General features: G+C 31.5%; 1 protein-coding gene across 3 annotated transcripts; it reads left to right on the top strand.

Moving 5' to 3' along the window:
* Positions 1 to 10,460: 10,460 nt before the first annotated feature.
* On the top strand, positions 10,461 to 63,459 carry LOC134715111 (zwei Ig domain protein zig-8-like). 3 transcript variants are annotated; one of them, XM_063577030.1, is made up of 9 exons: positions 10,461 to 10,633; positions 23,313 to 23,944; positions 54,514 to 54,644; positions 56,694 to 56,913; positions 57,826 to 57,849; positions 58,465 to 58,767; positions 60,742 to 60,780; positions 61,969 to 61,998; positions 62,718 to 63,459. In XM_063577030.1, the coding sequence occupies exons 2-9, from the start codon at positions 23,866 to 23,868 to the stop codon at positions 62,834 to 62,836; spliced, it is 945 nt and encodes a 314-aa protein (XP_063433100.1). In that variant the 5' UTR covers positions 10,461 to 10,633; positions 23,313 to 23,865; the 3' UTR covers positions 62,837 to 63,459. The 3 variants fall into 3 exon arrangements, with proteins under 3 accessions (XP_063433100.1, XP_063433102.1, XP_063433101.1); XM_063577032.1 differs by lacking the exon at positions 60,742 to 60,780; XM_063577031.1 differs by lacking the exon at positions 10,461 to 10,633 and having other exon boundaries at positions 23,199 to 23,944.
* Positions 63,460 to 121,896: the final 58,437 nt, after the last annotated feature.

Raw genomic sequence — 121,896 nt, 5'->3', positions numbered from 1 at the left:
CAAAATGAATTGTTAATTACTAGTTGCTATGGTGGCTAACAACCATTCCGATAGACAGTTGTCTTATTATCATTGATACCACATCATCCTCTCTGTTTATATGCGTAAAATACATACCATATACATGTATATAGACCGAATAATAATGACACAAAAATACCCTGTCACAAAAACTAAGCGTTGAAAAATAAAATAAACTTTGAAAAGGAGGCCATGTTGAGAATTTCTTTTACTAAGACATTTGTTGAACCTTATAATCGAACATACCATTATTTCTAAGGGCGAAGATTTATTTTCTAAAGAGATTTTGTTGTTGTTGCTATTCGGTGTATTCGACTTTGTTAAAGACCGCCTGTGACCTATATTGAATAAAATGTAACTGCTACATAATGTGGTATGATGTTAAATGTTGACTCCCATATCGCATCTATGTTTTTCTATAGAACATGTAGAATGAATTGAGATGCAATTATTGCAATTCCATTTCATTCGTCTTTAGTTAAGTCACATGTTCAAAATAAATGTCAATGGCAAAGGCTTTGCAGTTTGTTTATTCAATTGAGTGGAAAATTCAGGTCAATAATCTTAATCAATTTATCAATATTAATATCAATATTAGCTTCCGTAAAAAAAAATACAATTGTTAATTTCGAAAACAATCCTGAAAAGTGATGTATTATCATTAAGTACAGAAACCGAACAATACGATAAAGGTACGTCTTTCTCCATAAAACATTTATTACCTAGAACAGTATCAATGATTTGAAGAAGAAAAAATAAAGTCGGTTAAAGTTAAAAATCCCAAAGATCGAATGTCGTCGAGTACAATCCCATCAACCTCCGGGAATTAATTTTAATATTGAATTTTTAAGACGGCTCACGATTCTAACAAATCTTTTCATCTTCAAATTGACTTCTTAAAGAAGTAGACATGCAATTGTATAAAAAAGACTTCGTAAAAGCTGAAAGTACGATAATGCGATTTTGTTTATACTATAAAACCAAAAGAGGCACTAGCAAGCTTGATTTCCTAACAATAATAAGTAATAAGCAACGTGACTATTCGAACTGACAAGAAAAAACAATAATAAAACTTGAAAACTTTAAATGTTTATCTAAAGAATAAAACATAGATTTCATAGATTTCTTTATTTTATACACGAGTGATGTGTTCCAACCAACAGCATATAGTAATCTAGAAGGTCAACATACGGTTACAAATAAATTAAAAGATGTCTATCAAAGTAAGTATAGGTTCATGCACAATAGTTGCTCATAAACAACTCATAGTCACAACAAATTAATTAATTTGCAAAATTATTTTCTACATCAATACTTTTCGTAGTTCTACATTTGAAACCGTGTGCATTCTATACAAACGATAAAAGAACAGACGATCAGTTCTTTTTCTAGTTTTGGGAAAAAGTTTTTAAGGGAAAAAAACTACCGGTCACTCGTAATCTCCAAGGACACTTGCACTTGTGCAATTGCGTAGTTAATTTGGTAAACAAAATGTCAATAAAACAAATTTTTTTTTTTTAGGCATATTTCAATTTGAATGAAAGTAAAAAGTAATCAATTCAAACACAAGACGCAAACAACTCCAAATGGAATTACAAAATGTATAGCCTTTATCAATAAGTAATTAATAACTATATAATAAAGTGCATTAAAGGGGGGCTCCTGAGTATAAATAGAACTTTTTTTTTATATAGGATTTCGCTATATTTTTTTTATAAATGAACTTTATCATATACTTAAAAGAAAAATGAAATAAAAAAATTGGGTCACCGTTCATTTAAGCTCACAATCTGCCTCCAGGAGAAGCAAACATTTTTGTTAATGTATTTTTTTCTGTTGAACTAATAGGAGAAATAGAGGTAATATCGCAATGAAAAAAAACCTAATTACAGAAATCGCTTAAATTTTACAATGATTTAGTTTATGTACAGCTTATTTGAAAACAATACTAAAAAATATAGGTCAACGATGATTTAAAAAAGATATTTCAAATTCAATGCAAAAAAATAGCATTTTGGCACCAAAGGGAGATAATTTGGAGCTTTTTCAAAGATATAAACATTTTAAAAGTCATCTTGGGCATACCGAATCGATTTTTGGGGTTGATTTTTGTACCATATCACAAAATAATGACTAATAGTGTTAAAAATAAAATTTGTAATGAAATCATAAAGGTTTAATTTTTTGCTGAAATTTTTGTACCAAAGAGCCATCTAAAAAGAGGGACGAAAGATACCAAAGGGACAGTCAAACTCATAAATCTAATACAAACTGACAATGCCATGGCTAAATATAAAAAAGACAAACAGAAAAACAATAGTACACATGCCACAACATAGAAAACTAAAGAATAAACAACACGAACCCCACCAAAAACTAGGGGTGATCTCAGGTGCTCCGGAAGGGTAAGCAGATCCTGCTCCACATGTGGTACCCGTCGTGTTGCTTATGTGATTAAAAATCCAGTAAATAGACTGATTCGGTAGGTCACATTCATGAAAGGGAAGGGGATTGTAGTTACGAAGTAAGGAACATATTCGATATCATTTGTGAAACGGTTATCCCATAACGGTCAATCAACTCGTGATGGCGTCCGTAAAATTTACGAAGGGATGATTTCAACTTCAACATTTGGAACTCTTGATTGAATAGCTTCCTTGTGAGCAGCAACCCTCTATCAAGATAGGAAATGCAAGCACGGGAATATCGTATCAATTGGGAGATATAAACCCCGTATGCAGGTGCTGCTGGAATGTTGCTATTTAGAAATGGAAAGTTCACAATTGGAAAGCTGAAATCATCTCTTTTGTCGTAAAGTTTTGTTTTCAACCAACCCTCATTGTCAATTTCTAAATGTAAGTCAAGATATGAAGCCGACTTAACTGTATCTGTAGTATCCTTTATCTCTAGTTCGATGGGATAGATGCGTTCCACATAGTCACAAAATTTTGAATTGTTTAGTGAAAGAACATCATCTATATAGCGGAAAGTAGAGTTAAAGGATATTGCTAACTTCTTATCTTTCTTCCTAAGAAGTTCCTGCATGAATTCAGCCTCATAATAATATAGAAACAAATCGGCAACTAGAGGGGTACAGTTTGTTCCCATTGGAATGCCGACAGTCTGTTGAAAAACACATCCTCCGAACGTATCAAATCTGTTGTCAATCAAGAAATCAAGCATCTTGATAATATCAGTTTCAGAGAATTTTTTGTTAGAATCAGAGTGGTCCTTTACAAAGTAGGATTTATTCCTCCCTAAGACAAGATATTTGGATCTAAGTTATATTTAGCTAGTAGCTGTATTTTAGATTAAATGTTAACATTTATAAGTTTTTCAACGCATCGATCACAGAATTCTGGAATGACACAGTGGTCTTACCCGAAAACAAATTGATTTATACAAATATATTCGCCAGATTCCCGATTCTTCTCAAAGTGTACCAACTTGCCATCTAATGTGTTAAACTTGTTAAATATCAGGAATAGATTACCTGAGCTGTATTTGGCAAAAATTTTAGGAACTTTTGGTCCTCAATGCTCTTCAAGTTTGAGCGTCACTGATGAGTCTTTTGTAGACAAAAAGCACGTCTGGCGTAAATATACAATTTCAATCCTGGTATCTATGATGAGAATATTAACCCAATTATAGATCATCAAATAAGTGTATGTGTTTTTATTTTACAAAATTCAAAGTCTTAGCAGCACGTTATACCCATGCAAAGGCTGGTAGTAAGTATACATTTATTTGGAACACGAGGACACTTTTTAAACACGATTTATGCAATCCTATAAGTGAACATGTACAATTCATACACAGTTTAATTGAGGATAAGATGAATGAACACTTATTATCTTGGAAATCTCTGATAAATCCCCCAAAAATAGAAATGAATTTAATTGGGAAATAATACATATACTGTAGCGTGTCATTTGAAAAAAGCGGAGTCGTCATCGTCGTCTGACGTGAACATTGGATAACAGGCCTAAAATAAGCAATTTCAGAGATTCAATCTTCATCAATGAAAGAAATATTTTTTTTGGGATTCTCGCGTGTTTGAGTTGGTCTCCCAACTTGACATATTCACTTTGAATGAGAACTATAATATATAAATGGAGGAAAACACAAAAACGTTAATCTATTGAATAATTTCAACAATTAATAAACGATAAATGACAAAATTCTTGTCTGTCTGTCCACAACAGAGTGTATTTACATCCGGGACTTTATGTCATCAACTTATTCAGTGGTTTATAAGCAGCAGCATCAATGAAACCAGACGTGTATATGTTTGAGGTCGCCAGATAGGCATTCAAATTAATAAAAAAAAAAACTATGATTCATTTTGTATCCACTTTTAGTTATAATTTCGCCGAGTAACCGAATTAATGTATATCTGAGTTTGATTTAGAGTGGACGCACATGTAAGGGTATGTTAGAAGAATAATCATCAATCTGTATTGCTAAAACATTACTTTAAAAAATAAAGTGTAACATTCTTTATATTATGTGACATATGATTTTTTTTATAAGGAACTACTAAACTTACTTTGTCTATAAACTTGAATGATGCACGATGACATCAAATCTTATCTGAGCTCTGTTTATAATGTTCTCTAATTGGCCATCATACAAATATCATTAGTGTGTGCTGTTTGACATCGACGTTTGTTTTTGTCATGACGTTATCAGTCTATCCTTCAATTTACAAATGTTTTAATGTCTCCGTGATATTTGCAGTCTCCTATTCATTCTTAACACGAATCTTTTCAGCAAGATAGCAGAGAAGAAGAGTTTAGAAAATCATTATAACTTCTAAGAAAGTAGCTGTGCTTCAGATTTTCATCTCAGACAGCAGAAAGGCCATATAGGAGAGAAAAAAAACTACACCAAGAGGTTATCAAAACGTAGGAGGCTAGTGTGATATTATTCCTTATTAGATTTGCTCAGCATTAATAAATAGTTTTGATTATTAACGAAAAACAAAGAGAAAACATCTTGATAAACTCCGCAAAATAATCTTTTAGTTTCAAGCATGAATACTATATATGGAAACAGGCACAACGATTCGTTATTCGAAGATTTTCTGGACAACTGTCATGTTGTTTCAATTTTTGATGCGTATAAAAGAACAGGGAGCATGATATCACAATTGTTCACAGCCATATTATCCAGCTATGTAGTGGCATGCACAATTACAAAAGTCTAAATGTTTACCTGTGACAGTTAATGTTTAGACTGAAAAGATATATAAATTCGCCAGAGTGTGTTGAGATAATTACTGGTATCTAATCGCTATTGAATTTGTTATAGATAGAAGTGGGATCTTGATGGTTAAGTGTGAAGGGGTAGATAGATGTTCTGGAAACCTAGTATGTTGTTTAAAAGTATTGTGTTCTATAACAAATCGCATACTAACACAATATAGTTATTATAACCATCTTTGAAATTGAATCTACGCTGATCCGTGTAAACTTTAAGCCTAAAAAGGAACACAAATACCAAACTTTCAATTCACCACACCAATTGCACGTCAAGTATACATCAGTGGTGATCATTAGTTAAATCCTAACTTTAGGAAAAACTAATCAGTTGCAAGGTGGAAGACCGATAAAACAATTGTGCAAAATCTGATTAACTATAATTCCTTGCGGTAAAAAACAAACTTAATCTTTTTAATGATTATTCGTCATTATTGGAAATATATTATGAATTCCAAATATCAGCTAATCAGCAATATTTTCCATCAGCATCTGAGTATTTGAATACCTGCTTGCGACAACACCGGGGACTTAATATCCACACCCGATTCATTCATTTATAAACAATTCATCAATGATACCTGACTTAATGTTTTTTTGAAATACTTCAGCTACACGTTCAATGTAATTAAGAATAAATTCTATAATTTCAATTTACCTATATAACTTCGTCAAATAACAGAAGCAATTTAATTTGATTTGATTTGAAGGATCTTGTAAAAGCACAATTTTTATTAAGTATTTGTAAGTTATAATTTTAAAAGAAAACTGGGTTCAATATTCACTTTACTAGATGGCAGATCCATTACATATAAGCGCAGTCGTACCATATATGTATGTCTTAGCGTCGTTTTTCGTTGTTTTTTGCCATGGCGTTGTCAGCTTTCCTTTGAATAACAACAAGCGTTCAATGGCTGGCTCATTCTTATCGTTTGCCTCCCTTAATTATAAATACGAACTAATGAACGAAATAAAGAGGAAGAACTTCGGAATTTATCAGAACTTCCGTGGTCGTAATTTTGCTTTTGCCTTTTAAACAGTAAAACTAAATCAAGAGGTAATCAAAACTTGGGCTTCATGTCTGATTATAATCACTATTAGGGGATGTTTAAATCATCAAATATAATTAACAAGAGTTTGGGAACATACTTATCAAGAGAACATACAGAGACATTAAAAGTGTGTAAGTAAGATCTTATGAACCTTGCTATAGGTGTTAAACATTTAAGGAAACTCCCAGGAAAACTCAAAACGGAAAATTCTTTATCAAATATCAAAGTCAAAAGCTTTAACACATCAAACTAATGGTGAACAACTGTCATAACTTATTCCCCCTTTTTCGGTCATGACATATTTAGAATAGATTATGAGGATGTAATATAGTTGATGCGTTTAAATTGCTAGATGGATTTATGATGGTAAAACTATTGAAAGATAAGAATTGACGATTACACATAAGCCAAACATGTTCCCTTATGGTTGCAAATTAAAAATAAAAAAATCAATGATAAAGGTAAATAATATGTCCTTTTATAATAAAATGTAAAATCACAAAAATACTGAAACCAGAGGAAAATCAATTCGGGAAGTCCATAATCACAGAGCGAAATAAAATAACAAAACACATTAAAAACACATGGACAAGAACTGTATCATTCCTGACTTGGTACAGGCATTTTCAAATGTAGGAAATGGTGGATTAAACCTGGTTTTATAGCGCTTACCCTTTCACTTTGATGACAGTCTCATCAAACTCCGTAATATTTACAATGCGTTAACTAAACAGACACAATAAAATAAATAAATTAGCCAAAATATGGGAACAGCAGTCATCGCCGTGTACCAATTTTAACAGGAACAATTTAACAGAACACAAAACCATCTATCTACAAACACATTCATTGATTTGCTTGCTCTACGTCAGAAACTTTATACTTCACATATATTTGTCGTTCAATGTACAATTTTTTTTTTAAAATATCACATAGACAATGTTAGCATACAGGATTAAAATATCAAAAGTATGTAATAATAAGTGATCAGTACTGAGTAATTCTGAATTGAATAAAATGCACCCAATCACTAATGAAAGAGGTATCAATAATTTGAAGTCATAGATTATTGTTGAAATATCTAATTTTCATTCAAGTTGAATTGAATACAGGTGATTGAAACAGTATTAAAGAAATATGTTTTGATATTTTGATTCCAGTCGGAATCAATTTATGTTTGTAGACTACGTCGATAAATAATTAACTTTTGATCCGTTCTAATGATGTGTAAGTTATTTAACTCAAATTGCATCCATTAAATGTGCAACAGCTGTCAACAAATGATAAAAAATGAGGTGGCTAGGTTCAATAAGAACTGTAACCAACACTGAGATACAATTTGTTAAATGTTTATATTTCAAATAATTGTTGTTCCAGTCAGTCATCGCAATGTTGCATGCTTAGCGGAGAACCAGAAAACACACACTTTATTGTCTTATTATCTTAGGTTTTGACCCAACATGGTACCAATCTTAAAACAATTGCACAAAAGGAGAGAACGCTTCCTTTTCAACGACCCTATTGTAGCTGTTTCTAAATATTTTTACTTTTGTCGTTCGTCGTCAATGCAAAAATCACACTGAATTGTTCACGCATTTCATAAATCAGATTATTTATATAAACTCATTATAGATATCAGAACCGAAATTTTCTATTTAGGCAATACGCGCGTTTCCTTGGGAAGCTACAATCGTACTTTTGTTTGCTGTTGTTTTTTGTATGGTCGGGTTGTTGTCTCTCTGATACATTCCCCATTTCCATTCTCAATTTTATTTGTATATTCCTAGTAGTGTCATGGAATAGAAGTTCAATCATTATATAAGTTCCAATAAAGGAAATACTCTGTAGTATAATTTCCACTACGGAATTAAGAATTCAAACCCAGGAGATGACTAAAAACACGACAAAGCAGGATTGGGAAGTTTATTCAAAGGTTCTTGGGAAATTTGAATTGAAAATGCTATGTAAGTCGAAATTATAAGTCACTATTTGAGGTCAGAATAATGACAGTCAATCTCCAGGAACCGTTTTGAATGGCATAAACTAAACAAAAGTCAGAAAAGATGGGACGTTTTGGTGGTTTCTTAGTGATGTTCTTTGTACATTTGAAATATAAGCTAAAATTTATGTCATTTTTTGAAAAGAGGGGCGAAAGATACCAAAGGCACATTCAGACTCATGATACGACCATAAACTGACAAGACCATGGCTTAGAAAAAAAATATTATACAAGCCACAACATAGAAAACTAAGACTAAACAGCACGAACCCAATCAAATACCAAACGTGATCTGAGGTGCTCCGAAAGGGTTCGCAAATCCTTCTCCACATGTGGCTACAATCGTGTTGCTTATGTTATTACACACCCAAGCAATAGTATAATGCAGTGGGGCAAATTCGTGAAAAGGGGACGGAATTGCGGTTATGACATAATTTGCATATCCGATATCATCTGTGAAACAGATATTGAATAACAGTCAACGAACTCGTGATGGCGTCAATAAGAATTATGACGGTATGATTTGAAGTCAGGATAATGACAGTCAATCTCAAGAAAGTTTTTAAGTGGCATGTTATATCCCAGGTTTGGATTGGAACAAACCTGTGTGTATGCATATACATTGTAGGTTGTTAACAAAACTTTGAATTTTTCGAAATACAAGGGATTTTCTTATCCCAGGCATAGATAACGTTAGCCGTATTTGGCACAACTTTTATGAATTTTGGATCCTCAATGCTCTTCAACTTTGTACTTGTTTGGCCTTTTAAATATTTTGATATGAGCGTCACTGATGAGTCTTGTGTAGACGAAACGCGCGTCTGGCGTACTAAATTATGATCCTAGGACCTTAAATAACTTTTAGTTTTGCTCCATATTTTCTGCATCTCTTATTTTGCTTTGTTTTTATATTTATTTTTTCTCACCCAGCAGTTCATACCTTATAATCACAGTGAATTTCTGTAACTGCCAAGTGTACAGATCGACCAGCAACTAAATGAAAAAGACAAATAGTCGAGTCACTGGTAATGATTTAGAAAAATCACAGAATGAGTAGTTAAAAAATGACATGTAAGTTATCCTGTTGAAATTGTCTGTATCACTTGTGTCGACGTACTATTTTATAGAAAAATATATATTTATCAGCCTGATCGCAAACAACTGATGGATATACACGTTTTACTTGAAATATGCATGCTTTCATATCTGAAGTGTAAAGCTTAAAAATAACAACACATATGTTTGTAGCTATACATATTAATAAAAAGCATTATGGTAACATATTGTTCGAGAGAGATAAAAAAAAACGAGCAACATAAAAGTAAATAGTTGTTTTGTACAATAAGTTTTGTGTAGCGATTGTCATGGCCGGTGTTCTATTACACTATAATTAAGATGCTTTTAAATATATTTAATAATAAAATATATAAATGTTTATAAATCTAAAGAGATAAAACTTCCAGATTTAGTGACTTGTGATATGCAAGGGTTTTTCTCATAATAAAATGTCCGTACAAAGTCATGCATATATATATGACAGTTGTTTTCCATTCGTTTGATGTGACTGGGCTTTTTTCCATATGATAAAGAGCTTTCCGTTTTGAATTATTCCCTGGTTTAGTATTGATGCAATCGCTTAATAAAATTCATTGTACGCAACAACTCTTTATTCTCACTAAGATTGAGTTTTTTTCTCTCTCGAACAGTATGTTACCCATGATATTATATGTAAATTGTATAATGTAATTTTATAGCGTTGGTATAAGATGAACATAAGAAATTAACTTTATAAGGTAGACAATTAGATAATGAAATTTGTAAAATCAAATTTGACAACATATAAGGAGTTCCTAAATTAGTATTGCTATTTATCATTCACTTTCTAAACTCAAGTTTTTAGTGAACTTAATCGATATTAATACGTTTGTACTAGGCGTGAAAATATGTGATCGATTTCATTCACAAGTTATGTTCATTAAGGTTCTATGATACTGACATGAAATTGACAAAAAGCATCTGACGACTTGGAAAGTTATCGTATACTACGACGACTCTGATTGGTTCAACAGAATCAAAGTGCGTGTTCAAATGTCATAATCTTGAACTTGTTTATTTCTTGCACGGCTCGCTGCGTGATGTGATGCTATTTGATTTCTGAACGATGGACAATAAACAAAAAGGTTGAATATTCCTTTAAGTGACTTGGATAAGATAATTGTCAAGAATACAAAAGTTGCCATGCATTCTTTTGCAATGCTTCTAACCTGAAAATAAACTTTCAAAGACTATACATTCAAACGGTAAGTTATTTCATTTCTAGAAATTTGGAGATCAGTATTCTTAAAACAAATTCACGATTGCTATTAACTTGATATAACTTCAGGGTATAATATTACTATTGAGGTCAGTTGACATGTAACATAGTATTGGGAATCCTCTCTTTCAAAATGAACATGTATTATCATGATTATTTATAGAAATAAATGACCATGCATTATAAATAGAATTTATGAACATGCATTATGAAAAGAGATGTGAATTAACATGCATTATACAGAGAAATGAACGGACATAAAAGTTAGAAGATGTAGAACGAGTGTCAACAAGACAATACATCCAAGTCACATTCATTATGAAGAGAAATGACAAAACATGCATAAGGAATAGAAATGAAAAACGTTTACATTTAGAGTATAGAGTAGGAGTTGAAACAAATCAAACATTTAACCTTTAAATAAAAAATTACATGCAAAATAACACTATTTGAATATAATGTTCAAAACGTTCAATTTTAAAAAAAGTACTACGTGTTTACCTTTCAAACTTTTCAAAAGACCTACAAATAACGTGTTGGGTTTTCGTTTGTCTCTGTTCACAAATTAAAAAAAAATATGTATGCTTTGTTTTGAGTGGATTCAAATATCTTACACGATACATGAGATAGGATAAGAATTATCCGACATACTCATTACATGTACTGAGAACAATTTATTGTTCTGTGTATAACTGAGTTTTAACATGGGTCAACTTTTGCATTCACGTTATCTTTGTATAACCTTACTCGTCATTACACTGGTGAACCCACTATACATTTGCATGTATGAAACATATTGACAAGGGAGTCGATACATACCCAGGGAACAATTAAAAACCATTATTAATATTAAAAGAAGACAAACACAATATATTAATAAAAAAAGCTTTATAAATTACATGCCTCCAAAGCGCGTTGCTAGATTAACCTTCAACGCCCCAAACCGAGCTGATTGATAAAAAAGACTTAAAAATACATTGTGGTCACCTTTGTCTGAAGGAGTTGAAACCTTAGTTTCTTTGTAATTTTACAATTTTTAAACAGACAATGTTGGAACAGTTTGTTATAAATCAAGTCATTATCAAAGTACTGACTACTTAGCACATGAAACCCTCGGGGACTGATAGCCAACCAATAGCATACATGTATACAATACGTAAGAACAATTTAACCATAGTTCTTAGTGTTATGTTCTAAATAAAGATAAGACATATAACGATAGACCAATTTTTGTTATCATTTGAAGCGTTCCTCGGAGAAGGAAATGTTTAACTCTATAAACCTATTGTCTGAAAATATGCATCTGGGATTTCATTTGTCATAAAGTTACATCTATCGTTCAATTTAAGATGGAATTCAATGTACTATAAGAATACAAATTTTCCGGTAACTCAAAAAAACTGGTTTCCTATCGTTCTCTCGACAGACGGAATATTTATAATTGTATGACATATGAAAATTGTTAATAATTGTATCATATTAGTCTATAATGTACTCGACTAACTTAAATATACATATATATCTGAGTTTTCGGAGTTCTGAGACTTTCAGATAGAAATATTTTATCACATATTTTGTACTGATATGTACCTTTTTGCATGGCCAATAATAGCCGGAAGTCAAGGTTGGTTATCAGCCCTCGGGGCCGATATCAAGCCCCCGAGTTTAACTTCCGGTAACCTGTCAACCAAAGACTATTTGTAAACAAGTTGAACACAATGAAAAGAAATTTAGAAAGTTACGAATCTGCTGTAGAAGAAAAAAAGTAGAAATCAACAGTGAAAATCACAAAAGTTCCCGTAAAATTTTGACGTCATAAAGAATTTAGAAAATATATGACGCCACACTGGAGTGAGTAGCGATATAGGATTCTTCTTAATCATTTTTAAATATTTGTAATGTAACAATTTAAAGTTGTTTAATATTTGCAATTCTTAGAATTAGTATATTTATTGTTAATTATTTCTGAAACTTTTCACAAAACGTTGTTTACCTACTGTGATACGAACTTTTTTTAAAACTCACAGTGATACAGTACATTTTTAATTTTTTTTTTGTTAAATATCTTTTTGATTTTTGATGAAATATCAAACATAATCATTTTGATGTAAAGTAAGCTATTTGTTTTCTCTTGCTTAAAAATATGTGATAAATAGATTATTACATGTCATTTTTCATATGGTCCATGGTATCAGCCCAAGACCTATATCAAGCCATCGGGCTAAAGCCCTCTGGCTTGATAAGGGAGTCTAGGGCTGATACCAGGGCCATATGGAAAATGCCATGTAATAATCTATAGTTATTATCTGATGATTTGGCAAGATTTGAATTCTAATTGACATGGAGGTTTCGCTATTTTAGTACAGTTAATGTGGATAGTTGTTTCATTGACAATCATAAACAACATATGTGTGTTTTATATACTAAGTACTTCATACTTTTCAGGACCGTAAACTTAGCAAACTTTCAATTAGATAAGTCAAAGAGCAAAACAATTATATGTCCCTGTTGGGTTTCTAAATGCGTTTGTTCGATATCAACTGATATTGAAACAATATTGAAAGGTACTAAAGAGTTTTTGATATTAATTTCAATTTCATTGGATTTTTTTTAAATTAACAGTTCGTTTTCGACTTATTTCTTTGAGTATCTCGGTTGGTATAGTTTTTATCTCTTTTGAAATACCAAAGGGGTTTATTGAGTTATTAAAAACCATAATACCGCTTTAAAAAAAATATTCGTCCGAAGTGTTTTTTTCTCGAATTAAAAGTATGGTCAGCAGTCAAAATTCTTGGGATGCAATGTTGAGAGTCTGAATGGCTGTGCAGATTGTATAAATACGAAGCTACGTCAAGTTATAATTGAGAGATTACCAGCTCTCTGCCTATTGTGTAGATGGCCTGTTGCAAGGGTCATCTTCAGCATCCTGAAATTGCAGGAACCTTGCAAAATTTTTTTCAAGGGAACCGTATGTGGCCTGTTTCAAGAGTTAGTCATACCCGATTATTCCCCCCCCCCCCCCATTTCCCAGTGAATTGGATATGCATGAAATGTTCGCTACTGGGCGTAAATTAGACATGCAACAATCAATGAAAGAGGGACGAAAGATACGAAAGGGACAGTCAAACTCATAAATCTAAAACAAACTGACAACGCCATGGCTAAAAATGAAAAAGACAAAACGACTAACAATAGTACACATGACACAACATAGAAAACTAAAGAATACACAACACGAACCCCAACACAAACTAGGGGTGATCTTAGGTGCTCAGAAAGGGTAAGCAGATCCTGCTCACAATTGGAAAGCTGAAATCATCTCTTTTGTCGTAAAGTTTTGTTTTCACCCGACCCTCATTGTCAATTTCCAGATGTAAGTCAAGATATGAAGCCGACTTAACTGTATCTGTAGTATCCTTTATCTCTAGTTCAATGGGATAGATGCGTTCCACATAGTCACCAAATTTTGAATTATTTAGTGAAAGAACATCATCTATATAGCGAAAAGTAGAGTTAACGGATATTACTAACTTCTTATCTCTCTTCCTAAGAAGTTCCTGCACGAAGTCAGCCTCATAATAATAAAGAAATAAGTCGGCAAGTAGAGGGGCATAGTTTGTTCCCATTGGAACGCCGAAAGTCTGTTGAAAAACACGTCCTCCGAACGTAACAAATATGTTGTCAATCAAGAAATCAAGCATCTTGATAATATCAATTTCAGAGAATTAATTGTCTGAATCAGAGTGATCCTTAACAAAGTAGGATATTTATTCCTCCCTAAGAGAAAATTACTGTTAATTGAGACCGGCCCTTGAACACTTGGGAGTTCAAACTAGTAAAGAGATATCAACTTTTATCAGTTTTTCTTAATCTTTTATTTTCTTTAACTCTATCAGCACGTTTTGATGAGAGTAAATAAAACGACCTCTAGTGATTGCTTACAATATATACGAAATACTTAAATGAGATTGATGACAAATTACCAAAAATATCTAAAAGAAAAATACGTATTAAGATTTTGTCTCATGAATTGATCATTACTTATCAAGTAACATGCAGTGGACAAATTAGACACTCAACTATTAAACATTAATTTTTAAGATTGATGCAGGAGATAGATTTGAGTTTGTTTTTAAGATGTACGAGTAAGGATTTCCATAAGGGCAAAGTTTTGTAAGTTTCGGAAAAATCTATAAACAGACATGTCCGTTTGGAAAAGGAACAATAAGTCTGGCGTAATGGCCAACAGACACACAAAACACAATCCACAAAAGACTACACTGGGCAAAATGAGCATAACAAACACGGTATTTGGTGGGATTGAAAATAAGGACTTAAAGTTCACGCTCAATTAGCGGCACATGCCATGTCCTGTTACCATTTATATTGTGTTGGTATGTCGCGTTTTGTTGCATTCTGTGATGAAATAAACAAGCAAAAGAAGGGATTGAATAGTAAGACTATCAACAAAACATTATGTATAATATAAGGTTCATATAGGGCGACTTGTTTTGCATTGCTGCAACTTATATACAAGAACGTGGCATCTTTTTGTGGAAGACTAACACCCTTAAATGTGTATGCCAACTGCATTTCTGGCGTACATCCTACACCATTTGTACTAATATGCCACCGTACAGCGCGTCCAAATTTAGCGTACAAGCTGTTTCTGAAAGTCAAATTCTACTAACAAATACTACGCGTTGAACACTGGTATATAACTGTTGTCTTTATTTTCCTCAACTGAAATATAAACTAGTACACATTCAATGGATTTAGTGAAGAGACGTCATACACGGTCTGAGGAAATGTATGACCTTGTTTAATGCCAAATAAATATTTTTAATTTCTCTTGTTTATATATTTATTTCTGCACACATGCGGTAAGATTGTTGCTACTAATTACATGTTTCAGATAAAATCTACATTGACAACAGACTTAAAAAGAGATGTGACAACCATACAGACGATTCTCTGTTGAATAGACTTGTTACATAAAGTATAATGGTCATTATTCATTTCATAATAAAACTGTTTTGGCATATAAGATAAAATCATTAAAGCCATTCTATTGTAAAAAAATAATTTATCCTGTTGCATATAGACAAGTAGTACACAAAAGACACATCTGTGCATATCACATGCAAATGATGAATTTATTTAAGTTTTATTAGTCAGTATTGGTCTTTCAATTGTATAACACTATTAGATTTTGTAATATGACTTATAATAATTTTTGCAGATATCTATACAGATAATAGACTACATTATATTTATCAAATAAATTAACAACACATGCACTTCATCTTTCAATTGATTACCTTTTATTACAAGTCAATATAAATTGACAATTGAGCCATCACAACTATCAAAGTACTTCACAAATACGCTAATACATATTTTATGTGACAATTTTATATGAAGTTTGTACATCAAATTTATCGTTTGTGAAATGAAACAGAAAAACAAACTGCTTCCGAAAATTTCATGTATTTCATTTAGCATTTAATTTATCTAACTAGTTTAAATCTGGAAAATTACAAAGATAAAATCACCATGAAATATTTAAGCATAGTAAATACGTCTTTTCTCTAGTTGAAAGATGTCGATCGCAAATAATGTGGATAATACTTTTAGCCTACTTTTACCTAAAGAACTCATATAAGAAATTTTGTTAACATGACCATTGAAAAGGTTTTGGTAAATATGAACACTAAACAACAATGGAAAAATCACGAGCACCAAGAACCAATGGCGAAATATCAACATTAAAATAACCCAATACGAAACATGAATACCAAAAGTAAAGAGAAAACAAAAACACAAATAAATAACTTAAAAAAAACCAAACAACGGAGAACACAAAAATATAAATATGAAAAAATATATGGGAAGACATGAACACCAAAAGGTCTACGGAAAATATGAACATCAAAATTGTATGGGGAAAATATTACCACAAAATAATTTTAAATTAAAAGAATAAACAAAAGATTAACAGAATTTCCTGTTCGATTACTTTTCCATTCGGTTTACGATGGTGGCAAGTTAATCAACCGACCTTTTTTCATTTTCTGTCTCGTCTGCCACAGATACAAGCCTTGATAATGTACTGTCTAATTAAGTGTGATTTCAAGTAAGATATTACAGCGTGAAACTGATTATTGACTTTTTTGTACATTTTAACTGGGTAATGAAATGGTCTTTTGGTCATAAAGTTAATTGAATTTATTCAGGAGGCAATAATGTTATAATGAGTATCACAATTGGATGACAATCAGTTCCAGAGTTATCTCCCTTTCGATTCCGGTAACACCTCTTTGCATTACAGCTTTGAAAGAATAGATCTTAGATTATGTTATTATTTGCTTTATACCTTGAAAATACACGTAAATCGTTACGATAAAAGTCCAATATATTATTTAACATCAGATAGATGTCAATCTTTATTCACGTTTGCTAGCTTTGAACATCGGTACTCTATTGACATACATTATATAACAGTTAGTTACTATACTTCATATAGAGAAGTGTTTGAGATTGACCAATAAACGGTATTTATCGTTTAGACTTTCAAATTTCATACAGACATCGGAAACTTTTAAAATGCAGTACAGTAGTATCTGCTCTAAAGCATACAAATGGAGAGAAACAACCAACAACAAACAATTAAGCAAAAAAATGCACACTATTTGCAATTGATTCGTGAGTTCAAATTAAATTGAAATTTTATTTGGTTAATTTGGTTTCTGAATTGATGTAGCAAAACATGACGCCGTATGAATGAATATCAAGTGCAACATGCTTAGTATTATGTGACCACAAATTCAGGTAGTAGCATGGTGGTTAAATGGTTCTATATTGTTGAAAGTTGTGTGCTTTAAAGTTAAGTTCAGAAATGTATTTACATTATCGGTCGCATGTCATGAAAATGTATAAGGAATTATAAATTGTATTACCTAAACTTAGATATAAATCCTAAAATTGAAAATTGTCAAAAATTAAAATAAATGACCATATCGTCTTTATGCGAAAACTTTCGGTATTATCGGTTGTTGAAATCAGAAAGTGAGCTTGAATACTGAGATAAATTACTCCGAACCTGAAATGTTATGATACATCGCATTTTATACGAAAATATTTAATATTTTCACCTTCAAAACATAAAAACATAATATATTCACCTTCAAAACATAAAAATATAATATTTTCACCATCAAAACATAAAAACATAAAATTTTCACCTTCGAAACATATAAACATAATTTTGTAGAGTACATGCTTACGTTGGTAACTTGCTATTCGTCTTCAACTTTTTTATGTTTGTCTCATTTTTTATAAGTTGACTTCTCTTCAGACATATTGATTGACCATTTAACGCTTCTTAATTCTTACTTTGGTTTATGAAGGTTTCTATTTATTTGGCGGAATAATTTCCTGAATTTTATATTACGTATATGTTATTACATTTAAGCAGCTTTCCTGCGGTCAAGATTTCGATAAGAGCACTCAATATAATTTTGATTTATTAAATTGCCAACCTTCCGCCATACCAAAGGATTAACGGACGTGATTTGACATTCAATATGTGGTATCAGCATAAACATCCTATAATTAAATAAATTGCTTCGGTAATAGCTAGAAGTTTAATGCATTTGCATTATTCTAGACTTCTTTCAATCTGTTGAAAATAAACCTTTTATACATCAACGTGAATTATTGAATATGAGTGACTCCATTTCGGTAACAAAAAGCAAACGAAAACCAGAAAAAAATTACAAATCGCAAGTCGAACAGATATACACAATTCATGGCCATAATGATAAATACAAAATAGTCAAAAACAATTAAATTTGAAAATTTGTAAAAAGCTATAGGGAAGAGGAAATACGACATTCACCAAAAACCCGGGAAGAGTTAAGGTTATTGTTAAAGTATAAATATAATGATCTTGAATCATTAGTGCCATCGTTGTGTTGCTAATGGCAGGTTAAGAATGTTGATGATATTAAGTCGCATTCGTTAATGTTACATGTACAATCGAGAGGAAAAACTCCGAAAAGAATGGTTGCTACGAAAATTTGATCATATCCATGGGGTTCTGTTGACACCAACTTTCATACCGGTAGCGGAAAATATAATTGCTTCCTATGTATAAATGTTTAGGTCAATAGTTGACTAGTGACTTACAGAGAAAGAAAAAGGCGTGATGTAATAGACGTTATCAAACTCTACAAATGTTGATGATTAAGACTATATTTCGAAACAGCTTTAAATATATCTAAATTGTTAATAAATGTGCGTTCGTTTATCGAATACAGTTATCACCTTTGCTACCAAACTGTGGTTTCAATGACACAATTAAAAAGAAAGGTATCCTTAATTTAGATATTCAATTATATAAATAAAATACATTCGCTAATGTCGGTCTTCCTTGTTTAACGATTTTCATTACACTAAACTGCGTTTTATAGTCTAAAGTAATAGTTACTTGATCAAAGAGAAAGTGAAAAAAGGAAGAAATTTATTAATGCAGTACGATGCGACATCAACACGCGACTAAGCCCATTATAAGAATATCGGTCGGTCTAGTGCAAGGCATTTTATTCTTATGAGTTAATGAGCATCGTCCTTGTTGTGCCTGATAAGAGTTTCAAGACTATCAGTACTTCGTCAACCTCTTCATCTATTTAAGCTTAATTTTACTTTATTGTTGATCCAGTAAAAACATTTTTACACCGCAATAAAAAAATAAATCATAATATTCCCTCCATGTATTGGATATCTGATATTTTTTAATTCAATAATAGCTTTCCGAGATTTTAATTGATGATATGTACAACAGTAGTTATTTCACACTTTTTGAAGTCTCTTAGGACAATGTATCTTGCTGGTCTGTATCGATCCATGTCTTTACTGGATTATAAAGTACTCAATTCCTTGAGGTAATTACCATCAGGGTTTGTGGTTTTTATCACATTCTCTCTGATCTACTGCAAAACATCGATACCTTTACTTTATTTACTTACTAGTTAAATTTATAGTGATATTGGTTTCATTGTGTTCGAGGATATACTGGTATTTTTATTCGACTAAATAATGTGATTTTAACAAACATTTCTGTATGTATCTACATAGTTAACATAGTTCAAGACAGAATTTTAAATTAAAAAAGTAAGCGTACATGTAACGGACATATTGTGTTGTAAGTATTATAAGACAAATTGTAATACGATATAGGTTGTGGAGTGTGTATGTCCTTAGTCTACCATGATTATATTTAGTTATGCAGATTAAACGATTAGGGTGTTTGAATGCATATATGTTTATTTTGGAGATGAGCTGTACCTAGCAATGATTGGCAAATCTTAAAAAAAAATGAAAAAAACTCAGTTTGAATGTATAACATTACAAAAACAATCACCAGTGGACGTTTATGTTCACAGTATATGACTAAACTTGGGATAAAATCTCCGCAAAAAAATATAAAATCACAAAATAATAGAACTCCGATGAAAATTCGAAATGGAACGTCCCTAATGAAATGGCAAAATCAACAGCTCAAACACATCAAACGAATTGAAAACAACTGTCATATTCCGGAGGTGATATAAGCATTCTCGTATGTATAAAATGGTGGATTCAAGCTGGTTTTATAGCTAGCTAAACCTCACACTTTTATGACTGTCGCATCAAATTTCATTAAATTGACAAAGTAGAATCCATATTTCCATAGCTATACCACACTAGCTGTCACTTCTTATTGTTAATTTTCCTATGCCTAATAGTGATCTCACTAATATATATATGCTATTGTTTGCAACAATACCTCATATTGCAATGATTGTATATTCAACTAAGTACTAGAAATAAAGGCAACAAAAGTATACCGCTGTTTAAATGTCATAATCGATTGAAAGATAGAAAAAACTTAGCTATTGTATCACAAACCAATGAATGTTTTTAATTGAAATTCTACCAGCTGAAATTAGTAAAGTGTTCTATGTCAAACCCAGCATTGTACAGTTACAGAAAAATATGGGAATGCAGTAGACTTAATGACATAGCTTATCATTATTGATTGTTGATTGTCAGTGCTTGTGTTTGGTATTGTTGAAGATGAACATCTATCGTTTATTGTAAGGTAAAAGAAAAATCTGGCTCACATTGTTTTGATTTTTAACATTAAAATGTCGTTAGTTCTTTTGTTAATAAGACTTGTTAAGCATTCCAGTGATACGAGAGTCTAAATAATAAATGACCGGCATAGTAGCACTATAGGTCATCGTACGCCATTAACCAATTAGTACACCCATAGTGAATAGACAGCTATAAAATATCCCTCGAAATGACAAAACGTGAAACAACTCAAACGCAATTAACGACTAAGCCAACAACATTAACAAACATACATTATGAAAGAAAGTAACAACCGACAACCATTCAATAACGGGCTCACGACGATGAACGGGCACATAAATAATCTGGCGAGGCTTGTGAGCTCTTAACATGGGATAGTGATTCAACAACCGATCAGCTAGCATTTTGTCAATTGCTGCAAGTATTCTTTAATATAAAGAACTTGGAAATTGTGTTTATTTGTACTCATCCATTATAGTGTGAAATTATCTATACGTTATATTTTACTTTAATGTATGACCTCTGAATATTCCAATGATAGAGTTGAGTAGATATATTTAAACATTGTCAACACATTAAATTGCAACAGTTTGTTGCCTGTCTGGAGTCTTGTCTAAAGTGGTCTTTAGTTATAGCTCAATGTTTTGTCCTTAAGGATGCACTTTGAGATTTAAGAATTTGTGTCAAATTATGGACTCCTTGGTGTTTTTCCATACAAAACAAGGTAAAATATTTTTCCCCATAACACCCACTTTTTTTCATATAAGACTAAATAGCTCATGAAAGGTCATTTACCAAAATTTTAGATGATTCTTAATTTTCTTTCTTTTGTTTTTGGACCCAAATGATACCAATGCAAACATAAAAGTCCTAGTCAGCATATCCCGCCATATTTTAAATCTGAAATATCTGGAAGAGGAATTCCATGACCTATCAATATTTTTAGTTTATTATTATCCTTAAAGAATGCTCTATAAGCTTATAGTATCAATTGTAAATTCTTGATTTATTAGATTTCACCTAATCTCAGCTAAGTACATCATTTTAAGAGAACTTGCTGATGACTGATAGTTGCATTGATAGTCTTTTTTAAATGTCACGTGGCTTTTTCTTGACATATCTTTTCATGTTTACATATTCGGTATTTGTCTGCATTTCATTGACGTATTATGTCACGTAATGCTGTCATTTTAGCGGTATTATTTAGCATTGCTATAGAAGCTAGCTAATAAACCTACCATTTTTATAAGATTTCATGTACATACTAGTAGTCAGGAATATGACAGTTGCTATATAAACTAGAGGCTCTAAATCGTTTATAATATTCAAGATAATAACCAAAAGCTGCTAAATTTCTTTAAAATTAGTAATAAGAGTGCAACAAAATTTCAGATTAGATAGATCTTAACCTGATGAACAATTTTATCCTGTCAGATTTGTTCAAAATGCTTTGGTTTAACAGATTTAAGCCATAATCTATATGTTACCCATATGTTCTATTTTTAGCCACGGTTGCCATCTTGGATGGATGGCTGGGTCATCGGACACATTGTTTTAACTGCATACCCGATTGTGGCCAAGTTTGGTTAAATTTGGCCCAGTAGTTTCAGAGGAGAAGATTTTTGTAAAAAGTTTACAGATGACGGATGACGAACGACGGACGACGGACACCAAGTGATGAGAATAGCTCATTTGGCCTATGAGCTACAAAGTCTATGTATGTTGGCGTTTGTGTTTGTTTCAGTTGATCAGTGTCTTCTCTTACAGTTAACGTGTTTCTTTCGGTTGTGGCTTGTTTTTCGTTTAATTGATTTATGAATTGTGAACAGCGGTATACTATTGTTGCGTTTACATATTCAAATGCAATTAAATACATGATCCTATTCTGGTAAGGTCTACCGGTGATCTGTAGTTTTCTGATTTAGACTTTGATGTTAATATTCGTATTATGTTAGTAAATATGTAAAAGGTAAAGCTTTTCGTCACCTTCAGTACAATATTATTTGATTTTCTAGAGACCATAAGCTTTCATCCACATATTGAGTATCTGAAACGTCGAAAAAAAAACCCATCAGCAATCTATTTTTAATCGTTTAATTTCTCCCACACATGAGTAATTATTGATAACCCGAAATATTAATTCTCGATTAAAACAAAACGATTCAAAACTCTCCAGTGTGTGATAACACTAACATACTCAACAAACACATTTATTGAGCCTAGAACATGTCATCAGTAAACAAGGTACAATAATCAATGGGATGATTTTCTATTTTAATGATATTTTTAGTTAGAAAACATTTGTTAAGTAAACAATTGTAAGTGTTATCGTTTTATAATCGTGACAAATTCAATCTTTGATCAGGATGAACTTGTAATGGGTTGAATTGTATTGGAGATATGGTCATTCGATAATACTCAATCAATGATTCCGTTTTAATTTGTATTGGTATTTTTATTGTATTAAGTTTTGCACGATACGAATTATATGAAATATTAATGTTAATTGTCTTTATGTTTTGTAGACGAAGAGCTCGGGAAGCGATAGTGACATACACAAGTGAGATCCTGTCATGTAATAATGCCATCTCATTGGAGTAGATTCGTCTAGATGAAAAGTTTTGATGAAGGAGATAAAAAATATATATACAATAAGCGTTTTGTTTTTAGATCTAAAAATTGTATCATATAAACAATTATTCTGGAAATTGTATCTAGGAAAACTGTACAAAGTAATGATAACGGAATGTCATTGAGGCATGGTAATGTAATGTTATAACACCTCGGTTATTATAGCGGATTTTTTGTTAAATAGTTTTGCATGCAGATCTATTCACGAGTTGATACGAGATACTTTTTCATGTGAAATCGCCCAAGTATCGTGTAATTTAGATTGGATTTATTAAACTTGACATTTCAAGGAAAATACTAATTTGTTTCAATGTGTTGAAGACGAGAGTGTATAATTAAGACATTTATTCTTGATTTTGATACTTGGAACGGCTCTAGTGAAAGTAAAAGTGACCACCTAGAGTATAGAAATAAACATTTGATTTTGATATAATTTTGAAATTAGCAATGGAATTGTATTACCTTCTGGTTCAGCGATCTCTATGGACAGTTCAACTCCTTATAACGTTTCTAATTACTTCGGAAGGTAAGTGAAATACTAACTTATATAAATATTTTACAAGACGATATAGTAAAATATATTGGAAATTGGTTATACAATTTTAAAGTTCTGTGGATGGAACTATAGCTTAAACAGTAAATACTGCATAGGAGTCAATAACTTAAAAATGAAAAAAACTGACAAAATCTGCCTATATACGGATGTCCTTCAAAATTTAAATTATACAACACATCTGTCTGTGAACAGATGTGGAATAATCTTGAAAAAAACAACTTAACAATTTTGATACAAATTTCGTAAACTAAATGAACCATGAACTTGTTCTATGATTCAATCTAACGCATTTTATGCATGACTATCTTGTATGCTTATATATTTAAAATGCAATGTCAGTAAATTTACAATCATTCGTTTGTAAAATGATGTACAAATCACCCGGCAGGTGTTTTATAAATTTGAATGATATTTATTGATGTAGGTTTATCTAGTATTTAAGTTAACTTAATTGTTTCATCTATCTCTGCGTCAACACATAATCAATTAAACCTGTTACATTCATTTGCAAAAATAAAACAAAAATTTATCTAACATATTGTTTTTATATGTCTAAGTATGTCTCATATATGTACTGAATGATCTGTCAGAATATTCAAAACCTGTGATTAAACTATAATTTTATATGTCTTTCAAGATGTCACCTTATTGTCCCTGAATTAACAACTTTATTCCATGGTTTGTATTTTGAAACTAAATGCGCTGGTATTATTGGATTATTTCACATACAGTTGTATTATTGTATTTAATATGCCAAGAATTACGATAAGAGTACCCGCGGCTTCACAGATGATTTTCTCAATCGTACGGTAATGACAGTTCTAAGATTTCCGACTTTCCTAATTGGAATCCTTTTTATAGCACTCCCGGAATGCCCATGATAACGGTAATTCTAGTTAATGACATAATGCAATATAATAGCCATGATGTCGGCACTCTGCTTCAGAATAAGTCATGTGTAAAACGTCAATTAATGTGCTAAGAAAACGTTGCGTGTCAAGTGATGGACACAATGCATAGGAAACATTATGATTGAACCTTTTATGTACATCCTGAAACAGTACAGGAAAATAAATTTGAGAAAACTAAATGTAAAAAGAGGTTTTAAAACTAATGTTGCTTCCAAAATAGTTATGTAAATTAAAAGCTTAATAAAATATATGCAGGTAAATTTTGGTAAATGTTGGCGCATGACGTAAATACAAAATTTAATCATGGGATCTATGATGAGTTTCTTTACAACAACTGCTGGTGGAGTTTCAATTCCCCGAGGGTATCACCAGCTCAGTAGTCAGCACTTTTGAGCTGACATGAATGGTCATTGATATTGTCATATTTGTGCATTTTTCAAATACTAAGGCTGTTCTGCTTTAGGAATAGATTACCTTGGCTGTATTTGGCAAAACTTTTAGGAATTTTGGTCCTTAATGCTCTTCAACTTTATTTGGCTTTTTAAACTTTTTAAACTTTTTTGGATTCGGGCGTCATTAATGAGACTCGTGTAGACTAACCGCGCGTCTGGTGTAAATGCAAAATTTAATCCTGGTATATATGATGAGTTTATTTATATACAATCATAAATACTTAAAGTAAACCCCGAGAAAGAGGAAACTCAATTTCATATCAAATCAAATGTTAAATCCGTTATATTTGGTTCATGTTTTTCTATCACTAGAACTGAAATGAGTTTGGAAGCTACAATAGATAAATCCCATATTATCGTGGGTTTTCGGGAATGAATCAAATTACATTAGAGGAAATAATTCATCACAAAAATCTGCCTTTAAGTTCAATATGGGGTTTATTTAATTCCAAATACATATCTTTTTAGGAGACAGAACACATGGTTGTATTGTTTATCAGTTGGTCTTTGGTGTGATTTTTATAAGGATACAAATCAGAATTTCACAACAGAAAGTATAAATCATGATCATAACCCAATTAATTTTTAAATTGCTAACCATGACTTTGGGGCTTCTTTGCACACAAGAAACAATATTGCTCATCTTGTAAGTTTTGTATTTTTCTAATCAGTCAGCTGTTTGGCTTTTGAATGCTCTTGAATGATCGTAAGCAATTGATTTAAGACAGTTCTTTAAAACCGAACAATGAAATGCATTGCTTTAAACGAAGGCAACAGTAGTTTATCGATATCTAAAATCTCATAAATCGGAGAAAAAGCCAACACTCAAAAGCTGAGGGAAATGCACGATCTTTAAAATGAACCTAAACCGAGTTCGTGGCCATGATAACTGTCACCTGCTATTCGTGTAGCATCCGTCATGTGAATCTAAACTCAGTCTAAATGTCACACCAGGGAATAGAACACAATTTGTAAAATTTACAAAAATTAAACTACTCTGGTATATAAACAAAGTTCTTAGTTTTCGAAAACATGTTGCTATGTACTAGTTTTTGAAATACAGACGTATCGCATCGTTCAACAAATTCGTGGTGATGAATTTATCACTCTGTTTTTAGATTGTTAGCAAGCACGTCTTCGTTTCATACTATCAGTTGAGGTTACAATCTTCTGATGCGAAATTGCTATATTGTTCGCTTGATTAAATGCGATGATACGACCATTTGTCGTTATATTGAACAAAATGTTAAGGGGAACGGATTTATACAAGTTCCTCTTGTTTCGAATCTCTGTAATATCTTAGAATTGTAATTTGTGTAATTAAAAACATAAAAACAAATATGGTTTCAACTTAAATATTAAAGGGAGATCATACAAGTTTTAAGATTTATGATCGAATTTAATTTTAAACCATACTTAAGAGATGAAACGGTCAATGTGAAATTTCTATATTTCAATACTAGCAAAACGATGATTTTGCTTAACATTGAGGAGACAAAAAAATCAAAACCACACAAAAACAATAAGACATCCGAAGAAAAACATAGGTTTCAACATCAGACACATGTCTTAACAATTTGTCAAGTTGTAAATTGTATAGGGAGTACTTTAATGCTATGCTTTTATTAATCTATACATGTAACTATTCAAAGATGTATTTAACAGCATTGCAGCTAAATGTATATAGATGTAAAGTAAAAAATGATCCTATTGCATGGTAATGAACAATGTTTTTGTCAAAACTCGTGTTTGCAGATAATCAGAGACACAAGATACTAAGGGACAATATGAAATCGAATAATACAGATTATACCATGACCAACACGTATTACAATGGTAACAGAAATACCAAAAACATAACCCCAGAAGTTAAGACTGAGCAACACGATCTTTGTCCAAAACCTGAGATGATCTATCTCACTTTCTCAGGGGCATGGTCTGCTCTACTTGTGACACCTTCGTGGTTTCTATAGCAAGTAAAATTTGGTTATTAATTCCCTTCGATATGTAGTTGTTCCTGAGACTGGACATTATGGTTTCTACGGTAATTGGAACAAAATTATCCTTGATCATTGATCATTTTTGACACAGATGTTCCATTATGGTCACATTATTCTTAATAACGCCTGTATAATATCACGGTATGAACCCTTTGATTCTATTGCTTTATTTTATAAGCAGCTATTCTAAAATTCCTGGGATGAGTTCTGCCTCATATGTGATATTCGTCATCAATATAAATTTTATTGCAAAACTGACAGTTTTTGTTTTCTCGTTGAAGTTCCATCATCAGTCGTTATCTTTTGAACAATATATTCTTACAAAGGGTATATTAAAAAAAGACATGAACATCAAAGGAGGGTCGCGTTCATATGTCCTCAATTATAAATGCACAGTTGATATGTTCGTTTTTTTCTTGGTTTTCACTTTCCAAACTGATAAGACGTTCCATCTTGATCACATTATACATGGCTCTCGTTGCCTTTTTTAGCTGCGAAATTTTGGCCTCTATTGAAATTTCTTAAAAGTGTAGTTGATGTGTCAGATATGTAAATTTTCTGAGGAAGGAGTTCATTATTTAGCGTTATCAACACAATTTGTCGTGTCAAATTCCTTCTTTACGATGATTGTTATATACATCAGTTTGATTGCTATCTTAGTCGTAAATAAAACTTTAAGATTTCAATAAATTTCTGAGTTGTGCAATATCAGAATTTCAATAACGATTATATTTATTAGAGCCAGACGTCTTATATTGTGAATAAACCAATAATTATAATCAAAATTCCAATATCAAAACCGACAATGATATATTACTTTCTAATTTTTTTCTCCTTCATAATGAAAATTTATAAAGTCTGAGATAAGAACGTATATACCAATAATAAGACTAAGTAGAACTTTCTTGTCGAACTTTTAAGTATGAGAAATATCGACATTCACAAAAGCTGTTTGTATATACAGAGTGAGACACATTGAAAAAGGTAAAACACAATTGTACGTTTTAATCGAGGTCGATTTTTTTTATTACACCAGTCCTCTGTTTATGTGGCCCATACGTTTTATATATATATATATATTAGACCGTTTGAATGGTTTTACATTAGTAATTTTAGGCCCCTTTATAGCTTGCTATTCGGTGAGCCAAGGCTCCGTGTTGAATGTCGTTCTTTGACCTATAATGGTTTACTTTTATAAATTGTTACTTAGCTCTTTGGCACTAATACTACATCTACCTATATCGACATTTTGAGATGAAAACACGTGTTCTGCATAAAAGTATCAACTCATCCATTTTTCTTCGAACTATTGCTTTTCGGCAGCGGGAGTGTGTCAAATAGTAAAATGGTCGATTTTTTAAATTAAAATCTTTCAAAAACATTCCATTAACTTGAATCTACCGTAAGAAAGACTAGGCAAATACTTTGAAATATTTCAGTAATATGAGCGTTGAAGAAGCCATTTTCTAGAAAATCCGATACTTAAAACAATACAAAATTAAATCAAAATAATAATAAATCATCGAACGTTGTCGGTGCTTTATAGCTCAACACAAGCTAGTGATAAACACGACGACTTTGTCATATATGTTAAAGTAATTCATGTACATACTACAATGTACACTCATGCATTTTACCCTAACGAAAGCAAAAAAAAATAATGTTCAATTGTCAATCATATAAAAATGAGACTATTTAAAGAATAAATTTATTAAAATAGTTAGCCTAAAATGTAAATTCATAATGTGTTTTCTACATAAAATAGTCATTTATTTAGTAAGAAACAGTTCTCCTATTTTAATTTAAAGGACAACCTTGTTTTAATGTCACTAACAGTTTTAAAGTGGGTTAAATTGTACTTGTTTAGACCGTACGTTAGTCCTTTATTGCCTGAAATATATACTTAACGTATGTATACACCTACAAATATCTGTGTTTTGAAGGCTGACTTGTTTTATGTTTTACCCCAAACATGATTTTTCTTCACAAATTTTCACGATATTTGAGAAGGGTTTCATTTTGGACCCTTGTGGATAGTTGTTTCATTGACAACCATAGTTCTTTTACCACATTCCGTATTGTCATATCTTACTTTAATATGGCCTTGCACTAACTATTAAATATTACAGGCATTTAAATATTTATAGTCCTTATATTTTTTATTGAACTACGAAAAAAATATATTGATCTGATATAACAATGTAGAAATTACAATGAAATGGTTTATGTTATGATTACAACGATATAGATAAAAGGAACTTTCTAAGCGTATAGATGTAAATAAAGCATCGCACGTAAATATTTCATCTGTACAATTATGAACATCTGTGAGATGCTAAGAGAGCATACACTAAATTTATATAATTAATGTCCTTTAACATGTTTTCTGTAGACCGCTCACGAAATAGATATAGATCTAAAATAACAATAGAGCAAAATCTACATTTTTATGACAGTTGTTATCCATTCGTTTGATGTGTTTGAGCTTTTGATTTTGACATTTGATTATGGACTTTCTTTTTTGAATTTCCACCGGAGTTCGGTATTTTTGTGATTTAACTGTTTACGGTCAATAAAAGAACATTTAGATCAAACGAAACTGATTTTATTCATTTATCACAAGTTAACATTTCTCTGTATAATGATGTTTCTCTAAACTTATAAAGAAGAACACGAATGAACAACCTTTTCCAAAGTAGAAAACATTTGAATTATATCCTTGACACTGGCATGACATTCTGCTACAAATAACTGGCAATACGATGGGTGACTCGTGTTACCCTCTCCCATTGGTCGAAGTTTTCATCAGAATTCGTATTGCTAAAAAATAAGATTAATGCGAGGGCTAAGTACGTGGACGTGCGAATCAAAACTGTATAAATTCAAAGTGTTATCCTTTTCGGATATCAGCAACAGTAAAATATCTAAAATCCATACATTAAGTTATAAACAGTTCCGAGTCTAGACACGTAATGAATAAATTAAAGTTACGACTACCAAAGCACTGCCTCTTTAACGATGATCGAGAACCTAATGATGGTGGTTAAGATAGCCAATACAATTTACCTTGAATAGGCATAGTTTCATATTGGGGGTTTAGCATAGCACTTTGAGTCTTGATTCTCTTGTTTAAAGTTATCGAAAAATGTGTCATTAGTCTAGAAACCCTGTTCGCTAAATTTTAAGTAAAATCTTATAGAAAAATAAAACAGTTACTGTTCAAAACAAAATAGTCATGATACAATGTATATGAGTTACAAAAATTTAAATGATTTATTTTGCAATTTAAGTGTAAAAATTTAAGAACGAAATCATAGATAGACAATAAAGACAATAAGTCGTAGAAAAAAAATCTATTAGCAAGTATAAATGATTAGCCGATCAGCAGTCAACAAATTAATAGAAGCATACTTAAAATGAGATCCCAACAAAAAGTATCAATCAATTTATTTAAAACACAGGCACTGATAAAAACAAGCCTTCCTATATATGTATACTTCCTATCATAATTTCCTTGATAGAAGGTTGCTGCTCACAAGGAATCTATAAAACAAACAGTTTCAAGTGGTGAAGTTGAAATCATCCCTTCCTTAATTTTACTGACACCATCACAAGTTGTTTGACTGTTATGGAATACCCGGTTCACAGATTTTACTGGATATGTTCCTTATGTTGTTACTACAATCCCGTTTACTATTTACCGGGTGTGTAATAAAATAAGCGACACGACAGACACCACATGTGGTGCTTGCTTTGTTATCCTTTCTGAATACATGAGATCATCCCCAGTTTTGTTATTGGGTTCGTGTTACAATCTCTTTACTTTTCTATGTTGTGTCTTTTGTACTATTATTTGTCTGTTTGTCTTTTTCTTTTGGAGCAATGGCGTTGTCCGTTTATTTCCGATTGATGAGTTTGACTGTTCCGTGGGTATCTTTCGACGGCGCAGTCTTTCACTGAATCGGTACTTGTGCGTCGAAGAGATATGATATATTTAACAACAGTTTACTTTACGCTTTGTTAATAAATCTATTCAGTAAGTAAAATGATTGAGTTATCTTAATGTGCTTTGCATTTACTTTTACAAATTGTGACTTTGATAGTGAGTTGTCTCATTGGCACTCATATCATGTATTCTATTATCTACTTTTAAAATTCATAGTTATAATACAAGACTAGACTCATCATATTTGTTTAAATTTTGCAAATAGAATATCAGACTTAAACAACTTATTTATATGTCAATGATAAAATTGAGTAGTACATGTAGTCGAGACAAATTTATGATTCTAATTGTGTTGCACATGTTTATGATGGCTGTTGCGCTTTGTTTTTGGTTAATATCTTTAGCGGATGCCTCGGGTATGTATTTGACTGTAATATAGATTATAATGTCTTTGATGTATGACTGCACATGTTACAAAGACTGTTTCAGTGTCTTCCAAACAATCATATAAATAGCTAGTGCATTTCAAAGACTTCTTCAGACTACTTTCTTCTATAAACACTTTATAAATATACAACCGTGCAATTTATTCTGTCCTAACAGAAATAATTGTGTTATCATTATCAGATTAACCTTTAGAGAATCAAATTTAGAAAAAGAAAAATTGGTTTAAAATTCAATTTCTGGCTGCTTGGAATTTGAGTTATTATACTTATATAAAGGAAAGATTAGACAACTGGAGGAAGTGAAAAACTCAATGCGTGAAAAAAAAATGTAATTCGATAGGTATGTTCAAGTGTGACTAGAAAACAAAGTAAATACAAGTTTAAGATACAAGGGTTGCGTACAATGGTGTTAGTTTAATACAGTTATATGTCTATAAATGACATAACAAAACGATATTATACGAAATATTCAAAAGATGAATACACTTTCCATTCGTCCAGAATAAACAATAAACACAATTTGGAAGCATCGTGTGTGATATTTCTTACGCTAAAGATTCATTCAAGCCTTTAAGCCTGTACGATACATCTTGAATGAATAGCAATTATTTGCTGTCAGGCAAAAGTTTTATTAAAATTTCTGTAAAAAGTATCCAAAATTGAATACTGTTGTGGATATTTGTGCTACATCTATACTTATTTATTACTCACTATCGAATAAATGCACGAAATTTGGCTAGACACTAAACCATGTTGTATCCACAATTTTTGTTTAAATGTCCTTGGCAGTTATAGATCGTTTCTATGTGTGTTGCATTGTCTTTTGTTTTTATTATTTCGTTGTTTTTCTCTTACAGTTGACGTGTTTCCATCGGTTTTATTTTGTAACCCGGGTTTGTTTTCTCTCAATTAATTTATGATTTTCGAACAGCGGTATAATACTGTTGCCTTTATTTACCTGATATATTTAATTTGGAACTCTACATATGATTTCCGTGAAAGCAACACACGAGCGTCGTAAACTGTATAAATTATCATCATTTAGGTGAATAAAATAACATTGCCACAAGCGAATCGTAGAGTAAAAGTGTTAATGATGAATCTGGAACGTTGCATTTAGAAAATGATCTGCCAAAGTTGTTAGTTTCTCTAGATAACATCTACAAATATGTAACAAAATATGCAAAAATGTACATGTTATCATATTTTAGTCGTTCCCTTTTGGACGAGTATTGGTTTCTCAATTCAGCATCTCAAAGCAACCCTTGTATCTGCTCTTTAGTATAGTTGTTTTCTCTATGACATATTCCTCATTTCCATTCTCAATTATTTTTTTATAGAAATTTTCCTTTCTTCACTTCTATAACATAGTCGGTGTTCATCTCAATTACGGAATTGAAGTATTAAAGTTAATAAACACTTAATGAAAATAAGTTGCCAAAGTAATATATGAAAGCAATGCAGACCTGCCTTACAACTAAAATTTATCATAACTGTAATAATAGGTTCATCACTAGCGATCAATATTGTGAAATGTAGACTTGGTCCTTTCCTAGTTCTCACCTACGATATCATGGCTTACATGATGAGAACAGTTTTAAACTAACCCTCTACGATTATCAATTATAAACACAAGAAAATACCGGTATATAGATGAATATATTATAATTACTGATAGATGAATATATTATAATTACTTATAGATGAATATATTATAATTACTGATGCATGAATATATAATAATTACTGATAGATGAATATATTATAATTACTTATAGATGAATATATTATAATTACTGATAGATGAATAAATTAATATTACTAATAGATGAATATATATTATAATTACTGATAGATGAATATATTATAATTACTGATGCATGAATATATAATAATTACTGATAGATGAATATATTATAATTACTTATAGATGAATATATTAGAATTACTGATAGATTAATATATTATAATTACTGATAGATGAATAAATTAATATTACTAATAGATGAATATATATTATAATTACTCACAGATGAATATATTATAATTACTTACAGTACAACAAAATGATATCAATATGTTAGATGGATTACTATTATACTTGACATCGTTGCTGACAGTGGAGTTTTGACTCCACAAAAGTTGTCGTGTGTTAGGTCTCTTGTTTCGTGAATCTCTGGCCAGGTAATGAAGAGGGTTATAATGATGCAAATGATTGCATCATATGCGTGACGGATACGAGTATGTATGAATCGTTTGTAACAATAATCTTCATAAGCAAGATACAATAGCTGTACAAGTAACCCATCATTGAAATACTTTATTAGACAAGTCAGTACCGAAAATACCGTCGATGTGTATGCCTCGCCTACGATATCAAAGGACCATTATGTTTTCTGGTGTGTGCGTCTTTCAGATATTACGTTCCGTTTCAGGTTGAAATTTTAGTTAATGTAAATTTTAAAAGTTTCGGTTGTTGAGGGTCACATCAGCTTGAACCTTTAAGTTAGTACACTTGTTCATTAATATTTGTTTTTTTTAAATTCGATCCAAAGTAGTGTTTTGACCAATATTTTGGAGTTGACTGAACATGTTAATTTAATTGTCTTGTGAACTCATATTCTGGTTTATTTTCTTTTGGCAAATGGTGCAAATAAAATAAATCGTGCATATAATACAAAGAAACAATATGTTATTTTTGTATCTTCCCCGAGATCATTTGCTAGAGACACATCACTTTCAGCGCCAACCCCTATAAAATAAACATTTTAATTCATATTTAATGTGTGATATTAGGTCATTAATATGTTGTTATTGGTGTGTGGTACGGTCGTTAGGGAAATGGCTCAGAACCTTGTTATGGATTCTTATTTTTATATTTTGAGACGTATGATGAGTAAAACCGACAGATAATTCTACAAGACTAGTTTATTATCTGCGAAATAACAATCCAAAGTATTGAAATGTCTAGTAATCACGCAATACTAGAATATACATTGAAAATAGAAATATATCGTCCCTTGTTTATTTTATTTGTACGTAGTATTACTGCTTCAGAGCAGAACTTTCCCTCTTTAATTAATTCTCAATATTATTTATTAATACATTTATTTGCTTTGTAGGCGCTATTCCCTAGTATATTATGTAGAAAAGAATAATTTAATAGCTTGGAACTTCATACTATTGAATAATTGATTATTAATCGTAACTAATGCAATTCCTTTTTGGTTCTCTACAAGTTCATTTTATACCAATTGTTTTGATAATCTCGTTTATTATGCTATTAGTCATTTCTATGCAATACATATTGTTAAAGTGCAAATTTGTTATGTCATTTATAAGAAAAATGGGAACACTTCTGATAAATTCCGACGGCGTATAGAATATTTGCAATGACGACACAGATTTAAAAGTACTTTTCTTGGCTTGTTTAAACAATTCAAAACTTGCAATATATAGTTATAGATACTATGAAAAGTAACAGTTAAAACATAAAAATGTGAAAACAGAGTGAAAAAGGATGAAATTCAGTCTCCCTGGGTATATTTCATTTCGTTTCGTGATATATTTTCTTATTATATCTTGTCATTCAGCACTACAACGGCATTTTGTTCGCTTGAAACATGCATGTTTAAGTCGCAAAGTCATATTTTATAGGAGACAGACATGAAACATCTATAAATGTTAATGATACAATGAGTACCGTTCATTTCGAATTTTTGAAATACTAAGGCTTTTCTACCACAGGCATAGATTACCTTAGCTGTATTTGGCAAAACTTTTAGGAATTTTGTTCCTCAATGCTCTTCCACTTCGTACTTTATTTGGCCTTTTAACTTTTTTGGATTCGAGCGTCACTGATGAGTCTTTTGTAGACGAAACGCGCGTCTGGCGTATACTAAATTTAGTCCTCGTATCTATGATGAGTTAATTTTCAACTATTTCTTTTTTCTTTTATGTATCAAGTAACAAAGAATGTCTGTAAAATAATTTGATTAAACTTTTTAAATAAACAAAACATGGTAAGCCTCTATTGATAAAAAAAAACTCCAAAGTTAACGTTTAAAATCGAAAAACAAATTGACCCTTTTTGGATGACTGGAAATCTAGCATAACTAAAAGTTTTCTAATAAGCAAGAATGATACATTGTATGATGCTTTTCAATTATCATGTTAACTGTTGTTTTTTGTAAACACCGTTTGTTTACTTTTACGACTGTATACGTGTTTCATGAAGTACTCTGTATTTTTCATGAAACTTCGTTAGAATGTATGCCTTTAAATTTGGATTCAGTTTAGTTCTAGTGTATTATATATTTTACATTTGTCTATCAAAAAGGCAACAGTAATATACCGCTGTTCGAAACTCGTATATCCATGGACAAAAAACAAAATTGGGGTAACAAATTAAAACTGAGAGAAATGCATTAAATATAAGAGGAGAACAAAGACACAACATTAAAATGTAACACGCACATTTAATATAAACGTATAACTGATGTTGAAGATCCTTTGATGACCTCTAGATATTTGTCTTAAAATATTTGTGATTTTTGGTGGCCGACTCATTGACGTTTGCTCCACATTTCATTCTATTCATTTATATTTCATTTATCACGTACCTTAGCTGGTAAGCGAAAAAGACGCAAACTTTTTTTGATTTATCAAGATGTTGAAAAATTCCAATCTGAATTTATAACGACGGATTTTGAAAAGAATCAATTCAAATGGATAAATCTGTTGACACTGGCTATTTAGGGTAATTCTTTGTACTGTATAATCTTTCTTGATCTATTCTTCAGACATTCAGTAAGAATTTCATTAAATCTTCACTTTATGGTCATTCACATTGTTCCTTATAAAAAAAACTAATGCACAAGTGATGTAAATGACACCGTGTTAATAATTCCACGTATTGTGCTAAGTAATTCCTAAATTGTCTTGTACATCAGGCTATACATTTACATTGAAATTGGACTTTCAACAGACTTAATACCAGCATAAAAAACACAGATGACAATCTAATTTAATCTTTCTTTTTCCAATATCATTTTTTTTACTGTTAAATTACATCTATGAAAGATTTATATATAATTTACACCCCTTGTATAAAATTGATTTATACTATTTAATATTAAAACAAAACCAGTCTTGAAACGATTTTTCAAAAGGACGTTGGTTAATTTGTGAGTTGATTAATGATCACAGCTACAATTATAAACTTCTCGCGATATTTGCTGAATTCCGACTTCAAGATGTAAAGATTAATGTCTTCATTAAATAATAATATCTTTTGGATGATTGAAGAAACTTTAGTTGTCTGACATTACGAAGTAAGAAAATATACGATTCCAAGCATACACTGCTGTAAGGATACAACCAATTAACTCCAAGGGAACTACACTGACCGTTTTTTTCCGCATTTAAATTAATCATTGAGGGGGATGGAAGGAGGGATCATTTTACCTGTCATATGATGTTAACCCCGCCACATTCTGTAAATGCCCGTCCCAAATCGGGAGGCTGTAATGGATTGGTTGCCATTTGTTACTATATATATTCTTGTATTTCGTTCAATAGATATAGGAAGATGCGTATAAATGAGACAATTCTCCATCCAAGTAACAATTTATAAAAGTAAACCATTATAGGTCAAGGTACGGCCTTCAACACAGAGCTTAGGCTTTTTACATTATTTTTTTCTCAGTTTTCTCATTTGTCATTTTGTTGAAGACCGTACAGTGATCTAAGGTTTGAAGAGTTGACTCATTGGTAATTATTTCACATCTTTCAAGTCTTAATATATTTACTTTCACCATTTTTGTCGTTGATTTTCTTGTTTGAGTCATTAAAGTACACATTTCAATTCTTAATATATTTACTTTCACCATATTTGTCGTTGATTTTCCTTGTTTGAGTCATTATAGTACACACTCTCAATTCTTAATATATTTACTTTCACCATATTTGTAGTTGATTTTCCTTGTTGGGTCATTATAGTACACACTTTCATATGATAGTATTGCAACTGGAAAAATGCGAAATCATACAAATGATGTTCCCAATTAACAGCTATCCATCTGACCAAGACAACGAATTAAAAAAGTTAAGTATGACGCAACGTCAGATATTGCTACCATTTAGTGTAACATAAAAATGGCGTTAAATTTGAAACGTGCTTTATCTAATTCTTCCTGCTTTCCTTTTTGGGTAAATGCAAATTTTAACACACAGGTATAAATGCCGTTAGAATCCAATGATTTATAATTAACATAGGATATTCAATTTTACTGTTAGTAATTATGTGTTTTTAGAGGAATATTGCGGCATTATATATTCAACCCGAGTATTATTTTATACAAGCAGTGACACACAATAGCTTATACTTATGATACTGAAGTGTTCTTACTTTTTGACAGTCTTATAGATATGTATTTTTGTAATGTGTGCATCATTTCGTTTTGTTGAAAGCAGGACATTTATATTTAGTGGAGGAAGGCACACGCAGTGCATGCCGTCCCTAGCATATTACGCTTGTAGCGACGTCAAATTATGATAACGGACAAACTTGCAAGACATTTTCATTAATCCGTATTTTTTATAGATAACCCTGTAATATTAATGTTATTTGGTGTACCAACTTCAAATTTAAAAGTACTTTTTATTGGTATAGTTATCAAGGCCGAAAAATAATCATCACGAAATCAAATCTCCGGTTTTTTTCCGTAAAAGTTTTTGTGAAGGCATGAAAGTTGAACTCGGACATTTCCGCAAGACATTGCAAATCTATTGTTTTGAGAATTTATTATGTAGCTCAATTTATTTTTCAATTCGAATTTCGGGAGCAAACACTTAGTACAAAACGATCGTGCATACAATTCAATAAATTATCTTGTCAAAATTTTATTTTTGAACTGCAATGTTTTAAGTTTCCAAATTAAATTTCCGATGGGACATTTCCGTACATCATATTCTTTTGAAAATATGTATGCAAATTTTAAATGGAGACAGCCATGTCAACCAATACTGAAATATATCCCGTCATAGAATGTTCATGCAAAATTTCGAAGAGTTGCGTGCACATTTCGCGAATTGTTCGAGTTTTATGTTTCGAGTTTGTTACATGGGACAACGCTAAGTAAACGTTTTTTCGGATAATCTGTGTCTTCCTAAGCCTATGAATATTATATTTTTATTCTTTTTCTAGCATAATGTGAACATTTAAGAATCAATCTTTATTTTCATGTATAATTTGATATATTTATTTCAGCATTTCTATAACAAATTTCCCGTCAAATATTTACTTAACGCAATTTTTCGGAGTGTTAGCAATATCTAACGTTGCGTCTGAGGAAATCAAACTTGAACTGCTAATAATATTTTAAAATTGGCATTTTGTAAGTGAATTCCAATCCTACAATGTACATTATGTCGATGTATTTAGAAGTACAAAATATTTAGTTATTTTGTCAAATTCAATAAACAGTTAATATATTTGAGAAGACATTGGGTTATGTAATTCATCGTCGGTATTTGCATTTATGTGTTTTGTAATCTGTTCCTAGACATGCAACAAAGTTATCTCATAACAACATTGTCATGAAGAAAGCTTTTGCAATCTAGTGATTGCACAAGAATGAATTAAACGTACATCACTGCCGAGGGCTTTAATTTTGTGGTGAAAGGCCTAAGTTTTATTTAATACCGAATGGTTCTTTCATTATTTACAAAAGAATTAAATTTACGCAATCGAAATGCCAATTAAATTTTTGAGAGGTTTCTGTTAAATTACAGAAAATCCAAAGGGAAATTACAAGCAGTAGGCAATATGCATTCTTTGATTAGGTCTTTAATGTTTCCCCAATACGCAATCACTGTCATTCACTGTAAAATTATAGCAATCAAAATTTGACTTAAACTGACAGTGAAAATAAAATTGAGACAGATGAGCATCATAAAGGGAGAAAACTCCCATTTACATTAATTGGAAAGGATTGGAACTCTAAAAACATATTTACGGAAACAATGAATTCCTAAATTGCTAATTTTCTTTGCAATTGGTATGAAGGAATATTCCCGTAATCACGATCAAATAGGTATTTAGATAAGGTATATAAAAACAAAGTGCATCCCATGAATGATGATAAAATTGCATCTTCCTCCTGTTATTTATTTAGATAAAAAGTGACTTTACGTTGGATTTAAAAATCAGACAACACAAACGAAGCAGATTGTAGTTCTTAAAATTGAATAAAAATAACATAAAGTATCCTCCATTGAATAAGCTGACCGACAAAAATGTCTGTCCCGATCAGACCTCTTAAGTTCAATCTGTTATTTATGCTTTCACTTTTATTGAGTGGGATTCACATATTATATTCGAAATGTACTTTGTGTGTATTGATGTATCTCACAAGGGTTCATTTGGAACACAAGCATACTTATACATGTATCCATAAAGCTTATATATGTAATAAAACATTGTAATAGCAACACAAATAAAAGATGATTATAAGATTTACGAAAAGAAAAGTTTATATTGTAAAAATGGTAAATGTACTTCATCGTTATTGATGAGCTTCCGAATAATAATGGAACTAAACAAGAAGCAAATCAATTTATCTTGATCAGATATATCAATTTGCAGGAAAATGATTAACGACTGTAATGCTCCGATCAGATACATTTTACCGAAACAGCATGCAATTGCATTTATGGTAATATAGATATATAAAATCCCTAAAATTAGAAAATCGAAGTGTTATCGCTGCAATGCTGCAGAAGGTTTTGCGGAACTATAGTACGTAGACACTAATTGATCCCCCTACCACAACTAGATAAGTCTTTAAAAAGAAATTTCAACTGTGTGTCTTTTCTTCATTTTCTTTCTCTTCCAAAATACAATATGCAGCGTTTATCAAATTTAAAATGATTTAATGACCTTTTATAAACTCATTGTCGGTAAATTTATAGTTCGGCCTGAATAAGCAAAAACTATTTGTTACTGGACGTTAAATAGCAACAAAAAAGCAATGATCTCATATTATATAAAGTAGTTGACACCTAAAATACTAAAACCTTTTGAATTACATTAAAATTTTCAAATAGATATAGGAAGATGTGGTGTGAGTGCCAATGAGACAACTCTCTATCCAAATAACAATTTAAAAAGTAAACCATTATAATAGGTTAAAGTACGTTAAAACATATATTTTACAAAACTAGTGTAGGGCATCATTTTGCCTTCCAGTAACGTTTTGCTGACATTTGACTTAACATTTCACTAATTGTCTGCTCTAGCTTGAGGGAAGAGAAGTTCGGTATTCATAATGTCACGAACATTTATGCTTATGCGAAAGAAAAAACCCACAGAATTTCATCCGTTTTCAATACATTTTAAAAAATAAAAAGAACAATCAAGAACCAAAACAAATAATTCACCACATACATTGTATGTTTATGTCTGAATCTGATTGTATCATGGTATTGGCTTTTTGGTACTGATACATCTCTTTATATATGATCTTCTGTATACGTAACAGTGGATGATAACAATTTTTCTGTTTAATACATCATTTAAATATGTCTGAAATAAAGAATTGGCCAGATAATAACCAATATATTCTATAAAAGAGGGTCCTATTGGATATCTTCATTTATATATTGAATTTCTTTAATATTTTGATAATTTTCTCCATTTTTGATACTCTTTGCCCATTATTCTCTATTCTTTATATGTTTGCCTACTATTGTTTATTCTTTATGTATTGTCATCACATTAATTGTTTTCTATTCTCTTTTTTTGGCTCATTTTCTGCAATACTGACCTATTATTCTCTTTATACCTCATCCAGCCCCTTACACAATATGTTTACGTCAAATTTTCTCACATGTGTCGTGTCATGCTATAATGTAAAATGCATTTGTTTTCTACTCCAATCAATATTCTGTTCTTTCTATTCCATTTAGGTTAAGTATAATTCATACGTCGACTAACTTATGGTTCGTATTTACCCTACAATAAAGATAAGTGCTATATGGACTATCAAAAATTATTGGTCTTTTAAGCTTGTACCCTTTCTATATGGTGATTGGTATATGTGATACACATCTGAATATATAAATGAAACAACTCATCGAGATAGCAATACAATTATTTATAAATGTATGAATACATATTGGAAATATATATTGGTTTCAAATCAAATCCACCTATTGTCATAATATAAGCGAATTAAGATACTCCCAGAAGAATTTTTGGTATTCCCTATTCACACTAGTGTGTTTATTCCGCATGCAATGATACCCTCCTCAAAATAAAAGATTTTCTGTCCACTGCGAGAACATTTTCTTAGTTACAATATCAGCAAATATAACAAGGCAAAATCTTGTTTTGAAGATCATCAAGATCCTTATACTGAAGTTTTATCTGAACTTCTTTTCTTAGTGTGAGAGACCCTAATCGGTTGGGTTTGATATGTTAATTGTGGTTCCCTTGGTTATAGATTTTGTTATCATTTTCCTTTATGGAAATTCTCTACATGTAAATGAATTTAAAACAATATTGAAGATTATTACTATTTTATAGTATAGGTTGTCAACTAAAAGTCCTTAGCATACACGTAGTTTCTTGTTTCGTGTGATCAAATCCTCAATTTCTCAGTATACCTCTTCCCTTTTTTGTGGTTATCTTATCAGGAGCGATTTCATTAACAAATGTTACCACAAAAATAAAATAAAAAACAAAGCGTAGGTTAGGGTAAAGTACATTGTATTGTTTCTATTTCTAGTCAGTATATATCTTTGACAATCAGAAATGTGGTTGAGATGTATGAAATCTTGATATTTGTTGCTCAATGCATGCCCGAATTCTTAGCATACATCTCAAAGATGTCAAGAGATGTCGTGTGCAATTTATATGTCTAAGACCTTAAAGACAGTTGTTGCATTGCGTTGGCTTTAAAACTATTATAAAAAAAAAGCCTACGTTTTCTACAAAACCTTTCTCCCTACCCTTTAAAATTGAAATATTTCAAAGTAAATATATGTTACTGACAGTTGTTCCGTCTTTTGACATTGACTGTCTACTCTTATTTTCATTTACACTTTCATATTTTCAGTTAAATATTTTCTTCGATTTCAAATTATGTATTTGTTTTGATCTAATCGAATGTTTTACGATGTTTTAAACACAACTGATCGATATGTTTGTTTTTCAAAGCATGCCGTTTTTTAGGTCATCAACTTCTTGTGAGAAATGGGTTCCTGTCACCCAGACATATCAATTTCTCATATCTTTTACATCACTACACTTTTATACGAAGAAAAACATGTTCTCTCATCAATAAATTATTGTATCATTAATTTGTATGTTTGTTGCAATGGTTCATATCGTTCTATGAAGATCTTAATACGGAAAAGGTTTAATATATAATGCCATTTAACGGAATGGTCTATATGTACGGAATACAGACAAATGAAGCTGTTTACTACAGGTTGTTATTGAACTAACGATATATATTGTCTAAATATGATGTCCAACAATGACGTAATAATCAAGTAACCCATTTCCTTCTCGGCTTTACTTATATATTCTTATCTGGTACATTTACATTTATTGAGATCATTTATAATTATAACTTCTACAAACAACGACACTAACAGTTCCAATGATTCTACTACACCATTATACTAACTTCACATGCTATCAATTCTTTTTTTTTTAAACACACTAGTTTAGTCATTATACTGATACCAACAAGTAACAGATATAAATATTCAAGTGGGATATAAGAGCTACAATAACTGTCATGCCTGAAACGAGAAGTGTTTGCGATGGCTGTCGTAGACGAGAGAATGTAATGTTTGCGATAGCTGTCATTCAAAATCCAAACAATTATCTGGAGGTTGTTTTTTGTTTCGTTGTGTTCAGTCAAACGTCCAAGTTTTAACTGATTACCTGATTGAATCGTTATGACCTTATTTTCGCGAAATAACTAAATTTTCCATGCAGTCTTTTGCGAAAAAATATGTTTTTCAGCATAAATATACCATCCATCGTACGCTTGAATTTCCGTTTAAAGTAGAAAGCAATTCGAGTAATAAATCGAAACGTAATGGTTATAGAAATATGTCAGTTAATGTATGAGCCATTTTTATCCGCCATACTTCACAATGATATGGTGTGGCATAAATACTGTTGAAATTCCACCGGTCGAACAGAAAAAAAGTCTTCTCATAGTATCAAAGAAAATCGTTTACAAGCAACTGTTATACAACAGAAAACAACAGAGAGTCCGTAATTGTGCTGACAAATGTAATTCTTTTGTTTGTTAAGGCGGCGAAAATGAAAAAGTAAAACTTCATTGATTTTGAAAAAGAAATGTAATTATGTTCTTTATTTAGCATAGCTTGTGGGAGCACATTCAAAATAAATTGCAATGACTAAAGTCATTTACTATTTCATTTAAATCAAAATTAAAATTCCAGAAAATATACGCCAACGTTGCATTTTCAATGGAAAAAAGCAACTGACGAAGAAGAACGGCAACTGTTAGGATAAAATAAAATATATTGTGAATAAAGCAAAGCAGACAATGCAATAACTTTATCGTTGTCAAAGTTTTAGGCATTCATCACATAAAGTTTGTGCATTGCTATTTCTGCTATTAAGGTCAAACTATATCTGTATTTTTTTTAATACATTTATATCAGTTCATAAAAATCTGTGAAAAAATTAAAGTTAATATGTTTGAGTACAATTTTTTTTATGGTTAATGTTTCTAAAATACAATAAAATCCTCGACATAATAGGGTTTGCCATTAATCATGCAAATCTAACAAAGAACATATTTAGAAATAAAATTTGGTGAAAATATTACACGAACAAAATTTAATGTTCTTTTCGAGAGCTAATTCGCCAGTTTTACAATGTTAATATGACCATTTAGACTAAAACAGGACATTGCAATTCACTTGTTGGTCTCTCCTTAATCAAATGTCACAAGACGTTTTCAATTTACAAATCTCAAAAATGACAGCAATCATTTGAACCTTTCCAGTAACTGATTGGCAGCTTGTCTTATGGTAAATATTTGCCATATTCCCCGTCAGCAATCCAAACATAGACGAGTAGGCTTTCATTACACTGATCTACAGGATTCTAAATGACTGAAGTCAGACGTCATTAATGAGTCTATCACAAAGGTGCGTTCGAAAACTGACGTCTGTTGTTCTTTATTTTCATATAAACTATACTTAATTTAAATATAAACAATAATACAGACACACCATGACAATCACTTGGAATCATATGTTAGATTCGTATTGTTCGGGTATCAATTGTTCAATGTAGAGTAAATGATTTGTCTGACAGTTTAAAAACAATTTGAAAACTAAAACATATTGTTAGGAGTATAAATATTTGATCAGTATTTGTGAACATAACTGTAAATTAATGAGTTTCTGTAAATTAAATGTCTATGCCTTTCAATGGCTTGTCCTGTTTTATTACATATGCATCAGTACGAAATACATTTTATACAAATGAAACAATCCTTATGCTTAGACACAATAATGTTGTCTGGGGAGTTACAATTTGTGATGCTCTTCTTTGAGCTCTGGTGATAACGTATATGTTGTTTTTTTTTTTTATTAAAATCTAATAAAACTATTCATATATAAGACCATTATATCTTAATATTTTTAAATCATATACTGAAAGCTTTATATGACTTTTTCAATGATGTTTTATATAAAGTAGAGTATTATATTATTTTGGACTAAGAAACTTGATTCCTATGGTGAGATACAAGGACGATGTCCTTATTTATAAAAGTTTGCATGGGGTCTTAAGCATCATTGAGGTATAGAAAACACATTATTTATAAAACGAGACGATCAACTACCATAAGAACACGAACACCGGTTAGCAATAAAAAAGTATGACCTCTAAGTGTCGCGCGAACTCACTCGGACGAGACACAAAAATGTAGTTCAAAAGGTTAAGTATGAGAAATGTTGAACATACACAAAATAAATGTAAAGTAAAAAGACAGATCGGCGTACAAATAATTATCAGATGATAAAAAAATCTTAAGCAACGAAATGCATTATTTATTACACCATCGAGATAAATCTAATTAAATTAAACATGTTAACCTTAAGGTGCCACTCACACGAGATTATCCATAGCTCAAAACTGGCTGACTTTCAAATTCCGCACATGCAAACAAGGGACCTTTAACACTAAGATATAGATGAAGGGAAAGGTATAGATATATGCATACGAAACTTAAAAACCTTAACTGCAGATAAAGCACTACGTACTGACTCAATCCCAAGAATTATTGAATGCTCCTGCTTTGGAAGTTAAACGGCTTCTTGTCGAACAGTCAAATTGATGAACAAAATTTAGTTAATTTGGCTTAGTTTAAACAATATTAATTCAGATAAATCACCATTAACCGATATTATACAAATGAAATAATCTTAAGGGTTCAGAAAAAAGAAATTTGCTCTAACAAATCTGCCTCCTTTTACAAAAATAATACACTTATTGAACAATACATAAATATAAACACTGGCTACGGGGCGCCGAATGGGACTCTTGTGGTTTTGTACAAAATTCAATTCTGTCATAACAAAATCAATTTTGTCTTACAAAACTATGTGCTACAGACTTGTTTTGTGAGAACTTCAATTTTGTGATGACAAAATTCATTTGTGTAGACAAAATTCATTTTTGTCATGACAAAATTAATTTTTGTACACAAAATTCATATTTGTCATGACAAAAGTCAATTTTGTATATTTGCATACAAAATTGACTTTTGTTACCTGATATGGAAATTAAATCACAAAAGTCAATTGTGTGAGGTAAGATTCAATTTTGTGAGACAAAATTGACTTTTGTGAGACAAAATTAACTTTTGTGAGACAAAATTGACTTTTGTGAGACAACATTGACTTTTGTGAGACAAAATTCAATTTTGTTGAGACAAAAGTCAATTTTGTCAATTTCGTTGAGACAAAAATCAATTTTGTCAATTTTGTTGAGACAAAAGTCAATTTTGTTAATTTTGTTGAGACAAAAGTCAATTTTGTTGAGACAAAAGTCAATTTTGTTGAGACAAAAGACAATTTCGTGGAGACAAAAGTCAATTTTGTGTCGACAAAATTCATTTTTGTGTCGACAAAATTCATTTTTGTGACGACAAAATTGACTATCGTGAGACAAAAATCAATTTTGTTGAGACACCAAGGTATGTTTTGTTGAGACAAAATTCAATTTTGTCAATTTTGTTGAGACAAAAGTCAATTTTGTCAATTTTGTTGAGACAAAATTCAATTTTGTCAATTTTGTTGAGACAAAAGTCAATTTTGTCTCACATTGGTCAATTTTGTCTCACAAAAGTCAATTTTGTCAATTTTGTTGATCACATTGGTCAATTTTGTTTCAAAAAAGTCAATTTTGTCTCTTTTGTTGAGACAAAAGTCAATTTTGTCTCACAAAAGTCAATTTTGTCTCACAAAAGTCAATTTTGTGTAACAAAAGTCGATTTTGTATGCAAATTAGTTCACAGAAACCAAACTAAACTAATTTGAATACAAAATTGACTTTTGTCGCCCAATTTTCAAATTAGGTAACAAAATTCAAGTCTGTGTAACAAAAATGAATTTTGTCATGACAAAAGTGACTTTTGTCCGCTGATAGATCATACAAAATTTTAAATTTGTAGTAATTGAATTTTGAGTACAAAACCACAAGAGTCCCTCCCATTCGGCGCCTCGTACTGGCATGCTCTGTAATAAATATATATTTTATATGAATATTAAAAAGGTGAAAGAAGAAAACAAAAATTTAATTAGAAAAATAAAACAATTTGGCTTTCATCGGATAATAAAACATGACTGGCAAATACAAGTCATTTAATTAAATCTATTACATGAATTATTTAGACGAATAAGCATTCCAATGCAGTATATACAAAATGCGTTGTTTATATAAGAGGGCCGATTTATATATGTCACGCTCTTTTTTCCGCTTTTTTTTCATGATCAATGCCAGGATCTTTTAATCAAGTTGCAGTTTTCATTAAATGTATAAATTGGATGTATCAAACGTATATGAATGCGCAAAAAACTTGTTTCTAATGAAACTTGCAAGAACAAAATATCTCCGTTGCCATAACTAAATAAAGTTTGATAGCATTGTAACGAAAAGAGTCAAAACGTCTCACCTTGCCTGTAGAAATTTCAACTTTAATTCTTGTAGCTATTTCATTTTATAAAGATGAAATTTTCATTTAATTAAATCATGCTTGCATTATAGCATGTCATAAGTGTTTTTTGTTTCTTGTTTTTTTGTGAAAAGACGGTTTGTTTTCCTGTTTGCATTGATTTACACTCGTCATGTTGTGGCTCTTTATGGCTTGTTGTTCGGTATAAGCCAAGGCTCCGTGCTGACTGAGACCGTACTTTGACCTATAATATTTTTTTTCTTGAACACACTGTGACTTGGATGGAGAATTGTTTCACTGGCACTTATACCCTATCTTCTTATTTCTACCTGTACCTTTTGAGATTGATTGTCTTTAAACAATGGTACCGAACCAAAGAAAATACACATAAACCATAACAATTTTCAAATAAAAGATGACAACCAAATGCTATCGACATCATTCCCGTAAATAAATATTTTAGTATACCAATGTAGTTGTATATGCAGAGACATGAAACATTTACATCCCAAACGTTTTAAATAACTAGCTGACAGCTATTTTGTCAATTTGGTCTTCGGAAAAGTTATCGATAATCTGGTTAGATCTCCCTCTCTCACTACGTGTCACGGTCCTGGTCGACACCAAGGTATGTTTTAATAGACATGCAAAATGTTTGTAATCCGAATTCCCTAGTGTTAACCAGCACGCGATTAATCTGTTTTAATGTTATCAGATTTTTAAACTTATGTATTGCAGTTCATCAAGGGCTCAAGTAAATTAAATGAAATTAGATTTTGCATTACATTTGTAACATGGCAAATATAGCATGCCCTATTTTTCCTTTCATTATTTTTATCCTGCAATCAGCCATCGATTGTACAAATAACAGGTATATAAATACATTTTTGCTTTCTTTGTGCATGTACGAATAAAGTCTCCTGTTACCCCGCTTCCTTGTTAAGCATGGAGTAATGTTGAATTTTCTGTTCGCAAACCAGTTCATTAATGGGGTCCTCTCCGCAGTCAACGTTTAAACAGTCGAATAAGGGAGACAATGAGATACATTTGACAAAGACAGTTTTAAGTTTTTGGTGTAAATTTCAGGATAAAAACAATATATGTACATTGTCGGAAAATATAAAATTTATTTGTACTCGCTACGAAACAGGAGAAAAGCTTGGCTATATTTTCCGACAATGTATAAATATATATTGTATGTTTATGGTATAATTTTAGTAGAACACAGCTATTAACATTACCTATAAAATACTGGATCCGATAATTCTGTTCATAAAGAAAATTTAATATTTTTTAAATACATTATATCTCCACATATTCTTCTGTTTGTAATTTTTATTGGAGTGTAAAAGCGTTCGCCGAAGCAGATTTCGTATGAAGCAGGGAATACTGAAACTGTAGGCACGATCAACTTATAACTTGAGGAGACAGTTAACGCTGAAAAATCATCCTTTACTTATGCCAGTTTATCGATTGAAAATAGATCTGCATCAATCAGACAGACAGCTATTATCCTTGGCATATAATTGGTGTTGTGTAATATAAAGCGTATAAATATCTCTTAAGTGATTGAAACAACAAAGATACATTCAATATTTATAAATGATATTCAACAAAAAGCTGTAGAAAAAGCTGACCGATATATTTCTAAAGAGTAAGGTCGTTTAGATGTCCTTGTTTAAGTACCATATATTTGGTTAAACATCGCACTTTAGTGCTATTAGTAGGTACAATGTAGCTAATTGGTTTATTTGGATGGATTTGTGGAATGACCTGATCCTGCTAAAATTCATGACATTCTTATATTTGCTATGTTTGAGTTGCCTTCAGTTTCATATGTGTATTATGTTTTCAATTGGTCATTATTTATAATGTCTTTAAAAACAATAAGCGCTACTCATACCGTGTAGTGATATGTGTAGTGCCCCGATATAATAGTTCAAAATAAAAAAAAAAACAAAAGGACAAATGATTGAAATAATGAACACACAAAAAATACAAAAAAATAATAAAAAGACAAAAGACAGCAAGTACTGACGTGAGAGCACGCACACTCACTAACATATCTGCTTTGTCGTTAAGATGAAAATAAAAACAACTTTCTGGGATCAAATACATTGAATTGTTCGGCATAACACACACAACCGCAAAATAAGAACTTCGACGACGGCGTTATCTAAAAATTGGTAATTGAAATTTCAAAGTGTGTTGATTTTTCTGTGATCTTCTTTTTTTCACAATTAGAGAAACAACAGACTTTAAGAGACGGTAAATAATTTCATTAATGATCAACCTTTGGGAAATGTTTACGTAACCACTAAAATAAAAATAGATGTTTATAAACTTTTTAGCATTTCAGTTATGTAATAATCGAGTCGACAAAATAATCGTTATACAATTTTATCATCTGTTCAGGATACAAAACTAATCGATTCTTTAAAAAAAAAAACCGCACCAGTTTTCCATCTAATCATTCCTCCATCCAAATATGATAATCTGATTAAAATTTGAGTAAAGAAAATGTTCAATGAGTGAAAATGCATAGTGCATTAAATGCCAGGTCCATATACATGTAAATATTTTAACTGTACGAAAGTGAAATAAATACTCGGGCATGTCAGATGAATATCAGAGACCGAGACCGACATGAAGTTGACAATTTTCACACCTACTAGACTTACAATGCATATTTACATTAACTATTAAAATCTTAATATGACTGCAATTAAATGTTTATACCAATAATATGTTATGAAAACTATTGTTGATGGCAATTTCAACGAGCGCAATGAAAATGAGCAACTACCTGGATCAATTAATATAAGACAACAGACAACAATCAATGAGAATAGCTAGTCTAGAAATGATTGATTGGGCTGAAGTTGCTCATATCCCTATACTGAACATATGTATTGTATCTTTAGGTGTCAAACAATTATAATAGCAGTTCTGCAAAATCTGCAAGAGTCCCTCAAATCGCAGAGAGCATTAGTGGTATTGCAATTATTAAGCGAAGACTTAAACAAATTGTTCCTCTTGTAACTACTCCCTTTATAAAATAGGAATTATGGAACTATGGCATTTTAATATCTCGCTACTGGAAAGTATAGGCACTTCTATAAATAAATAATTGTGGAAAGATTACCTATAATTGATGCACTGGTTACTCATGATAAAGTTGAGGTCATCTCTTCTAAAATTTGATACACTCAATCCGGATTTCTTTGCCGTTATGAAATATCTGTGTCATAAATAATTGTCGTAGCCACAATTCTCCACTATTTCATGCATTTAAATTCTTTGAACGCGATTGGAACCAAATTTTGCATTCCAAGTGGCGAAGTGTCTGTTTACAAGAGCACCTAATATAAACCTGTTTTGTCGGGTTTCTTTTTATCACTTTTTTTTTTTTTAAATTTCATTGTACAGTTATACAGGCTGTTGTTTGTACCTATTTTCGTATTTATATTCGGCCATCAAACTGGCATTGATGAATTTTAACATATGATAATTTTTTTAATGCTTCCTGTTGCTTTCTATTTTTAAAGTTCAAAATAACTCCTTAGTTGTCAATTAATCTGTGTTACTTTCACGCTTACCCTTCCGGAGCACTTGATTTCTCTCCCAGTTTTTATTGGAGTTCGTGTTGTTTCTTATTTATTATTTATAACTGTTGATGTAAATGTCCTTTGTTTTTTTAGTCTTTGTTTACTCCTTGGTTTTGATTGTTATTGTCTTTCAACTCAAATGTATCTGTGCATCAACTGCTCTTAACGATACACAATGAAAAGTAAAAAAAACCAAACCTCTTTCAACACCCAAATCTCTGTTATTATACACTAATGCAGCATAGTTAAACTAATGGAATTTAGGCATTATTCTGGGATAAAAGTTGAATTTATCATCCACCGGAAATTTAACACATTCTTCGTATAACAATGGCGTCAATTTGTATCTCGAGGGAGTAAAAACAAGTATTTTGAAAATTGATGTATATGTTGTGAGGCTTCATAAAGTAATGATTATTTTCTATGACTTTGGTTAATTATTTGTTTGCTTTACGTAACACTTTCATAATCGTACAGCATTGAAATACAATAAGAATACATTGAAATCTTTTCCGTTGGCAATGTTAAACATAATACCCGTCGATAAACATCAAATTAATTTTTGTTTTACAAGCTGCAAGCTACATTCTGAATCTTAATGACATTGTGATTAAATCAGGCTGATTGCAACATTTAAGGTGGTATGGGAGTCTAAAATAAAAATGATAGAATTTGTTCATACTTTGCCAAAATTTAGTATCTATTGATATATGTTGAAAAATATAATGAAAAAGATAGGTCACCGCGCATTTTCTCAAACTACAGGACGTGACAAAATGACACATTTTGTATGGATTATTCAGGAAAAAACACTATTTCGTGATTAGAAACTAAACAAAATGATAGAATTGTTAAATACTTAAGGAAAATATAGCTTTCATACTGTGCTTTGAGAATATCAAAAGAAAAGATAGGGTCACCGTACGTTTTTTTTCCGGCTAAAACACAAAATAGGAAAATTCCATGTAGAATCCTTCAGAAAATGCACTGTTTTAGAGTTACCTCTCCTTAAAATGCCAATTCAATATTTTTTTTTAAAACACACAAAAATAATCAACATTTGCAAAAATATTAATATTTATATGTTATATTCTTATAAATTGGTTCTTTTAAATGAAAATTCACATTAAATATCAGTATTCCTGCATCAAATAGTGCTAGCTTGATAGAAAATCTGGACCTTTGGTTCTCTGTTTTTTACAATCCAAGATGGAGGAAGACACCCATACCACCTTAATGCATAATGTATTGTGATGTATTATTTTTAGTCTAGGATGGATACACGCGCCTAATACATTGTGTCTGTTCTTATTCAGTTTATCGGCACCATGTGTTGTTTATTGTTGTTGTTGTTTGTCTTTCTTTGTACGTCTGAGGAGTCAGGTATTGTCGTTGATGTGATATGTTTACTGTCCCAATATTTTAAGTGATATCTTTTTATGTATTTGCACATGAAAAGTATGTTTGAAAACTGAGACAAACTCAAATGCTAAAGTAGAACAGTGTACATGCAGAGACAGATAGTATATAGTATATGTCTCTGGTACATACAATTGGTAATGGAAATGGGGAATGTGTCAAAGCGACAACAACCCGATGTATGTACACATATAACTTGAAAATGTACCAGTCTTCTCAGGTTACCCAGCTACCTGTATACATGTCTACTAATTCTTTAATGTATAAAGGGCAGTGGACTTTTTGTTAGTTATTTTGCTTAGTGTAGAAATTTAATGTTGTTTCTACTTTCTACTGTTTTACGTTTGAAAGTTACGTTACGCACAATACTGTGATACTAGATGATGTTGGAAGCGTAAAACTGAATTATCCTTTTTCAAATTTTCAAATTTTGGAAGCGTAAAATTGATATTTTTTTTTATTTCTCTGCAATATGATTCATAGGTATAGAACATGAAATTGAAAATAAAATTGGGCCTGAAGTGTGGCTATATACCTCACCATATCATACAAAGCTTGTAAACATATGAGTTACTATACATTTTAATTATCTTTTTTTTTCTGACTATCGGTTCATTTCTGTGTCTTATTGTTCCGTTATTAAAAAAGTAAGGTAAATTGTATAAGCAAGACCCTTTTAATTTGTAATTCCCAACAAACTTTTTTAATTAAGGCAAAACACATGTCTTCTTCTTTTTCGGATCTACTTGGGGAAATATTGCATTTTTTACGTTTTATGTCAATTGGTCTCTGGTAGAGGGTTGTATCATTGGCACCCATCATATCGTATATATCTTTGTATTTTATATAGACGTCTAAGACTTTAATGCATTACCAAAATAATTAATGCGATATTTTTTGTTGTTTGTTGCTTACGGAAATAATTCATGCATATTTATAACAACCAATAATTAAAGAAGTACGATCCATGTGATGTTCAAAACAGAAATAGCAAGCAAAATAAAAAAAAAAATCCCCGATAATCATTAATCGCCGTAAAACGTAAAAAATTGACGTTAACATTCGAGACGCAATATCGTGCGTAACGTCAAGTGTGGTTGATCTGTTAATTGTCAGAATGTTTGATTGAATGAGGTGATTGATGTATCATTTTGGAAGGTGACCCGTATTACAAACTAGGGGGATAGCTCTGGAAGCATGGATGGAAGCGATTATATTCGGACACATAAAACACATCAGCTTCCATTTTTACATTCTAATCAGACAAAGATGACGTCACAAACAAAAATACAAATTACAGACAAAAGGGGAACAACTCTCTTTTACACATAGAAAAATAATCCGACCATACATACTGATATATAACACCCGTACCCTTAATACACTCCATATGGACTTTTGGTATCATTTTGAAATTACTCTAAGGAACATAAAAAAATATATACAATCTATAGTTTAGATCAGGCATTCAAAGCATACAGAATATAGCTGACTGTCAATAATTTTATACTTACAGGTAGGCATTACAGAAGATATGTCTATAGACCAACAGCACCAGAAATACTTCCAGATGCAACAAATATTACCGTCCATAGTAATGAAAAAGTCATTTTGAAATGTACAGTCAGAAACAGAAGGACAAAAGATGTAGGTATTTGTTGTCATTTATGCAAAGCGTTTTGTTCTGGTTAAGGACCAAAACGGATTGAGATATATGGACACAATTTTGAAACCTTAATTTATATAACTGCATAAAATGCTTTATGACAGAAGCTAAATCTTTACAAGAAGAGATACTATCTTAGTTTTGACAGTGGAAACAACAATATTTAGTCACATGTTTCACAATAATTAAAATTACTTCTCCAAGTGAAATGGTAGTATTTTGCTGTGCAGCAGTGCTTAGGTTCTTGCATAATTCGAGTGACACAATGTAACGGGTTGGATATATCATGTAAAGGAGGGGTATTTTTCGGAAATACCCCTCAAGAACATGTTATATCTGTTTAATTACACCGAATGTTAACGTACAAAAACGCATTGATAATCGTGATGTTACAAGCGTCCAGTCGCATAGAGTATTTTTTGGTCAAAAACCACGTTAGAGAGGGCAAAAAAAGGCATATTCGTTTTGCATATACCCCGGCGGCGTTAGATAGTAAATTGGTGAAAAAATACACTGGCTATCAACCGATCAAAACCCAGGATTCTTACGAAAGGTGTAATCATATGTTAGAACCTTTTTTTATTTATTTAAAGGTACGTTGTCTCGAACAAGATTGGTCAATGTAGTAAAATTAAGACCTGTAAATTAAGTGTATCCTCGTGAAAAAAAGGAAAGTTAAAGGCGATCTTGCACTTGAACTTCAAAATTTATAAGTATTGATTTATTTTAGAAAAAACAAAAAGAGCGTGGCCTGACAAGCTTTAGACGTGCATTTATAAAAAAAGGAAGATGTGGTTTGATTGCCAACTCTCCACAAGAGACCAAATGATACAAAAATGTACAGCTAAAATAGGTCACCGTACGGCCATCAACAATGAACAAAGCTCATACTACTTCGTCAGCACTAAAAGGCTTGTTTAATGTGACCTTTGTAGATGATTTGACTGAAATCTGAAACCAATTGTCAATCGCACTGAAATCAGGGCCTTAATCCTATTACTTTGTCGATTCATTTCCGCAAATGTAATGCAATATCTTACACCAATCTACACGTGTTATATTGCAATTTAGAAAAATCAAATCAAGCAATTAGTATGAGACATTGAACGTCTATTAGAAAGAAAACAAAATACGTACTGAATTATAGTACGGTTTTCCTTTAAAAAAATATAAGTACCCTTAATCGGAACTGATAACATAGAGTAAAATACAATCTTAGCCATGACATGATTTATATAATGTAATTGTATAATGAAAGAAATAGGTTAATAGACCATTCTAAAGTTATCAACGTCACGTAATTACCATATCGCATGTATGTAGTACATGCCATTTTTTTGTACTAAGTATTGTATAATTGTAATGTATAACTTTAAAGTTCATCAGGTGCAACCCCGACATCAATCATTACAATGGGAAAAATAAAAATTTCTTAAATAAAAATTAACAACATTTATTAACTTTTGTTTCGAAAGATTGCAATGACATTATTTCATTCTTTTATTTATTTATTTTTATTTTCATCTTTTTCTTTTTGTTTATTAATTTTATTTGTTCGTTGTTTCATTTCTGTTCGATGATTTAAATTGGATTTAATGTCCTGTTCAGTTTCTGTTTCTGTTTTGATCTGTATGTTATTACTGCAGTAATTTTTGCTTGGTTATAATTCTTTGTTTAAGTCGCGTCATCTTGTTGCTGTTGTTTTACCACAATTTCTCATTCATCTCTATTTATCGTGACAGTTTCTAATTACCGCCTTGATGTTTTCAAACATCATATCTGAATATCCTATAGCTATCAACACAAAGATCATAAATGTTCATTATATATGAAGTTTCCGTCCGGTACAATAGTGAGCACAAATGAATGCAATTCGAAATATCAAACAGTTTTGACATCCATAATTGTTGCATATATGTATGCCATTTATTGAAATTTCTTGAGTATCTATAGTTAAAAGACAAATGCAACTGTTTTACAACGAAGATAAATGTTCTTTGTTCCTTTCCAATTTCATTTTCTCGTTACAGGTTCAATGGCGTCTTGTACGTAAAAGCTGGCCATTAACTATTGGTACAGAAGCATGGACAACTGATAAAGATATCAGCGTTCTTTATAGTGTAATTAATAAAACAGACGAAAGTTGGGACTTGGTAATCAAACGAGCTAAACCAAGACACACAAATACATATGAATGTCAAATATCATCGACTAAAAGTAATAGAAGATATGTATATCTTAGAGTTCTAGGTAAGTTAAAAATCTATACTATGTTAAATTAAATTTTCAGATGATACCAGCAATACCAGCCAACTCATTGACGAATATCTTGTCTCATTTAAACACTGTTATACTGAACGACTCTAGAAACGGAAAACTTGATTATTTTTTTGTTATTTTTGAATGAATGTGTCACCGTCAAAAGCGATTACTGCCTGTTACAAACGCCAAAATGATTGTTAGAAAGGTCAACAAATTTTGTCTGACATGTTTTGGATATAAGAGAATTAAACAAGATTTGGTAAAAATAATCAACAAAATGCGTTTTTAAAGTAGTTCAGTATATTATCATAGATATGTGCGCTGTTCATACTCTATAGACACTGGTGTATTGTTGAATGCTGTATGTTTAAGAATGTACTTAGATGGGGTATACATGAATGTGTCTAAAGACTTTCTTTCAATTAAGTGTACACTATTTTCAATATGTGTTTGTTTATCAATATACGGTGTTTAATAGATAATCTGAGCCATAATATATTTTGTCGATTTTATTAATCTTGCTTATTCCTGTCAACGCATTTGTTCCGCCTAACAGAAGTTCGAATGGAAACTTTGTTTTAAACATTGTCATAATATCTATTCCTGTTGGAACAATTATTCTATACCATTTATTCCGTTAGGAACATATACTGTAATATTTATTCCTATGGAAATAATATTCCAGAATATATTTTCCTTTTGGAAGTTATGTTATGAAGGAACTTCTATTCCCTGACATTCTAAGAATAACTAATGCAGTTTGTGTCAGTTGGTTCTTGTTTCACTGGATTTTCTAATTAAAATATGTTTGATTCATACCGTTGCAGGAGTTTTATTAGAACGTCTATAATAAAATAATTTGTAACACTTTATCAATATTCAGTTTTACTTTAATTTCAGCACAACCTAAAGACAAAAGACCAGGTATAAATACTTAATCATGCAAAACTTTAGATTAATTTTGAAAAGATAATTATTTCCTCAATTTCCAGGGTTAAACATTTCATTCATATGAAAAAAGAACTAGAATAAATCTACGATAAATTCAATAGCATACGTTAGTACAAAGAATGAAGGACTTGAATATTTAATGCCAGCTGAATCAGGGTTTGTGGATATATTGGACCACGAACTTTGCCTGGCAACAGTCCAACTACAGACCTCTAAACAATTTTGCAAGGGTTCTGTAACTTGCAGAGTGTAACAATCTGCCTACATTTCACATCGAATTAAACGTCCAAAGTTGCTGCAATCTTATACATCTCTCAAATCCAAACAGACGCTCAACTTTAAAGTGTTTTCCCCTTCAATTCTACACAAGATGTTATCTAAGTAAAAACTAATCAATTAAGAGAGAACAATCAAAGATATGAAGTCGTACATGTATGTAGATTTGTAGATTATTTCAATCGTTATGTGTTTTCGCGATGGCTTTTCCTCCGACTCTCTAGAATTGTTTGATTTAGAAAACTCCATCGTTCTGAGAAATTATTGAACAAAAGTATCTCATAGGTACTGTATGAAAATGTATTTTTTCAGGTATACGTTTAACAGGGACAGCCTATTTAGATCTTCACCAGAAGATTAACTTAACGTGTAATGCTACTGGGTTGTTTCGTGCTCCAGACGATATTGACTGGTTTCACGATGGCAATATCATTGACCAAAAAGATAAACAATGGGGCGGAAGGTTAAAAATTTACAAACGAATACAAGACGTTCCTGGAAGGATGTTGATTAGTGAACTTATTATTGAAAGAAGCACATTAGATGACCGAGGGATGTATGTTTGTCGAAGTTCTGAAAATGAAGCTTCAAGTTTTCCAGTGAGCATTTTAGATAGTAAGTTTATATTTTGTATTCACATATGTTTGCTACTGACAAACAAACAATTAACATTTTCTCAAAAGTTGTTAAAAGAAGAACTACAAATGTATATAAAATATTCTGGGTTCTAAAACACATTTTGTATGGATACTTAAAAATTCCAAAGATCTTTTAGAGTTCATACAATCTAACTCTCTTTCATCTTGTAACAGTATTATAACATTTGACTTCTCTACTCTTTACACAAGTATTCCACATTCCAAACTAAAAGACAAATTAAAAGAGTTGGTATTACTTTGCTTCATAAAAAAGAATGGCCAACGTAGATACAAGTATCTTGTCTTAGGGAGGGATAAATCCTACTTTGTAAAGAACCACTCTGATTCAAACAAAAAATTCTCTGAAACCGATATTATCAAGATGCTTGATTTCTTGATTGACAACACATTTGTTACGTTCGGAGGACGTGTTTTTCAACAGACTGTCGGCATCCCAATGTGAACAAACTGTGCCCCTCTACTTGCTGACTTGTTTCTTTATTATTATGAGGCTGACTTCATGCAGGAACTTCTTAGGAAGAAAGAAAAGAAGTTAGCAATATCCTCTAACTCTACTTTCCGCTATATAGATGACGTTCTTTCACTAAAAAATCAAAATTTGGTGACTATGTGGACCGCATTTATCCCATTGAATTGGAGATAAAGGATACTACAGATACAGTTAAGTCGGCTTCATATCTTGACTTACATCTAGAAATTGACAATGAGGGTCGATTGAAGACAAAACTTTACGACAAAAGAGATGATTTCAGCTTTCCAATTGTGAACTTTCCATTTCTAAGTAGCAACATTCCAGCAGCACCTGCATACGGGGTGTATATCTCTCAATTGATACGATATTCCCGTGCTTGCATTTCCAATCATGATTTTCTTGATAGAGGGTTACAAGGAAGCTATTAAACCAAGAGTTCCAAATGGTGAAGTTGAAATCATCCCTTCGTAAATTTTACGGACGCCATCACAAGTTGGTTGACCGTTATGGAATAGCCGTTTCACAAATGATATCGGATATGTTCCTTACGTCGTAACTACAATCCCCTTCCCTGTCATGAACTTGACCTACCGAATTAGACTATTTACCGGATTTGTAATCACATAAGCAACACGACGGGTGCCGCATGTGGAGCAGGACTTGCTTACCCTTCCGGACCACCTGAGATCACCCCTAGTTTTTGGTGGGGTTCGTGTTGTTTATTCTTTAGTTTTCTATGTTGTGTCATGTGTACTATTGTTTTTCTGTTTGTCTTTTTCATTTTTAGCCATGGCGTTGTCAGTTTGTTTTAAATTTATGAGTTTGATTGTCCCTTTGGTATCTTTCGTCCCTCTTTTGTATGCTTATTTTTATTTTTTATATAGAGGTAGTATACAATCAAACGTAGTATCTACACATTTTCATGTTGAAAATAACTGAATCATTTGTGTACAAAAGGCATTATAACCCAAAGCAATCCGCGAATTTGTTCGTTAAACGGTCTCCTTAAAGTCTTATTTTTGTTATGTGCCGGAGCACTGAATCACCATCGTCTTGTATAATACAATGCTTGTTGTAGAATCATGTTTCGTCAAGGACACACAACATTTTAATCAGTTTCAATTAATTGTATATTCTATGAATACGAATGCTACTTGTGGAGAAGGATCTGCTTAACACCTTTTAATGGTGAGATTCGTGGTGCTTAGTCTTTAGTTTCTGTGTTCTATTTTGTAGACTGTTTGTCTTCTCGTTTTATATTGACCAGCTCTCTTAGATTCACATAGAATGTCCTTGGACACTTTCTCAAAAATTTTACTTTCTTTTAGTTCCTATATAATTGGAGTTGATTTTAGAACATTATCAGTGTACATGGAGACCTACAGATCGATTGATAAATGTAATCTACATATATGAAAAGTTTAAAGCAATGGCTAAGTATGAATGGTCATATTTTAGCAGGAAAAACAACTCGATATAATGACTTGTACTACAGAGGTATGAAAACACATGCCTGGAGCATACACTCTTTGGTTTGAAACGCTATTGTTGTCAACGGTTTTGTTTGTAAATACTCCCTTTCAATGTATTTGTATTAGTTTTGTATATTTATACATGTATGTTGAGTCCGAGTGTATGCACTTTGTTTTTTTATATATATCATTTTATTCTGGTATCACCTAAGTTGGACAAAGATATACAGAAACACACTTAGTTTACATTACATTGCATACAAGTGCATTTGTTTATGAAGCATTAAATATGATTTTTTTTACAACGATATGATCAGTATAGCCGACAGGTTAACATCAGAGAGAATCCAGTTTGTCATTTATAATTCTAATAAATTGGCACAATTTTCGAAGTTTAGATTTCTGTTTTTGGTTCATAATAGCATTTAATTTTAAAACATTACAGTTCGTTAGGTATTTCTTGTCAATAAGTAGTGTTCTATCTGTCAAGAAACTGCTGCATTTCATGACATAGTGGTATTCGTCACCTATAGCAACTCTGCGTAACGGACACTTTCTCTGTTCTCGGGGAATGTTTTGCCATCTGCCATTTTCAATCAGCAGTTTATGGTTATTATTATCCTAAACCGCGACATTGTTATTACATCCTTATCATCAAGTACGTTAAGGTAGTGTTCGAAATTGTGTGATGTCTTGTATAGGCGATATTTGAGGGCTTTAGGCGAATCGTCGTTTAATGTTATTTATTTGGTCGATATTTCCATCCACTTCGCAATTGAACACAATAGTACAGTCAAACTTACATATATAAAGGGCAAATCATATCTCGTATTTCGACAGTTTAAAACGTTATGTGCTATAAATATTCAAACAGTTTTAGATATAACAAGAATGATGTAAACGTTCAAATACTAAATACATTGTTCAAACAAGCACATACATAGATAAGAATCAAACAAATTGATGTATAATATAGGCACTAGTTTATTATTGTTGAAGTGCTGTAAACATTTTTGTAGTTGTTTTTCTTAGTGACACACATTCAAAACATCTTTTCCTAAATAGTGGATTCAATGATCCTATGGACAAAGAATAATATTGTGACTTTTTACAATGGATATATAAAATATGTGAATCATTGTATTTGCAATTAATTTCATTTAGAATTTTGAACAATGTAAACATTTGAATAAGAAACACGATATCATTTCAGATGGGGTACCGAACAAAACAAAAAGATATGGTAAGTATTTTTTTTTTAATTTGAAATGAATTGAATACAGACTAATGCGGTATCATATAATTGACAAACGAAATGTTACCTACATTAATTGTGTATTTAAATACTTCTGTTCCTTATCCTGCTTTGAAAAATAACGAAGTAATTTATAAATATTCGGTCCATCTTTACAGACAAACAGATAATGTGAAACTCAGGCGGAGTATTACATGAGTATTGTCATTTCCCCAAATATTAATGGACATTTCGAGTATTTTGAAAACAACTACTCAAACTATTAAACTTGCAAAATTTAATAACCAATGTTTGGAAAATAAAAGAAGTTGTCATTTTCCTGAAATATGTAACAAAAGACAACGAGAATATAACAAAATGCATATAATCAATAAATTGTTAAAGGTGAAGTAAACATAACATGAATGATACAAAAATACTGGAATGTAGTTCAGATACAGATTTTGTGAAATGCCTCGTTTTAAACTTCGATCGTCACAGTAGCGGATATTGCCAGATATGTCTTCAGTACCAAAAGACCAATGACAACAGTTTTATTTAAACTTAAAAACTGTCATATTTTACCCATGTTTTTAATTTTACCATGATATTTCATAAACGTTTAATGTTGACAGACACATATCAAATCGACTAGCGGATTCATTGAATCGACCATTCTCTAAAATATTGACTTAGAGATAATTCTTATTTTTTTATATATATTTTAGGCACAGAAAAGGTTTCTGAAAACAAATCAGACGACAAAAATTCAAACAGTGCAGCATTTAATTCTATACATGTTGTTTTAATTACATGTATTTGTGTGTTTGTTTCGTGTAATAGCTGACAGAAGTAGAGACAGACATAATAGATTCATTAACAAACCTATGTGCCTTTTCTCTAGTGGTGTTTGTGCTCAGGACAATGAAGGCCGAGAGGACATTAAAGGCTGAGTTATAGATTCGGTGGTATGTAATAAGATAAATGCATTACAGAAAGGCTTTAAGTTGAGATGATGTGATAGCGCTCTGGACGATGATTAAATTACTCAAATGCAGGATCCAATATATGATGGATGAGACGCGACATTGATGTGCCATAAAAACTAGACTTCAACACTATTTGTATTCATACAGCAATTAATGCAAATGTTTAAGACAAATAATCAAGAATTTGGCAATGCATTGAAATAATTTGTATTTGTCTGTCGAGACAGTAATAGATATTATCTTTTGATCTGATATATACGAATAAAAAAGACTAACGTATTGTCAGAATGATTTAAATGTAGTTGAAAACAAATTCAAACTGATTATTATGTAGATAGCCCTGTATATGATTTGTCTATATCATTGTGAATCTTTGTCGATGGAATTGTGAAATCCCTTACAATTGCCAGAAGTTGTCAACGGAAATAAAAATATCGGTATATGAAATTCTGTTTTCTCTCTGAATTTTTTTTTTTTTTTTTTTTTTAATGTTTTAACTTATGCGAATGAATTTAAAAAGTTTAAGACAATAAGACGATTGCATAATCATCGGTGAATAGGTACACTGTTTAAAATAGCTGGTTTAATGTTGGTTTTTTTTCCGTGTCATTTGACAAAGTATTAATTGAAACTTTAGTAGTGCACTAAAGAATCTAAATTAACAGATTAATTACGATGATAGCATTATTAGGCGTATGAAAGCTGATTTTATGTAAGTTGGTTAATTTTGTATTATTAGAAATACGTTGTTATTGGTCTCTGGTTTCATTAGTCAGTCAATAACCTACTTTTTGGTAGTCTTGATATTTACAATCCGCTTTATTCAAATAGTTGCCATTCCATCAAAGGATTTTGTTTTTAATTGACATATGCAGTTGAGCGTCATATCTGTGACAGTTTTTAAAGCAGCGGAATGAAAATTTTTATTGGAATAGATTTTTCTAATTTCAGCTGAAATAAAGGTTATGTTTGATAATTGTTAGAAGGAAAATCATGCTTGCATGAATTAAAGCGGGCATAACAATATTGTCAATCCAAGGGTGCAGTTATCTAGTTTATTCATTTAACCCGTAAATGGCGTCAAAATTCATCTAAATATATATTTGTTTGTAGTGGGGAATAGTATGAATCTTGCTTATCGGTAAACTATTAACACTTACTTTTAATATTTTGCTTATAAATAAACATGATTGTTTACAAAGTATTTCGTTTTACTAAAAATACAGGGTTAAATTAGTATAATGCAATTATCGTTCTTTTGGTTTATTATATGGATATATCATAAATCAGATTTTTTTATTTAACATTCTTTTCAAGAATTAATAAAAAAATATTGTTATTCTTAAAAGTTTGAATTTCATTTTGAAAAATCAGAAATAGTTCTGTTAAGGACCGTAAATTACAATACAAGTTATACATAAATAGGAGAAATGTGATTAAACATAACCTTCATAAACAAAAACTACAAGACCACTATAACAACAGTTCAGTGTTAAATAACTTTAAAGTATGTAAAGACCCAATTGAATTTAAACTTTTCAGAGAGTTGATTGTTCCCTTAATTTATCTTTACAAAAATGCAACAATTGTATTTCTGAAGTATTGGTATACAGCTTTGGCAAAACATGTATGAATAATGAACTTCCTTAAGAATGTTGTTGAATGGAAAACGTCGCCGTATATCATAGTAACCTCTATTTATAAAATCAAAGCTTGATGGACTCATTACTCAAGATATGCACTGTATGTATTTTTATGTCATTTGGCATCAACTTTAAACTTATAATACAACGGTAATCCCGATTAAAAATTGTGATAGATGGCCTCAATACTCGCCATCTTTAACGGTTGCATCGTTATCAAAAATTGAGGTTTACCAAAATTGAGATGTTATTTGTTTTTCAAAATTCTTTTTTAGGATTGAAAAATTTCATCATGATGAGTATAAAATATCAAAACACATTTTAACTTATTTCTCACAAAAAGAAAATAGCATCAAATATATCTAATATTACAACTTGTACGCGTTACAGCCTGTTTGGTTAAAAAGCTGTCTTTTTTCGTTTCGAAATTGACAACCCATGATTATTTCCTTTAATCTTAAAAAATATTGAATGTTAACTCATGTGTTGATATTTTCAGCGCGAACAATAGGTCATCTGTTGTTTTAGCAAAATAAATTTAGACAAATTAATCATATTGTGTAAGTGACTGGTGTGATTTTGCTTACTTATATTGAATAAAATGTACTGGATTACCATTGTTGAAGAAGACCGCAACACTAGAACGGTACAAAATTATAACAAATAAAGGCAACAGTAGTATACTGCTGGTTGAAATTCATAAATCGATTGAGAAAAAACAAATCTGGATTACAATCTTTACTCATATGTTTTTAAATATATTGTTTCCATTTAGAATACATGTACATTGTTTGACTTTGTTATTGTAAACCCATGTAACATGACTTTAATTTGTTTTAACATTGATCGAGTTGTTTTGTAATGATATTTTAAAATAAATTTATTTTAATAAATTAAGATTCGCCTTATTCGCATATCAAAAACAGACTGTTCGTTTCACATTCTCATACTTTGAGGTTTTTATTGTTCAGTCTTTAGTTTTCGTGCAGAAAGTGTTTTATTTTCTGTTGTTTGTCTTTCACTTAAGTACAGTTCTTTATAAGAACCAGGCAGTGATACATGTGATGCATGAGGGGTTTCAGTTTTTTTCTATAATTGGCCTAGTAGAAGCAATAAATGAATCCTGCTCAAAAATTAATTTTGAGTGGGTAAATATGAGTGGTTGCCATGGTAACGGACACTCTATTTTTTGGTTGTTCAGCATGGTGAAATCTTTCAAAAATCAGCTAAATCACAACATTTCAGAGCCTGATTACGAATAGAATCATGCATATTTCATTAATTTTCATATCTTGCCATTGTTTTCCTTTGACATACGATTTCTTGTATTGTATTATCTGCCTCATTTGTGTTACCGATTAGGTTTTGAGCGATAATAGATGACATTCACATGGTCTGAATGTTTGTTTTGTTGAATATTTTTTTAGAGGAGGTGGTGTCCATTTATTAAAACATTATGTCTTTTTTTGTCAAAAGTCTGATGAAGCGTGTAAAAGAACAAAAATTGGAAACACGAAAACAACACACTTTCTTGAGGAAAGATTGAGGAGTTAGTAGTTTATAAATGTTTAAATCTCGTCTACTTAGAAGGGGCAAATCAAGTTTGCAATCAAAAGCTGTATAAATATCAAGCTACATTCAATCCAAATTTCATGATAAAAGGTTATTATCAATTCTTAAAAGGAGGGACAAAATATACTAGAGGTACAGTCAATCCCTAAGATCGAAAATAAACTGACAACGCATGGCTGTCAAAGACAAATAGACAACTAATAGTACAAAAACACAACATAGAAAACTAAGGACTCAGCAACACGAACCACACGAAAACTAAGGGTATTTCAGGTACTTTGGAAGTGGAGCAGATCCTGCTCCACATGTGGCATCCGTCGTGTTGCTCATTTTATTACAAACCCGGTAAATTGTCTTATGCGGTAGGTCACATTCGTTATGAAAGGGAAAGTGGATTGTAGTTACGACATAAGGAACATATCCGATATCATCTGTGAAACGGTTCTTCAATAACGGTCAACCAACTAGTGATGGCGTCCGTAAAATTTACGACGAGATGATTTCAACTTCACTATTGAACTCTTTGATATCTTCCATTTATTAATTTATTAAGAACACAAGAGTTTTGCTTTATCAATCTGTTAAACCCATAAGTATAAATGTTTGGTTCCCAAATATGAACTCTAATATTCTCTTGGGTAAATTAATTTTTCAAAGGCAGTTCACGTTTTTACACTTTTTATGCACATATTGAATATTAAAAATGGTTAAAACCCGATGTGAAAAATTGAATAATTATCATCATTGCCCTTGCACTCGATTTGGCCTTTTATATTATTTATTCGAGAGTCAGCGATGGACCTTCTGTATACGAAACGTGCGTCTGCCTACAAAATTTTAACTTGATTAGTTGTGTTTAAAAGAGGGACGAAAGATACCAAAGGGACAGTCAAACTCGTAAATCTAAAACAAACTGACAACACAATGGCTGAAAATGAAAAAGACAAACAGAAAAGCAATAGTACACATGACGCAACATAGAAAACTAAAGAATAAACAACACGAACCCCACCAAAAACTAGGGGTGATCTCAGGTGCTCCGGAATGGTAAGCAGATCCTGCTCCACATGCGGCACCCGTCGTGTTGCTTATGTGATTACAAATCCGGTAAATAGTCTAATTCGGTAGGTCAAATTCATGAAAGGGAAGAGGATTGTAATTACGACGTAAGGAACATATCCGATATCATTTGTGAAACGGTTATTCCATAACGGTCAACCAACTCGTGATGGCGTCCGTAAAATTTACGAAGGGATGATTTCAACTTCACCATTTGGAACTCTTGGTTTAATAGCTTCCTTGTGAGCAGTAACCCTCTATCAAGAAAATCATGATAGGAAATGCAAGCACGGGAATATCGTATCAATTGGGAGATATATACCCCGTATGCAGGTGCTGCTGGAATGTTGCTACTTAGAAATGGAAAGTTCACAATTGGAAAGCTGAAATCATCTCTTTTGTCGTCAAGTTTGGTCTTCAACCGACCTTCATTGTCAATTTCTAGATGTAAGTCAAGATATGAAGCCGACTTGAATGCATCTGTAGTATCCTTTATCTCCAATTCGATGGGATAGATGCGATCCACATAGTCACCAAATTTTGAATTGTTTAGTGAAAGAACGTCATCTATATAGCGGAAAGTAGAGTTAAAGGATATTGCTAACTTCTTTTCTTTCTTCCTAAGAAGTTCCTGCATGAAGTCAGCCTCATAATAATAAAGAAACAAGTCAGCAAGTAGAGGGGCACAGTTTGTTCCCATTGGGATGCCGACAGTCTGTTGAAAAACACGTCCTCCGAACGTAACAAATATGTTGTCAATCAAGAAATCAAGCATCTTGATAATATCGGTTTCAGAGAATTTTTTGTTTGAATCAAAATGATTCTTTACAAAGTAAGATTTATCCCTCCCTAAGACAAGATACGTGTATCTACGTTGGCCATTCTTTTTTATGAAGCAAAGTAATACCAACTCTTTTAATTTGTCTTTTAGTTTGGAATGTGGAATACTTGTGTAAAGAGTAGAAACGTCAAATGTTTTAATACTGTTACAAGATGAAAGAGATTTATATTTTATGTACTCTAAAAGATATTTGGAATTTTTAAGTATCCACATCTGATTCTGTTTAAAAGATCCGCCATGTAAAGCAGTAATCCAATGTTTGATAATAGTAAAAATTAGTCACCTAGTCTAGATATTTGTTCTCGAAAGAAACTTTTTACAACAATCTTTCATATTCAATATCAATCAAATTATGATTGAAAAAATTCTAAAACTAATAGTTTTTCAGCGTTATACCATCAAAATCTACCTAGAATGCATATAATACATTTTTAAAGGGAACGGGATGGTTGGTGCAAAGAAAAGAACGGAACGCAGCTATGGTCGCCTGTAAAAGTTGACAATGACATATGATATACAAGGCTATTTAAATCATCAGGAGCAATTTCATACTACTCGAAAATCGACAGTGATGGAAATGAGAATGCGTCAAAGAGACAACAACCTGATCAAAGATAAAAAAAAAAAAAAAACCACAAGGCCACTGTCCAATACCCTATTTTCTTTCATTTATTTTTATAAGTAACAAAAGAGACAGAAGATATCACAAAAGAAAATTGTATACTTAAGTTAGTTGTAAACAGTCCATTAACCAAAATGAAGAAATTACAAAAAAAAAAAGTCTATAATGTACTACCGTACAAATTTCACACTTAGCAACAGGAACACGGTTGAAACCGTTAATTGGTAAACGTTCTTGTATCTACCATAATTCAGTTGGTGCAAGATTTTGAAAAATTATATAGTGATAATTTTATTGTTACAAATGTAGTAAGACAGCAAGATATGACAAGATCAAAAATAAAGAATCAAGAATACGTGTACATTGATTACAATGATCATCTCACACTGTCAACTTTCCGTTGGCACAAAACCTCCATTTATGTAGGAAAATTCTCGTTTTGAATTTTAATTAATTATAAAAATCAACACATGAACTAAGTATAAAACTGATGTTGTTACACTTCATTGTGAACTACCGTAAATCAAAACTTTTTAATTATACGGGACGAACAAACGGACTCACAATACGGAACTAGAATCGTCATTACAATCATATGCCGGTCAAAAATATACCATATTGACATAAACAATCAAACTAGTAAAATAAAATATTAAGCAGATGAAAATCATATTACGACAGCACGCTAGTACTAAAAATATCACATATCTTATGTTTAATTATTTTTTTGTACAAATGAAGATTAAATTCTAAATAAACTCATCATAGATAACAGAACTAAAAGAGTATTATATTTGTAGGTAATTCGGTCAAACGGATACTAGCGAAAATCGTCAAAAACGTGCGTCAATATATATCGTCAGTCTTGTTTCAGTTAAAAAAATCGGTTATAACTAATTTCATTTAAAAAAAAAATATTTTACTTAGAAATCATATTACTCCGCAACATCTCCTGGAGCGAAATCATCAAACGTTGTCTGAACCTTTTAACTACTATGCTAATAGGCTAAAACTAGCGGGAATGGGTCAAATCAAACGACTTTTTAATTTTGTTTTAATCACAAGTTTTAAAAAAAAAGTTCCATTTCTTTATACAACAGTTACAATTCATTAAAAAAAAGGCATGCAAACTAAAAAAACTTGATTAATTCGGTCAGAATATATTTGAATTAAGAGTGAAGGAAGTTTGAGATAAAGAATAAATAGGAGACCTTAGAGACGACATTTACTGGAATGACATTGATGAAACAGCTGCTTCTATAATGTACTTGTAGTAGTTATAGTTTCAACATTTAAAAATAGATTTTATATCAAAAATTTGAATATAAAAAATTGAAATATAAGAATATCAATATTAAATTAAAAATAGATATATAAAAATATGAATATAAAACAGATCTTCTATTCAAAACTCAATTAGAGTGAATTATAAATCTGATCAAATGAATTAAGGACATCTTAAGGACATCTTCAGTAACATGCAATGTAATATAGGTTTCTAACTGATATAGTAGATAGCCATCATTTACCTCTTGGAAATACAATGTTTAACCTACGTTTAAACTTTAAAACGGATGAAAATGTCAATAACATAACGTGTTCTAACCGGTCTGTCTGCATAATAATGTTATCACTGACTTTTTATGTTGGTGACATGTATCTTCAAATAACGGCTCCTACATTTATGATCATGAGAAAACCACATTTAACAGCAATACACTTCGCTACAAACGATTGGCATGCAACCGTTTACATTTTACAATACCTATAAACCTGCATCAAAGAATAAATACTTGAAAATATGTTGTAAATTGCCTTAACATGATTTTGTCGCACGAATGAAGTCAAAAAATGTACGGATATCTTCAAAAGGGAAAAATAATTTGGTTAATTAACAAGGCTTTCGTCTTTTATGGTCTGTTTTTTCATTGCCTTGTATGTTTGATAGAGATGAAGTTGCAGAACTAGACAAATCTCATAAATAACTTCAAGTTTTATGATGTTATGTTATCATACAGACAAAAAGCAAAGCCATTAATCATCACGCACGTACAGACGATACCGAATATAATGATTAAAATATGGTGACCAACCTTATAACAAACGGCTCATTTGGTCTTGGTGCATCTACAATATTGGCCAAACAATTATAAATCAGATACGAACTATTCAACTGATGATCCACCTCTGCTCCGTCTTTGTCCATTATAATGGCAATATTTTGCCAACGAACAACACAATAAAGAAATTGGTAATCAATTTCGTATTATGACAGATATATCACTAGAATATTTATGTATTGTTCTTACATCAGCCATTTGTTATGCTTTACCTTGTAGTAAGACCAGTGATATTAATTCAACATTCAATCATCAGTTTCTAAATTACATCGTTATAAATGGCTTTATATATGAATATGTAAACGTAAGAAGACCTTAACTGTACGCCAGTTGGTTACACATATCATATAGACATTATATGTTATTTTTTTTTTATAATTTTACAAAGGATTTTTTTTTGCCCACGCATAGATTACTTGAGCCGTATTTGGCACATCTTGTTGACATTTTGGGTCGTCAGTGCTCTTTGATTTGGTACTTGTTTGGTCTCTAACTATTTTAATCTTAGCGTCACTGGTGAGTTTTATATAGACGAAACGCGCGCCTATCATATTGAATTATCAGTCTTGTACCTTCGATAACTATACATGCAAGTTTAAAGAATGGAATTCCAAAACTGAACCACAATGGTAAAATACATCAATACAAATTCGCGTTTAAAGAGAAAAACAATAATCGACTATGAGAGTTGCAATCGAAAGTTTTGCAAAACAAAGTGTAGCAAAATTTGTCAACTGAAAAATAAAAAAAATTAAGCAGAATGCAAAAGTCGAAATGCGATTATTGCTGCTTTTGAGTAGAATTTTTTGTTTTCAAGATCCAAAATATCAAATTGTCCAATTTGCTCTTTCCAAACATATAAAACATAATTTGAATATGTTTAGATGTTTGATTCAAAAGAAGCTATCCAAAGAAGAAACGCTGGATGACATATCAGTACTATACAAGCTGCAATAACTTGACCTTTGATCGACCGATCGAAAAATCAAAAATCAGTAGGGGTCTTTTAAACACAAGGTACATTATCCACACAAAGACTGTGCAATTCAAACGTGACACTAGACACTACATAGCTTCAGGGAAAATATCCTAAAACTAGTCCATATTAGCTGTTGAGGATTTATTTTTTTTACCGATATTTTTATTGATTTAACCCAATTTACATGTAAGGTAACATTCATTATGTATAATTAATAATTACTTGTGTTACTCCTTGTCTCATATCTAAGAACTCCAAGAATTGATAGATTGGCCAGTTAAGGAAGCATACATCATGTATGTCCAATCTGTGTCGTAAATCAGATTACCTCACATAACTCAGTATTGATTAGCTCTCAGCACGAACCGTTAATTAATCGACAGGAAATATTTCCTCTCTAAACTTAATTACTTATCTACCGCTCTTAATCATATTGTACTCCAGAATCCTGCAATGTGTCCGATCAACTTTACTGATTACGTTGTCCCCTGTGATTTTGTTCAATTTTAGTTCCTTGTCTCAGCAAATTCTTTTGTGGTAAAATTTTTCCAGAGACTAATTGGTAACAATTAGCACTAACGATCGGAAACACATATTGCGCACGGGTATCAAAACATAATTTAACATGTTAGATAAAATCTGTGGAAGTGCATACTGTTAAGGCTTATGTCAATCTGATTAAAATCAGATCCTCTTGCTAAGTTGCGTTAGAATTGCACAGTAAGACTTAGACGAATTTTCATATTGGGTCAATTTCGAGTCATTTTTGTCTCTTTTAGTTGCACATTTCCAGGTCTCTTGTATTTTCTTCAATTGAATCATTATAGTTTCTGACATGTTTGAACTGTCTTGAACAAAAATAATTGACTTGGCTATAGACCTATAGCCATTCGTATTTCTCCCTTCCATTTATAATGAAAACGAGTCTAACACAGAATGTAATTATTTGCAGCCATGGGTGATCAGAATGGAAACTTTAAACTTAATGGCACAATCTGTATTCGTTTTTGGATTGTCTGTACCAATTCAAATTCCCCGCCTTTTTTCCTGGTGAACATACTTTACAGTACCCATCTATAATGTCTTTAATTTTTTGTTTAATTTGTTTTTGTCCTTATTCAACAGAACTTGTTTCCAATGAACATAGAACAGACAACTTTCAATCAAGCAATCATTGTTCTTGTCTCTATCGAGCTACACGATAATGCAATTTTGTTATTGGCCTGTAAATAAAAAGTGTCCTTTAGGCATATCGTTAGTTTGTATTTTTCGTATTACCTTATCATCTATCACGATATCATCTTTTTGCCTATAAGCTATTCTAGCATTAAACGACTGGCAGTGTATACGAGTCATAACATTGCATAATTTAATTTCGAAACAAAAAACATGTTGATATAGCATAAAAATACTAACATGGTAATATAACACTATTTAGTCCATCACATACAGTTACTTTCCTTACTTGATTTCGAAATAAGAGCATCTGAATAGGCATAGTTAATGTTCACTGAAGGACGCCTCCGGGTGCGGGAATTTCTCGCTACATTGAAGACCTGATGGTGACCTTCTGTTGTTGTATTTTTTCATTTGGTCGGGTTGTTGTCTCTTTGAAACATTCCCCATTTCTATTCTCAATTTTATTGTTGATAAAAGAACCTTATTTTAAAAATCAATATGAATATATAGGATTTTTACTTGTTCTAGACGATAAAAATTTAAAAAAAAACCATATGAGATGTTCATGTTTGTCTTTTCTTCTGCTTTTTTTCTACATGTAGCTGTGATTTAATCAATTTACTATAAATGTGCCTGTGTTTTTTAGTTTATTAACTAGTTTATTTGGTGAACCATGATATCATTATTGTCCCATTTAAGGAGGCACAGATCATGATCAATTTTGAATCTGCAGACCGGAATGTTACAAAAACAAATTAGATTTTATTGACATGAAGAGGTTATTTTACCTTTAAATTATCTCAATGAACAACTGTAAGTATCCTAATGTTGTATGTAAAAATCTTAATTATTGTAACTTTTTAAGCTTGTATCATTCTTGTACAAAATGTTTGCTTCGATGGTAAACCATTTTGTTTTCGCATTCTGTTGAACTTCTACTGTAATCATTTCATTTCCGGCCGGAGTTGACAAATGACATAGATTGAATTATCACTGGACGTTAGGACGAAGCTTTAGTAATGCCAATGACGGATATGTATCTAACTTTATTCTTTTATTTGGACGGATCCGTTCTGACTTGATTAAAACCGAATTGTTAATCCATTTTGATAAACAAAATATAATTCATTACAAAAACAGAAAGTAATTACATTTTAAGATAGTAAGCAGATATGTATAATTTTTTTTAAAAAGTAACGCACAATTCATCTATGAGCAATGGTAAGCCAAATAAGTAGCATAACAGCATCCACACGAACAGTCCTATATGTAAAAAAAAAAAAATTAAAAATGGTTTGATGAAGGTAAATGGGTATTCTGAAACCAATTACCTAAACTGGACAATCTGATCGATATCGATATTAATTGTTTGGGATGTTTGCTAACATTATCCTTTCCTCATTTTAAAATTTCAAACCTTTCTCATTGAGGAATTCGCAGCATTTTTACCAATTTGGCAGCTATTATTCATGTTATTGTTCTATCTTAAATGTATATGATGTTTTTCAACGTTACAGGTCATCCTTTTAATGGGTGCACATTTATCTTGTTTACCATCATCCGTGGAAATGTGACAAATACTGGGTCCGGATCTTTCTCGCTGCATGTGATAAATTTAGGTCGCTGATATACTGAAGTATAACTGATCATTCCCATTTTTTTAAGACAAGCAAGATTTGATTAAAAATGTCCATGACATTAAATGGTGTAAAATTTCACTATCGATAGCAGCTTAGTATATGTAAAAATTGCTACCTCGCTAAAATTTATCGAACTCAAACTGCAGATCAAAATTTAAATCATTTCATTGTAAGTAGCGAAGCAACTTTGACGAATATAATAATCCTATCCGAGATCATTTGGACAAACGAGCTGCTTTCGGATTCGGTGACAAACGTAGAAACAAACACATTTGGTTTGGCTGTTTTATATAAAGAAGATTGATAGATATTTCTCTATTTTTTCTTCTTTGCGACAAGGAATTAATGGCGTTTTTTGCAATATTTTAAATTTGCTGATTCAAGTTGAAATTATCTCTCGTTTTGTTTCTTAACACTCCCTTTTTCAAACGCATTTTTTGGTTCCTAGCTTTCATGTTCAAATTGTTTTCAATATATTTTCGTCTCATTTCATTGATTTCATTCAAAACGTTCCTTACAGGTGTTCACCACACATGTTCTTCCTGTTTGAAAGTATGTTCGGTAATAAGATTTTGGAAATTTGTTTCTTTTGTATGAGACAACAGGGATAATCACACGCTACTAGAATACTGTATGATCATGGATAGACTCATCAAATCATCCCCGAGGGTATCACCAGCCCAGTAGTCAGCACTTCGGTGTTGACATGAATATCAATTATATGGTCATTTTTATAAATTTTCTGTTTAAAAAACTTTGAATTTTTCGAAAAACTAAGGATTTTCTTACCCCAGGAGTAGATTACCTTAGCCGTATTTGGCACAACTTTTTGGAATTTTGGGTCCTCAATGCTCTTCAACTTTGTATTTATTTGGCTTTTTTAACTATTTTGATATGAGCGTCACTGATGAGTCTTATGTAGACGAAACGCGCGTCTGGCGTATAAAATTATAATCCTGGTACTTTTGATAACTATTTACACCACTGGGTCGATGCCTCGGCTGGTGGACGTTTCGTCCCCGAGGGTATCACCAGCTCAGTAGTCAGCACTTCGGTGTTGACATGAATATCAATTATATGGTCATTTTTATAAATTTTCTGTTTAAAAAACTTTGAATTTTTCGAAAAACTAAGGATTTTCTTACCCCAGGAGTAGATTACCTTAGCCGTATTTGGCACAACTTTTTGGAATTTTGGGTCCTCAATGCTCTTCAACTTTGTATTTATTTGGCTTTTTTAACTATTTTGATATGAGCGTCACTGATGAGTCTTATGTAGACGAAACGCGCGTCTGGCGTATAAAATTATAATCCTGGTACTTTTGATAACTATTTACACCACTGGGTCGATGCCTCTGCTGGTGAACGTTTCGTCCCCGAGGGTATCACCAGCCCAGTAGTCAGCACTTCGGTGTTGACATGAATATCATTTATATGGTCATTTTTATAAATTTTCTGTTTAAAAAACTTTGAATTTTTCGAAAAACTAAGGATTTTCTTACCCCAGGAGTAGATTACCTTAGCCGTATTTGGCACAACTTTTTGGAATTTTGGGTCCTCAATGCTCTTCAACTTTGTATTTATTTGGCTTTTTTAACTATTTTGATATGAGCGTCACTGATGAGTCTTATGTAGACGAAACGCGCGTCTGGCGTATAAAATTATAATCCTGGTACTTTTGATAACTATTTACACCACTGGGTCGATGCCTCTGCTGGTGGACGTTTCGTCCCCGAGGGTATCACCAGCCCAGTAGTCAGCACTTCGGTGTTGACATGAATATCAATTATATGGTCATTTTTATAAATTTTCTGTTTAAAAAACTTTGAATTTTTCGAAAAACTAAAGATTTTCTTACCCCAGGAGTAGATTACCTTAGCCGTATTTGGCACAACTTTTTGGAATTTTGGGTCCTCAATGCTCTTCAACTTTGTATTTATTTGGCTTTTTTAACTATTTTGATATGAGCGTCACTGATGAGTCTTATGTAGACTAAACGCGCGTCTGGCGTATAAAATTATAATCCTGGTACTTTTGATAACTATTTACACCACTGGGTCGATGCCTCTGCTGGTGAACGTTTCGTCCCCGAGGGATACCAGGATTGAAATTTTATACTTGCGCAAGAAGTTTCAATATTATTAAAGTAATTGTATTGGTTGTAAGCTGTTAATGTTATAATATACAATTATGGCCCGTTGAAAAGGTGAATATCCAAAATTGTAAACACGAGAAGGTTATTTGAATGACGGTGCAGCCCGAAGTGAAATAACTTTTAAGGGTTGAAAATTGTAGATATTCATCGATTCTAAGAGGCCATAATTGTTTTATTATACCAGGCCCGTAGCCAGGAATTCCTAAAAAGGAGGGGGGTATTTGGACTCGCACACTCAACTTTAACAGTTACAATTCAAACATAATATTGGGTTTAACAGTGCTTATTTGTTCTTGTAGGGGGAGGGGGTGTTCGTACAAACTCCTAAACCCCCTCTGGCTACGGGTAAGTATTCCGAACTAACAGTGGAAGGGCATTTTGAACACTTGCTATATTTTTTAAATAATAATCATAAGCTGACGTTTGAAAATAGCTCAGGAAAATACATTTGTGTTCTTGAATTTCTCGGATGTACAACAAAGGTAGAATCTTATTGTAAGATATTAATGGCCCTGAAAAGGGTCGTTTATAAGTGATATCGTCGGCTGCTGACACGTTCACTTCCAAAGCCTTATTTCCTCGTCTCTCATGGGCTGTCAGTGTAACGTCAACGCTGCCATCTTGTGTTTTTCTGTTTGTCTTTTTCATTTTTAGCCATGGCGTTGTCAGTTTGTTTGAGATTTATGAGTTTGACTGTCCCTCTTTTATTAACGTCTGTGACGTAATTTTTATTGGAGGTAATTCGAGTGCAAGTCTAGACACTAAAAAGGTTATTCGCCAGTGAATGATAGGGTCATTCATCGCTGGTGTAAATTTTAAGGGTTATTGGGCCTCCTTTACAATTAAATGGAAATTAACCGAATAATTTCATGTCACGTGATAAGTTGTTATCCAATAGAATTGTTTGTAATATATGTAAGGTATAAGAATATCAGTAATGACATTATAGACATGGTAGAGGTCATAGAATTAACATATGTTATCGAAATCGTATATGAAGCATACAGTTTGATAGGGTATAGTTTTACTAGACGTGCATGTACAGGTTGTTTTAATATTTTCTGATACACAGTTATGAAGAAGGGTTCATGTTTTGGGATTCAATGAGTCTCTTTAGAAATACTATTAGCATCAACATGATTTACTAATGTTAATGTACATTAAATGGTCAAAGGTGATAATAGTCCCCATAAATCTACTAAACAATATTTTAAGACTGTAGAAAAAGTAGTCGGTTGGAAATGCCCCAATATAAACAATAAATTTAGTAAAATGTTTGACATAGGATTTGATTATTGCACATAATAACACTTAAAAAAATAAATAGATTATATTGTATTCTTTGACGTCACAATACGCCTCTTATCAATCATCCAACAAACAGAGTCACTACATACTTGTTGTTGATTACACCTTAATCAATGGACATCGAAAAGAAAAAAGTCGAAATGACCAAATACAGTTGAAGAGTATTGAGGACCCAACATTCCGAAAGGTTTTGTTTGATAAATATAGCTAATAAAGTAGAAAGTAGAAAATACTCAGTATTTTTAAAACTCAATGTAAAAAAATCTAATTTATAATTTAACCATATCAATAAGTGTTCAATCATATTTTCTGATTGAAAGCACTTCTTACTCTATGTGTGGACGTTTACCAGCAAGCGATGTCTGTGCTCCATACAAATCTATTACCAATTCAGTCGGGAAGTTGTTCTAAATTGGAAGAAATGCATTAATTTGTTAAAGTTTTGTTATTCCATCTCGTCAATTATTCAGAAAAAGAAATTTTCTTTAGACGAATTAATCAGATATATATACGACAAATTGACATTATTTCCCAGGAGGTCCAATGCTAGACAGAAGAAGCAAAGAAACTGCTCATCATAGATAATAGTGGTTGGATGCATATTTTCTAGGAAATACTTCAAAACATGTTTTGTCACTGTTTTATCGCGCACAAAACATTTCAATGTGAAATTAAGATGCGTTTTAAGAAGTTGCATTTTAATTGCATCTAAAATTACTAGTATACCACTAGTGGGTTTCCTCAAGGGTGTAACTTTGTTCAGGACACAAACTTAAAACATGTTTTGAGGATATAAACCAAAAATTAGGTCTAAACAGAACAGTCAAATTAGTCTACTAACTTATGAGTATTGTTGAAGCCAATCCATATAAATATGAACAGTAGTAGCGTCTATTACTAATCTAATTGGTATAAGTATACCATCAATGTTAAACTAGTCTAGACACTTAACGGATATATTTGTACAAAACAAATGATATTATCGATAATGATGATATAAATTGATTTGAAGGTCGTATATAACGATTGATTGTTTTGATGTATTACACCACTTTTAACAGTATTGGCTATATGACGTGGTGGTAAGTTTTATTGGTTAAGGAGGCCGGATTGCAAAGAGAGAATCACTGATGTTCGACAGGGAAACTGACAAACCTTGGTATTTGAGATCGGAATCGAAAGCGTAGTTAATATGTTTGTCTTCTTGCATATATTGTACTGTATTCCTATCACGTAATGCTGTAATGTTAATGGTATTTTCAGCATGGCCATATAAGTCGAAGGTTCGGTTAGCCATAAAAACATGTTCAACCGACTATTTTTTTCTTAAAATGTTCTGTACAAAGTCAGGGATATGTAAGTTGTTAAAAAACAATTCCGTGTTATGTATGTTGCATTGGCGTGTTTTTTGGTTGCACTTCAGTGTTTCTGTTGTTCCGTTTTCCCCCTCTTATATTTACATGTAACGTGCTCTCTCAGTTTAAACTTGTCACCTTGATTTGTTTTCTTAAAATCGATTTATGAACTTTGAGCAGCGGTATTCTACTATTTCTTTATCTATTATACCTTTTTTTGTTTGTTTAATTATAGAAAAGGGACGAAAGATTTTAGAGGGACTGTCAAACCCATAAATCGTAAATAAACTGACAACGCCTGGCTATCAAAATGAAAAAAGTCAAACAGACAAACAATAGAACATATGATACAACATAGAAAACTAAATATTTATAGTTTATGACTACACACTTCACACGTGCGATTATCTGACAACAACATCTCAATTTAAAGAAAATATATAATTATTAACGTAACGTTAAAGTACAAATAATGACATGCAATTGATTTCATATTAACTTTTTCAGATAATTGCTCAGGAGCGTTATCAATTCTAAATATAGTTCCATCTTGACAGTTTGAAAGTATTGGCTAATTAAACAATACAATATAAAAAGATTCATAAATGATAAGAATCCTATTTTATCTGAAATCATAATTAAAAACATGTTTCTTTCTAAATTAAATAGCTTTTAAAATCTAATATCATGTTAAATGATTTCAAATTGTGATTTGATGCATGAAATTCAGCATCTGTATGTTTGTTACCTTAATACAAAATTACGGTTAATTATAAGAATGTCAGTAAGCACGATACTTCTATGCTTTGCATTTGATTTTATACAGCAAACGTTACAGGAATGTCCAAAACCAATATATAAATCTTGTACCAATTTTTGTTCACTTCTACAATGTTTCAGTTTTACTAATAGTCGTTAACTTGTATGGTATAAAATACATTTCCTGGCAAAGATAAATTACAACCTTGAGACATATTACCGATGCAATTTATTTCTTATAAATCTTTAATTTGTCGAATGTTCTCCTTGTATGGATAAACGATTTATACATCGGTGTTATATATATCAGGTCTTCTGTGTGTTTTGATTTGAGTGTTGAGCACTAGGATGTTGGTCTTATAAAACTGATCACCATAGCATTAAGTCTTTAATATTTACTCTTATACTCAAATAGCGTTCTCGATGGTGTATTATTTCAAATGCATATATCAATCACTTCTGACAAAGTAAAAAAAAGAACAGTGTGGTCCTACTGATGTAAATACAGCTGTTCGTCCAAAAGACCAACTAGCAACAAGAATAATCTAAAACGAAAAAGCAACCAAATGCTTCATTTCTGGGTAAGTCTGGGGTTTTATGAATATTCCACCTAACTTATCGTATGCTAAAAGAGGGACGAAAGTTACCAATACAAGCGATCAAAGAAAGGAATAGTAATAATTTAAGACTGGCAATAATATATCTGATTTTATGACAATTGGATAATGGTTGGGTGGCTACGTGTTTTACAATGGCAAGTATTGCAAGCCATGAGTTCATGTTTAAAAAAAATAAACCTTACTGAGCTATATTTTGTTACATGTTACTTCACAAGTTACGGTACGCTAGAAGAACTTGTACTCTACAACATGTAGACTACATTATTTCGACCTCAAACAAGCCTTACACCTTACTCCTTAATTCTGCACGCTTATTGAAGAGGTATCAAAGATCGATTTCCAAGTCTTTGATTTGCTTTGACCAAAAGCTAAAATCCTAAGGGGGAAAATTAACCTACAGGTTTTTGGCACTGTTTTCACTCCAGTTGCCAAAACCTGACCAAAACATATTTTATAATGTTATACCTATCCAAAGCGGTTTTATGTTGCCAAAACTGTTAAAAAAAACTGTGGATCCGATTCGCACTCACTATAAGTGCAATTTAATCCAAGAACATGTTGGAGGCTACTAGTAATTGATTAACCACTATATTTTAAACAAGGATAATGTCTGATATTTGCTAAAGTAAAAAATCACTACTTGCAAAACTTATTACACATTTGGATAGTTGTTAGGTTAAGTCCTTGTTTGATTTGATCAGTTTTTTTATAATTGTATTAGGCTTTTCTTTTTCTTTAAATATTGTGGCAGATCATCTATGAAGAGATCTATTGGTTGTCGAAATGCACATCTGGTGAAGTAAAATGCAACTAGTATGTACCTTGTGTACATTTAAATATCATGAACATATTAAGGTTGGTAAAATAACATCATTGTATATTTATCTTGTCATTATTGAGATATAACGACAGTAAGAGTTTTCCTTAAATACTTATAAGGTACCAGGATTATAATTTAGTACGCCATACGCGCGTTAAGACTCATCAGTGACGCTCATATCAAATTATTTATAAAGCCAAACCAGTACAAAATTGAAGAGCATTGAGGAGCCAAAATTCCGAAAAAGTTGCGCCAAAAACGGCTAAGGTAATCTATGCCTAGGATAAGAAAGTTCTTAATTTTTCGAAAATTCACGCGCGTCTCTAAATCCGTTTTTACTGTAAACATGAATGTTTCTTTCAGACGATTTGTAGATCTGCTATATATCTCAATATCACTGCAGTATTTTGAAATAAGATCAAAAGATTAAATAATATGTAAGTATTATACGGATAAATACAATTCTACAATATACTTTATGTTCAAGTATAATTGAGTATCTACATTCGTGGCACTTGCATCTTAATAATACTAATAACAATTTTTCATTACTCCGTTATTTACATAAAAAAAGTATATTTTCAATACGTAAACACCCACATCCAAAAAATACCAATTTAAAAACTGATTAAATAAAATAAGGTTTTAAAACCATACAGTTTAATAATGCATGTTTTATTTGATAAAATATTATGTCTATACTTTTATCTGCTTAGGAATGTTAGTCCCTGATGGAATGCAATGTACTGAATGTTTAAACAATAATAATGAGTCATTCAATATATTTCATTGACATGAGTTCTAGGGACACTTAGTATAGTTCTTATAAGAAACCGCAGTTAAATTATTAAAAGACAAAATTTATGTCGGGGTTTTAGGACATTGCATAATTGTATTATTCCCAGTCATTCAGATCATATACATTCACTGTATTTAAGAGATTAAATAATTATGTTTTACTCATTTCTTATAAATCAAACTTAATAATGATGAGCAAAAAAAAAAACAAAAAAAAACAACCACATATTTGTAATGTCAATTTTTCAGTTTTTTTTACCAGTATATATATTGATACACATCTGCTGAATTGCATCACTGTTTTTTTTTCAAATTAGAAAGTGAGTACTTATTTAAAAAGTATTTACTATCATATACAGAACAGTTTTCTCCTTCAAATACTTTGTCTTTTAACCAGGTGCAATATATTTATTGTCAATTTATTTGAGCTTGGTACGTAGATTTGAATAAAAAAAACACCGATTTATTGTAAAAACAAAATGTTATACAACATGTTAAAGAATGCTGTTCTCGGTCATTATCTCTTAACGACACGTGAAACACTATAATTATTGTCTAACTTTTTTACAAAGAGCCTTTGTCTTTTACGTTCTTAACTGACAAATAATCTCAAAATGTCGGTCACATTCGTTGAGTCTGTTGAGTTCTTATAAACGAGTAAAAGCATACACTTTTAAAGGCAACATTGGGTCAGTATACTTCTAAGATATCATGTCTTTATACGAGTGAGTGAAGACGAGTGCGTGAAGAGAAGCAAACATTTATTAAAGCGAAATTAGGTCAGTTTACCTCTTAGGTATTATGTCTGAATAAGAGTGAGTGATGAGAGGCATATTTGTGGTGTTCCGCTAGCGGTAGGCATAGTTCAATTTTTTTTCAGTAATTTATCAAATTATCAGTAATTTCTTTGTGACAGAGAAGAAACTTTTATACTGACAAATTGTGTGAATCAGTGTTACATCTTTCAGTCTGCAAGTTGTGGCCAAAGTGAAAATATCGGTTAATATCTCTAGTTGGGTGTGAAGCATTTCTATCGAGACTTCATTTAAATACATGTACAATTGATGATTAAATCTGGCAACAAAAACCTACAAAAGTTTGACAAAGGAAGTATCTCGTAGTGGCTGACGCCACGCTATATGTATAATGTACTGAAGTTTTCGTTTCTTTTACCGAAACATTATGTAGTAGTGCTGCAAATTAAGTATTATAGCGGAGATATTTTCAAGTTTAAAAAGGTCGTAAAATTTTCCATCGTAGTCAATTGCCCCCTAGCACGTCTAGAGTAATCAGTTTTTGTATGCAAACCACTTGTCGTAGTGTTGCATAAAAGATACAATAGATACTTTACTTCTGTTTGAATAGGAAAATCAGATCAAACCGTTTGAGTATTCTGTAGCAATTGTGACCTGATTAAAATTGCGTATATATCCTTGGGTAATACAGCATAAACAAAAAGCAGTGTGTGCTGTATGTTTCAAAGGGTTTATTTCGTGACTTAAGTTAAACTTTAAAAGTTTTTGTATTGGTATTAAAAGTCTGCATTCCGCGTGTTTATCAATCGTGAACCGCCAAGGGGTTCCCCCTTTTTAAAATTTTATAGCTGCAAGCTTAAAGAAAGTCAACGGAATACCATATTTTAGCATATTAATCTATTGCAATAAAAAATCATAATATCTAATAAAATTGGTAGATTTAGCTAACAAATATTTATATTTATATTTATATAAAGTAACATTCGTTTATAGTGGAAAATAGTTTTAACGTTGAATAAGCTACAATTAAAAATTGCTTGCTGGTCCCTCTCTGTGATTACCATTAGATAACGCTGGTTCATTTCCCAATCAATCTATCATCAAGGGAAGATAATTAATACGATTTCCGTTCATAGAAAAAATGATGAACGGGTCTTTAGGCCACACCAATTTAATTTCTTGTTCTACGGATTTTTGACTCCAAAAATTGGGACGAGCGAGCGATTTGAAAATGTTAATAAAAAAATATTTAATTTGCAAATTTTTGAGGCGAAGCTTAAAAAGTAAAGGCGAGCGATTATAATTTTTTTTTGTAAACATAAAAGAGTAGGTGTTGACTATATTAAAACTTGATTTATCACTTGTACTTTGACATTTCTTTAATTTATGAAGTATTTTTTCCGTGTTCAACAAGAAATAATTGAATGATTAAATCTGGTTTATGTATGTGTGACTGACAATGAGTCAATGAGACAATTCTCCATCAAAGTCATAATCAGGTTCAAAACAACCCATTAATGTTATGAATATCCCTTTTATGAGGGGTCAAAATATTAAAGTTATTATATTTTCCCAAAGAACTATAATATTTGGTATTAAATATTAAATGGTCAACACATGTCCAAGAATTTTGTAATATTCCTGGCCTTTAACCATGTTAACACATTTACTTTAACAGTTTAATATTATTCAAAATAAGTGGACCCATCCCTCTTTTAGAAAAGTTGTATAAAATATAATGTATTTCTCCTCTTGTTGAGTAAAAAATTCTGAGTTGTCAAAGGTTTTGTATAGTAGCACTGTACAACTCCTTAGTATTTCTATTTTCTTTTCTACAACAGACTGAACAGTAAACATGGTAAAATGACCCCTTCAAGGCCCTTGTCTGAGGGAGAGTTGGTCCCAACCTGATAATAACAAACATAGGTCAAAGTACGGCCTTTTACACAGTGCTTTGATCAAGACCAACCAGCAAGCTATAAGGGACCACAACTTAGTATTGTACACAATTCGAACAGGAAAACCAACGATCTAAATTATATTAATTTCCAAACGGGAAAATACCAATGAACCACATCAACAAACGATAACTGCTGAACGACAGGTCTCTGAATCAACCAGGACAGGTGCACAAACCTGCAGCGGGTATGACCGTCACCATACATTATAATTTCAGTTGAAAGCAAATCCTTCAGAAGTTCTTTGTACTTTATTTTAACAAAGAACATTTTTTTTATAGGGAATATAAGTTAGGGGGAAAGAAGCCAACGTTTTGTTCTGTTCTGGTATTTCTATTTATATCGGAGCACTCCCGCTTGAAATAAATTGGTTTCATGCTGAAACAAATAGTCTCGCAGATATTTACAGTGTTGTGGGGTGCTGATATGTTTAAAATCGTTATATAAAGGCTAGACTGTGATTTTAAAAATGTTGAGATCTTTATATTATATTTACAAAAAACGGTACGGGAAATGGACATGATTTCATTTCCGGATGCGGGAAGCGGAAATATAATAAAAATTAAAAAAATCTGTTTAGAAAAAAAATAGGTGCGGGCGGGTCCGTCGAACAAGGAATCGAATTGGTGTGGCCCTATGAGGGGGAGGACAGGGGGGTTCCCTTCTCCCTTCTCCCACCCCTATTCTCATTTCTCCTACCTCCATTCACCTTTCTCCCATTAGAATAAAACATCTCCTTTTGAGATATTTTTTCTTGAAATATTAGATAATTTTTAGAAAGGAGAGATATTTAATTTTTTCTCCTTTCTCCAACTTTTTCTCCCTTCTCCCACCCCTCTTCTCCTTTCTTCTACCCCCTTTCTCCTTTCTCCCACCCCCTTTCTCCTACCCCCTTTCTCCCTGTCTCCCTAACCCCTGTCACCCCCTCTGTTTATATTGGTATGTAATCATTTTAAATGTTTCCAATTTATGAAATTATATTTAATACATCAATGTTTTTGATACACCAATAACAAAAACTGAAATATATTGAATTGATACATTTTGTAATTATTCAAAATTATATCAGAAACCTAAACTTAATTAAAAAAATAATGAACCTGTTAAGGGGAGAGAATACTAGCATAACTTTTTCGAATTGGCGCATAATACAACGGAATGTCACTCTTGCATACAAATGACACACTAATATAATTAATTAACTGCGCAATCGTCCTTCGCCTTCAATGATGATTCCAAATTATAAATATAACCAAAAATTGTTAATCTTATAGACAGTGAAGACTAATGAAAGCTAACCCACTGTAAACATATTTCTTTGCAATTTTTTAAAATTTCCTCAGAAAAATGTTCGAGCCACTTGACTTTCATAGCTCAAAACAAACGTTTTTACACAATAATTTGAATAAAGTAGTTAAAGATTATTCGCTTCTCAAAGTGTTAGACGCAATAAAAATCGTATGCTTGCACCATCCTACCGAAATACGGATTTAATTAAATCCTGAACATTTCGACATTTCTTCGTATATTTTTTTTTTTTATCAAAACCGGTTTTAACCAAATCACAAGTACGTGTTAAGATCCGACTAAATTCCTATTTCCCGTAATGGTCAGGTAAAGTTGCTACAAATTTCAATATCCTAGTCAACTCTTTAACTGCGAACGTCATAAGACAATGATAGAAGCATAACAAATGTTTCACAATGAAATACACTTTAGAAAAAAACCTTTTCAGATATGTGAGGCTTAAAACTTTAAAAGACAAACGATAGTGTCATTTACATACGACTCTCGTAAAAAAGGTTTAAAGGTCAATTAAAGTTAAAAGTTAAAGAGCATTGGAAACCAAAATGTCTGAAAAGATTTGCCAAATACAGCATGCTTTATTTGAGGATATGAATAATATAACTTATATGGTAGTTAACATTTTCAAGTTAAAGACAATATTTGAAGAATATCTAATTACAAAAATTTTCACTCAGGTCCCCAATAAGCCGCCTAAATTGCATTTCTCGTCATAGTTATACTCATGAGTATCTTTATTTTCTGTCAAATCTACTGTCTGTACAAGAAACAGTCGAACTTTTTTGTGTAATGCCTGATTTTCAGTTAAACTAATGTAAAATTTGGACATTCAAATAATCATAAGAGGGATGACATGAATTATGGAAAAAATTATATTACAGTACAACAGATGCAAATCTACTTGAAATGAGCAAACAGAATGCGTAGAAAATTCAGACATACTACAAGAAAGAAATGAAGACAATTACAGAGAAAAATATAACATTGAAATATCTGGTATGTTATGAAGAAAGCTCCAAGGATCAAGCATAACAACATTTGGTGTTTAACTTTATGTCAGTGTATTTCAATATAGAACGAACTGCTGAATCAGGGTATGGGCCGTCGGACAACAACTCAATGGACTATTAGTTTTATAGACGTTTATGTATGAATGTGGGGGTTGTTGTAGTGTGGTGGAGTTTTGTTTTTCCTTCTTCGGAAAGTAATTATTGTATGATTGTTTAATAGTCTGTTGCCCTTTTGCATTTAGATTTAGCGAAATATAGCTATAAATGTGTCAGTAACGTTCTCGGTCCTCAATGACTTGTTTTAACCAGCAAGTTGTACCCGTCAAGAAAGGAAATAGTTTATTTTATTTTTGATTTTAAAAATTCAAAACCAAATTCACTTCAAACTAGCAGCATACTATTTCGGGCGCTTATGTTAAATGTTATTATAATAAAAAAAAAGAATATAACTTTTAATGGGTCCAAAATACACGGATGCCCCACTCGCACTTTCATTTTCCATGTTCAATAGACCGTGAAACTGGGGAAAACAATCTAATTTGGCATTCAAATTAGAAAGATCATGTCATAGCTAGGAACATGTGTACTAAGTTTCAAGTTGATTGGTCTTCAACTTCACCCAAAACTACCTTGACCAAAAACTTTAACCTGAAACTCGCACATTCATTTTCTTTGTTCCGTGGACCGTGAAATTTGGGTCGAAAGTCTTATAAATTCAGTCCCTGAAATTTTCTCCCCGAAGCGGTGATCGAACTTTGGGTAATCAATGATCCAAGAAGCCTAGCAAATTGTCAAACATCTTGTTACTTCTCAGTAGGTCGTGATAGGGTTATCTATCTTTTGGAAATTTGCTGCATTTTTCATAAATATGTGATATTATGAGGAAAAAAAAGCCTCAGTGAAGATTTTTTTTGTGTTTGTTTTTGCACTACCAAAAGATTAATCAAATACGGGCTTGTTCATTTATAGAAAAGTCGTTATAAACTTTTCACACCACGATTTGGATGTTCCAAACATTTGTTTTGAATAGAGACTACTGTCTGGTTGGTAATGGAAAGACTTCTTTAGAAAGATCCAATGACGTCACATTTTGTCCGATTGTGGTGATGTATTATCACTTGTAAATCAGACAATAAATCACGTAAATCAGACAATAAATCACGTAAATCAGACCTGATTAGCACAACACAGACAATTTTATCAAAAGACAGCAAATGTTTTATCAAAGTTACACTATTATTGTTATTTACAATCAACAATTGCAAATTATAATCGTATACAAGTCGTTGTGATAATGTTCTTAGCATTGTATTTTTTTTCAATTCATTATATGCGTCCTGAATCGTTTTTCTTAACGACTCGAACCATTAGTTATAAAAATCAATGACTTTTAAAAAGACGTAAATTGTACAATGTTACTTGTTACTACCAAACAGTATTATTAGTATTAAGAATTCAAAACAAAACATATGCCACAAAATCCTTCAATCTACAGGTCTGTATATTATAGTATGGAATGATATTTCAAGAACGCTGATAATTATTAACTTATAGAATGTATATCAAAATTATTTATAATTACAGCATCTAAAGGAGATAAAACAGCAATGTTTGGAATTTTTTAAGTGGTGACTTCATATAAATACAAGAGCGAGCACACAAATCTAGAAAAAATGAATTTGAATTAAATAATGTTTTTGACACTAGATATATAAGTTGCCAACGGGCAAAAATCTTCAAATCAACCTTCAAATAGTTTATAAAGAAGGCATTCTCTCAATTTTTGGGCGTCACAAAAAGACCCAGTTCAACTTATGTTTATTAAGATATCTGAATTTCCTTTAAGAGATGTGAGCAGCATTTATAAAGACATGAGAAACATTTAATAAAATAAGACATTAAAAACACAATAGCTAGCAATATATTTTCTCTAAAAGCTAAATAGTTTTCAAAGATACTAGAATTATAATTTAATACGCTAGACTCGCGTTTCTCGTCAACATAAGACTCATCAGTGAATCTCAGACCAACATAGTTATAAGGCCAGACAAGTACAAAGTTGAAGAGCATTGCGGACAGACAGTAAAGTGAACGTTGCACAACGTTGTGTATATGGTTAAAATGCCACTCCAATTATTCATTTAGAGAGAAGAAAGAAATATATGTATCTAAATGAAGCAATTATAGATGGTATTAGCGTTGACCTACAATAACTGATTTGTCTTTAGAAAGACAACAACGGCCGTATACAGAGGCAATTTATTATGTAGTACATGTAATTAAAGCCAAAGTGAGCAATCTAACGCCTATATTTGATTAAGCAGACAGTTCTAAAGCTTTGTCCGCTAGGTTCGGTGACAACCTAATCTGTGTCATTTGTCAATCCCGAACAGGAAATAAATTATTGACAATGTAATAAACAAAAAGAAAGCAGGTTTGAATGATATATTGGAATTCATATTTACATAATAATGATTTCCACATTTTTCACATTATATATTGCTATCAATCTCCAGAATAACAAATACCTACAATTGAATGTTGATTTGTTCATTACACATGGTCTTATCACAACTGATATATTAAGAGTTCGGTCAGGTTGTGATATATATAATAGCTTACAGTTACTTCGGGCGCTCTTAGATCCGTCATAAGTCATGCAAAAGATACACCATAAACATATTTTTTGTTGACTTTTTTGTATTGTAATTCACAAATAAAATAAAGAACAAAAACACGTCTTTTTTAAACTGAACATTTGGGATATATTTAGAATATCTACATAACGGAAAGCTTGACTAGTCTCAATATTTAAAAAAAATAATTAATCTTTAACTACTTGTAATGCCTATAACAAACAAAAGTTCAAACAGATGATGCATAAGGTTTTGTATGATGCACCAACCAACTGATGTATAAGTATAAAAGGTGCAATACAACTAAATCTAAGTACGTTACATTCAGTTGCCTGCGAAAATAGGTCGTTAAAAAAATCCCTGGATTTGACAGTTGTAGATACTAGTAATTAATCCTATATTTCATTACAGTTAACAATATCTGGGTCATAAACATATATTCTGAGTATTTTAAAAGCACCATTTTTTTTATGATTTTGGGTTTCGATGAATATTTTTGAAACTCGAGGTTACAAGATTATTAAAGCTTGTACAAATATATTTGAAATAAAGATAAATTCTTCACATTTTTTTAAAAGTGTAAATTAAACAAAGACTAATAGGGGAAAATAGATGTTGGTATAACACTTTAACCGCGGGCTTTTGCATTGAACGCAACAGTTGCAACAGAAAGGCACTTTCGGTTCATAAAAAGCAAATGAATAGCAGATGCCAATCTATCTCATCCTTTAAGTACATAAGAAAAGACACTTGAAAACTTTATATAAGTATTTTTAGATTTGATGTCAATCAAATGCAGCTTTAAAATATCTAAGTAAGGTAACTGTTCCAATTTAATAACATCATACATTTTTTCGGAGGTTATACATGGGCACATTTTTTATATTATGTAGAACCAGAGCAGATTAAGTATACATATTTATTGTATCAAAGTAAGATTTTATACAATTGTTGAAAGCAAGATTTGCATTCACGCGTTACACACATACGATTGTCTTAATGGATTGAAACTAGAACACACAGTGATGAGTGAGGTATACAAAATGTCATTGATCAACCCAACAATCAATTATTGAAACAAAATTATAAGATCACCTTTGTTTTATTGAAGGTTAAATTTTAATGCGTATGTTTCTTTATGATGAATCAGCAGCTACTTGGCACAATCATTTAACTAGGTAGGTTTTGAAACCACCCATAAATATTTTAAGCATAATGTTTTATAAACCAAACGTAGGATTTGAAAAAAATGTCGCAGTTCCAATATATTTAATGTATTTTCTGAACGGAAAAATTGTCATCTATGCCATAAGATCGTTTGTTTTAAATTCCTACGGGTGTCCTTAAACTCTCATTTCAATGTTTAAATATTAATAAAGGATTTTTATATCCCTGATAATTGAAAATTTGTAAAAATTATAGATATGATCATGCAGTTTATTTCTACGATTTAGTTATTGCTTGAAATATTAATATTAATTTAAAAGGGTTTATTCCTGTTTTTATTCTTTTGAAGAAAACACGATAACGCAGTTTATTTCAACCACATGATTCTTTTTTATGCCCGTTGCTTACAACAAACGTCCACACATTTTGCTTTATGTCTACATGGTATTCCCAGCATAGTGTCATTTATTTACTTTAATGCAGTTTGTCATATGGCAACCATTGTTATGGAATGCAATATATAGAATGTCTGCCTGACTGTTGACACGAAATTGCACGCTAGGTTACATATTCTTTATATTCGACCTAACTGTAGAGGCATTTCTTCATGTTTACACATCTCTTTCTTCAAATTGTTATTTAGTAAGAGCGGTCTTGATGGGGTTAATCCAGAGAAGTGCATCGATTTAAAATATTTTATGTTTTATCATACAGTCATTGTATTGTCAAAAAGCCAATTATTCTATGATGAAATAGCGACTTATAATTTCAAAATAATGGTATGATCTTCCGTAAAAGAATATGCTGTTTACTGAATATTTTAAATTGAATGCGACTGTCGTACAAGTGAGAGGTTAAGCACTATAAAACCAGGTTCAATCCACCATTTTCTACATTTGAAAATGTCTGTACCGAGTAAGGAATAAGACAGATGTTGTCCATTCGTTTGATGTGTTTTGTCATTTGATTTTGCCATTTGTTTAGGAACTTTTCAATTGAATTTTCCCCGGAGTTCAGTAAGTTTGTGTTATTACTTTTTCATAACAGCGATATACTACTGTCATAATTTATCGTTTAAACGCATGTTATACAAAACAACAAATTTCTTCTTTTTCGAATGGCACAATTTCCCTTTTCATAGAACTTGGATCAAAACAAGACTCGAAAATTGTAGATGTCATCTATAATAATAGGTGTTATTGCAATATTACTTGTCGACATTGATTTGGTGGTTAGCATTCTCTTTATGTCGAATGCTAGCTGGAGAAGGACATAGTTTCTAAAACTTTACAAGATCGTATCTTCACTTTATAGTTGTAATTTGTGTATTCTATAGACTAATTAATCAGCAGTATATGAAATATTCACAACAACTCCACAGAGAATAATGAAGCAAATATTATATAGACCCTGATACAATCTACGGATCTGACACTTCTTACGAAATATTGATGGACAAGTTCAATACAAAATAACAGGAAACAATTCAGTAGATCAGTCAGATGCTTACCAATGAAAAAATAGGATAGTGATTGATATACACAACACGAAATTCTTATAAAATATCAAACAAACAACGCTTTTACTGCTTCCTGTTTTCATTAGTAACTGTCTTAGACTGGTTTCCTTCCTTTGTATGTTTGGCCTTAACAGATATATGGTTTATGACCATCATCCATCTCCTTCAACTCTTGCTATTCATCGAATAAAAAATATGTTAAAGTGAAAATGTGTGTAAACGTGTGTTGCTGTTAAAGCTTTTTTGTTCATGAAATTTTTTAAAACGGATTTTCTTGAGAAGAAAAATAAACCCAGATATTTTGTAATATGGGAATGAGACAGCAACTTAACAACCTTTATATCAAATGACATGAAGAGGTCAACAATCGGTGGCGAAGATCATTTTTGCCTTATAGTACTTATCCATTTTTGGATTTCAAATGTTTGGTTTTGAGCGTTCTTGATGAAAGTCAATCCAGAAAATCTGAAAGACAAACATTTAAAATCCTAAGTACCGAAACCGTTGAAGAGCTAAATGTAAAAAATACCGAAAATAAATAGCCAAATTCATCTAAAACCAATTTTGCCTGAGAGAGTTGAAACCTTTATGCTTTATAATTTCAACATTGATAAACGGACAATTTTAGTAAAGTTTGTTAAATCATGTCAGTACCGAAATACTGACTACTGAGCTAATGATACCTTTCGGTACTTATAGTCCACCAGCAGAGAAATCGACCCAGTGATGTAAGAAAATTAAAACAATACATTTAATAATTACTTGCGTCTGAAGTGCTTTTCTTGATTTTACCTTCATCAGGAACGCGCAAAGCAAAACATTTCAAATCCGAAGCTGTATAAGTACCGAAACAGTTGAAGAGCTTTATGTCAAAAATACCTAAATTGAATAGCCAAATTCATCTAAAGCTAACTTTGCCAGAGGGAGTTGAAACCTTAGTTTCTTAATAATTTCAGAATTTATAAACGGACAATATCAGTACAGCTTGTTAAACCATGTAAGTACCGAAGTACTGACTACTGAGCTGATGATACCCTTGGGTACTAATAGTCTACCAGCGGAGGTATCGACCCAGTGATGTTAAAAAATTGAAAACAACTCGTCAAAAAATTTCTTGCGTTCGAAACACTTTACTTGATGTACCTTTACCAGGAACGCCAGTTACGAAAAAACTCAACAGAAGCAAGATATGTTATCAAAATCATGGTTTCTTCACAACGACTTACATTCAGATATGAAAAAAAACATATACCTGTAAGAAACCCATAGTTCTAGACTTGGACAAGGATATCATTTTCTGTCGCGTTTACAATTTTGTATTAATATTCCTCTTCCCTTTCAATCTTGATTATTGACTTACACTTATATATGACAAAAAACGGTATAACAAGGGAAAACCCATTCTCTCACCCACTGGAAATTTCAAAGGAAAGCTTTTTTTATATATATATTTATATATAGGATTCAACCAACAGCGTAATGAAACATATGATACTTATCTGAAAAAACAATCATTATGAAAGAAATAGCATAAACCCTTCCCATTCAAAGATGAATGCTCATTTCGTTATATTGTTATATGTTCCGTTTCTGGCTTAACAATACGTTGTTGGTTCTAAACGGTAATTTCTTAAATATACCAATGAACGTGAGAGCAAAGTCACTAAGAAGAAATACTAGGAAAACGCGTAGATACAGTCGAACCACACCCTCTAAGATTTCAGCCGCATGAAAGTGGTTATGATTATAAACAGACAAATCTTTCAAAAAGAAAAAAATTGTGGGAGGATAAGGAAATATCCTGGAAAAGGGAACTAAACTAAAATTGAGTGCTGTATAATTGCTTAAATACGACTCATTTGAATTTTGTTGGATAATCGCCGCATAAGCAATCATATTAATTCTCCTTTTCTTATAAAAATATCGTTCATTCATATGATATTAAAAAAGAGGGACGAAAGATACCAAAGGGACAGTAAAACTCTTAAATCTAAAACAAACTGACAACGCCATGGCTAAAAATGAAAAAGACAAACAGACAAACAATAGTACACATGACACAACATAGAAAACTAAAGAATAAACAACACGAACCCCACCAAAAACTAGGGTGATCTCAGGTGCCCCGGAAGGATAAGCAACTCCTGCTCCACATGTGGCACCCGTCGTGTTGCATATGTGAAAACAAATCCGGTAAATAGTATAATTCGGTAGGTCACATTCATGAAAGGGAAGGGGATTGTAGTTACGACGTAAGTAACATATCCGATATCATTTTTGAAACGATTATTCCATAACGGTCAACCAACTCGTGATGGCGACCGTAAAATTTACGAAGGGATGATTTCAACTTCACCATTTGGAACTCTTGGGATAATGGCTTCCTTGTGAGCAGCAACCCTATATTGAGAAAATCATGATAGGAAATGCAAGCACGGGAATATCGTATTAATTGGGAGATATATATCCCGTATGCAGGTGCTGCTGGAATGTTGCTACTTAGAAATGGAACCTATAATTAACCTACAGAAATAGATATATTCATCTGTGGAGTTCTTGCAATTTGTCAGTTATGATACTAGTACGACCACTACCAGTTTGCGATGAACTTTGTATGTTCTCTGACATTCAAATTATGGATTTAAATTCAACCTTACCTGTGTAATTGTATTCGGATAAGATTGATACTAATGACGGTTTTGGTATCTGTTTACAACTTTTTACTTTCCTTTCAAATCTTTTGATGCTATAAGCAATCATATTAAAATCCATTATATTATAATTAGACAATAAACCAACTACAGCTTCCGAATCTGAATCAGCGTTTAACTGTGGTAAGGGCAACAACTGTAACAAATCTATGGAATGTCAACAAAGCGAAGTATTTAAAAAAATTATAAAATTGAGAATGAAAATTGGGAATGTGTCAAAGAGACAACAACCCGACCATGGAAAGACAACGACAGAGGGTCAGCAATAGGCTTTCAATGTAGCGAGAAATTTCCGCACCCGGAGCCGTTCTTCAGCTGGCCTCAAACAAATATATTACTAGTTCAGTGATAATGAACGCCATACTAAACTCCAAATTGTACACAAGAATCTTAAATTAAAAATAATACAAGGCCTTACAACTAAATGTAGACGCAACTAGAACACATGTTTAAAAGTCATCATTTATATATAAACCTACGGTTAAACATATAAAATACGCAGATTTGATTAAAAGAATAATTTAAACATTTTCAGTAAACATAGTATACAAGGTCGATTAAGTATAAAAATTACACAAGAATAATGTTAACAATGAGTACTAATTGTGCACCCCTGCTGGCTGATTTGTTTTTGTACTCGTATGAAGCAGAATTCATTCAGAACCTTCTAAAAGACAAAAAGAAAAAGCACCTTGCGAAATTGTTTAATTTTACTTTCCGATATATTGATGATGTTCTATCATTGAATAACCGATATTTCAGCCAATACTTACATCTCATATATCCTAGTGAAATTGAAATTAAGGATACTATTGTTACTAGAAGGACTGCTTCATACCTTGATCTTTTCCTCAATATTGACGTAGATGGACGACTTTACACGAAAATCTATGATAAACGGGACGATTTCAACTTCCCAATTATCAATTTCCGATTTCTCAGCAGTAACACACCCTCTGCACCTTCGTTTGGTGTTTACATATCACAATTGATACGTTATTCTCTTGCTTGTGTACATTATATGGACTTCATATACAGGAGTGTGCTCCCTACGCAGAAACTTCTCCAACAACGTTATGATGAGAACAGATTGAAATTGACACTCCGTAATTAGTGGATCCATACGATGTGTCTTTGACCAAACTAGCTAAGGACATTTTTACCACATGGTAGATTGTGGTTTGTCATTATGTCGTCTAGTCTTTTAATTACCAAACGTGACTTATTCCCGATTGTGACTGTTTTGCTGAGTGTGAATTCGCATTACTATTTGTCTATCCCAAATGCATCTATTTTGTTCAAATGTTTAATGTTGTATTTGTTATTCTCATCGGATTTTTTCAAATGTGTTGACGTCTTTACTATTACTTTTATGTGCTATGGTAAAGAAAATTAATCCCCGCCTTCGTTTATTAGATTTGATTTTGTTCAACGTAATCAGTACGATATTTGACGTTTAAAGTTTGATTCAAAACAAACCGGACATAGCTTTATATTATAGTTAATTGCTACCTTAGTTTACTATTAATAAGTATTGAAATGTGCATTGTTATTAAATGCAATATCAGTATTTAGTTCAAATATAATCTTAAATCAATTCTTATTCTATCTAATTCATTCAAATGTGACGTACTATTTAATTTTTTGATGATCTGTTTTACAAATTCAAATGACGTCATTTTTTTGTCCTTTTTTACTTGGTGTTGAGGTTTAAACTTATTCGGATGTGTCTACTAATTAGTAGACACATCCGAATAAGTTTAAACCTCAACACCCATTTGCAACATGTCTGGTTATGTAATGTATTTCAGTTGTTTCATCTAATTATTAATACTTCAGTTTTACCATGTACATCTTTTGTATAGTCATTTTATAAAATTTACTGTTTGCAAAAGTATAAATTATTCTAAATAATAGGGATGTTCTGGTAACTAACAGAAAACCCTGGCCGTTTTTGGCACGACTTTTTTATCTTTTGGTCCTCGATGCTGTTCAACTTTGTACTTTTTTCGGATTTCAATCTTTTGTATCTGGGCGTCACTAGTAGGTCTTGTGTGGAAAAAATGCACTTCTGGCGTATTAAAATTTTGAACTTGTTGCCTTTTGTTGGCTGTTGTTCGTGTGTTTCTTTGTCAATTGTGTTCTCCAATTTATTTATATTGTATTCCTGTGGTGTTGTGTTGTCATTTTGATGTTATATTTCACATGGCCATTAAAGAGGGAGGTTTGGCATGCCACAAAACCAGGTTCAACCCACCATTTTTTCCTTTAAAAATGTCCTGTACCAAGTCAGGAATATGACCATTGTTATATTACTGTTTGTTTCTGTATTTGTTACATTCTAACGTTGCGTCGTTTGTTTTCTCTTATTTTGTAGTATAAATTCACATTGCGATAAGACGTGTCACGGTACTTGGCTATCTTAAATTCATGTATTTGGTTTTAATGTTATATTTGTTATTCTCGTGGGATTTTGTCTGATGCTTAGTCCGTTTCTGTGTGTGTTACATTTTAGTGTTGTGTCGTTGTTCTCCTCTTATATTTAATGCGTTTCCCTCGGTTTTAGTTTTTTACCCCGATTTTGTTTTTGTCCATGTATTTATGAGTTTTGAATAGCGGTATACTACTGTTGCCTTTTTTTACTTGGTTTCATCATAAGACTCTGATATTATATTTGTATTTTTATCTGGAATTTTGCTGACATTGCATCATAATAATTTCCCCAAATAACGACAACAGTAGTATCCGTTGTTCAACGATCGTGAATCGATTAAGAAAAAAACAATTCCGGGTTACAAATTTTTACCGCAGGAAACAAATATCCTATAATAGGAAAACAAAGGAACAACAGGGATACTGAAGTGCAACCAGAAAACAATTAAACACAAAACAAAGGCTTACATTTACTGATCAATAGATTATATGATTGTCATACATTTATCAGGGAAAAACAGACTCTATGTTGATATGACTGAACTGTAGCGGCCCTTGTATGCTGTCAATGAACATTTAAAGAGTTATGGACTGACAAAAACTCAATCCTGACTAGATCACATAATGATAATCCAATGAACACCTGTGTTTTGCACATACATCCGTATCAGGTTGCAAGTAAATTTCTGTTGTTATGTTTAGGTCATTATGTACGCTGGTGCTCTTTATTGGTTTATTTCACTACCGACAACATTGAAATGGATCCTACTAATAACGAAACTAATTTTTGTGTTGTAATCATGCACATTAAAGACGAGATTCTTAACTTTTAATAATTTTAATGTGCGTATTGTTATGCATTTACTTTTCTGCAGTTGCAAGAGGTATAGGGGGAGGGTTGAGATCCCATAAACATATTTAACCCCGCCGCATTTTTGCACCTGTTGCAAGTCAGGAGTCTCAGGTCTTTGTTAGTCTTGTATTATTTTTAATTTTAGTTTCTTGTGTGCAATTTGGAGTTAAGTCACTATCATTATTACTGATCTAGTGTAAATATTTGTTTAGAAGCAAAATGAAGGACGATTCCGGGTGCGGGAATTTCTAGCTGCATTGAAGACCTGTCGATGACCTTCTGCTGTTGTAGTATAGGTTTTTTTTTAAATGTGTATTTATTGGTTATGTTAATTTTAATGTACAAGAATCCTGGTTTTATTAAAATCAATAGTGCTTTTCGAACCTAAAAATTAAATTAACAGAAATACTGAACTCCGAGGAAAATTCAAACGGAAAGTACCCAATCAAAAGGCAAAATCAAATGCTCAAAACACATCAAACGAATGGATAACAACAGTCATATTCCTGTTTATGTACAGACATTTCCTCATGTAAAAAACGGTGGCTTGAACATGGTTTTATAGCTAGCTACTCTCAATTAAATGACATTCTCATCAAATTCCACTAAATTTATAACGATGCCTGAACAAACAGACATAATAGGTAAAAATGGTAAACATAGGGTATACCAGTCAACATTGTTTTATAATCTTAATCAAAGTAATATATACTTCCACTGCACGGCAAAGCACATGCAATGTATAAATACCGTTTGTTTGTTCTGTTTACGGTATAACATAACTAAAAGCCGTAATTTATATCATATATAAAAAATTGATATTAAGTAAATGTCGACGAGTCAAAAGTTAGCTATCTTGTAACTAAATAGGGCATTGTAAGCTTTCCATAAAAATGTCAAAAGATAAATACGCTCAAAGTACGTTAGGTTGGTAAGGATTTGTTCGTCGGGATAAGATATGCAACTTAAAATAAAACGTTCATCGTATGATTTCTTAAAGAAAGTTCACACTGCTTATAGTCTAAAAATGGATATTAAGATAACAGACTGTTAAAGCATGTCGCTTCCCAAACAAACAGATCTTACAGATGTCTTCATAATACTTATTGCAAGCATTAGACTAAAATCTAAACTTACAGCGTTTGAAAAATTAAGCATTTAGTTTACCACAAAAAAAAACGCATACCATGATAGTTACTTCACACATGAAAAGTGCTCACGGGAATCTATGACGTCATCATTAGTATTAAGTGATTTTAATCCTCAAAAGAATAACTGCAATTTAGATGACCCTGAACTTGTACCATTCAAAAAAAGATATAAGTTACTGTAAACAATATTACTACATTGTTATCAATAGCTATTTATGCGCTCAATGAATCCCAATAGACAAAAAATAATAATGTATTGGCCAATTATCAGCCAACTCACTACTTAATTAACGTCTGTCAGTAATTGTTGATATGTCTGACATACTTGACATTTAGTGGGGTTGTCCAGAAAAATGGGAACCAAAATAGAGATAATCAAATCAATGAGCGTAAAAACTGTACCTAATGATAGTTATAAAAGTAAGAAGTCAATCAGACATTTTAGTCACATCTATCAAAATAATGTCACGCACTTTAAGAGCCTGATCATTTTCCATTATTCTGGTTTATGATAGGATGAGGGTGCTTACAAAATAAAACTTTTGGAATGATGTTTAATATTTTATAGAGAAAGTTTTATTAGCAATCTGCAAAGTCAAGAGCAACGGTATTAATAGAAAGATGAAAATATATGTAACATTCCTATTTAAAAAAAAAAATTATTAGGGAGCTACCATTTGATTCTTATGGGGAAAGGGGGGGGGGGGGGGCTAGAATGACAAATTTTGTCCTGCATTTTGTTTTAGCTGTAATCTCTGTCCTGCCTTTTTATTTTTCACTCTGTTCGGTCCTGCCTTTTTTTTTTTTTAAGTTAATCCTGACTTTTTTTTTACCTAAATTGTCGTCCTGAATTTTTTTTTGCAAGCGTCTCATCCTGCCTTTTTTTTACTCAAAACTCCTGTCCTGTATTTTTCTCAAATTTCATCCTTATTTATTGTGTCGAATCATGTACTCCATATTTCTGTGACAAGTTACATATGTCTTAAATATTTATTTTGTCAAATCATGTACTCCATATTTCTGTGACAAGTTACATATGTCTTAAATATTTATTTTGTCAAATCATGTACTCCATATTTCTGTTGCTCAAATAGGGTTAAAATCCAGACTCACTTTTCACAGCATTTTTATTTTGTTTTACATGTATGGGTTGTAAGTGTCGATTTTTTAAATAATTATTAAGTAAAGTTTGATGACAGTAATTTTATTGTTCAATTTTCTGACATTTTTATTCGTCAACTTTTATCATGGAATAATGGATCTAATACTTAGGGTCAAATAGGACACTTGCTGAAATAACTCCTGTTTTACAACCAGAGGCAATCTTTATGACTCAATCGTTTCCTTTTGATATCAAAATACATTTAGCCCAAAACACAAACTCCTTATGAATTCACACTCTCTATATGTACCGCTTTAACGAATCAGAAAATAGAAAATGTTGTCTTTTGGACAATTGGTAGGCAGTAAAACATAATTAACTAAAGTTCTCATGAGATGACAAGCATGGATACTATAAATATGATAAACATGTCGATTGTCAGGAAATTCAAATTTTAAATAAGAAAAGTGACGCAAAAATTACAAAAATGTATATCTTTTATAGTCTTATCAAAGTATTTTCCTTTAATTGCTAAACATTGTGTCTTGCTGTCGTTGTACTGCTTTTTGCTAGGATGCCGATTTTAACAGTCAGTCAACAAATGGGTTATGATTGATTTGTTTTTGAATTTATATGAAGAAAATTCTATGTAAATTTTTAAAACAAGAGGTGTTTTTAAAGGGCGTTCACTTCACTCAAAGGTATGGATCGTTTTTATTTATGATGTCTTGTACCTCTTATATTTTAATCAGCATCTAATATCTCCTTTGCAGTGACCTGAAAAGATTGAAATAAATACACCGAAAATGATTCATACGATGGTCACAGGAAGAAAGGGTGTGTGTAATTGTTGATTGCTGAGAAATGGGAATTTGACAATTGGTAAGTTATTATAAGAATCATCACGTTATCACGTCGTCTATCTTGTATGCACGTGATGATTCTTCTTACCAATTGTCAACTTCCTATTTCTCAGCAAATACACACACCTTTGTTCCGGTGACCATCGTATGGCAATTTCGTATCTCAATTGGTATTTTACAATTGGTAATGTGATTAAGGTACACTATGGTAATTCATCAACAGGAGACGCAAATCTGCTTCAATAGATAATAAGTCATGAATCTGCTGTTAAGAAGTTGTCGTTTGTTGATGTGGTTCATAAGTGTTTTTTTATATAAAGATTATACCGTTGAATTTTCCTTTGAAAACTTTTACACTAGTAATTGTTTGGGACATTTTATAGCTTGCTATTTGTTGTGAGCCAAGGCTCAATTAATTTGACCTTTAATGTTTACTTAAATAAATTGTGACTTGGATAGAGAGTTGTTTCATTAGTACTCATACCCCATCTTCTTAAATCTTTTGTGATTTATAATTTACAGTAACTTTACAGTAACTACAACGAGTTGTCGACCGAAATGATGAGTCTTTGTCCTAACCTAATAGCGATAAAATAGTCGCACAATCTGTAAAGGGAAAGATTGTATCTTGTGTCTAACTGTGACAAATGGCGCTTCCCCTGTCGACACACACGTTTGCACGGATTTTTTACTAGTTTGTGTTAATCCCTTATTCATTTGGACAATAAGTAGTCAAATATGCTGTAACAGTATCTCAATACAAGTTTTAAATTTAGTGTTTTTGGAGAATGACACATAATTGCGAACCGATATTATTTTGTTTGATTTACTGATTGAGTTCAGTCGTGTAAAGTATACTTCATTTGTATTAAGGTCACATGACTCCTTAATGCTTGCAAACATTTTATTTAATGTTTTTTTTCAAACATTTTTTCTCAAGCGTGCAGGATTAGGGTAATCCTGTAACACAAGATACGCACAAAGAAACCCTTTTCTGTGTTTATTCACATAAATGTAGGATAGTGTTGACCCATGTGCCCCTATACTATTGTGTCATTTAAAGAGCTATTTACTAGGAAGCAAACGGAAAAAAAAACCAGGACGTTTTCAATTTGGAGTTAACTGTATTATGATTTTAACCGAGCACTATTATCGTCATGTCTTATATTTGAGTAATTTTAATGATTTTCGAAAAAAAAGTACATTTCTGTGTTTGCATTGAATGACAATTTACCGTATTTTATTTAAGTGCATGCATGCTGTTTGGAAATTATTTTTTAATCGAACTTTAAATGGCATGTTACCAATATCTGAGTGAATTACAATACATTACCGAATATGTGAAAACTTAATATATTTTCAATTAAGGATCGAAAGAGTAATTAAAATTTTTAATTGCCGTTTACTCAACGCTTATATGTTGAAATGCTAAAAGGCAGTTGCACTTGGTGAATGGATTTTATATAACTGTTTTATTTTAATTAATGCTGGGTAAATAATAAGTGCAAATTTATTGTTTTCGCTTGTAAAAATGACAGATGCAAAATTATACAGTTCTTATTTTCAAATAAAACATAACTAGCAAATAAGGGAGAGATAGGTTGTAAATCCATAAAGGAACTTTAAATATATATTCACACAGATGTTTAAAAAATATGGATATCATAATTATTATATCATGTGTTTTATCAAATGCTGTTTTCAATAACCTAATTAGAAATACAGGCGGTACGTAGTCACAGTATCATAGATGGGGACATAATCATAACTCAACATTAAAAAAGATGACAAAACGCAATGTTAATATAGTTGAACCAAACGTCCAGTCGGCCTATTGTTGATCAAGTCTAAAACAAATCGTATAACCATCCTCGTCCCTTGGTCCCTTGTGAATATGTGACGCATTGATAATCATCTCTGTATGTTTATCATCATGGGTAACTTGATGTTTGCATTGTAAAAATTGAAATACATATATTTTTAAATTTGAAAAAAACCTGAAGAAATACCTTTAGACAATACATATTTCTTCGCACTAAAGAGAATACAATTAATAGGCTTGCATTGTTAATGGTTTTCCGATTTCATATAGTAGACATTGTATCTTTTTGCGTAGGTGTATACATACTTTTCATCCAAAATTAGATAAACATCATGAATTTGTTTTGTTCCGCCCATTTGCATGCTTGAATTTAAATAATACATATACATGTTTGGTATTGTCATACATGTAAAACTTATTCAGCACTACCAACAATTAGCAATGTCATTAAATCACCATTACCAGAAACTTGTTAAAAATCATAAACCACCAAGGGAATTAACTAGTTAGGACTATGACATTAGTCCCAAACCATGACAGTAAACTTCTTTTTATATTACATGCATATTGAATTAAGTCAACAGTAATTAACCGATATAATTATCTCATAAATCAATGAGGAAGAACAACGAAAAGCTGGGGGTGTCGTATAAACTAAAATTTAGGGAGACTGGATGTTTCGACAATGTAAAAAGTAAAATCACAAAAATACTGAATTCCGAAAAAAATTCAAAACGGAAAGTCGCCAATGAAATGGCAAAATAAAATAATGAAACACACCAAACGAATCGACAACATACAAACTAAATGTTTCCTTCTTTTCATGGTTCATTTCATATGCGAATCCACACTCAGTCAAGATGTCAGAATCTGAAATAGAACACAATCTGTAAATAACGAATTAGACGACTATTTCAGTATCTGAAGATCTAAGACTGGGATAATTCATGTTGCTGTTGAGGCGAGAAACAAACATTTCGGATCGGTCAACAGATTTGTAATGTTTACCGTAATTGTAGTGTTGGTTACATTTGGATTCATGTTAAATATTACAAATCATGTACAATTTATCATTTATTTATGTAGAAACTAGTCACCGTTTTAAATATCATTTGAAATTTAAATGCAATAAATCCAGAACGCACACTTCTGCTTAAAAAAATGTCATGTCATTGGTGACTGAAAGAGTTATTCACATTCAGTTTAATTGATATGAAACATTTGTCATACTTACACATTCTATCTACATTACAAACTACGCTGTATTTTGACAGAAAGCTGCTTATAAATAGGTGTTTTGAATCGATTAAAATACCAGTACTATGATATTGTTGCTTGTGTACAACAGCAGTGACTATTTGAAGATATGATGTAATTCAAACTGATATTCATGTTATAGTTCTAAAAGATTTATTCAATGGTATTCGATATCGTTTGTAACATAAATTATGTTTGGAACCTTTGTTTGGCTTCTGAAATGGCAGAAACCAATATCAAGCTTAAGTCAATTATATAAAATTTATCAAAAGTCTAAAACATTACTTAATTGTATAAACGTCATTAAAATATTAATATGAAGTCATAAACACGTGATATTTGACATTCATAACTATACTATATCACACATAGTTTAATATAAATATAAGATATGAGCAACTAACTGACTCCTATAAATCTATAGCTCATATCAATCCCTTTTGTAGCACCTGATATTGATATTTCTGATTGTTCTCCAAAATTAAAGGTTAAATTTAGGTGTTTGGCAAGTCATTCCAATACAACAAAACCTACTGATGTATTGAATGCCTCTTACACAACAATGTTCAAGAAGATCTGATTTTTTTAAGTTTACTTCCTATAATCCGATCAAGAACCACTATGTTATCTTCCATCTTTTATGGCAGCACTAACTAGCATTGCACAGCCTCCTTATCCCCCTGTACCTATAGCTGATGAAATCAGCTTTTATTCATACTATGTGTGTACGCTGGTGTTTCCTATTCTTGATTTTATTGATATACTTGATTTCCGCCAGTCTCACATGTTTAAAAACGTGGATAAATGAAAAGGGTGACAACGCTACTGAAATTCAAAACTCTATGTTAGGTCATCATGTTTTGATCATCCGTTATTAAATTACAGTCACATTTTTTTTCGATACGTACTACTTGTCCCATTCGTACCAAAATTGCTGAGTGTTTGTTTTTCCTACATTGGCTGGAGGTAAGGGGAGGGTTTAGATCTGACAAAACATGTTTAACCACGCAGTATTTTTGGCCCTGACCTTTGCTAGACATGCTTGATTTTTAATCTTAGTTTATTTATATTTTTCCGAAGCTTAGTATGACGTCAATTTTCACTGAACTAGTAAATATTTTTGTAAACGGGCCTGCTAAAGTACGATGACGGGATTTTGTCGATGTGTTGACGACCCATAAGTGGCCTTCGTCTGTAGTCTGTTTGGTCGAGTCTTTGAAATATTCCCCATTTCTATTCTAAAAGTAACATATTTCCTTTTCTCATATGACCAAGAGCTGATAATACTTCTGAAGTTTTTTTTTATAAATAACAGAATTTTATGTTTTTTTGTATTGATGTACTTTTTTCTCAGAATTATAATTTGTATTACCCTTTTTGATTTTCTACCTAATTACCTGTAAAAGGTTGGGTGTTAGATCTCCATACGTTCTGAAAATTATAGAGGACATTTTGTGTTTTGACAATTATAAGTCGGAGTATATAAATCAGTTCACCTAAAATATCACTGATTTTGGTAAATAATGTCAAATATTTTGGAGCACATTAAACGATGTTGGGAGATTCATTATATATTAAATGATAAGAGGGATCTGTTTGTTGTCAGATTGACTATCAATTCCAGTACCTTTGATATTATCAATGTGTTCTACCTGTTCATGAAAACGATAGTACAAATTTAATAATTTTGGATTAGTAGGAAAAAATCCAATATATATTTTAAATGTTTTAGAACATAATTGAAGTCATTTATATACAGATAACCATTGTCCAGGTGTAGATTCCTTAACAAACTTAAGTCAAGCTTAGAGATTGTTTTGTTAAATTACCACACAATATTTTTATAAACTTCACGTTGATTTGTTTGTTGTGATATACCATGTTATTTCTATCGTAAAGTGTTTTTTTTGCACCTTTTGCATGTAACAATTGTCTGTTTTAAATTGGTTTAAAATTTCTTTCATAGGAATGAGTGGTATACATCATAACCTATTAGAATTAAACTGAAGAGTACATCAGCTAATGATTTTTATAAAAGACAAAATTTAATGTAAAAAAGGGATGAAAGATACCAGAGGGACAGTCAACTCATACATCGAAAATAAACTGACAACACCATGGTTAAAAATGAAAAGGACAAACAGACAAACAATAGTACACATGACACAACATAAAAAACTTAATAATAAACAACACGAACCCCAACAAAAACTAGGGTTGATCGCAGGTGCTCTGAAAGGGTAAGATCGAAGTTCCTGCTCCACATGTGGGCCCCTTGTGTTGTTTATGAGATAACAACTCCGGTAAATAGTCTAATTCAGTAGGTCACATTCATGAAAGGAAAGGGGATAGTAGTTACGACGTAAGACACATATCCGATACCATTGCGGAAATGGTTATTCTATAACGGTCAACCAACTCGTGTTGGCGTCCGTAAAATTTACGAAGAAATGATTTCAACTTCACAATTTAAAACTCTTGATTTAATAGCTTACTGCTGGTTACAAATATCGTGTTGATTTACAATGAAATTATATCTGTAGGCAAGAAGAATAGTATACACTTTATTTAATTTATAGATTTTATTATCTAATCACAATTGCATCATACAAATACTGGGTCATGTATGAATGCACAACTTAGAGCACACAAATGTCCGTTCAATACAAAAACAGTCATCGTGGTAATGTTGTTGTGATAGGAATGTCGTTATGATACAACATGTCATATCAGTAGGTTCATGATTTATGACAATATATATACGACAATATATATACAACTTATCGCTGAACTAGTATATATTTGTTTAGGGGCCAGCTGAAGGACGCCTCCGGGTGCGGGAATTTCTCGCTACATTGAAGACCTGTTGGTGACCTTCTGCTGTTGTTTTTTATTTGGTCGGGTTGTTGTCTCTTTGACACATTCCCCATTTCCATTCTCAATTTTAACTTCTGTTTTTGTTATCAATCATTTTATATTTCACACACACGGATTATCTCCCCGGTTATATTAAATAGTCGTCTGAAGTCGCCCACTTATTAGTGTTATCAACTATTGCTAGCTTTAAAACTGATGTGTATTTTGGAAAATGACTGTGTCGTCTGTGCCATCGTATAATCCATTTAAATGCAATTATGTATGACAGTAATATGTTTTAATGGGCCTGATACTATACCAATGAGTCATACGGGTCTAATTTTTTCAATTCAAGATGACTGCAAAGTCTTCAGACTAATAAACTTTGCCTTAAATGTTAAAAGTTTCCGTTGTTTAAACATTTTAACTATTTTCTGCAATTTTAAAGTTTGCAATACCTTCAGAGGTTAACTACTACACATTTCTGCAGATAGAAGTATGATCTGGGTTCTGGTTTTTCGGTATCATATATCTATTCAGTAACAAAGAATGACGAAAAATACAGAAGTTAAATTCAAACTTAAATTAAGAGACCAAAATTAATTGACAATACCGTGCCAAAAAAGAAAACATCACAAAAAAAGCAACAGAGAGGCTTAAGACTAAACAAGACGTGCGCTACAAATTCTGGAGGTAGTCTTCACAGGAGCAATACGATCCTGCTCTATATATGGCACCCGTGGTGACATGTGTATCAACTCAATGAAAGTTCAATAAGTAAGTCCTTGTGTATTGCTCATCGTGAAAATGGGTTTAAATCTTGGATTTGATCATCGTTTATATCTAAGATAATGGAGCTGATGATACTCAGCTTAAAATGTTTTGTTGTGTTAAATACTTTATTATAGTAGCTGCCTTTGGTTTAGTTATTTCATTGGTCTCTTTAAAAGACAATATGATTTTGTAATTTGGGCAAACTTGTCCAGCTAAAACAGCAATAAGTAATCGAAAATCCGTTGACAGGTGATCCTCATTTAACCGGTAAATAAAACAAATCAGTTGTTGGGCAACATTCTTTTTCACTGAAATAAAAAAAAACATCCTTGTTTCGAAGCTATCATTGATTCTTAGATAAACATATCTAGAGTGGTCCAAAATACTCCTTGCCATACCATGTTGGTTTTGGGAAGATCAATCAGTCAAATACGTTCAAGGTCGTTTACAAGACAACACCTATCTGAGGTTATTGACCTTTTTTCAGAACAATTACATAATGATAAATTTAAACTTAAATATACCATGCTATTACATAATTACTTAAGCACTCAGCTTTGATTATTGGCATCGTGTCACAATAAATACACTGTGTCAAAGCTCCAGATGAACACGATTTTGATGATATAATCAAATTGTGGATTACAAAATCAACGACCGTGAAAATTATAGAATTTTACAACATTCAATAAAACAGGCTATTATTTTATTAGTCTTTTATAGACAAACATATTTTTTTTCACCAATTTACCTTTCTTTTTTGTATGTGAGTTTGTTTGCACTTTTCTCCCTGTCGTAAAACGATAAAAATTCAGACGATTTTGTCTACTTTCACTTAAACACATCTTTTGAAGAAAATTCTGAAGTATGGTCCAATGCTTTTAAAAAAAGGTTTGACAACAATAGTTATATAACACTTTGTGCTCTTCCCTGCATTGAAATAAAAAAAAAACTACAAACGGGGAAGAATTAAGAGGGTGGTTGTTAAAGATATATAAACAACCTAGAAACCTTAAAAAATGCAATCTACTCAATTTATACGAGTCATTGAGAATATTTTGGCTAAACAATTGACAGGAATTCAAAGATTATCTACAGAAAGGTGTGTATGTTCAGCATTCAACATGACATATATTTTTAGAAAAAAAATCAATGTATATAAAAAGATGTGGAATAGGTGCCAATGAGACAACTCTTAATCAAGTCACATTTATACAAGTAAACCATTTTGATCAAAGTACGGTCTTAAACACGGCTCAGACGAAGCTATTAGTAGCAGGGTGCAGACAAAACATTACATGTAGACGTGCAGAACAATTAAACGAGGCGCACACGTGAACTTCACGTAAATTGCCGCGACAACTCTGTAACTCAGTAGCCATAAAAGGTAAACAGTCAGGCCTTAAAGTCTTCTTCTTTTTTTTAAAGTAAATGCACGATGAACATACGGATTTTTTGTGTTATTAAAATCTGCTGTTACAAAATATTATAAATTATTATAAATTAAGGAATGTATCTCCCTCATGCAAAGCTCTGATTCATTTCACGGATTTGGCTATACTTTTTGGACCTTTCGAATTATAGCTCTTCATCTTTTATATAAGCTTTGGATTTCAAATATTTTGGCCTCGAGCATCACTGAAGAGACATGTATTGTCGAAATGCGCATCTGGTGCAAGAAAATTGATACCGTTAATTTTATTACTATCACTGGGTCGATGCCTCTGCTGGTGGACTATTAGTCCCCGAGGGTATCATCAGCCCAGTAGCCAGTACTTCGGTACTGGCATGAACATACGGATTTTTTGTGTTATTAAAATTTGCTGTTACAAAATATTATAAATTATTATAAATTAAGGAATGTATCTCCCTCATGCAAAGCTCTGATTCCTTTCACGGATTTGGCTATACTTTTTGGACCTTTCGAATTATAGCTCTTCATCTTTTATATAAGCTTTGGATTTCAAATATTTTGGCCTCGAGCATCACTGAAGAGACATGTATTGTCGAAATGCGCATCTGGTGCAAGAAAATTGATACCGTTAATTTTGTTTGTTTTACTGTTTGTAGTAAACACACATTAGCCCATATTGACATCGTACCATTGATACACTGGCTTAACATATCACATGATAAGGTACATCAAAATGACCAACTGCTAATTTTCGACTGACTGATTGACAATTACTATTAATGATATTACAGCTCTTTTAATTAATTGAAAATTAATCATCAATTCAAGTTAAAAAAAAACTATACTTATCCTATGAAGTGCAAAAACTACAAGACTTTTAGTTTACATTCATGAGAGGATATTAAGATAAAAAAGATATATAAAATTCGCTATCTAAAGTTATGAAACTGAAATTAAAGTTGTTTTACAAGGTTACGTTCTTAAATCCATTTACGTAAAATATTAAGATAAAAGTTGTTTTTAACAAATTGACCAAAAAGTACAAATGAAACCGACGTTTATTTTATAATTTACATAATTAGTTAACACGAAAAGTTAAAGGGAGTTTACCCTCGAGTGCACTAACAAACAGTAATGAAATATGTACTAAACGCCCGTTTACCTTTAAGTGCACTTAAAAATGTGTGCAATCGGGTAGACATTAGACATTTCCATTTTGACCGTAACAACGTAAGTATAGTGACAAGGAAACGCGAAAATTGAATTTAACTAACGAAATATGTGCACGCAGAGTTAACATGCATTCTTTGCATGTAATGTTTGGTCTTCACCTAACTGTACAACGTTTCATTATATAGTGCTAGTTTGAAAGTTCACTGAACAGGTCTAGGTAAGAGAGCTAATTGCAGTTGCTCTCATTTTACCCACGTAAACTATTTGTATAGCTTTATATACACATGATTTAGAGGATAGTTGAATGGAATGATCCATATTCTGTAAATAGATGATTATGGTCAAAGTTTTTAACAGACGTCTGTCATTTAGAAAACTGTTACCACAATAGTAATTGTAAAATATAAACGTTTTTCCTATTACGTGCCAAAAACAAGCAGCCTTGTGTTACAGCGTTAACGTCAGCTTGCTAACTAGAGTTCTTTGTGAACATAAGCACCCCACTCATAATATTATATGAGAAGGAAATTATCCTCTTTTTGTCATTTTCAATTTACGGTAGGCATCACTTGTCGTGCTTGTTACTAACAAAATTATTGTGAGCTGTACCGATGATTTTTACAGTAAGTCTGTAATAGTTTTATAATGTAACATATTTAGTGAAATAACACATACATATATATGTTTGGATTGAATAACCTTTTAAATGTTTACGTATTTTACTTTGGTGCAGGTCGTAAAAAGTTGTTTTGCAATTGACCTTTAAGTGGCATTTTACCAATATCCGACTGAATTACAATAGATTCCCGCATGTGTGAAAACTAAATATATTTTCAATTTAGGATCGAATGAGTAATTAATATTGTTTAAAGCCGTTTACTTAAAACTCTTATTTGTTGAAATGCTAGTAGACGTTTACACTTGGTGATTGTATTTTCGATTATTTATTATGTTTGAAATATTATTTCTTCAATTTCTATGTGACAAGTTCAAATCAAATTAGGTCCTGTATTTACGTTATAATAACACTAACAAATTAGGAATATACGGTTTGACCTTTCAATCCATTAAAAAACAATACATATATGTATACAAAAGATGTGGCATAATTGTCAATGAGACAACTCGCCACATGCAGAGATCAAATAACACATAAATAAAAAAACTATAGGCAATTGCACGGCCTTCAACAATGAGTAAAGCCCATATCACATAGTCAGATATAAAAGGCCCCGCAATGACAAATGTAAAACAATTCAAACGAGAAAACGGCATAATTCTTTTACAAAAAACAAACGAATAACATATATGTATCACATCAACAAAGGAAAACCACTGAATTACAGGCTTCTGACTTGGGACAGGCACATACATGCATTATGTGGAGGGATTAAACATGTTAGTGGAATGTTAACAAATGGCATTCTGGATATTTACTATTGGCTACCTTGGTCATCATTTGGGAGCTAATGCTAAATGAGCCTTATTAAGAATCCGTGTGTGCACCATACATGTATATCGTTGGTTCCTGGTAGATATTTGGTTTAGTAAGCATTAAAGACCTGTTGGTGATCTTCTGCCGTTGTCTTTTCTATGGTCGGGTTGTTGTCTCGTTGACACATTCCCCATTTCCATTCTCAATTTCATTCACTACCTTATGAAGCAGGCTGCGTTAATGAAAATTTAAAACGCATGTATTTGTTTAAGTTCCTTTTCATCGTTTAGAAACCTAAAAATGAGAACATACGTTGTTTTTGTTTTGTATTAAATATCCTTCAATGGATATGTTTACAATTTTATTATTTTCCCTTTTTGTAAGTAGGATATGCAATCCCTTAGAACGTTTTATTTCATCATAGATTTGAACGACAACTAAGGATTTTGTTTCATTCGTTTGCATGGGTGTATTTGAAGAACACATGGGATGTGCATAATGGCCTAAATATATGATTATTCTGTTCAGTGATACCTACATTTTGTAATATCAGTATATTACCAACAAGACACTTGTTTAAATTATAAATCAACAGGGAATTACCATATATGAAGAATATTTTATTATGACATAACCTTTTTTGAAATGCTTTAGAAGCTGATGTAACAAAAACTCGACAGTCAAATCTATTTAAGTACATGTAAGGCAACAGTACAAAACCGATGTGAAATACATAAACATCTATAACTTCACAATTTGAATCAATTTGTTTGGGTTCGTGTTGTTTATTCTTTGGTTTTATATGTTGTGGCAGGTGTACTATTGTTTGTCATTTTTAGCCATAGCGTTGTCAGTTTATTTTCGATTTATGAGTTTGACTGTCCCTCTGGTATCTTTCGTCCCTCTTATATAAGAAAATAACTGGGTGCATTCAAAAGCTACTCTTTTCCGCATGCACAATCTCCAATGCGTATCCACATGTTGTCCATATAACTTTATATTATTTGACATGTTAGAACGTTTTACTTTTGAATTTGTTGATAGACTTTTACTAATTATTTATATTTTCAAAGTTGTCAATATAATACTGTCGATAGAAGTAACGATAAGACAAATATTTGGATTTCTAACTATCGAAAACGTGTCGGTAGTGGATTGATAAACTGATATTTAATATATTGATGAATCAATTTGTGATGGTGTACGATGAATGTTTATAATGACGTATTCAGACGACATACTTATGCTTAAAAATGCAACATTTGTTTAAATTTGACAAACCAATTCGGAGCAGTATCTGTCTGCCGTTCTGGAGTACGCGAGATAATCACCAGTTTTCATTAGGATTCGTTTTAAATAATGTTGGCTTTCTATGTTGTGTTTTGTGTACTGTAATTTGTTTGTCATTTTAGTCATTGCGTTGTCAGTTCATTAAGACTTGTGAGTTTGAATGTCCTCTTGGTATCGTTCGTCTCACTTTTTAACATTATGACAACAATTGATTCTGGTGTCGAACTAAAAATTATTCATTATGAATACCAATGCATTTAATCTACAAGCTCATATATACTGTTGTAACATTTATTGAAATACAACGATTTGACTGCCTGTGTAGCGTTGAGAATTTATGAATATAATAAAAATCAAACTGATTTTCAGGTTTCAGTTTGATATAAAATTTTCATGTATTGTACTGATAGAATATTAAAACTGAATAGCCAAACAACTCCTTAATATTTTGAAATTTTTATATAATTTTAGACAAACTCCAAAAAATGTTATATAGTTCCGTCACTTAATTACATAAATAGATATTAGAAGAGGTCGTTTGAGTGCCAATGAGACAACTCTCAATTCCAGCGTCATTTTAATTATAATACAAAGTCGTAAACATGTAATTACTGACATGTATGAGTGTACTATATCACATGTAGTTTAATATTAAAGTTAGTTATGCGCAACCAACTGACTCCTTGAAATATATAACTCATATTATTCCTTTTTTGTATGACACCATGACAAATTCTGTAACAGAAACGCTGTCCTCCAAAACTTGAGTTAAGTGTACAACAACATTAAATCAATACAGCTGAACCTGCTTGAGGATTATATGCATGTTGTGTACAAATTGTAATATTGTATAAATAATGATGTGCACATAATTTTTATACAAGCTATTAAAATTTATTTACCGCTTAACCCAAATGAATGATGCATGCACTGCCTTTTGTTTTGCATATTTCTGCCATAGTTATATGACTGCACGAAACAGACTTATATTGATCATTGATACGACAACATTTTAAGAACACAAACATATTTTTTATGGATATGATTTAGGTATAAGGAGAAACAAAATATAATTAAATAGTTATCAAAGGTACCAGGATAATAATTTAATACGCCAGACTCATCAGTGACGCTCAAATAAAAAAAGTTACAAAGCCAAACATTTACAAAGTTGAAGAGCATTGAGGACCAATTTAAACTTGCATCTTGTAAACAGCATATATATGGAACATAATAATTAAATATAATAACGGTTGCAATTCATCATGTTATAGAATTTAAAAGCTTATTCGGGTTTTGGGATTTCTATTTGCAAACATGCATACCCAATGTATTTGCTGGTGGTTTTAATTTAACAATTTTCTCATTTGAATTGTTTTACATTGTCATTTCGGGGCCTTTTATAACTGACTATGCTGTATAGTCTTTGATCATTGTTGAAGACCTTAAGGTGACCTGTAGTTGTTAATTTCTATGTCATATTTGGTCTCTTGTTGAGAGTTGTATCTTTGGCAATCATACCACATCTTCATTGGTATATACACAATTTATTTGCCAGAAAATAGATGTGCTTATGCAATAAATACAATCTAATCTGCATATATTTCAATTAGGGATACGCGTACAATATTGCAATTCATCGCAAAACTATTGCGACTTCTAAGAATGCTTTTGAACCCAATCTGTTGTGTTTTCCCTTCAAATCTTCATGAACATCATGTACATGATTGACACATTTAGTAATATTTAGTTAAATAAGGTTCTGACAAGTTTAATTATTGCTGTTGTAAATGTCGTAATATCATCCTATCAACCGAAATTGATATACTGATTATATTGTGTTATGTTTCAGGCGACTGTATTTCAAATAACCAATATATCTTTTTTTTATTAAATCAAAAATTTCAGAAGTCTATCTAATACAAAATCGTTTTTTTCTTTTTTCTTTTTACATAAAAAAGAAGTCAATATAAGGGGTCGCTATAAATATCGTATTGATTTACTATGAGATCATGCCTCTATGCAGGTCAAACAATATAAAGTCTATTGAATCTAGATATCATGACCATATTACAATTATACCAGAAGGATAATATGTAATATAAAAATGCAAAACTCAGAAGAAACAAAGGCCCACTTAATACCAAAACATTTATCTTGATAATGTTGTTGTGATAAGATCTTCGGTATCATAGTACACACAATATCAGTAAATTCATGAAAGCGTTAGTCAGTATAACATATTTGTACACGGCCATTGTCTTTTATTAAACATATAATTCTTGATATAAATGGGTTATCTCCATAAGATTTACTCAATAGTCGTCTGAAAACGCTTTAATTTTTTATTCAATTACTTACCGCTAGCTCTAAATCCGATTGTTCTTCAGAATCTTGCTGTGTGTCAAAAAATGACAGACACGGTTGGTGTTGTCTGTACCATTAATTTATCATCCATTAAAATTCAATTATGAAAAGGGGTTTTATATTTTAATCGGCCTCACAATACACTAATGGGTGATACGTGTTTAATTTGTCTATTTCTCAAGAAGAATACTAAGCATCAAGTGTAATTTAGTCTGGGTAATAGTTAGCTATATTGGAAAGCTTTTATACTCTTTACTGCAATATTGTACTGTGTAAACTTTTAACATGTATTATTCATACCTTCAAAGGTGAATTGGTTTACATATTTGTAAAAACAAATATGATCGGATTTCTGGGTATTATAGATTAGCAGCGTAAATACTTGTAATTGGTCATTTATTTTTAAAGTTTTAAAGATTTATTTTCATTCTAGACCTCAGCCACAAAAGCCTCCAGGAAAGTCGCGACAATATGTAGGTTTACAATATATAAATCAACAAATAGCTTTAACATATAAAAGAACATACTGACATGTTTAATCCCGCTACATTATTTATGTATGTTCCTGTCCCAAGTCAGGAGCCTGTAATTCAGTCGTTGTCGTTTGTTTATGTGTTACATATTTGTTTTCGTTCATTTTTAAATATAAACAAAGGCCATTAGTTTTCTCGTTTGAACTGTTTTACATTGTCTTATCTGGGCTTTTATAGCTTACGGTGACCTATAGTTGTTAATGTCTGTGTCGTTTTGGTCTTTTGTGGATAGTTGTCTCATTGGCAAGCATACCACATCTTCTTTTTTATATATAGTTATAGTAGGAAATGTGATAAACAGGTAATTAAATATGACAAAATTGATATATAAACTCAATGATTGATCAAGTTGAAACTCAAAATCTTTTGTGCAACTGATAAAGTGCATGCTTGGAGCACCTTTTTAGTGCGATATAGTTTTCAAAGGCACCTTAAAGGCATTATGTTTTCTGGTCTGTGCGTCCGTCTGTTCGTTCGTCCATTAATCCAACCGCCCGTCCGTCTGTTCGTCCATCTGTCCCGCTTGATGTTAAAGTTTTTGGTCGAAGGGATAACAACACGACCACAGAACAGACAACAACTGAAGGCCATCAATTGGTCTTCAATGCTGCGAAAAACTTCCGCACCCTGAGGCATCTTTCAGCTGGCCCCCAAACAAATCTGTATACTAGTTCAGTAATAATTGACGTCATACTAAACTTCGAATTATACACAAGAAACTAAAATTAAAAATCATACAACACTAACAAAGATCTGAGGTTCCTGACTTTGGACATGCGCAAAAATGCGGCGGGGTTAAAAAAAACATTTTGAGATCTCAACCCTGTTTTTGGTAACAGCATATGATTTAGTATTTACATTGTACATCATCAAGATATAACAATAATGCCAAAAAACCTACTTCGTTTTACAAAAAAAACCAACATTATTTGACCGTTGCTAAGCACTATTTTGGTTGCTAATCTATTTATCAGCATGATATACAATTGACTTGCTTTCATTTCTTACTACTAGTTATTCTTGCATGTATTAACCAAACTGACCCGATTTTACTCTAATTTGTTTTTTTTTGTAGTTCAATTTAATTTCTATCTTTTTCGGCTGTTGCTAAGCAACTTTTAGGTTGCTGTGGTCAATTTTATTTTCTTGAAAAAGATAATGATGATTCAGACATCATATATATGAAAGAAAAATCATTTACAGTAGCTAAATCTTTAAATATTGCTATATGTATACCTCATATGGCCGAAATTACAAATTTTTGAACCGTTGCTAGGCAAAATTTTTGTTGCTAGGTTATTGCTAAGCATTTTTTTAAATGAAATTGAAGTGACTTTTCATTTGCAAACTCAAGTTAATGTTAAACAAACAATATTATTTTGAATTATGCTAAAGTGTAATGAGAAAGCAATGCATTATGTGATAATTTGGCTATTTATTTAAACCGTTGCTAGGCAACCTTCCCTTCACCGGAACATAAAAAAATCATGGTTTTGAATAGTTTCTATATTAAGGCTATCAATGGTGTATATATAAACTTATTTGGGAAGGGGGCCAAAAACGCCTCTTATCATACCTTGTCATTTGTACGCCAGACGCTTGTTTCGTCTACATTTTTTCTGCATTAATAAATCATAAAAGGAGCTCACATATGTCTATTCGGATCTACATATAGATGTAAACATGTCGTCATATTAGAACAATAACGAACAACGATTTAATTAATTTTGACTCACTGGTAACACTTTTCTCGTGGATAACTTTTTGTGTTTTAAGTATATCTGACTATTCTAATTTCAAAACTTTACTCAACTCGTAAAACAGTGTTTCCAGATAGATAGTTATTCGACCATTATACTTATTTGTGCATCTTGTTTTCAGATTATTTTGCTGTTTAAATTCATATGATACATCAATTTTAAAAAAATCAAAATATGAGCCCAGTTGTGAACAGTTCTGTGTTGAGATAATCTATAATAAGGTAATATTAAATTATAAACTGTTTAGAAATTGGTGAATTTTTCGAAATATAAAGGATTTGTTAACCAGTGATAGTTTACCCTACGAAATGCGCGTATGATGTACATAATAATTAAACGTGTTACCTATGATGTTAAATATGTCATCATTGGTTTTATTTTTTTAACATTTGAACAATGAATAACTTCTATTTGCAGATTACATCTTGTATTTTAGAATTGATCTTCGTAATTTGAACAAGCGTTATCCCTTCTTTTGAACTGATATTTTGTGATACTTTCTTAGATTTCTTAAACTCAGTATTGGAAAACACTTTATTTTTCTAAAGGTTAATACATCAGTTATATGATATCAATTTGCATCTTCTCTCATGGGACATGTCATGAGTCAATCGAAGCAAGGAAATATTTCGTTCGTAATATAATCTATTGAATTCACATTTCTAGCATCTTTATTAATTCATTCAAATAATTTTTTTATCATATCATTACAATTTCGCTGAATTCCTCTGAATTAAAAGATAAATATGTTTATTCATCTGGTGCAGCAACCTATGTATCTATTTTTTTTGTAATGATAAAAATGTTTACCAAAAATCTTCAAAAAGTATAAGGCAGTTAAAACGGAGCACTCTAACCATCAACGTCTCTCTCTTAAAAATAACTACACAAACAAATAACATATGGAGGGTGCGTCGACATGATAAGCGTTCCCTTATTTGAACAGTTCACCGCTATGCAAAAACACATTCATATTTTGAATGAACACAATCAATCAGTCTAACTATTGTATAACCAATTAATGTGATTGTATATATTTATTAGCAACAGTTGCATACATTTAATATTACTTTATTTTACCATGTATTTCAACATACAACTTAAATAAGATTGGCAAATGTCGCATTGTTTTATATAACATCTTTTAATATGGTTATCATGGTCCTAACAAACTTATTTATAGTTTGTTGATTAAGGGACCGTTGAACTTGTATGTGATAAATCAACAATCTAATTTATATCCTATTCTTCAGTAAATTATCTTGCTCTCTTTATGTCTGAGATGTATATAAAAATGGCCATTATCTGTGACACACAAATATACCAAATATGGGTAACGACAAAAGTGACATTAATGTGTCTGTGGTCAAATTGAATTTAAGCAATTTCAGATTTTTTATTGCGTCAACCTCAATCACAATCAAATTCAACCAAGGTCGATTCCTTTACTTACTGAGTACGTTGCTCTTAAAAAATAAACTGACAAACAAATCTCAGCAGCTGTTTTATGAATATAAAATAAACCATATGTAACTGAAAATATAATGATCATGGATTCTTTATTAAATATTCTTGCAATTTTCAATTGACTTCCGTGCAGCTATGAACACATACCAAATGGATCGTTTGTTAAATGAAAATAAAAACACAAAATAAACCGAAAAAGAAAAACAAATAGTCAATATTCTACTGGAAACATAGGCATTGGATAAAAAAACGTTTGAACAAAAAGTACTAGTTTAATTCCGCCACGTGTTTCTGTATGTGCCTGTCTCAAATCAGAAGCGTGTAAATCAGGGCTTGTCGTTTTTGGCTGTGTCTTATTCATTGTCAGTGCCCGACCTGTGTTCCATGACCAGTGACACTCTGATGTTACTGCTGTCGGGGTAATATTCAGGTATTCATAGCACACCACGGATACATAATGAGGCAGAACATAAATACCATTTCATAATTAAATTTGATAAATATCTACAATAAACTATTTCTAATAAAGGGAACAGTTTAACCATTGAAATAAGAGTGAATAGTTTCTCTTTATATACCATAATAATAACTAGGACATTGTATAAGTTATAAATAAATTATCATGTCTTATTTTGGCTGCTTACCCAATTTTGTCAATAAAACGGAACTCTATACAACAAATAAAAAAAGTCATACAAGTCGGGGGTACAATTTCTAACCTGTGCCTGTGCTCAAAAACATGGCATATGGCAGATATTTCTCTTTTTTTTGTTAATTGATCGCGTTGAATTTTGTTACTTTTTACAGCCGTTTTCTTTTTTAATTTACCTTGACGTTCGGTAATTTTTTGATATTTCTTATATGATCCTAACTATGTGATGATTTAATGCTATTGACTTTTTAAAAATTACTATATGTTAGTACATGAAAAATGAATTCAATTGATAATAAACATATATTAAGAGTTTCCTGCGTTTCGTTTCTTTGTGTGTTGGCATTTGTTTATGTTGCACTTCGGTGTTTCTGTTTTCTGTTTTAGTTTGTTTCTTCTTAATCCACTTTCGAATAGCGCTATACAATTGTTATTTTAAAAGAAAATACACAGACTTAACACTTGCATTACACTATAAAAAAAAAACAATAAAAAGATTCTACGAGATAATGAATATATGAAGCAATATAAATTATATCACTAAAGTGTAACAAATTATCTTATTAAAATAAAAGCTCAACCTACAATATTTTTCCTATACGTACTCCTTCGTATTTTTGCTAAGAATTTCATCGTGATGTTTGATTTATATCTTGAGTTTGTATGTTATATTCCATTCAATCGTCTAGAAAAACCGACAAGAAGTAGCAAGCATGTTTTAGAACCTTTCAATGTACTTGTATTAAGTGAAACTAAAAATAAGAGATTGACTAGAGATTATTCTCATAGAATAAAAACATAACCAATAAATATACAAGTAGATGCATTTTTCAATGTTTGCCTGTCAAGTAACACTTAAATAAACTCATCATAGATAACAGGACACAATTAAGTATATACGCCAGACGCGAGTTTCGTCGTCAAAAGACTCATCAGTGACGCTCGAATCCAAAAAAGATTAAAAAAAAACCCAAACAAACAAAGTACGAAGTTGAAGAGTATTGAGGGACCAAAATTCCTAAAAGTTTTGCCTAATACAACTAAGGTAATCTATGCCTGAGGTAGAAAAGCCTTAGTATTTCATAAGCAGTGTTTTAATGCAATATAGGACAACCACTTTGGATTAACAATTGAAACCCATATTCTTCATAGCTTTTTTTCAAGTTTCATGTAACCAATAATTAGT

Source organism: Mytilus trossulus, chromosome 4, assembly GCF_036588685.1.
Source record: "Mytilus trossulus isolate FHL-02 chromosome 4, PNRI_Mtr1.1.1.hap1, whole genome shotgun sequence".
Lineage (NCBI taxonomy): Eukaryota > Metazoa > Mollusca > Bivalvia > Mytilida > Mytilidae > Mytilus > Mytilus trossulus.
The sequence above is the reverse complement of the archived record's forward strand: the minus strand, read 5'-3'. Positions and strand labels throughout refer to the sequence as shown.

Coding starts and splice junctions, on each gene's coding strand:
- LOC134715111 (XM_063577030.1), top strand. CDS start 23,866: ATGGAATTGTATTACCTTCTGGTTCAGCGATCTCTATGGACAGTTCAA. Junction 54,645..56,693: donor GAAACAGAAGGACAAAAGAT/GTAGGTATTTGT, acceptor TTCTCGTTACAG/GTTCAATGGCGTCTTGTACG. Junction 58,768..60,741: donor TCCAGTGAGCATTTTAGATA/GTAAGTTTATAT, acceptor GTCATATTTTAG/CAGGAAAAACAACTCGATAT.